Source organism: Vipera ursinii, assembly GCF_947247035.1.
Source record: "Vipera ursinii genome assembly, chromosome: 9".
Classification (NCBI taxonomy): Eukaryota; Metazoa; Chordata; class Lepidosauria; order Squamata; family Viperidae; genus Vipera; species Vipera ursinii.
In genome coordinates, this window is record NC_139523.1 from 13,085,308 (window position 1) to 13,213,167 (window position 127,860).

Genomic DNA, 127,860 nt, shown 5'->3' on the forward strand with positions numbered 1-127,860 from the left:
TTCACTGCACACACATGTTGCAGGTATAGGACACCGGGTTTGGAGAGCGGGCATGTGACTGCACACAAATAAACAGCCCTCTCCCTGAAAAATCAGGCTCAGAGGCAGGAGAGGCTCTTGTTTGCACAAATAGCCATTGGCAACCCGAGGAGGAAATCAGCCTGCTTCCATCTGCCAGCGCATATGCAGGATGGAAAACGCAGGCCTTCGACAAGACAGCATCAAAATGGGGGGGGGGGGGAAGAGAGCAGGAAGGACCTACCACAGTAACCTTTGCAGTGTGTGTGCGTGTGTGCGTGTGCGTGTGTGTGCAGAGAAGAGATGAGGCTTAACTCTTTCCAATCAGAGCCTAACGATGCTCCCCACTGATGCAGCTTGGCAATTCCGCCATCTCCCCTCCACCCCCCCCCAACCCCAAAAAAGGCTCTGGGATTCCTGCCTTCAAAATCGCACTCAGAAGGAGCAAGAGTGCAGAGCTGAGCTGCTCGTTAAGGGCCGCTCATTAACAGCCCTCTGGGATGAGCAGGGTAACCAGGGCACCTGCGATCTCCGGCTAATGAGCTCCATTACTGTCCTGAAGCCCTAAGCACAAATGAGGGGGCAGAGGAGACTTTTCGTGATGGATGCCGGAGCGCTACAAGCCCCATCGTCCCCAATTTTGATGGCCTTGCACGGAGCCGTAGCTGACAACCGAATGAGCGCATGAGGCAAGCCGGGAGGATGGAATGGGTCTGCAGTGCAAGCAAATCTGCGCAACTCCGGTTACCACAGGCCCTCTCATTTATCCATGCATGGAGGAGCACTTGGTGCTTCTTTAGAATTTCAGAGTTGAGCCATTGCAGGAGGGGAGAGAGAGAGAGAGAGAGAGAGAGAGAGAGAGAGAGAGAGAGAGAGAGAGAGAGAGAGAGGGGAGGGAGGGAGGGAGGGAGGGAGGGAGGGAGGGAGAGGGAGAGAGAGAGAGAGAGGGGGGTGGGGGGCAGGGAGGATACGACTACATCACTGCCACCACATCCCAGATCAAGGTTTTAGCCCCAGCTAGGAATTAGGAAAGAAGCTTGATCTGAGTCACTGGAGTGAAGCCTGAGAGGGCAGGAGACTCAACGGCTGAGGAGCACTTGTCCTTGCCACAAGATGTGTGTGCTCCAGCCTCAGAACATCCCTCCTCCCTTTAGCCCCATAAACGTCAGTTCAGGGCCCTACTGCTGCCATGGGTATGCGTCACCGAGTTCAGAATCTTGGCAAGGATGTGGGGAAGCTCACACAGGAACCCATCACCACAATACATCCTCTTGTGCAGAGAGGTAGGAACAGGATCTGAAGGAAAGCTCGGAGCATAAAAGAGGCCCATTTGTACATTTGTTATCAAGCCGATGCCCTCCCTTTCTGTTCATTCCAAACTCACTCCCCTCCAAGTGTCTGTAGGGACTCGGGAGCAGCTGCCCTCCCCTCTAAAACAAGTCAGGCAAATTGACAGCCCCGCTGGGGTGCATGTGTTCCCCCGAAGTGAGCTTCATCAAGTTCCATAAGATTTCATCCTAAGGAAGGAGTCGGACAAGTGCAGTCTTGAAATCACCACCATCTGCATCGCTACCTTGGATTGATCTAAGCATCACAGTAGTTGACACAATGGGTTCTCTTTAGGTCAACTAGAGTGAGAGGGGCCAGCAGCTTGACCATTAAACTGATTTCAAACCAATCCACATTCGTAGCACAGATGTTCCTCCAGGGTCTTGCTGTAAAGTCAATGTGGGATCCTTGTCCTCTAATTCATCTGAGATCATCCCCCAGACCCCAAGGAGCTTAGAAAACCCAAATGTGCCAAGCAAAATACGTGTGGAAGGAAACCGTGCTCCAGATCCCAGGATGTTGCAGAAAGGGGAGTGGCGAGAGGGAGTGGCGAACGACTGCCAGAGCAACTGCTGTAATCCTTGCGAGCATCCCAACGCTAACAAGAGAACCTGCCATGCTAAACTGGTCCCTGTTTATCTGAGCCTTACACCTGCATCAGTGGGAATCACAGCTTGGTGGAGGTTGTCAAGTATTTGGTCAGCTGCTCCAAGCTCCCGGCCAGCCCTGCACAAATAATTCTCTCCCTCCCTCCCTCCACCCCCCCAACTCTGGATTTCAGCCATCCCACACACATAGCCAACGTGCCTTCCTTCTCCACCTATCATTTGGGCTGAAGAAGCTGTTCCACCTGAAAGCAGCTACGCTCCCCCAGCACGCTTCCTGCACCAAGGGATGAGATGGGGAGCAAGGACAGAAATTTAAGGGCCAAGGTTTAGGGGGGGGGAAAGACCCAGCATTTTCTATCAACGCCTAGCAGAGTTTCTCCTCCAACTCCATCCACCCCATTTGCAGAATGAGGGCACCCTTAAGAAAAGCAGCTTGTCTGGTAACAAGAGCAGAAATGCAGAGAGAGCCGACAGCTTCAGGGTCACCGAGCTTTGCTCTCCAGTCTGATCCTGTGCATTTAAAGAAGAGGCAGGAGCCAAGGGGCTGCAGGCACAGGCAGCTAGAAGCTTCCATCTGTGGTTGCTGGAACTTCCCCTACAATCCTGCATTTTTTATTTTTATTTTTTTAAAAAAAGAATCACAGCACCACCCTCCCGAGGCAGGTGCTGATAACCCTCCCCGAGCCTGTGAGTCAACCCACAGAGGTTTTGGAAAGCAGCACCATTCTGATGACAGTCTTTCTCCCTCCCCCCCCACTCCCAATTTCCTTGCCTCTCCAAAGCACACCATTCTTATGTTGTCCACGAAGCCATCTTACTCCCATCAAACAAGACTGACAGCCCCCGCAGGCAGCCCTGAGCTGGAGGAGGAGGAGGAGGAGAAGGGGTGGGGGGGGATCCTCCACTTCTCACAGAAGACTCTGTAACTTCCTGACTCTGTGCAAAATCTCCACACACACACCCCAGGGACGCATTCAGCCTGTTCCCCAGATACAAGGGAGGGAGCCAAACTGCCCTTTTGCTCCTTCCAAGCCCTCCCAGTACTAAGAACAGACAGGCAGGGTACAGAGTTTGGGGGTGGGGGAATGTGGCTCAAGCCCAGAGGCTCTGTTTCTCCTGTAGTGTGTCTGTTTGTGTGTGTGGAGGGGGGGGGGATAGAGCAAACTGACCCTGCTTTAAAGGAATGAGACCAAAGACACCAGATGCTTGACATTCCTTGGCTTAGCTCAATGCTCCCCAGAAACGATGTGAAACCAAGAGTCCTGCCCCTCCCGCAACGGTTTCCCCCCCACCCATGTTAGAACAGGAGTTGCAATCTCCTTAGGTGATTAAACACTTTAAAGGCTCCCCCCACCCCACCCCACATTTTCCTAAGTCGGGCAGACAAATGTTATGGGCGGGTGTCTAAAAAACAAAGAGAGCTGTGCAGTCAGCAGCAAAAATGTGGTTTGAGAAAGGAACCTTTATCCTAGTTTGTTCTTGGCTCTATTGGTGATCCCTGGGCTGCCCCCAGTCTCTCTCCCCCGCCCCCCCCCCCTGCAAGGCCCGTCTGACCCACAGTTGCAGACTCAAAGTCTTCCTGCCCAGCTCCAAAAAAAGGGAAAAAAAAGTTGCTAGAGCGAGCAACGCATCTGCATCTCCCGTCTCTCCTTGCTTACACCCGTAGACACCCCTTTCCTGTCAAGCACCCCAGCCTCTGACCCTGTGCTGTACAGGGGGTCCCCCTCCATTAATGTTTACTCGGCTAGTTAACAAGTGCAGGTTGCTATGGCAACCCATTCAAGCTGGGATCTACCAAGGTCCAGCAGAGTTGTGGTGGAGCAAGCGAGACAAGGCATCCTTTGCCACAGATGGGGGTGGGTTGCTTTGGAGAATGTGCAAGGCGCTTACAGAATAACGTCGTTTCCCCCCCCCGCCCCCCCCCAGTCACTGTCTTTCACAACCCTCTTCTGCCTCTCTATCCCCCAGGTCCCGGATCTCCAAGATGGGGTTTGGATCTTTTCAGGATTGAGCCGATCGATGGTTCTACAAAGACTGAGCTAGCCCTTTCCTCCCAATTTCTGTCCATAATAGATTTGGTGGTAGAAGAAATCGGAGATGGGAGGATCCCACACCTCTACTCCTTGCTTTTGAAAGCTCAGCAGGCTACTGAAATGATCCCAAAGAGATCTCAGGTGGGTGTGCCGCCTTAGCCTGACGAAAAGCACGGCGTGATCAAGCTTTCCCCCATCGCAGGCCGGTTCGTTCCCTTGAAATCAGCAGGATGGCTCCTCAGAAGATGCCCCGGCTGCCAGGAGCTCGGTTGCCACCCTCCCAGTGGGGAAAGTGCAAAGAGGCATCTCTGGTGCCATGCCTTTTAGTTTTCAATTATGGCAATGATTGGTTTTAATTTGGACTGCCTGCGTTTGGTTGTGGTGTCCTGCTCTGCCGTTTTTCATTGCTGCGAGCCACCTTGAGGTTTGTTTGTTTGTTTGTTTGTTTGTTTGTTTGTTTGTTTATTTATTTATTTATTTATTTGGTATATATCCTGACTTGTCATTCAGCAGCTGGAAGCAATGCTTCCGCCCCCCCTTGCCTCTCATTCCCACCCTCCCCTCAAATCGCCCAGTTGATCTGGGAGAGAGGGAAAGGGCCAAAGTCACCACGTGGGCTTCTATGGTGGAGGGCGGACTCGAATGTGGTTCTCCTGCTATCGGGTCTAAGCCAAAGAGGTCAACGTCCGATAATAAAAGCAGAGTATACCAGCAACAACAAACAATCGCTGCCTCTAATGGTCTCCGCAATAGTAATCTGTGCAAGGTCTCAGACACATTCTCCTCGCCTTTGCGGACCCATCTGCATTTCTCTTTCCACCATCACCCGCCTTCTCTGCGCACCCAAACAAAACAGAAGCAGGCAAATTAAAAATCTGGGAGTCGTTGGAAGCTGGGAGGCTGAAGACTTAAGTGGACAATGTCTGCTTCTGTTTGTTAAGCAGCTGCCCTCGCTCTGTGGCGAGCTTTCCAGTTTAAGGCTTCCAAGCCCCAGGAGCTACAACTGTCCTTCTCAAAAGCAGGGTAGGCCACGTGAACCCTCTCCACCTTCAAAAACCTGTTCCCTCCCTCTTCCAATCCAAGACACACACACACACACACCCCACCTCCGCCTAAGATTCTCTGCCCCCCCTTTTGCAAGCCTGCTGCTATGTGTTGAAGGGCCCTTCGATCCAACTTCTGCAAAGCGTTCTGCCAACACGCCTCTGTGCTGCATTATTTATAAAACAGAGGAGCAGAGGGCTAAGCAACAGCTGCAAAGCTCCACGGTCACCAGCCCTCCCCAGCTTTAAAGCACCAGGATACTAGAGGGCATGTAGAATTGGAGAAATGGGGAGGGGGGGGCAGAGGGAACGGGAAGAGGCTTTCTCCCCACCCCCTGCGGTTTTTGCAAGACTCTCCTGTCCTTTCTCCTGAAAAAGCCCATCTACCCATCTCCGTACTGGCAGGGGTCTTTATAGAACACCGAAAGGAGAGCCCACTTGGCATTTCTTGGCAGCTCCTGTTTCTTTCATTCCTTTCTGAGCCTTTCTTTCGAAGATGGTGGCTGTCCGAGCCACATGATGGAAGGGGGGGAGCAGGAGTTCCCCCCTCCCCCTCCCCTTCCAGCTTCGGTCTTGTGAGATCATCCAGCCCGAAAGCATGAAGTCTCTGAGTAGACACAGGATGCTGGTCCCAGAGTCTCAAGGCAGAGAGTGACTTCCTTGCGCCTGTGCAGCCAAAAGCTTGGGTCTTCCCGCCCCCCCCAATCACTCCCCCCTCCACGTTCCCCCCTACCCCAATCAGTAACTCTCCCGCATCGTGCCGTTCAGTGCCATGGGGTCCAATCAAGTCTTCCTCCCTTTGAAAAGCAGAGCAGGTTCTCGTGATTGCAAAGCTGGGGGGAAGCAGCAGACGGAAAACATGAAGGAAGCGGCCAACGTCCTTGCCAGGCCAGACCACCCCATTTCTCATCAGTGCAACAGAACGGCCTTGCTTCACTGGAACAAAATATGACCCCAGGCAGGCCAGCGCGCCCAACGGGGGAACGTGCAACGTGCTGAGATTTGCAGGCAACCTTTGCTCCGAGCCCAGCAGAACCGGACTCTCCTCCCTTCCCGTGCAAAATGGAGCAACACTGAAGCCTCTTATGATGGTGATGATTTGTGGCTAATCACAAAAACCTAACCAAAGAAAGAAAGAAAGAAAGAAAGAAAGAAAGAAAGAAAGAAAGAAAGAAAGAAAGAAAGGAAGGAAGGAAGGAAGGAAGGAAGGAAGGAAGGAAGGAAGGAAGGAAGGAAGGAAGGAAGGAAGGAAGGAAGGAAGGAAGGAAGGAAGGGCCGTTTTTCTCCCTTCTGCATCCCCTCCTCTTTCATGCTTCTCCTTTCTCTGCAATCTCCTCTCTTGGAAGATCTGCACCGGCTGAAGCCAAGGATGCCGATAGGATTAATCCTGCATGACTGCCCGTCTCCGCAGGGGTGTCTAACACCCTCTGGCCTGCAGCAAGCTTTAAAATTCCACCAACCCAACTTAATTCCCTTTCTTTCCCCTGCAGTGCTCCCGGGCTTGCTGCAGTCTAAGACAGGGATGCTGGATCACCCAGGAACAACAATAACACACACACACACAAAAACATGAAGAGGGGTGGGGAAATAAAAGCCCAGTGGCCCCACAGCTCTCCGCTCTTTCCCTTGTGTGCTGTACAACCTGGCAGCTCCTAGAGAGAGGAGAAAGATGGAGTGCCCATCAATTCACCTCCTATTGATTCGAGACTTCAAGCTATTTGCTGCTTTTTTTTTCTTTTTTTTACATTTGGCCCCCTGGTTCTTGTTTTAATTTTCCCCACATACTAGTATTTTTTTTTCTTGGGCAAGTTGCCTATTTCTTTGCTCTCTTGCATGCACAGCTTTTTCTTAAAAAGCGAAAAAAGGCCATCTCTTCAATATTATTCCTTTGACTCTGCTCCAAGTCAACCATCAGGACTTCCACAGCCCAAATGCCAAAACCTCCAATGTGGGACCTCCAAAAATCACATGCAGTATCCCCAACTCTGGAAGTGTTGGAATTTATCCATGAAGGCAAGCAAAGCATCCAGTCTGGTGTGCCAGTTAAGGTGCTGGTCTAGAAATCAGGAGATGGAGGGTTCTGGTCCCACTTTAGGCATGGCTGAGTCGCTTTGGTCCAATCACCAGGAGATAAGAGAGTTCCGGTTCGGCCTTGGGCATTAAAGCCAGCTGAGTGACTTTGGGCCAGTCTCTCTTGGCCCAACCCTCCTCACAGATCTGATGTTGTGGGGAAAAGAGGAGAAGGAAGGAGTGCAGGGAGTCCTCGACTTACAACCATTCATTTAATGACCGCTCGACATTACAACAGTACTGGAAAAAGTGACTTATGACTGTTTTTCACACTTATGACCATTGCAGCACCCCCATGGTCACGTGATCAGAATTTGGACACTTGGAAGCTGATTCATATTTACGACAGTTACAGTGTCCTGAGGTCACGGGATCCCCTTTTATGACCTTATTAGAAGCAAAGTCAACCTGGAAGCCAGATTCACTTAACAACCACGTCATCAACTTAACAACGGCAGCGACTCACTTAACGAATGGGGCAAGAAATGGGGCAAAACTCAACCACTGTCTCACTTAGCAACTGAAATTTTGGGCTCCGTTGTGGTCATAAGTCAAGGACTACTGTAGTAGGTATGTTCATCACCTTGAGTTATTTTTAAAAAAAATAAAATAAAAATAAAAGTGGAATGAAAATCTAATAAATAGACAATCTCACAATATGACACATGATGAGAGATCTGGGTATTCTTCAAAGAAAGGGGGAAACATACTGAGGAGGCAGTTCACTGCTCTATAATCACCAAAGGGTTGGATATAAAAGAGAAAAGGCAAAGTAGTGGTTGAACCTGCCTACATGGCAAGGAACAAGCACCAATTCTGCATCAAACTATTAGAGTTGCAGATATAAGAGCCCAGCTATAGCATCATTTCTCAACCTCAGCAGCTTTTAAGATGTGTGGACTTTAATTCCCAGAATTTCCCAGCCAGCTTTGCTGGCTGGGGAATTCTGGGAATTAAAAGTCCACACATCTTAAAGTTGCTGAGTTGAGAAACGCTGAGCTCAAGGACTAATTCTACAAACACATACTTGAAAGGTGGAGTCTTGGGTTTCTAAAGTCTAGCTGGCTTTTCAAGATCACCCTTACAATTTCTGTAAAGACTTTGGGTCCTGCTGCTTACTTTTGGGCCAAAGAATATGCTTTTTTTTTTCAAAGGAGCTTTGGGATGTGATCCACATCAACATTTATCTATAGTAGTTCCCCATGCCTTTGGCTCGTGAGCTAAAATGCTATCCAAAAGCCACAATTGCACAGGCGCACAGAGGTTACCAACCACTTTCATTCCCCATCTCGGGAGATTGAGTTGCCTGGATTCCACTACACAAATTAAAAAATGCTCTCCAGCTGCCAAACAGCTCCAAGCAAAAGCCACCAAGGAAATGGTTGTTTGGACTTTTAAGACATCCTGGTTCAACCAGAAGACAATAGCAAAAAGCTCTAGGACTTTATTTCTGTAACCCAAAAATTCAAGATACAGCACAAGATCCAGAAAATTTTCAAGGACACAGACTTGAATGGCCAGAAGCTCGAGCCTTATCATCCCCGCCCCGCCTGCCAAAGAGCTGTTCTGAATCTTGCAAATCACAAACCACTTCCAAGCATTACAATCCACTGTTTCTCCAAACAGTGGTTCCTTCCAGACTAGAAATGAACAAGCTGAGCCCTCACATCTTGCCCCTTTAATGAATAAGCTAACTTAATTCAGTGCAATCAAACCCTGTGTGGTTCCATCTCTGAACTGGCCAATCCAAACCAGACTTGAAAACCACTTTGAAGTTCCATTTCTAATTCAGATTTTAGGGCTGCTTGTGTGTTTGCGTGTTTTCCAGACCACAGACTGCGTTAAAAACATCTAGACCAGGGGTGTCAAACTCAATTTCATTGAGGGCCACATCAGTATTGCGGTTGCCCTCAGGGGACCGGGTGGGTGTGACCTGGGTGGGCGTGGCCTACTGGGTGGGCGTGGCCAGAGTGCGTATGGCCTACTGGGTGGGCGTGGCCAGCTCTACAAGGTTCGCATGAAGGGTGCCTATGGGGGCCTGGGCAGGAGTGGGACAGATCTGAGGGTCTCTGGCAGGAGGAGGGTCTCTGGGCCAGGGCCAAGGCAGTGGGGGCCGTTCCCTCACTGTTTCCAGGGTGGCTTCGCGGGCCACATGAAACCACTTCGCGGGCCGAATCCAGCCCCCGGGCCTTGTGTTTGACATGTCTGATCTAGACAATATAAACAAATTTACTACATTATACAGGTAGTCCTTGATTTACTAACATTTGTTTAGTGACCGAAGGTACAACTGCAGTGAAAAAAAGTGACTTAGGATCAGTTTTACACCTACAGTCATTGCAGAATCCCCATGATCATGTGATCAAAATTCAGGCGCTTGGCAACTGACATGTATTTATGACAGTTGCATGTCGTGGGGCCAAATCACCATTTGCAATCTTCCCAGTCACCTTCTGAAAAGCAAATGGGGGGGAAGCCAGATTCACTCAATGACAGCAATGATTCGCTTAACAACTGCAGTGATTCACTTAACAACTATGGCAAAAAGGTCATAAAATGGGGCAAAACTCAACTGCTTGGCTTAGTAATGGAATTCGGGGGCTTTGTTATGCTTGTAAGTCAAGGATTACCCATAGGTAAGAGAGTAAGGATGCTCTCTTTCTACATGCAAGTCCAATTTTTTCCTAACTCCGCAACTGGAAATGACAGCTGTACATACCAATGAATTGAACTTGGGCTCAGCTGTCAGTCACATCCTGCTTTGCATTGTCTTTTAAGTCCATAGCAAATGTTCCTGAATTCAAACATTCCCCACTCTGCTTAAGAAAAGCAAACCTTTCTGTGCTAAAATCTATTTCAGGAGGATGGTTGGAAGTAGGTTTTGCTGGTAACACAAAAGGACGGTCAGTCAGGACAGAGTAACGCCCATTTCTGCCACCAACCCTCAGAATTGCTCTCCTCCATGAGAATCAAGCAGAATGCATGCTTGAACTAAGAATGGTAGGTAAAGTCACTTCCACATAACTTCACTGATTCAGACTTGCTTCTATTAGCCCAGAGGTCTTCAAACTTGGCCCTTTGATGACGTGTGGACTTCAGCTCCCAGAATTCCTCAGCCAGTGCCTGGCTGAGGAATTCTGGGAGTTGAAGTCCACACGTCATCAAAGGGCCAAGTTTGAAGACCCCTGTATTAGCCACTAGAGATAAGCCATGAGCCTAAAGTAGCATCATTCCTTCGATACAAAACAAAGGGTACAACTCTTCTTGGTAACTGTGCTATACTTTACTAGAGGTAGTTCCCCAAGAAAGAAAAGGAGCTGGGACAAAAACTAAATCTGACCGATGTCCAGTTTAGTTAACATTAATTTAATGCAGATAATGACAACTTGCCATGATTTCTATTATTTTCCCTCTTCTAATTCTAAGCCAGCAGGAACTTTTAGGAAGGATCCTTACTTAATGTTCTGAGAATCCATACATACTGTACAGGTAGTCCTTGATTTACAACCGCAACTGCAACCAGAATTTCTGTTGCTAAGCAAGGCAGTTGTTAAGTGAGTTTTGCCCCACGTTATGACCTTTTTCACCACGTTTTTTTTTGTTTTTTTGAGTGAATCATGTGGTCCTAAAGCAAATCTTTGCTTGTTGAGGCGCCAACTGGAAAGGTTGCAAACGGTGGTCACATGACCCCAGGACACTGCCACTGTTGTAAATACAAGCCAGGTGACACGGGCCCGAATTTTGATCATTTGACTGCAGGGATGCTGAGATGGTCATAAGGGGAACGGTTGTAAGTCACTTTTCAGTGCTTTTGTAACTTTGGTTGCTAAACAAATGGTCGTTAGTTGAGGACTACCTGCCATAAGCCTCATCATTCACCGCCCTGAGTCCTTCGGGAAAAGGGTGGTATACAAATAAAATTAATAATAATAATCATCATCATCATCCCCACCAAGATGCTATTAGCTTCACTTTCTGGAACTGAAAAGAGCCATAGTCCATCCATCCAGAAGGAAATCAGGATTAATCCATCATTCCCAAATCTCATAGCAACAGACCCCACTAGGTATGCCATGAATGAGGCACTGCACTCAACAGAAAAAAGTTACTGGCGAATGAAAGAGAGAACGGTTGCGGGAAATGGGTACGTCTAGTCTAGTGAAAAGAAGGACTAGGGGTGACATGACAGTGGTCTTCCAATATTTGAGGAGCTGCCACAAAGAAGGGGGGGGGTGTCAAACTATTTTCCAAAGGCAGAACAAGAAACGGTAGATGGAGAGAAGCAAACTAGAACTAAGAAGAAATTTCCTGACAGTGAGATCGATCAACCAGTGGAACGGCTTCCCTCCAAAAGTTGTGGGTGCTGCCTCCCTGGAGGTTTTTAAGAAGAAACTGGGCAGCCACTTGTCTGGAATGGTACAGGGCAGGGGTAGGCAACCTTGGCTCTTTTCTGACTCGTGGACTTCAACTCCCAGCATTCCTGAGCCAGCCATGCTGAGGGGAAAGGGAGAGGTTTCCAAGCTGAGCCAGGCTGGCTCAGGGATTCTGGGAGTTGAAGTCCACGAGTCATAAAAGAGCCAAGGTTGCCTACCCCTGGTATGGGGTTTCCTGCTGGAGCGAGCGGGGCGGGGGGGGGGGGGTTAGACTAGAAGACCTGCAAGGTCCCTTCCAGTTCTATTATTCTGTTCCTTATTTGTCTATGCCCTTAAATGCAAAGGCTGATACGTGCCGAGTAATAAGCCCATCTTCCCACTTGCTTTGCCCATTCCATTCACCTCCAGCATCTCTCTCCCATCTGCTATGCCTTCCCCTGAACTCGGCTTCTTTTCTATTTAACACTTTGCAGCCAGCAGCCAGGATACTCTGCAAGCAATTCCCTGCAATTTTCTTGTTCCATGAAAGAAAAAAAAGAAAGAGGAGTCATCCACAGGGATCAATTACACCTGGGATCAGCTGCTTTTAGAGCCACTCGAGTACTTAGACAGAGGCAGGCAGAACAATGGGGAAAACAGAAGCGATGCTCGTCCCATAGACTTAGATTCCCACAATGCACCAGCACCCGCAAAAGCAAAGGCAAACATTTCTCTGCACTTTGAAAGCTTAAAATCCAATCTAGCCTTAAGGCAAAGTAACTCTTCTTCCCTTAGAGTGGGAGGGGACATAACCCGTCCCCCTCCCCATGATGCACAACCTGAGATCAGCTTCTTGCAGCAAATCAAGGGGGCCCTCACCTCCCCACCCCTGCATAGCTGGCACTGCTGTTGTTTGTATCTTGGGCAAGAGAAAAGGGGAGGGGGGGGAGAAAATGTCAGAGGAATTCTTGGTGAGTTCCCATCCTAGATGTGAATAAAGTTTTGGCGTCTAAGCCTTTCAAACCACTTATATTTTTACTAACTGGCTGCACAGAGGGAATTTTTTTTGGGGGGGTGGAGGAGGAAGGGAGGTGTTGCTATTTATATGCTTGCATTTTAACAGAGGGAGAGATGATGAGTGCTCATTTAAAATAATGCATCCCTTAAAATAACCTTCCATGTTGGAGATGTGTTTCCCAACAGCTGATTCCATTTTGGATCAAAAGGGCCCTAGATCTACAAGAGCAAACTGGTCTTGTTGGGAGAGAGGGAAGATCCTAAGCCTCAGAATGAAAGAATGTAACCAGGGCAGACCATTTTTTAGGAATTGTATACAAGCAAACAATAGTTTGTAACAGATTTTGCACCACAGGAGGATGAACCAACAGGGTCTTTTCATAGATTTGGGAATCCAATCAGTGCTTTTGTTTTAAATACAATTCCTCACAGTTCTTATGAGGAACCCCAGTAGAGTTCTTTGCTTGCTGTCTTAACCATCTGAATACAAGTAATCCTTGACGTACAACCATTTGTTTAGTAATTCTTCAAACTAACAATGGGACTAAAAATGTGACTTATGACTGGTCCCTGCATTTATCACCATTGCAGCATCCCCACAGTCATGTGGTCAAAATCCAGGTGTTTGGCTGCTGGTATATATTTACCATGGTTGTAGCAACCAGGGGCCGGGTGACCCCATTTGTGACCTACTCAGCCAGCTTCAGACTAAGTCAGAGGTCTGCAACCTTGACAAGCTATGCTGGCTGAGGAATTCTGGGAGCTGAAGTCCACAAGTCTTAAAGTTGTCAAGGTTGCAGACCCCTGGACCAAGTCAATGGGGGAAGCCAGATTTACTTAACAATTGCCTTGCTTAGCAACAGAAATTCTTTTTCCAGTTGTGGCTATAAGTCAAAGACTGCCTGTAATTGGTTAGTATGCTGGACTGCTCTTCATTCTATTATATTCATTGCAGAAATCCCTCAAACTGAAGAAAGTTTTCTTATCAGAATTGCCTGTACGATGACTATATATTCCTATTGCACTAAACCACGGCTTGTTTCAGCATGATTTATTGAATAAATCACCACTGTCAGGGTTCATCTAATGCACTGAAGTCGAACTGAACAAACCACATGTTTTTTACAATCTTCTAGGTTATCAAACATTGCTACAGGGCGACTCAGATTTACGCCCCAGGAAATGACGCCTCAAGATGATCTGCTCATGATATGCAAATGTAGAAATATCAATCATCCATAAGCCTATATTGGATAATTTAATTGGCTATTGCTACTCACAGAAAATGAAGTATTCTCATACCCACCTTTTCATCAGCAGAATTCCAGTTCAGTCCCGTATACGAAGCATCTTCTACAACAGGGGTCTTCAAACTTGGCAACTTTAAGACTTGTGGACTTCAATTCCCAGAACTCCTCAGCCAGCCCTGGCTGAGGAATTCTGGGAATTGAAGTCCACAAGTCTTTCTTTCTTTCTTTAATCCCATTTATATCCCGCCCTTCTCCGAAGACTCAGGGCGGCTTACAATCTAAAGCACAAATCAATGTGCTTAGCAATAGCCTTCATTCTATGTATATGCCTGCTTAAAGTTGCCAAGTTTGAAGACCCCTGTTCTACAACATCAGCCATCAACGCTTTTTACACCAGCAGTGGTCAACTATGGCCTCTTTATGACCTGTGGACATCAACTCCCAGAATTCCTGAGCCAGCCATGGTTGCCTATCCCTGGTTTAAATCTTCCTTTGCAATCAGCTAGACTGGAAACCTCTCCTAGTACTCAGGGAATGTTAATGCAAACCAAGTGTACATTGTGTTTATTCCTTTAGCATACATTATCTTAATATGGATATTGCTTCTACAAGCTACGTGGGAAAGGAAGGTTCTTAAGCTTAGAGTACATAAGAATAATCATTCTTACTCCTTGCATTGCTGAGTTACATGCTCGGAACACACATGAACCTCGGCCATGACCACCTCAGTTCACAGAGCCTAAGAAGTGCTCAAATCCTTCAACTTTACTCAGCAGGATACTCCTAAACATACCAGGCAAGTTTCTAAAATCTCACCAAGGAATCTACCACAAACAACCTCCTTTTGCCGGCAAGAGAGCACAAGAAATCCCAGGCAACTCGAATGAATCCTCCACACCAACGCAACAAAGGATAATCTGGTGCAAGCCTCCTCTTGCCTGCGGGGGAAAGCCTTCTGCCAACCGGTGTGACCTGGATGGGGCCCAGCTAAGGATAAAGAACATGGAGCATTGTAAGCAGACAGTTGCCAGTGTGAGGCCAGCCTTCTCAAGGTTGCCCCAGCTGTGCTCTCCTGCCCAAGACCTGGTGGCATTCCTAAAAGCCAAGCTGCGGAACCCCTAATTTGAGGGGTGGGGGTGACAGGCATAGTCTGGGGACAGCCACAGGAATCTTGCCATCATCTCAGCCCCCATCATGGAAACCTGAGGTGGGCCTAAAGCAGGGGTAGGCAACCTTGGCTCTTTTAGGACTCGTGGACTTCATCTCCCAGAATTCCTGAGCCAGCATGGCTCAGCTTGGAAACCTCTCCCTTTCCCCTCAGCGTGGCTGGCTCAGGAATTCTGGGAGTTGAAGTCCACAAGTCATAAAAGAGCCAAGGTTGCCTACCCCTGGGCTAGGCCAACCTTGCCATCTCTATGATTCATTGACTTCATCTCCCAGAATTCCTGAGCCAGCATGGCTCAGCTTGGAAACCTTTCCCTTTCCCCTCAGCATGGCTGGCTCAGGAATTCTGGGAGTTGAAGTCCACCAGTCATAGAAGAGCCAAGGTTGCCTAGCCCTGGCCTAAAGGAACAATCTCCATTCCATGCAGCAGCAGCGTCTTCTGTTTCAGGCACAGCTCCCAGGAGAGCTGGGCCAGGCTTTGTTCAGGAACTGGAGAATGGGCCAGAGAGAAATAGAGTTTGTGCCAGAGCTTGGGTTTCATTCTCGTGGAATGCTGGGGAGAGCAAAGGGGTGGGGAAGACACCCCCCAACCCAAGATTTTGAGGGGACCAGCAAGGAAGTTAAGAGAATTGGGAGGTTTTGTGCAATGAAAACTACACGAGGAAAGAAGGTTCCGTTCAGACACCCCATGCTTTTTAAGTAAAGCACAGGTCACTGAAAGAGACGTATGTTTGCACAAGTTGAATAGAATTATGATTTTATGAATGCATCCACATACGGGAAGTTCTCGAACTTACGACCGCAGCCGAGCCCAAAATTTCTGGTGTTACATGAGACATTTGTTAAGTGAGTTTTACTCCATTTTATGACCTTTCTTGCCACCGTTGTTAAGTGAATCACTGCAGCTGTTAAACATGAATGAATCTGGCTTCCCCACTGACTTCGCTCGTCAGAAGGTTGCCAAAGGGGAATCACATGACCTGCGACATAGCAATGATCAAAAATATAAGTCACTTGCCAAGCATCTGAATTTGGCTCACATGACCATGGGGATGCTGCAACAGTTCTAAGTATGAAAAACAGTCATAAGTCATTTTTTTTTCAGTGCTGCTGTAACTTTGAACGGTCACTAAATGAACTTTTTTGTAAGTCAGGGACTACCCGTGTTTGGCACAAATTTATACTCTCAGGGAGGTTGCGAAGAGCAGATTTCAGGAGGAGGATTAGCCGATTGCAAAACGTATGAGTGTCATTAGCATAATTTCCCAACGCATCTCAACAGACCACCTTAGAAACATTTCACCTCTCCATGCCCAGTCACCATTTCTACGAAACTCGCCAAGCACAGCCCCGTGACTTCTGAATGATGAAAGCCTTTTTGTAACTATCTGACCGCGGACGCCCAAAATGCAGACAAAGCTGGCAACAACGAAGAGAAAGGCAGTCTCTGTAGTAAGAAACCACGTTTTATCTCCTATTGCACATTCATTTAGTGATCATTTGAACTTACAATGCAAAGTGATTTACCACCGTTTTTCACACTTAAAGTCACAGCATCCCCACAATCGTGGGATGAAAATCTGGGCACTTGGTTAACAGGCAGCTATTTAGGACCTTTGCGTTATCTTGGGGTCATGTGATCACCATTTGCAACCTTCCCAGCTAACTTCTGACAAGCCAAGTCAATTGAAGAAGCAGGATTGCAAGGAGGGGAGAGGGAGAAAACACTAGGGGAAACACAGCCACTCACTTAAGTCTGTTATTTTTTTAATTTATGGACAGTATTTATTTGACAGTATTTATATAGAGAGAGCTGCCCATCTTAAGGGCTACTTTCAGACTTACATACACCTGCCCATTTAACATCCTCCTACTGAATGCACCCTTAGGGCAAAAGACAGAAGTGGATTTTCAGATGATTTTTGTGGATCAGGAAGATTTTCCTGCTTTCAATGCTTTGAGAGCAGCAGCAGCAATCCTCTCTCTCTCTCTCTCTCTCTCTCTCTCTCTCTCTCTCTCTCTGTGTGTGTGTGTGTTTAAGAAGCTTCTGGGTTTGTGAAAAGGTGGGAGAAGGAGGAATCAGATGTAAAGATTTATAAGTAGAACTGATAGCGGGAACCAATTCTGGTGCTGAGCATTGTGTCTTACAAGATCCACCATCCTATCTCCATCTTGGGTCTTTGGCTGGTGAAATTCTTGTGTGTGTGTGTGTGTGTGTGTGTGTGTGTGTCTCTCTCTCTCTCTCTCTCTCTCTCTCTCTCTCTCTCTCTGTGTGTGTACACACACATATACATACATACATGTGTGTGTGTACACACACACACACACACACACACACACACACATCCCTCGCTCTCTCCCTGCCTCCCCACCCTGAACATTAGGAGACCTTGGTGTCTCAGAGAACAAGGACATGATGGACAGACAGAAAGATCTAAGGTTATTACTGTCACCCTGGCACTGGCGACTTTGACATGCTTGAGGATGGATAATACGCTTGCAGCTGTAGAAAGGAGACAGCCTTTGCTAACCACAGAAAAACCAGTTTATGATTCAAAGCACCTACAGCTGGAAAACCTTCTAGCTGCAAAATTAAGAAAGAGAAGAGGTCTCAAGGGAAGATATTAAACAGTGGTTCCAACTGGAGTGTGGGCGAAGAAAGAGGGAGCAGGGCTGAGAGACCTCTGGAATTTGCCTTTGATGAGTCAAGCTGGGTTTCCAGCCATATGTCAAGCTACGGGTTACCCCAAGCTTATCTCCTGCATACCCTGAATTTTAGGGCGCCTCAAACCCTCTGGAGTTTCTCATCCGGCTGCAAGGAATCTTGGCTAATCCATAGCCAGTCCCTCCAGGCTGAACTCCTCCTGTTTCACACAACCCAGCTTGGCAGCCCTCTTAACAACTTCCTCCTGCTCTTCCTACCTGCACCCCCCTTCCAACAATCTATTTCTCCCAGACTAAAGTAACACACACAGAGCTACCTCTGAGCTGTGCAATAGCTCTCCAGTGACCCAGGAAGCAGCTGTGACATTTCAATAGCCAGGGCAAGCTGTGGGATTGTGCCAGCCTCACTTTTCCTGGCACATTAAATGGCGGCTTTGGAAGCAGAGGGAGGCATTCTGTTCTCTCCACCAGCCCTCCCCATAGGGGATATGTCCTTGCAGGCTTGCAGCAATCTCTCTCTCTCATTGTTGCGAGACAGATCTGGTATTTAACCGAATGGTATTGTTAAAGATAGATCTCTGAGTCCAAGCAGGATCCTGCTTTAAAAGAACTAAAAGATGCTTGACGAGTTTCAGAAGCAACAATTTCATTTTCACACTAACATATAAACCAATGTTTCTCAAAGCTGTCAACTTCAAGATGGGTGTATTTCAACTCCCAGAAGCTGGCTGGGGAATTCTGGGAGTTGAAGTCCACCCATCTGGAAGTTGCCATGTTTGAGAACAACTGATATTAACCATAACGCTCCAAACTGTCCACAAGACTTCTTCAAAAGATAACAGGTAGAAGGAAAGATCTTACGCAACCATTAAGCACTGCTGTTTTCCAACATGGGTAAGTAATTCTCTAAGTACATCATGTGTGTTTGCTCCAGCCAAGTTACACAGGTTGGAGAAGATTAGCCTGCATGCTGACTATCCAAAAATGCCACATGGCAAAAAAAAAAACAGGGCAGGTGGTAGGCTTCTCAGCTACCATGGAAACATGTACGCCTAACTCCTTATGATGGACTTGCAGCATTTGTGCCATTACTTTATCTGCTGTACGTGTTTTAGGAGGTTACGAAGAAAGAAGTCAAAAGAAATTTGCTTTTTATTGTATGGGATACCACAATGAAAAATAACACACTAACAGGAAAACACTACCAGGACAAAATAAAAAATAAAAAAATAGAAGCTTTCAATGGAACGCAGACGAATAAATCTACAAAAGAGACTGTGTCAGATGTGTTTTTGGGAACTCAGTGACAGATCCCAAGTTCGACTATTTACTTTTCTGGATACAAATAATCCTCGACTTACGATAGAGCCCTCAAGTTTCCTTTGCTAAGCAAGGCAGTTGTTTAAGTGAGTTTTGCCCCATTTTGTGACCTTTCAAGCAAATCGCTGAAGTTGTTAAGTGAATATGTGGTCGTTAACCAAACCTGGATTCCCCTCTTGACTCTGCTTGTCAGAAGCCAACAGGGAGTTACAATTGGAGATCGCATGACCCCAGGGCAGTGCAAGTGTCATAACTATATGCCAGTTGCCAAATGCCCAAATTTTGATCACGTGACCTGGGAATGCTACAACAGCCAGGCATAAGTCAATTTTTTCAGTGCTGTTGCAACTTCAAACAGTCACTAAACAGATGGTGGTGAGCCAAGGACCTGTACAGCAAAATCCTCGGGAGGCCGAAATCAAAGCAACACTACCAAGCTAGGATGAAATCATGGACCCATCTAATAACCATATTTATCTATCAAGCTACTTTACAACTGGCCAGATTCCTATTAACCAACCCATTATAATTTCCCGTGATTCTTAACTACAGTATATGGAAATTTGCATTAACCTGCAGGTTAATCTTAATTTTAATCAAGCAAAAATTTATTTTCGTTAACCGTGAAAAGGGGGACAAAACCTCTCCTTTTCTCCTTGCCAGTTCATGCAGACAAGGAGCGAACCAACTCTTTGCCCCAACATACTTACTAATGAAGGTAAATATACGTATCCCAGGATAATGTTGCAGGATCCAGTCTGGGTCGGTCACCAGGGCCAGGAGTTTTGTCTTCCAAACGTTTGGACTCGTGCTGAAGCCCACCCTCAGAGAACTTCTCTCTCACCAGAATGTGGTGACTAAACCTCCAGTCCCAGTGACTGATCCAGATTGGATCCTGCAATATACTCACTGTTGGAATTCTACCCATTCCCTTACAACCAAAATCATTCACAGGGGTGGGTGTTTTTCCATCTATTTCCATGCATCTGGAGTCATGTTGATCCATCCACCCCCAATAATTTCTTCCCTCACTGTCTTCTCTTTCTATCTCTCCCACATATTAACCTCTATTTCTCACTTGGTACCCCCCCACCCTACCCTCTTCACAACCTTTGATCTTCCCCATCATCAAACTCTGCTTATTTAATTTCTGAACTTCCTTCTGTGTGTTTATTAAATTTATATGCTGCCCAGCTTACTGTGGAGCAACTCTGGGATGGCTTACAGTATCATAAAAACAAGACTATAAGAACATTAAAATATGCTTTAAAAACTTCTATCCAACTATTTGGGCAAACAAGAGAAAGAGGGAAAGAATTACTTAGTGTTCTGCTTTGATGTCATATGTTCCAAGCTATGCAAGCTGACCAAGGAAACCAAATTGCCAAATCATTAAAGGTCACAAAGATATTCCAAACTCATTTCCAAGCACCTTAACACCAGCTTTTCATACTACAATATTGAATATAGTAAAGTATATTCTTAAGTATGTTCTACTACATTCCAAAATAGTAAAGCTGGAATTCTCTTCATTCAGTAGCAGGAGAAATTTATAACCCACTTCATATGTCACATTAAGATGGGGTTTAGCCATGCGTTATTGAATAAGACACTGCTGCTTTATTGAACAAACCCAGTTTAAACCAGATTTGCCCAGAAAAAAGCTCAAAAACTATGGCTTTACCAATGACAGTGGTTTGACTGATTAAAAAATTCTAAAGGAAACAAATCCCATTAGTGTTTATTGCAATGTGAACCTGAGCACAGTTATAAACAGAAGTTTTGATGGCCACTAAAATGAGAAAGCTCTCAAATCCCAGTACCTGTATCTGTTCTTTCCTATCCAATAAATGAATAACAGAGTAACAAAGTTGGAAGGGATCTTGGGGGTCTTCTAGAGCCCAAACCCCTTGCTCAAGCAAGAAGCAACAATTGTCCTCAAGTGAAGTAAGTTCCATCCAACATTTCAAACTATTATAATGTTCCTTCAGCATTTGAAGGGGATGGAAAGACAAGCCAAATGAGTGGAAAATCCTGGAGAAAAAATGGGGGGGGGGAGAAGAAGACTGTTGTTGCTTATACTTCTGCTTTCCGTTTTGTCGTGGCAAGCTGTACCCACACACAGCATCAAATGTTGCACATGTGCAACCCACAGCTGAAACTTTTATACGTTCCTTCAAAAAAATACTATTTTTATACATTCCACTGATTCATAATATAATTTCTTTGGGTTTCGACTCTGTATGATTCCACCCATCCTGCTTTCATAAGCCATGATTGATTTTTTTTTTCAAACTTGATAACGGTAAGATGGGTGGACTTCAGCTCCCAGAATCCCCCAGCCAGTATGCTAGAAATTGAAGTCCACACAATCTGAAAGTTGTCGAGTTTGGGGAAAAAACCCCAAGTTTATAGCAATGGAGGACAGACTGAAGTTCTTCTGAGGATGGGCTCCAACACAAGTCTGAAAGCTCAGAAGATTAAACCTCTAGTCCGGGTGACCAACCCAGATTGGATCCTGAGGTTCTTACATCACATGGGATTTCAGGACCTTCCTTCATCCTTTTAACATGGCTGTTGAAAATCAGCAGGGTGTCTTCCTACTGTTTTCAGGAGAGAGATATACAAAAACAGTTGAAAAATCCCACCCTCCATCCCCAAAAAACAGGAAAAAAAAGAAAGAAAAAAGAAAAGAGTGAATCCTGTCCTCCTCCGTCACCACTATCCAGCCCACTGTGGCAACATTTTGCCCACTGTGGTTTATAGCTTAACTTGTGACAGCAAAAAGAATGGTAACACAGCCAATAAACCATGGCTGAATAAAAACTGTAGCTTGCGTTTCTGCTGGGAAATGAGATCTCTCTGTGGCTGCTAAGTGGACTGAAGTGTCCCATCTTTTCCCAATAATTTCTCCAAGGAGATCCATCTCCTTTCTTCCTCCTGTAACTGCCTGATACGTTCTAATTGTCAGCCCTGGTGCTCTCTGGCTCCTTCTTCTGTCACGTCGGCAGGGCTTAAAGCCTAATCCACACATGCAATAAAATCTACGAGTGTCCCAAAATTACAGAACAGACCGTGCCACTTCAGGCTCTGTGAGATCAGATTCTCTGCTTCCCCTCCTGGAACAACAAAAATAAAGAGGGCAGGAAACAAAGTTTGATTTCTCTCTCTCTCTTTCTTTCTTTCTTTCTGCTGTGCTAGTCATTAAAAAGAAAGTTAGTTAGTTGCAGGGAGTTTTACCAGAAGGAAATACCCAAATATTGCAACTCCTGTTTCTGCTCAGAAGTAGCGTTCTTTCCATCTGGTATTTGATTACCCGCACAGACAAAGCTCCACTCTTCCAGTTTCCAGATAACGGAGAGATGTTATTTATTAGTTCCCTGCATGCGTGTTTAAGAGGTGGCTGGCTTATTTTATTTTATTTTTATTAAGGGAGCACCCCAGAGGGATTTTAACTTGCTTTTTTTGTTGTTGTTGTTTAACCCCACCTGTTGATCCCATCAAGAGTTCCCCTTGGGCAGCAATGTAACCAAACACCAGGTCCCATCTATCAACTAGTGGGTTGCCACTGGGACTTTCTAACACATAGTCAGTTTCTCTTCCCACGAGAAACAGGAATGACACTCCTCACCCATGCAAGCTCTACCATAGCCTACTCAACACAACTCTGGAATCCACCTGGATTTCCACCCTGCATCTTTCCAGAGAAAGCAGGTATGCCTACCAGTGCATTAAATACCACAATGAGCGAACAGAAGTCACTCGAAGATGCATAGCTTGAACAAGAAATCAGTAATCCCCAAGCGGTTCTTGTCCAAAGCAAGGAGCAGCGATCTTGAAAGATCAATTTCTATCTCAGCCCTAAACTCATTTGAAGGTCATATTAAGCCATGATTTGCTGAACTGTCTTTTGTTAACTAAGGTATAACTGCCTGGATTCACACATTATCCTAACCTATACATTATTGTTTGCAATATACAAACACTGAGTTTGCATGATAAGCTAAAATCAAGTTGCACTCTGTTGGGAGTTAAATGCCCTGCAGTGTCCAGGAGAGCATAGGTTGTCCTTGACTTACAACTATTTATTGAGTGACCATTCAAAGTTACAACGGCACTGAAAAAAGTGACTTATGACTGTGTTTCACACTTTATGACCATTGCAGCATCCCCAGGGTCACGTGATCAAAATTTGGACATTTGGAAACTGATTCATATTTATGACCATTGCAGTGTCCCAGAGTCATGTGATCCCCCTTGGCAACCTTCGGTCTTGCAAAGTCATTGGGGAAGCAAGATTCACTTAACAACTGTGTAATCATTTTAACATCTGCAATCGTTCACTTAACAATAGTGGCATGAAAGGTCGTAAAATGGGCAAAACTCACTTAACAAATGCGTCACTTAGCAATGGAAATTTTGGGCTCAATTGTGATTATACATCAAAGATTACCTGTACTGTCCCCAGAACAGGTGGGCCCAAGGAAGGATCCCATGTGACTTGAAATGGTCTGTTGAATTTTGATAAGTATCAGTTAATTAAAAAAATAAACTAGAGACTGTACCCAGGTGAGGACACGATGGCTGTGTCACCCATGCATTAACCCAATGCTAAAGAAATCACATTTGGGCTTGATGCTATGTGCAAGGCAGATTCTGTTTTTCAGTCCAGCCAATCAGTCACCTGAAAGTTACTACGGATGTTTTTGTCTAGGATCCAGGAGAGCAAATATACTCTTCATTGTTCCCATAAACAGGATCCAGTTTCCAGACACACTATTCCACTAATATTATGGAAGGAGGGATAGTTTGCAAAGATAGAAAAATACAATGAGGCATAATTAACAGTGTTGGTGTAAGCTAGATTTCCTTCACTTTTTCCATAACAGTTTCCCCCAAAAGGGAATCGTGTGATGAGTATGCATATTTATTCATATTTTAATTTGGGAAAAGTTTCTGCCACAAACAATCTTCCAGAGACTATAACTGCACAGGTAGTCCTTGACTTACAACAGTTCAATTAGTGGCCATTCAAAGTTACAACACTGAAAAGTGACTTATGACCATTTTCACAAGGCCATTATAGCATCCCCATGGTCACATGATCAAAATTTAGATCTTTGGCAACTGACTCATATTTATGATGGTTGGAGTGTCCCGGGATCATGTGATCACCCTTTGCAACTTTCTGAAAGCAAAGCCAATGGAGGAGCCAGGCTCGCTTAACAACTATGCTACTAACTTAACAACTGCAGTAATTCGTTTAACAACTGCAGCAAGAAAATGTGGCAAAAATCCCTTAACAATTGTCTCACTTAGCCACAAAAAAATTTGAGCTCAATTGTGGTTGTAAGCTGAGGACTACCTGAACATGCAAAATGTAATGCTACCACAAATGACAGTAAGAGAACTAGCCCACATCCTCAACTTGCTTCCACCAGAGACGGCCACCTACGCAAGCCCTCTTGCAAAGGAACCAAGAGGATTTTTGAACAGTGCAACCTCAAGGAATGCCTATAGAATTCACAAGGACGCGGTGGCTCAGTGGGTTAGGACGCTGAGCTTGTTGATCAGATGGTCGGCAGTTTGGTGGGTCGAATCCCGAGTGCCGCGTAACAGAGCGAGCGCCTGTTCCTCGTCCCAGCTTCTGCCAACCTAGCAGTTCGAAAGCACGTAAAAATGCAAGTAGAAAAATAGGGACCACTCCGGTGGGAAGGTAACAGCGTTCCGTGGGCCTTTGGCGTCTAGTCATGCCGGCCACGGAGACGTCCTCGGACAAGCGCTGGCTCCTCGGCTTTGAAACGGAGATGAGCACCGGCCCCTAGAGTCGGAAACGACTAGCACGCATGTGCAGGGGAACCTTTACCTTTTATAGAATTTAGAGTGAATTAGGGCTGCTTAATTGAGCACCATTCCCCTACAATCCAACTTCTTGAGCAAACTAATTTGATCTCCCCAATCAAGAGTTAAGTGCCAACGCATTCCACATTCCCTTGTACCAGGCAAGGTGATAGCTGATTTCAGCAGGGAAGTATGGAGAGGGAGAACTAGGTGTAAGTCAGAGAATTTAAAAATACTCAGAGAAGTTTACAACAAAAACACTGAATGGTTGAAATGGCCGACTACATCAATGTGCCAATATAAAGATCTAATCCAGAAGACCCTAACTGGGTTTTCTTGTTGTTAAAAGGTATAGTGCCTTATTGTTCCGGTGCCTTCAGCTGCATTGGGACTTTAATTCCCATAATTCTTAAATCAGCCTGATCATTAACTGGGGATTAAAGGAACAGCTAAAAAGCAAGTTACCTGCAAATTTTGAAGACAAATTTACAGTATGCCCATCTGCTGGGAATTATGACCGTTCTACAACGGACAACTGGCCAAAGTGGAAATCTGGAAAGGAGACCTTAATTGTGGCCACACCACACTCACTTAATTGAACATTGTAATAGCATTGTTTACATTTCCTTAAAACATGTTACAGTTTTAGTCAACTTTGCAAATGTTGATTCCTTTTTCTTCTTGAATTTTGTGTAAGGAACCCTGGACATCGAACTAAAGGAGCAGAACAGAATTAATCACCCAGACACAAAGATCACCAAGAACAGAATATTTAAAAAGGAAAAAAAACCCACTACCCATTTAAGAGAACAACAAAGTCCAGTATTCCAGGACACCAAGGGTGACCTCACAATCCTATTTAAAGACTGTTCAACTCTACCCAGGTTCTCACATCATGCTAAACCATAACATCCTCCTCCTGGAGCTGACTCGGCATGTTGCACCATCCCAAGCAATTGGGTTTACTCTTCAAACCACAATTAAGCAAATCATAACTTAGTACAACGCTTGGACTCAAGGTCTGAAAAATGCTTTCTCAGTGGCTGGACCTAGAGTACCTAACTTCTTATAGGTGAAGAATGTATAGAAGTTGCTCTGAAGGATTAAGAAACTTCAAGAAGAGGCTGACTTGCAACTAACCGAACAGTTCCAATGTAACAGAAGGTGCAATAGAAATTCCTGTTGTCTGGCTGATAACTCATCCAAATCTTCCAACAGCCCTGTTCTTCCAACAGCTTCTGACCATTTCTGATGGAAACAACTTCATAATTGCATAGTAGCTACAGTAACATCAGCACAAGGAAGGAAAAACAAATACAGAGGAACAAACAGATATGGCTATTCGGAGAAGAGGGGGATTGGCTCTTATGAAGGTAAGTCCTGCTCCATGTTATAACACATCAGTTAATCATACTGGACTTACTTCTACAATGCAGGACCACCCATTCCTCTCAGAAGCCAAAACAGAGAACACATAATCCTCAATTAGCCATCATTTGTTTAGCGAATGTTCAAAGTTACAATGGCACTGAAAAAAAGGCAGTTATGACTGGTCCTTGCACTTACAACCATCACAGCATTCCCACAGTCACACAATCAGACTTAGGGCGTTTGGCAATCAGAATGCATTTACATTGGTTGCGCTATTTTGGGGTCACTTGATTGCCATTTGTGACCTTCCCAGCTGGCTTCCAACAAGAAAGTCAATGGAGAAAGCCAGATTTGCTTAATCAGCCCACAATTCACTTAACAACTGCAGGGATTCTCTGAACAACCATGGCAAACAAGCCATAACATTGGGCATGTCTGACTTTACCGCCTTGCTTAGCAACAGAAATTGTGGTCATGAGTTGAGGATTGCCTGTATATAACTATCACACGTGGCATAGCCTTCTCTACACCAATCACTTCTCTCAATGACAGTATTGGGACCATCTTCCACCTTCTCTATAGAAGATGTAAAAGGCTTGAGATCCAACGTGCTATGGCTGGATCCAAGATAGCTTCTTCTGAAGGAGAAGTAAAGTCACCGTATCCATGACTGCAATCCATAAAGAGTTGTAGAACCCACAGAATCCAGAGGCACCTTTGTAAAAAGAATTGGCAGTGTGGGTTCCAAATGCTCAAAGCTGCTGGGAAATAAAACGATTACAAGCAACCTATGCGTGCATGAGATCATACAATGCAGACTGCAAAATACTTGCTGCTTTGGGTTCAAGAGTAATGCTGGCAGCGTTTAAAAAGGTTACAGTTTACGTCACATGATTCTAGGCAGAGAGTGCATCAGATCAAAGGTTTTCAATGAAGCCCAAATTTAAGTTGTAATACTGAGAGATCACATGTGCAAAAGATTGCTTCATCATAACCCACCATCCATAGAAACTGTTTGAGCCGACAAAATATCGTGGCAAAACAACAAAAAAATGCAATGCAGTGGAAATTTTCTTCCGCAAACTGTGTCCAAGAAAAAAAAACCCTCTCCTGCTACTACTGAACTCTATGTTACGAAACTTGCAACTCTGTAGAGATATAGATTATGCAAAATAACCAAGACCCCAAATAAAGACATCTCCAAATCCAAGAATAAGTAGGGTATATAAAGATATCAGCATAGTTAATCACTTCTTCTGGTCATCCCACTTTGGACCTATGAAACTCACAACCAAGTCTAAGCCAGCTGATTGACAAGCGCTTCTGAACCAACAGAAGGCTTCACAGCCTTCATCATTTGCGCATAATTTTCAGAAAACATTCAGTTTAATAATTCTATTTAATTTCAGCATTTTATTTATTACACAAACATGAAGAACTTGAGAATAATTTTAAATATTTTCTTTCTCCAACTCTGTAATCCCCATTACCTAGTTATCGTTATTGTACAATACATCATACCAGGATTCACATGCAAGGAACAATCCTCAGGATTGGGGAATGGAAGAGAGGAGCATTGTGATACCAGGATCTTTAAATCCAAAACAATAATTCAGGCTGCAACCCTATTATATAAAAGCAAAAATTCATAGCTAAATTGTAGATCAGTGTTTCTCAACCTTAGCAGTTTTAAGTGGTATGGACTTCAACTCCCCAAATTCCCAAAAGATCATGCATGACTGGCTGGGGAATTCTGGGAATTGAAGTCTACACCTCTTAAAGTCGTTAAGGTTGACAAACGCTGTTGTAGATCTTGTGTCTCTAAAAGATTGTGCAGCTTCATCAGGGCTGGTAGCTTAAGAGATCTGGGCTTGCTTCAGAGACATGCTATCACAAGAATTGTCAAATCCTGAATTCTTTGCATATGGATAAAAAGGAAAAATTGGTAGGAGCAGGGGGGGGAAGAAACCCACCACAAATAGTAATCAAGGACAGTGATCCCATCAACAATAGAGCCAATTGTTGTTTTTGAGATGTGCAGGCCCAAAACATAAGGACAAGCATCTGAGGCAGCTACATAAACAGATCCATAAATGCTGCCTTATCTGGCTTTAAGTCTATATGAGACCACACAGGCAGGATGGTATGCATGCAGAAAGAGGCTTGTGTTACAAAAGTACACCTATCATTGTACTTGGGCCATGCATTTATATTACCCTTCTGCTTACTTTTCTCAGCCAAAGTTGAACAGCTGTCTCAAGCCACTGACACGGTGAAAAATGAACAATTAGAGACCTAGGCCAAGCCACCGAGGCCTTAATCCTGTGTGAAGGTCTCTTGCCCAAGGGTCATCAAAATCACAGAGAACTTTCCCACCAAATCTTGGCCCACCCTGATTAGTAAGTGTCTGGTTGGACACTTCTCCCCACAGCTGCCAAATTATTTCAGCTAGTTACGCTCTTACATTTTGTACCATATCAACATTACCCCAACAGTTTAGACTCACGCCTTATAAGAAGTTCCACACAATCTCCTAAAACTCTTGGGATGTGCAACAGGTTACAATGAGTATTGGAACGGCTCTGCTCAAGAGTCAGATCGCCAGCTTCTGCCTTGCTTTTAATAGTCAAGATGCCTCCAGCCATGCCGACACAGTCCCAGTTGCCCTCGCAGTTAATGACATGCAGCCCACGTATCATTTGACCAATCAACAGGTGACTGTGCCGAAGTTAGAGAATTGCAACTGAATGTTGCACAGGAAGGAGCAAACTCCAGCGGGTTTACTCATCACCAGCTGGAAGACAGGCCAGAAGTGTTTTTAGAATAAAATTCCCAAGACATTTGGCACTTCTCATTCCCACTCCCCAGCCTTTCTACATTCCTTCTAAAGCATGCATGCAAGGCAACATGACCTAACCGTCCTAGCGCACAGAGAGATTGTGCTTCTGATGAGACTGAAGGACCGACACCCCCCCCCAATCAATATGAAACAACTCTGCTTGGCATTCTTGTTCTCTGACCCCCGACCCCCACCCCCAGATCTGACCCTTCCTCTGGGCTCCAAGGTGGCAGCACTAGAGATTCTGTTTTTACTTGGCTGATGTGCACTATTAATAGATGCTTACCATTCTCTCCCAGATCTTTCCTCAGCAGAAATAAACCACTCCCAAGTCCCTGAAGCCTCCCTCCCAAGGCAGGAAGGGCGAGGACTCCAGCCAGACAGGCCCCTCCAGGCTGCCTGTAACCTTCTCCACGTTTCCATCTGCTCGCTTGCATCTGCCAGACACAAGTTTCCAAGTGTTCCTTGTGTCCTTGCTTCAGACTACACACCTCCCCCCGCCCCGCCACCGCAAACCTCAGCAGGGCTCTTAAGCTGCAACCTACAGCCACCACTAGGAAATCCTGCCACAGATGCGGGGAGCGCTGCCTGCTCTCACCAACTCCTGCAGTGTATTAGTGGCCGGCCTGTATCAGGCTGGGGAAGAGCATTCTGTCCTCGGGCGCACCGCTGTTGAAAGGGGGGAGGAAAAGAAAAACCTGTTTCTGTACACAAGACAGCCTGATAATTAAACCCCCTTTTGAAGAGCAGCCTGACATACCAGCAACAGAGGCACTTAAGAGGGAGCCTAACCTAGGCCTTTCGCTTCCTTCAGCCCGCCCAGGTGCAAACACACAACCCCACCGCACTTCAAAAGCTCCCTGATACGTTAGTTCAGTCTCACCCAGCATTCTGTCTGCTAGGAGCCAGCCCTGCTACCTGAGATCCTTGTAATGAGAGATGCCCAAGGCCGAACTCGGGTCCTTCTTCACGGAAAGCATGTGCTCTGCTAAGAGTTATAGCCCCTCCCCAGGGGATGTTTCTGGGCATACACTGTAAGGAGACACGCTAGAACTCATTAAGGCAAACTACATATCGATGTTAAACCCAAATGGTGTTGCATCGGATTCCTTTTACACCGAAAACAAAATAATCATCCTTGAGAATCTATCTCTTACCTTCTGGTTCCCATCTCCTGGAAAGAATGCTCTATGGTCCCTTCACAAGCCCAGCCAAAGGAGAGTTTCCAAGATTCAGGAGCCAAGCATTCTTGCTTGCTCTCTCCCTCTCTCTTCCCTTACTGAAACTTTGACGCAAAAAAATGTGTCAACAGATCTTGACAAAGAAAAGCTCAGAGGTTTAAGGCAAGTAGCACCCAGAGCACCTCCTCAGCCAAACTGTTCCTGCTAATTTATTCCTGTACGATTCCTCTTCCTCTTATCGGCTTGTCAAGCCAGATACGATCAGGAGCCAAAGGGGGTTTGGGGGCAGGGGGAAGAGACATCCCAAGAAAGAGCATTGGAGAGTTGTTGGGTGTTTTTTTTTTACGCATCTAACATTTCAAAAAGGGGCTCCACGCAGGAACAGCACAAGACACCCTGTGCCATCAGTCAAATGGGAACAATCAATGTTGCCACCCTATGCCTGCTTCCCTAGGGCTAAGCAAGGTTGAGGTCAGATAAGAGCTCAGTGGGATATCTTTAAAAAGGAGGGGAAGCTTCATTAAGGGCCAGAATCTGGAAAACAGTGCTCTGCAGGAATGAGAAAGTCACCTCTGGCCAGCGAGGTGATCATTCCACCTACAATTTAAGCCTTGCAAAAGGGGATTGACTTAGGCTGCAACCTGGAGCATCCTGACTGGCAAGTACTGTAAAGCCCATTGAAACATGATGGAGCTTGTCCTTGAGTAACCAAACCCAATTTCCTCACTCGCCAGGAGACTTTTAGATGCACGGTTTGCCTGAAAAGCGTGCAGAGTGGGGGGGGGGGAGAACTCTGCTGCCACCCTCCACTGGTTTTCATACCACAAACTCCCAGCTACCCACCTTCTAAGGGATAAAAGCCGCCTGGCTAGTGTCACTCAACACTTTTTCCACAAAGGGAGGGAGGGGGGGAGAGAGAGAGAGAGAGAGAGAGAGAGAGAGAGAGATGAAAGACAGGAAAATCCCAGGGTGTCTCCTTTTGCCACCTCTCTTCATTGGTCTGGGGGACTGCCATGCCATAGGCTCAACCCCCCCCCCCTTCCCCATCTCCCGTCCTTCAGCTTGCCAACAGACACCCCCCCCCCCAATTCCCAGGACCACAGACCTGTTTTGCAGGCTCCGCTGCTCGCTTCTCCGGCCACGTTTGCAGGAGGCTACCCCGAGAGTCCTTTGCTTCTTTCTCCCCCCCCCTCCCTACGTTTCTTTCTCAAGTCACATTCACAATGCCTGGGGGGGAGGCTGAGAGGAAACTCTAGAGGAGAGTTCACCCCTTTCCCAAGGAAGGTTCTGCAGGGCGCTTCCGTTCCTAATCGCACCTCCCCTCCCAGTCTCACATGCTGAAATAATAAAGGCTTGTTTGCCTGCGAAAAAAGCGCGCCTGAGCTCGCTTCTCTCCCCCCCCCGCAACTCCTTCCCCTTTCAAAGCATCGCCGCCTCCTCCTCCTCCTCCTCCTCCTCCCTCCGCCTCTCAATTCTCTACTCGACACCCCCCCCGGTAAACAGATCCGCTTACTCCGTGGCTTCTCCAGCTGGCGCGCGCGCACACACACACACACACACACACACACACACTCGCCCGCGCGCGCACAGCGCCTTTCGGCTTTGCGCGCCCCCGAACTGCATGTGCGAAGTCAGATTAATGTTTACACCTAAAGCGATTTCGGGAGCGATTTTAAGAAGCGGCAGAGCCAAGGGGACCGCGGAGTAAGGGGTTGGGAGGCGGGGGGGGAGGAGGCACGGAGGGAGGAAAGTAAGTGACGGCTGACAATCCGCATATTGCAAAAAAAAAAAAAGGGTGGTCGAGAATAACTGAAGAAGCGTCTCTTGGAGAAAGAGAAAGAAAGAAGGGAAGGCAAGAAATAATAATAAAAAAAAGAAATCACCTTGTGTTTTTTTTTTTTTTGCGCGCGCGCTTCAACTGTCTTACCTCCAGCTGCCGAGGCTTTGCTTACACCGGTCGAGACAAAAGGCTGGTTCATACGGATTAGTTGTTGGGGTTTATTTTTTGTTTTTTGTAAAAATAAAAATAAAAAAATCAAGCATTCGCGTCTTTCTCTCCACCCATCCCCGTTCCGAATCCCGCCGCTACTTCGCTGCCCACACGCACCCCCTCCGAGCTGCTTTCCCCCAGCCTCCCTCCCCACCCTTCCCGAAAAGGTTAGAGGAGAGGAGCGCAGAGGGACCCGGAGTGGGGCGGGCGGGAGGCGGAAACCAAAGGCACAGAGCAACTCGGCTGGGAAAAGAAATGGTGTAGCCATCCAACGTCCTGGGGTCGGGGAAGGGGGGGGGGCAAAAAAAATAAAATTAAAAACCACCCAGAAAAGAAACGGGGGAAGCGCTTGGCACGAGCCAAATAAAAAAAAACCCAACCCTTTTGGGAAAGATTTGGGGAGAGGGGGGCAGGGAGGGGGTGGTGAAAGGAAGAGGGGGCGTTGGAGGGCGGGCTGGCTGGCTGGCTGGCTGGCGAGGGGGCAGCCCGCCGAGTTACTCACCAGCCTGCTGCTGCTGCTGCTGCTGCTGCTGCCCACCGATCCCTTCGGCGGCGGCGGCGGCTGCCTTTCGAGCGAGACTTTTTTCTTCCAGGGGATCTGGAGACCCCTGGCTGCCGGGGAGACTGCCCGACCCTTCGGCGCCACTGCCAACCTTCAGCGACAGCATATTCATCGCCTGCCGGTCACATTATCCTCACGCAACTCTGCTGGACATGGTCCCTCCGCTGGCTTCACGCCGCCGCCGCCGCCGCCGCCTCTTTCCTCTTCTTCTTCCTCGGCTGCTTTTCTTTCGCTGGCGCTCTCTTCACGCTCGCTCGCTCGCTTCCCTCCTTTCTTTTTGCCTCCTTCCTTCCCTCCCTTTCCCAACACACCACACAAAAGACGGAGCCAGGAAGGAGGAGGGGTGGGTAGGAAAATATGCAAGGCGGCGAGAATTGGCTTCCCAGCGCTCGCTCGCTCGCTCGCCGCCCCCCGCGCCTCTGTCTCTCGCTGCCGCCGCCGCCGCTGCTGGAAAAGGAAATGAAGAAGAAGCAGCAGCAGCGGGCGGAGGGAGAGGGAAAGCAGACCCTTGGCTCGCGTTGCCGCTCAGCTGCTGCCGCCGCCGCCGCCGCTGTGCTGGGCTGGGGCTTTGGCTCCTCCGCCCCGCCGCCTCCTTCTCTCCCGACCGCCGCCTCGGCTCGTCCGCTCGGCCCCTGCCTTTGCCTCTCTCTGGCCCGCTGGGCGGCTTGGAGCGAAGAGGCTGGCTCGGGGAGCTTCTTCGCAGCCGCTGTTGCCGCCTTGGCTGCCTCGGACGCTCTCGGCTTACCTTGGCTTGTCAGCAGCCCGAGCAGCATCCGGAACCCCAGGGAGAGACCCGCAAAGCATCTTGGGGGATGTAGTATTTCCTCTTCGGAGAGGTGGTGGTGGTGGGGAGGAGGCGAGGGGGAGCAAGGGAAGGAGATCGAGCCGGACTTTCGCGGCTGGACGGGCGGGCGGGCAAGGGGGGGCGGGGGAGCTGGGCGAATTTGGCGGAACGAGGAGCCGCCGGCGGCGGCGGCGGCGCTTTGGATGCGACGCTTCCCGTCCGCCCGAGCGCGCGCTCGGGAAGCGCCGTGGTGGTTCCGGGTTCGCAACTGGCGGTGTGATGTTGTCACCCTAACTCAAGGGTCTTCAAACTTGGCCCTTTTAGGACTTGTGGACTTCAACTCCCAGAATTCCTCAGCCAGCTTTGCTGGCTGAGGAATTCTGGGAGTTGAAGTCCACAAGTCCTAAAAGGGCCAAGTTTGAAGACCCCTGCCCTAACTAAACTGTTAAAAAAAAGAGAGAGTCGAAAGAGAGCGGCTGGTAGGATCTCGGGGATCCTTGCCAAGTGCCCCATGCAAACTTCGCTGGAGGGTAACCGGGGGCCAGGCTACCACCCCCACCACCCCCTCTCCCAAGGGTTATGGGCCAAACCTTTTCCAGGGTTCAGTTTTAAAGAAATGCTCAGCTGTAAACCCCCCCCCCCCCCCAGCTTTCTCTCGTGTCCTTGTTCGGCTTTAAACTTTCGGCCCCTCTTGAGTTAGTTGCTCTGTGTTCGTTTAAAGGGACAAGACACTCCTGAGATAGCCGAGCTCTTCGAAAAAGTACTACGCGGGGTGCTTGCTGGTCTCGTGGGAAGCTTCCCAAAAAGAAAGAAATTCTCTAGAAGGGGGGGGAAAAACCACCTCGTATGAATAAGACACTACTGTTTACATGTGTGAGCAGTGCCCTCTAATGGTGGGAACCGGGACTGCTCCGCTTGGGGGAATCTCGGAGCCTTGAACCTTCTGTAATTCCGCTAGGAGAGTTAACGTCTCCCCTCCAGGACAGGGCGCGGATGGCGGCCTGGGGCAGGGATGACATCAGGCAATCCGCAGGGTGTGGGCTCAGCCTTCTCTTAACCTCAGCTAAGCAGTCTTTGCAGGGCGCTTGTAGCCTTCCAAACAAACTGCAGGACACATCTGACCAGAGCTATTAACAGTGGGGGAGCATTTATTTATTTATTTTATTTTAATTCCATTTATATCCCGCCCTTCTCCGAAGACTCAGGGCGGCTTACAAGCTTAGCAGTAGCCTTCATTCTATGTATATGCCTGCTTGTTAGGGCTTTCACACACACACCCCAAGCGGCATTATTACAAAGTCAGCTTAATTGCCCCCAACAATCTGGGTCCTCATTTTACCTACCTGGGAAGGATGGAAGGCTGAGTCAACCTTGAGCCTGGTGGGATGCGAACCTGCACTAATTGCAGGCAGCTGGTGTTACTTAAGGAGGCATTAGCCCACTGCTCCACCAAGGCATCCCATAAAGCGCCTCCAGACTCCTTACAGCCCCCCCCAGACTCCAGACTCCTTACAGCCCCTCCCCCACCAAAGCCACCCAGGATCCTACTGGAAAATTTGAAGGCCAGTTGCCAAAAGAACAGCTGTGCCGCTTCCCTGTTTTTCCTGTATAAAACTAAGCAAATAAGCTAGGAAAAAGTCCTCTTCAAATCAATGGTCTCCCAAGCAACAGGGTTTGACCCTGCTTAGCTTCTCAAGAACAGCACACTTCAGAGTGCACACTTAAAAACAGAGGGAATCTGAAAACATGAAAAATAAGTTGATGCTCATCTTCAGAATGGATGTAAGCTGCTTACCTTTTGGAAGCTCCTACTGCTAACATGATTCCTGCCAAACATAAAAAAAAAAACAAAACCTGGTGGTCACAATGTCCCCTCTTTTATTAAATGGGCATCCATACATCACTACCTTGGCCTGTTATTCATTTTCAGTATCTATCATTCCACAATTGATCCACAAATCATTTCATTTTATCCCGTGTGTTCTCTAAATCAGGAATTGTACAACAAATCTACTTTCCCACAGTTTTAGGTTTCTTGGTAACTTTCTGAAGAGCAAAATTTGGGTTGCACACCCAGTCTGTACTCTTTCAACCAGAATTCTGCTCAACAACTTCCAAGGAACATTTTAAGAGACGTGGTTTTTGCACTCACTTTTGTTACCTGTTCCTTGTTATAGAACTGCATTCTTCTAGTTACCAGCCATAAATGCAGTATTCACACACACGTTACACAAGATCCACAACCGTTTCATAATTAAACCACATCCACATTTTAACATCTCTCCAATTAATACTGTCTAAGCTGCAGCCTTACAATTTTTCAGCATTTTCCCTGCATTCATTACTTCTTTGTCAGCAATTTTTTGTTGGATGCTAATATTTAGAGTGTTTGTAGAATAACAGAGTTGGAAGGGACCTTGAAGGTCCTAGTCCAGGGGTCTTCAAACGTGGCCCTTTTATGACTTGTGGACTTCAACTCCCAGAATTCCTCAGCCAGCGTGCCTGGCTGAGGAATTCTGGGAGTTGAAGTCCACAAGTCATAAAAGGGCCACGTTTGAAGACCCCTGTTCTAGTCCAACCTCTGCTCAAGCAGGAAACCCTATACCATTTCAAAAAAAAGAAGATTGTCCAATCTCTTCTTTAAAACCTCCTGTGTTGGGGCATCCACAGCATTGTTTCAAAAAATTGTTTCAATTTCACTCTTCAACAGATCACTGTCACTCCTCTAAAATACTCTTCTAGTATTCCCCAGCTTGGACTTCCTTCCAAATAATACAATTGCTTTGATTCTTAATTCCCTTCATTCTACAGGAAGTTCCTTGTTTAGCTGAGGATGGTGAACAGCCCTGTCTTGTTCCTTTTTGTAATCTCACATAGTTTTGTTAAATTCCATTAACAATTATTTATGCTTTCTGTGAAGTATTACCTGTTTTATAAAGTTCTTTCCAAAATTCATATCTTCCGAAACCTTAAACAGGAAAGCCCAGTTCAAATTGTTAAAGGCCTTCTCTGCATCAAAGAAAATCAATGCGGTTTGTTTTTCATTAAGTTGCTCCAAATATTCCAAAATGTGCAACCTATACTGGACCTTTTCCTAAAAAGATGTTCACGAAGCCATTACCATTCTCAGGTATTATTAGGTATAATCACTTTTTCTGAACATTCATGTCATTCCCACCAATCCATTCCCAGCAGTATAACGTTTTCCCCTAGATTTATTAAAGTTACATATTTTCTTACTGCCATTCATTGGAGCATAATAAGGCCACTCTCACTAACCCACAGATGGACTATAAAAATAAGTCATACATTTTATGACCTTTCTAGACATGGTTGTTAAACAATCACTGCAGCTGTTAAGTGAATCATGCAGTCATTAAGTGACAGCTATCCCCATTGACTTTTTCTTCTGGGAAGGTCACAAATGGTGATCACGTGACCCTGGAGTGCTGCAACTGTCATAAATGCATGCGAGTTGCTAAGCACCCAAAATTTGATCCTATGTCCATGGGGATGCTGTGATGGTCGTAAGTCTGAGGACTGATTATAAGTCTTTTTCCCCCAGTGCAGTTGTAATTTCAAATGGTTGCTAAATGAATGGTTATAGGTCAAGGATTACTTGTAGTTTGGGATCACATATCTGCAAATCCCTGTTGTGGAGGAATAATGATGGGAAACAGTTATAACTCCATCTCCTGTTGCAGGCACCTCACATCTGGATGGCCACACTGAGAAGAAGAAAAAATATTAATTGAGATTGGTCCTTGGTCTAATTGAATAGGGAAAGGGGTATCCAAGCTTGACAACTTTAAGAGTTGTAGACTTCAATTCCCAGAATTCCTCAACTAACATGGCTGGCTGGGGAATTTTGGGACTTTACGTCCAGAGATTTTAAAGTTGGCACGCTTGGACACCCCTGCAGTAGGGAGTTTCTTACATTCTGAATCATAATGATTACAAATACTAACACACACATTGAATCTAGGCCTAGCACTTAACCATTGCACATCACATTGACTTTATTTTGTGAGAATTCAGCTTTAGCCTCTGCAGTTCTAAAAGTTTGTACAAGTGTGCATGAGCAAATTATTATACACACCATTCTCATTCAGCCTCTCAACATTAGTTTTACTCCCTCCAAGCTCAATGTTTTAGCTGACCTTTCACACCTCCTGTGCTGTTGAAATCTTAAATAGCCGCCATTTTGTGTATGTTTCAGGCAGACTGCAATACTGCGTTCATTTATCTGAGGTAAAAAGATCCAGGGCTGCTGTCAGCCCTTTGAAGTAGGCCAGGTCAAGAAACAGACACCTCATGAACTACAGGTAGTCTTCAAATTACAATTGCAATTGTACCTGGAATTACCACATTATCATGTCCAATTTTACAACCTTCTTTGCAGCAACAAAAAGTAAATGCTGGAAATGGGTAAAAAAAAACAAAAAAAATGCTAAAAATCATGGTCAAGTGACTGTGGGATGCTGCCAGTTGCCAAGTGCCCAAAATGTAAACACATGACATGAGGAGGGGAAGGCTTCAGAACTTTGTAAATGGGTTATAAGTAGCTCTAGAGAGGTCCACTGTAATTTTGAACGGTTGCTAAGTGATGGTCATTAAGGGAGGACTACCACTACTGTTGTTAAAGGGATAAATAACAGAATCTTTAAAGCCTGACAGATTCTCCCTCTCTCTTCTTATTATAAAGAGAATCAAGATGGGGTAATCTTGAGTTTCTTCCTCACTCCTTCATCCATTTGGGGCTTAATCTGAAATGACATCAGTAAGCCTTAAATCTCAGTTTAAAGAGTGGTACATTAAAAACAGGGCCACTTATGACATTTATAACCAGCCATTCTTATGTGAACGTAACTATTGTTGCTACTTGGATTTAGCATGCTGCATGAACTTAGTCTATGGTTTATCAATAAATCATGTTTAAACCAACTGTGACTTTGCATAATATATGTGTGCCTCTACAGTGGCAGTCCTAGGCATTTATTGTGGAATATTTTCTCCCCCAAAAAATACATGTTGCCCATTTCCTCATTGGCTGATGGAGACTGGTAAACGTTCCAGTAATTTCTCCGTTCATGGAGCAATGTGTTCTGTACCAGCCTGCTACCGGCCCTGCAGAAAAGGCAGGGACAACCCCTTTACAAATGGCAAGAGGATGGAATTAAGCCTGCCAAATTTATTAACATAAAACAGAGCAAAGCAAGACACAAACCATGAAACAGGAGCTATGAAACAGGAACTAATCAAGTGGTTGCCTTCAGCAAACCATCCCTCCCACGCATTCCCCTTTTATACAGTTCAGGGCGTGGCTTCTCTCTGCCTCCTTCCGAGGTGCCCCATTGCCTTCCTCTGTTTACTCCTGATTGACTGCCTCCTGCGTCGGGTGTCCTTGAACAGGGCCAGCTGTGGGTCATCTTCATCCACGCTGTCAGGCTCACACAGCTGGGTCTGCGTCGTGACCAGGTGGGAGGGGCCTGGCTGAGGGCTCTCATCAGCAAGATCTTCAACCCCCTCAGCAAGCTCTTCAACACCCCCCTCCTCCTCTGAGTCGTCCGACCCAACTGCCGAACCCATAGGCTGACCCTGAATCACAACACAATGGTACGAACCACTTCTGCTATTTTAATGTTTATTTGCTGCTTTTCTACAAAACTTGTTGATTTTCATCCAATTCATGGATGTAGTTTTAAACATGTCTTGGTGTGCTCTTTGTTTGATCTGTCTAATTCTCATCTAATTATTGGAAATGACCTTTTTCAGGAATTATAGTTTCAGAACTATCAGGAGCATCACCAGCTCCCTGGGAGGAAGCATTAGGGAACACAGTGGGGCTTCTTCCTAAGTAAATAAGTCATACCCTCCGGTTACCGTGCTGACAGTCTTCAAGACTTTTCAGAACATTCCTTATGCCCCAGAGAGATGTTACAAAGATCAGAGGCTGTTGGCTTCCACCAGCTGCTGATGTCAGCTTTGAATTCCTCTGCTATTTTTAGCATCTGATCACAATCAATACAAGTCGCCATCATCTTCTCTCTCCTTGGACTTTTGCATACAATTCATGTGGCATAACCACCCAGTCGCATTTGTGGCATGCTCACAAATCTATCACAACCAGGGTTGAATGTTCAACAAAAGACAAAAGAAGCATCAGGTGACCCTAATGGCTGCTCAGTCCAGCTTTCTTATTCCACAAAAACCTAATACAGGATTCTGGGAAGTGGCACCTAAATATGGGGCTATTATAAGGAGCATGAAGACCCCATTGCCTTAAAGCAATCCCAACACAAGACTTGACATTTGCACAGGGAATGAAATTTTAGGAATGTAATATGGTGGCAGTAGAGCACAGGGAATTTGTGATCGTTTGCCCCTCCGTTATAAACCTCTTTCTCCCAGAATCTTGTAATGAAGAAGATGAGGAGAAGGAGGGCAGACTTGCAGCATCCTGCAGGAAGACATTAGATACACCACATCTTAGTCTAATAATGGCCTTCTGTGATTGCACTAGGTTCCCAAACAATTAATTTCTCAGAAACCCACTCTCAGGATTCTCACACCTTGCTAATCCGTCTTCTAATTTTGACCTGTAAGCCTTATTTCCTAGTTTTATGTGTTGTGTTGTGGGTCCAATTGTCATCTATTGTATAAAAAAGCATTAACCAAACTATAGCTTAGTGATTCCCATTGAGGAGCCAAGAGTATATAATTCCAGCCCTATTTAAAGGGAAGACCTTTTATTCACAATTTCCCAAATTTGGAAAGGCCTATATTAATCAAATAGAAATTTAATGGTGGCTTATCAAGGTTGTTGATCAGCTTTGAGGCACATTTCTTTTAGCATCATATAAATTTATAATTTGGCATGTAACTGCTGCCAGGAATGCCATAAAGAGAAATCCTGGACATCTTCCAGAAGCTAAAACTCTTTCTAGAAAATTGTGTTGATCTGAACTGTACATCCTTTCCCTTCTGTGCATCTTTTCAAGGAAGTCTATTGACCAAGCCATTTATCCCTATGTTATCGTTTAAAATATATATATTCACATGACACATTAATCCATAAGATGCCTTGGATTATCTGTTGCTGAGCCCAACAACTAAGATTTGCAAGCCATAGTTTATACAGGTAGTCACCGACTTACAACCATTCCTTTAATGGCCATTTGAAGTTACAACAGCACTGGAAAAAGTTATGTACAACTGGTCTTCACACATACCAGTGTCGTATGGTCAGAATTTGTATATTTGGCAACCAGTATGTATTTGCAAAGGTTGCAGCATGCCAAGATCATATGATCACCATTTGCAATTTTTCCAGCTGGCTTTGGACAATGGGTTAGCCAGATTTGTTTAATGACCATATGATTCACTTAACAACTGCAGTGATTTGTTTAACAACCAGGGCAAAAAGGTCATAAAATCAGATGAGGCTCATTTAACAACTGCTTGCTTAGCAATGGAAACTCTGATCCCAATTGTGGTTATATGTCAAGCACTAACTATAGATTAGTAAATATGTGGATCCAGTTTACAACTGTAACAGCTGTAGGAAGGTCCTTTATTTATGGGGGAAAATTCAGTAGGAGTACAGAATAATTTTGTCACATATTCCATTAGGAGTAGATGTAAGAACTCTCTTTCGTTAGACTGCACAGTGGCTCAGTTGCTAACACCAAATGAAGCCTGTGGGAGAGTTATCTTCTACCAATGAAGAAACCGCCACGTACTCAGAAAAAATCTGTCTGAAAAACAAGTATATTACAGAAAGTTTTAAACATTTTTTTTAAAAGTTTATATCTGGAGGATTCTTTTATAGAAAGATATCTTGTAGAAAGATTGCATAGAAGAACAAAAAGAGGTCAATGTTCTGCTCATGGTTGCTCACACCTTGCTCACCTCCAGACTGAACTACTGCAGTATGTTCTACAAGGGGTAGCTCTTGAAAGCAAACCAGAAGCTTCAGTTGGTTCAGAATGCAGCAGCTCCGGTAGTTATTGGTGCAATGGCTTCTGATAGCCTTCTGGCATGATTCATGGTGCTATTGATGACCTTTAAAGCTCTACATCAGGGGTGTCCAACCTTGACAACTTTGAAACTTGTGGACTTCAGTTCCCAGAATTCTCCAGCCTGCAGAGGAGTTGAAGTCCACAAGTCTTAAAGTTGCCAAGGTTGGACACCCCTGCTCTAAGGTTCTCCCTCAAGGACATGCTCGAAGTTCTGGCCCTTGTCATTTTATGCGACCTAGGAAGTGTGTCTTTTCTGTGGATCCTCCCATTCTCTGGGATGATCTTCCTTCTTGGTACACAAAGGTCTCAACTCTCCTCACCTTATCCCAAAGGTGCTTTTTCACGAGGCAACTGGACTTCCTTGTTTTTCTTTGAAGACGTTTCGCTTCTCATCCAAGAAGCTTCTTCAGCGCTGAAGAAGCTTCTTGGATGAGAAGCGAAACGTCTTCAAAGAAAAACAAGGAAGTCCAGTTGCCTCGTGAAAAGGCATCTTTGGGACAACTATGACCTGGATGACTCAGAATCTCCTTAGACATTCTCCTCACCTTAGGAAAGCCCATGTGGCTTTTCCCCCCCTGGAGTCAGTTCAGTAGAAGTCCCTCCCAGGGTTGTTTTGTGTGTGCTGGTTTGTCATTTTATATTACAGGTACTTATGACCACAACTGAGCCCAAAATTTCCATTCCTAAGAAAGATAGTTGTTAAGTGAATCTTGCAGTGTATGCCTCTCAGCATACACAATGAACAGCCCAGCAGGAGGCTGATGGAGCAGATCAGCAGGGGGGTTGGACAGCTCCGGGCAATAACCCCTCACGTGGGATAAGCCTAATGGGTTAAGCTGTTGACAGCCCCAGGCATGGTCAGCCTGGTGGGAAGCCAGGATTTAAACCCATTGGTCACCTGCACTGGCGGGAAGCCCAGGTTTGAACTGATTGGATGCCATCCACCTGGGCAGGTACAAATAGATGCCAGGTTTCCCCTGTTCCCCAGTTCGTTCTGTTCTGAATAAACTCATCGTTACCCAGCTCTGTGTCCGCCTCTCTGTGAAGCACGTGACTTTACAAATCTTGCCCCATTTTACAATCTTTCTTGTACAATTGTTTATTAATTAGTTTTCTATACCGCCCTATTCCCGAAGGACTCAGGGCGGTTTACAGGGCAGCGTATAAAAGACAATATAAAAAGATAATATAAAATTAAATTGAATTAAATTAATTAAAGCCCAACAATTAAAACAATATTAAAAAGCTAAAACCCCTTCAGTCCAGGCCTGATAGATCGAAAAGCCAGGTTTTCAGGTCCCGGCGATGTGAAATGCTTAACTTAAGTGAAACACTTAACTGCAACCATCATTAATAATTGCCAGTTTCCAAGTATCTGAATTTTGATCACATGACCACGGGGATGCTGCAATGGTCATAAGTGTGATAAACGGTCATAATACTCTTTTTTTTTTACTGGCGTTATAATTTTGAATAGTCACTAAGTGAATGGTGGGACAAGGACTACCTGTATTTATTTCTTAGATAGTTTTGGCTTCTTTCTTTTCTTCTATTTGATTTATTGTGCATCTATGTTGGACACCGCCCAGTGTCACACAGTCTGAGCTGGGCGGCCTTAACCATCTTGAAATAAATAAACAAATAAAAATAAAACTGGCATCCTCTTTTTTTAAGGGATTACTCCACTTTCTTCTTCTTCAGCGTGTTTCATTTCTGGTCCTTGAAGCTAAGTGGTAAAACAAGGCGGTGATTGTGTGTGATGTCCCTTCCCTTCTCCGGCTTCTCTTCCAAAAGTATTAGAGCCCTCTCTATGGTTCGCATATGAATGGACACAACACGTGGATATTCGCACATGATTGCTCTGTCACATCACATTTGGCATAGAGGTTGCCAGGGTCAAGGAGGGGCGGGAGAGAGAGTGCTAATTGCACCAATGTTCTGTTCATTTCCATCAAACCAGCTGGTATGTTGAGTTTTGTGAACTGAGTTGAGTAAAAGTTCCTGTTCTTTGTTTGCTTAATGGCTAGGTTCACATACTGTGCCATACCAGGTTTTTGGTAAGTACATTTAGCAGCAAACCATGGTTTAGAAGCCACTGTGGCCAAGGGCGTGCAAAACTCTAGACCGCAAACAAGCCAAACCCATTAAAGCAGGGACTGTTGGGAAAACCTGGGTGTGACCTGAAGATTGACCTAATCATTACTTTAAAACAAGCAATGAAAAGGATTTGTTGGCTGGTTTGTTAGGATTAATTTAGCTGACCGCCTACCTTTCTGCCTTAGACACACCTACAGATCACATTTCTGTTGAAAATTTGGAACAGGTTTGCAGTATAGGTTGCTAATAGATACACCCATGCAATTTTAGTCTAATAAACGACACAAAAGACAAAGCCATCAAGGGGCAAAATGCTCTGGGGCCATCGGTGGTGATGCTCTCAACTGCTGAAATGATTATCCGGGTTTTAGCTGCCTTCTTGCTTTTTCTTCTGCAGGAACGGGAGGCGGTGGCGCGAGGGGGGGGGCAGCGGGGGTGGAACTGAAGAAAACAGCAGAAGGACAGGGGAACAGCTGTCTCAGCAGAATTCTCTTAAGACACGAGTGATCTATTCAAAGCCAAAGTCTTCCTTCCTTCCTAGCAACTGATTGGTTCAAGCATTGCTGTAAGCCATGGCTTAACTATGGCTGGCTCCTTAAGCCATAATCGGCTGGGTTCACACAAAGAGCTAAGTCCAAGCCAAGCAAACTGCATGCTGACCTAGTACACCATGGGAACCATCTATTTTCAGAATGGCAGGATGAAGCATTTGTCGGGATGAAAACTCCCAGGTTTTTTTTCCCCCTGCTTGGCAACCCTCAGTTCTGTTCCACTGCCAGATGCCTCCTGCACAATCAGACTTACTATGGTGTTTTTTTTTGTTTTTTGCCTGTGTTCTTACAGTGGGCTAAGCCAAGAATTCCTTAACTGTAAAACACAGATGGCTGGGTTAACATAATATGGTAAAACAGGGTTTCTCAACCTCAGCAACGTTAAGATGGAGAGACTTCAGCTCCCAGAACCAAAGGGCCTGGCAGGGGAATTCTGGGATTTGAAGTCCACCTACCTTAAAGCTGTCAAGGTTGAGAAGCACTGATCTAGAGTTCAAAATCAAGCAGTACATTAGACTCAATTAAATGGAGTATCCTATTTGGTGTTTAGTGTGTCTCTTTTTTGAGAAATGTGTCCAGGGAGGAGGGTTTATTTGCATGCTATACCAGCATTGCTACAAGGGGGAGGTGAGAGCAGGTGTCAGGAAGCATTATGCTAGTCCAGAGCCCATTAGTTCTGGTGCTGTGCCTCAGGTCTTTTTTGTATTAGCATCAGGAAAGCCAGCTGTGCAGGGACTGGTCAAGGTGCTAATAGCAAAACCACTGGACTCTCTGATCTAGCAGCTGCTTCCCCCCCCCAATCCTTCCCTACTTCAAAACTATCCCTTCACTAGAGAAAAGAGACCCATGGACCTGCTTTGGGTAATTTTAATTTGCTGAATAAGCCATAATTGCAAGTTCAAATCGGCAATACACCGCTGTTTACACACCACGACTGGATTCTTCGCACAAAAGGACAGAGATGTTCTCTTCTGCATTTTTCCTGTTTTTGTGCAATAATGACGTGAGGGATGAAGGCCCCAGTCAAAGCTGTCTCCATCTGAAATGTTCTACTGTCTAGATGGCCAATGCAAGTTCTAAAGAGCTGCAAATCCATCCCTTGAAATCCACAGGATTCCTTGCCTCACCTGACTCTTAAAATGAACACAGAGAGATACAAAGTTGGCACGCTGAAAAGCAAAATGCCAAAGTCTATCTTCGCCTTTCATTTCCTTCCATGTATTGCTCCTGGCCCCTAATCAATTCCAGAAATGTTCTTGGAAGATTATTATTACCATTATTTGTTCAAATCCAAATCTTTCCCTACTCAGAGTGGCTGTAAATAATATGCCCATGGTAAGAATAACCTACATCCCCAAAGAGCTTCAAACCCAATTCAGAATTTACAAAAAAAAATCGAAGCTCAATCTTTGCCAACTTCTGGAAGATCAAGGGAGCCAATCTAACCTCTACAGCACAGCAGTGTTTCTCAACTCAACAACTTTGCAATGTGTGGACTTCAACTCCCAGAATTCCTTAGACAGCTAACTGGCTACAGAATTCTGGGAGTTGAAGTCCACACATCTTAAAGTTGTCAAGTCTGAGAAACACTGCTGTAGGAAGAGGCTGTTCCAGATTGGCGGGATTCTGATAAAACAGCCATGTTTGATGACTCCATTCCCCCATCAGTTCATGAGAATGGAGCTCACAATGAACTTTTCCTGAGGCACCTGTTCAAATGGGTTACCTGGAATACTGCAACCAATTTTGATCACCATACTACAAAAAAAGATGTTGAGACCTTGGAAAAGTTCAGAGAAGAGCAGATAAAATGATCAAAGGGAGACTAAAACATATGAAGAACGGCTGCAGGACTTGGGTTTGGCTAGTCTAAAGAAAAGAAGAAATAGGGGAGACATGATAGCAATATTTCAGTATTTGAGGGGCTGCCACAAATCAAACTATTCTCCAAAGCACCAGAGGGCAGGACAAGAAACAATGGTTGGAAACAGATCAAAGAGAGAAGCAACCTGGAATTAAGGAGAAACTTCCTGACAGTGAGGACAATTAACCAGCGGAACAGCTTGCAGTCAAAAATTGTGCATGCTTCATCACTGGAGATTTTTAAGAGACTGGACAGTCACTTGTCTGAAATGGTATAGGTTCTCCTGCTTGAGCAGGGGGATGGACTACAAGACCTCCAAGGTTCTGTTGTGTTGTGTTGTGTTGTGTTGTGCTCTGCTCTGCTCTGCTCTGCTCTATTCTATTCTGTCCTGTCCTGTCCTGCTCTGCTCTATTCTATTCTATTCTATTCTATTCTATTCTATTCTATTCTATTCTATTCTATTCTATTCTATTCTATTCTATTCTATTCTATTCTATTCTATTCTATTCTATTCTCCATGTGAAAATGTTTCAGGCTGCAACAATGTTTTCTTTAGAAGTGGTTGTCCACCAGCCCTGCAACAAAGACAAAAATAAGCCCAGATGGGAAGGTTGGGGCTAAAGGGGTGACAGGAACAGCCTGATCAGTGCTTTGTGACTGGCTATGCCCTCTGTTGTGAGATTAAACTTGGCAGCCTCTCTAAATTGCAGAGGTGTTCAACTTTTGGAAAAGAAATTAATTGAGGCTCTTTAGAGCAGATCACACAGACTCAACAGCCTAACACTCAATAGTTTAATTCGATTAAAATAACAGCTTTAGTCTTCAGGTGAGTTTTGTAGCTTTCCTAAAGAGCCCCAGGAATATTTAGAAATAAATATAAAACAAAGGGGTATTTTCGAAAAGGATACTTAAAAATGGAAAAAATAATTACCGAAGTATATAATTAATGCTCAAATAGCACTAGTAAAAGGTACCAAGCAGAATGCAGTGAGTTGTTTCCCTGATATAAAAAAGAAATACAATTTTTTGTGCTTAATGTCAACGTCTCCAACTATATTACTGCTTGTAAATGTTAAAAGGAAAGAGGCAGCCCAGGAATCTTAACATTCAATGGGAACTCTCTTTTTCATTACCAGCTCCTTGGCTTCTTCACAGATCTAAAGTTCCTCGGTTAGGATCTTGAAACATAACCTATCTTTCCAGAGCTTCCAGAACTCCTGGCAACTGCTTCTTTCCCCTTTTTTATCTTGGCACCCTGAGGGCTAGAAACTTGCTCTTTGAATTTGCTAATTCTGCATTCAGCGTACGTATGTTCAACCTGCCTCTCTGTTTCCTAGCACTAGCTGCCCTGTCCTGTGCATTTTTCTTTCTTCCATGTTCTTTTTTTCTTTCTTTTTTTTCCTGGAGCCAGATCTAGCCATCCTTGGATAAATCATCTGTCTGTCTGAATACAGCTGTTCTCCTGTCGCCTGGCTGGCTGGTTGGGGAGGCAGAAATATAACCAGACCTCCCGGCAAGTAAGCAACCTCATTGGAGGCTTAATAAACAAGTCACACTAAAGTGCCGCAGAGGCTCAAGCCCCTGTTCCAGAGCATCCTCTTGCGCCTTGGAAGACGGGAATCCATGTCAGACACTCTACTTGCTTTAACAATGCAGGAGTTGGTTCATTCCCAGAATGCCTTTCTTCGGGCACTATCGCACCTGTGCTCTTCTCTCTTCCAGCTTTTGGGACAAATCCAGCCCTCTTCCAATGCAGCTCACCTTCCAAGCAGGATGATTGACAGGTCCCAAGCCCTCTTCCCAGCCATTCCCCCGCTGGAACTGATTTGCTGGTGCTGCCAACATCCGTCTCCACCGTTGCCCCTCTTCTCTCTGACTTTGTTTTTCCCTCCAGACTTTTGTGTGTTTTACAAGTGCTCTCTGGAATAATTTCTCCTGATGAAGGAAGGAAGGAAGGAAGGAAGGAAGGAAGGAAGGAAGGAAGGAAGGAAGGAAGGAAGGAAGGAAGGAAGGAAGGAAGGAAGGAAGGATTTCATTTGAATTTTTAAGCAGCTGTTAATACAAAAATGCATATTACTTCTCACTGTCTTTTTAGACTGGGTCCAACACATCATGCTAAGCCAAGATTTGCCTAACTCTGCTTAACTGCACAATCCACAACTGAGTAAATTTATACTCCTTATGATCATAAACTATGATTTACAAACCATAGTATGGGGAGTTTATGCATCCAACCTAGCCAAAGCTAAACAAATCATGTCATGGTTTAAAGAAATGTTTCTCAAACTTGGCAAGTTTAAGTGGGGGGGGGAAACAACTCACAGAATTTATCAAACAGCATGTCTGCCTGGGGGATTTTGGAGGTTAAAGTCCACGCATCTTCAAATTGCCAAGTTTGAGAAACACCGGTTTAGAGGAATGTGTGAATCCAGGCAAAGGCTTTGGGTGATGGGTGAAACAGACTCAGATCAAAAAAGAAAAATAATATATAGTGCCCAAGCTGCAGCCATACAAATCGCAAGAGGAGATTCATCTCAGATGGAAAGTTGGGGGGGGGGGGGTAGAATAGGGAGAGGTTGGGGGCAGGGAGAGAATCCTAGCAATATATTTTTTTAAAATTATGGGTTCAGATTTATTTCTGCTCCCTACTGCAAATGTATTTTCGCTTTTAACTAGTTCCAAAAATAGAAACATACACATCAAAGTGCTTTAGGAAATTCTAGGTAGACGGGTGGGTGGGTGGGTGGGTGGGAGGAGTGAAAGGGCTGTGTTTACATGGAACACAGTTTTAATGTGGTTTGAACAAGCACCCCAACACTGCCATTTATACAACATACTTAATTCGATTGTTGAATTCATTTGTTTTCTGGATTTGTACGCTGTACTGAATCACAAATTGTCCACATGGCCTAGGTCAGGGGTAGGCAACCTTGGCTCTTTTATGACTTGTGGACTTCAACTCCCAGAATTCCTGAGCCAGCCATGATGAGGGGAAAGGGAGAGGTTTCCAAGCTGAGCCATGCTGGCTCAGGAATTCTGGGAGTTGAAGTCCACGAGTCATAAAAGAGCCAAGGTTGCCTACCCCTGACCTAGGTGCATACAAAGCGCTAAGCCAGCGGTCTCCAACCTTTCTGGTTGGCAGCCTGGAGCATGGTGGGGAGAGAGAGGGGGTTGCTGCATGTGAGTTGTAGGTGTGTGCATGCACACAGCTCCATTTGAGTGGCACTTTGACCATGAACACAAGCGCCTACCACTCGTGCGAGTAGAGCTTTGCACGTGGACGCAAATGCCCGCTGCTCGCACGCAAGTGGAGCTTTACATGTGCGCACTCCCCCACCACTCGTGTGGCCCAGTTCCGACCAGGATGCAGCCCAATAGTGGGCCACAGCCCGAGGTTTGGGGACCCCTGTGCTAAGCCACAGAAAAGAAGAAAAAAGGAATCAGGATTAAAACTAACCCACTTGGCTTATTGTGTGAATGCAACTGTCAAATTTTGAACTGACCTGTTTAAGCAGGTTGAATGAACACTAATGCTAACCGGGTTAAGCATGAATAGTCAATGTCTTTGATCTGGTTCACAAAGCACACTGTGACTTGATTGGTTTTGGCTTAGTGTGTTGTGTGAACATAGTCATCAGTGGAGTTGTAAACCATATTTATGGCTTAGAAACCCAACCTACTGTTCTTTATTCCATAAACCATGGCTTAGGACTCAGAAACCCAGTAACAGCATTGTATCACCATTCCAATGTGAGAAAAAATAAACTCAGTTGCTTTTACACAAAATTTGAACGGAGTTATAAAAAAAACCTAGCAAAGTTGCAAGAACTCTGGACAGGAAATTGCCTGTACTTATGTCATGCATGAACTGTGCTATGGTGCAGTTCTACATTTCCAGCCTCAATACTTGACAATTCACAATTCAAAGCTGGTATCTCACGAGTACCATGATAGTCCTTTAAGCAATAATTCAAAGAACTTCAAAGGAAAACTGTAAATATCAATGCCCACGTTCTTTCTGCGAGCTTTCCTTCCCCTTTTTGGGATTATACATCATGGCCTATTTAACCCTGATTAACTGAAACATGGTTTACACAAAGAACCCCATTTTTGCTCAACACACTGAAGCCTAAACTACCCTGCAGATTTGGTTGAAATAATACACTTGGCTAAAAGGTCGCTTGGCTGCATCCTATCAGCCCAACCCTGAAAACAGGCCACTTTGTCCTCAACATTCAATAGCACCATCTTTGAGGTCTCCAAGGGCTGCAAATGGAGCGTGTTGGAGGCTTCATTTTCCCCATGAACCACAGGTTGCCCATCCCTGCCAGAGAGTCTTGTGTGACCATTTGTATGTTCAGACACCTTCCAACTGAGCTCTCTGTGCAAATACAGCCAAAAAAAGATCAGCAGAAAAACAGTTTTCCGAGCCCTGAAAATGCTGTCTCAGCTCTGGAGTGGACTATAGACCAGAAACACCTTCAGTGTGAGACAATGGAGAACCACATCTAAAAATTCTGGGTGATGCGAGCAGGATGATCTTTATGCAAGAGCTATCTACTCTCTCTATTAATTTATCAATCATCTATCCACTCATCCATCTATCCATGTCTGTCAGTGTCTGCCTGCCTGCCTTCCTACTTCTCTCTCTCTCTCTCTCTCTCTCTCTCTCTCTCTCTCTCTCTCTCTCTCTCTCTCTCTCTCTTATCTATCTCCATCACCCAACCATCCAAAAAGATTAGCCTTCAATGCATAATGAGGCCTTTGTAAACAACGCTACAGTAAGCAATAAGCTACAATAGATGCTGCTGTCTTCCAGGCCCCTAGGTGTTGCAATTAATGCTCAGCCCTGCCCATATTCAGGGGCACAACTCATGCTTTCTACCCTCTGTATGAAGTTGCAAGCAAGCACAGCATTGGGATCATGACCAGGCTTTCCTAGAGCAGCAATCCCAACCTTTCCGGCTTTGTGGACCAGCGGGAGGAGGGGGAGGGGGAGAGGGAGGGAATGGTTATGTGCGAGCGGCAGGCGACCAGGTGCGCGCACACACACACACAGTCCATTTGCCCGAGCGGCAGGCACACACACCCACTGCTCATCTAAGTGGAGCTGTGCATGCACACATGCTCATCTGGCACTTCTGCGGCCCGGTAATGAGCCACGTCCCTGAGGTTGGGGACCCCTATCCTAGAGAATCTTCCAATTGCCTTGTTCCAGAATAGCAACCATTTCTGAAAAAAGACTGCTGATGTATGAAACTGTTCTCTTCGTTAGTAACTGTGGTTTGGTGAGTAAACCATAGATGGCTTAGTATACACACTAAAAAAGTTACAATAGCAATTTGATTGAGAAGTCATTCTAAACCAAAACTACCATGCATCAGAACTGGTAAAGTCCAATAACTAGCATTTTCTCATACGTAATGGCCTTGACTTATGACCCACTTGCCTAAAAAAGCTAGCTATTGCTCAGGGAACACTACTAGTCTAGACAGGGATATTACCAGTGGTGGGATTCAGCCCGTTTGCACCAGTTCGGCAGAACCAGTAGCTAATCTTTTGTTGCCCAGGCCCAGAATGGACTTCCGGAAATAGCATCCACACATATTTGAATCCCACCACTGGATATTACCTTGTCATTCCTATGCATCACCAGGTCATCAGCATCCTAACATGGAAGACTCAGCCAATTCCGCATAGTGCAGTTATAAAGTCCTGGTTGCCAATACAGAGAATACAGAATAGCAGACTTGGAAGGGACCTTTGAGGTCTTCTAGTTCTCCTTAATTCTAGATTGGATCTCTCAAGCTTCCTTTCATTTACTTCTTGTCCTGCCCTCAGGTGCTTTGGAGAACGGGTTGTCCCTCTCTTCGTTGTGGCAGCCCCTCAGATATTGGAAAACTGCTCTCATGTCACCCCTAGTCCTTGTCTTTGCTAGACAACTGGTTCTCATATTTTGAAAACAAGCCACTAGCATTCAAAGAAAACTGTCAGGGGGCTGGTCTATTCACTTTCTGCAACAGAGGATGTGGTCAATCACCAAATATCCATTTCCAAAGCCAAATTTAGGAAATTCTCTCTAGATACTCCTTGTATACAGTAAAGTTTTTCCCCCATAAGCAGATAGGCACATCTACTCACAGAGCAATGGACTTGTATATATCCTCTCTGATTGTAAGTTAAATAGGGCCTGCATGGAATTTAAGATTATTTGCAACATAAAGACCTTTCTGGAGATGGATGCTTTGCAGCATGCCGCGTTCCTTTCCAAAATTTGTTTGAAGTTCAAATAACCACTCTGAAAATGTAAATTTCAGAATGGGAATTGGGGGGGGGGTGTCTTCTCACACCCAAGTGCCCATAGAAAGCACTCTAACCTATAAGCTGGTAGGTCTACAACAGGGGTCTCCAACCCCCGGTCTGTGGACCAGTACCGGGCCGTGGCATGCCAGCAACCGGTCCACACAAACAAGCAAAGCCCCATCCACTGGATGGAGGCAGCACACAAAACCATGCACCCTCCGATCTGCAGAAAAATCTCTCTCCATGGAACCGGTCCCTGGTACCCAAAAGGTTGGGGACCTAGAAGATAACAATCCTATCAACTTCTGAAGGAGTATGAGTTTGACCATACAATAACACTGCTTGGAGGCTGGTTTTAATGCACCTCTTCAGTGGAGGGGGGTGGAGAGGAAAGACATAAACAACTTCTTAAAAGGAACCTAGAGAGATTTAAGTTATGAACTTCTTAGCTCACAATGTTAGCTCACTATGGGACTTGAGTGGTCAGGACAGCTTTCTCCAGTTGTGACATCAGATCGTCATCTGACAAGTGGAAGGCAGGCACGAAACTGTTTGGACATCAGTGCCTCGCCTCCGTGCTTCTGGGGACAGCCAAAGGAAGACTTCCTCCCCCCTGCTGGAAAAATAAAAGCCTCTCCTGCTGCCTTGAGTACCTGGGTGTGCAACAACTTGGGTTCTGAGTCTTTTGCACCCCCTTTCCCCTGGTTTGGCTAAAGCTCCGCAGCATCACAGCAGAAGACAAAACACGCCTGGGGGAAAGCTACATCAATGCCAGGCAGATCTGGGGACGGGAGCATTAATTAGAAGGCGGTCAGAAGGAGACCGATTTCAAGGTATTGGCGGGAGGGGAGGGAGGGGGGGCTGCCGTGTGACGCCTCTGCTGCAAAGGGAGTTGGAAGCATTCTAATTGGGGCTGTGTTGAGCCAGCCACTTGCAGACTGGAGGCTGTCCTAGAGTGCTTTTCTCTCTCTCTCTCTCTCTCTCTCTCTCTCTCTCTCTCTCTCTCTCTCTCTCTCTCTCTCTCTCTCTCTCTCTCTCTCCCTCTCTCTCTCTCTCTCTCTCTCTCTCTCTCTCTCTCTCTCCTCTCTCTCTCTCTCTCTCTCTCTCTGCATTGCCCAGGGCTCGCCTGGGATTCTGTGCACAGCACCGGCACGGAGTTTTTCAAGGCGGCAGAGAGAAAAGTTCAAAGGAGGGCAGATGGAAAGCGCCAAGGTGGGAGAACGTGACAGGAGAACATACCGTGGGGTGGAAGCACAGGAAGTGTGGGGGGGGGGCTGCACAAACTGGATCAATGCGCCTCTTAAAACAAAGAAGGGTGGGTCCAGCCCTGGGAGAGAAAGAGAGCACGGGCTGCAGCCCACTGACTAAAAGCCAGAGTAGGCGTGGGGAGAGTCTAAATGATTTTTCCTACAGGGAACAAAACTCATTCTGTGAATTCTCTCCCTCCAGGCCATGCATATATTATTATTATTATTATTATTATTATTATTATTATTATTATTATTATTATTATTATTATTATTATTATTATTATTATTTAGCAGGAAAGGTTTTTCCCCTTTGTGGCTGATCATCATGTGTGCAAATGCAACAAATTGCATCCATAGGACATCCATTCTTTCCAATTTATACAAGGTATAGATATATTCAGGCTATCCTACATACCGGTAGCTGTTTCAACCAGTTGCCTACCTCAACCTTCCCCCACCTGGGCCTCAACTCACTACAGATAGTCTTCGACATACAGCAGTTCATTTAATGAACATTCAAAGTTACCACGATGCTGAGAAAAGTGACTTAGGACCATTTTCCACACTTACGACCATAGCAGCAACCCCAAGGTCATGTGATTTTACATCTGGCTGCTTGATAAAGTGGTTCATATTTGTGACGGTTGCAGTGTCCCAGGGCTACCTGATCACCTTTTGCAACCTTCAGACAAAATCAAGGGGGAAGCCTGATTCACGTGGCAACCGTGCTACTAATTTAACAGCTGCAGAGATTCACTTAACAAACGTGGCAAGAGAAGTCATAAAATGGGACAAAAGTCACTTGACAATTTTCTCACTTAGCAACATACATTTTGGGCTCAGTCGTGGGTCATAAGCTGAGGACTACCTGTATCTTCAGCAATAATTTTGCTGCCTGGGGAATTCTGGGAATTGTTGCCTCCACGTCTGGAAATCTCCCAGCAGAGGCTGCTTTTGCAGGAATGACTATTCTTCCATGGATGCAAGGGGTATTCCCAAGTTGAATTCCCAGCATATCCAGGAAGAGCTAGGACCAAATCCAGAGACCTGTTGCCCACAGTGATGAATAGGAAGGTGCTGCTTCTTTGCCGGACTTCTGTAAGCAAAGGCCGAATGACTATCGGTTGGGAATGTTTGGATTTGGATGACTGCACGGACTCCTTTTGGGGCGCTTATTTTAACAGAAATCTGCCTGGAAATCCAGCCTCCCTTTCCGTGCTGTTGATACATGGTGTTATGTACTGGGCTCTTGTGATATACCACGTGGGTTGCTGGAGCAGCTAACGGCTCTCCAGCAACCCAGACTAACAGTCTCCTGTCCTGCAATTGGCTAGCCCCAGGCGGCAATGGTTGGTTCGAACCTATTGGCTGCCATCTAGGGGCTAGACTATATATTGCGGCTGGTTGCAGCCCTTGTTCAGTACAGTTCCAGCAAGAAATAAAGTATGAGTTATCCTGTACTCAGCCTTGCGTCTTCATTCCTGCACCAAAGAACCCGCTATTTAACCCGCTAGGTGCCAGCTTGAGCTTTGGAGACTCTGTGACTCCACTGCAGTGCTGTTTCTTTCCACCCCTGGCCTTGCTCCAGTCCCCTTCCCTCCCCAACCTGTTTTTGTCTCCAACAAAGGTGCGCCCTCCTGTTCTGTGGAAATGGCATTTCCTCAGCAACCAAGCTGTGATGGTAACATTTGCACCTCAGAGAGAGGTAGGGCAACAATCCACCGGGGAGACTTAAGGTAGAGAGACAGAGAGACCAGATCTATTCATGAGCATTAGAGCACAGCATCTTTCCTGTTTTCCCTTCTGGCCCCTAGAGATCCCTTCCAAAGTATAAGCAGAAAAGACATGCACAGTTGTGGCGGGTGGGGGTGGGGGGGGAAGCAGGAGCAATCCCCGGGGAACAGAGGATGCTGGGAGAAAAACAAAACAGCAGCCATATTCCCTGCAGTGTCCTTCTGGAAAGCAGATAAGTGCCTTTTGATTTCACAGTCACACCACCCCAGTCACTGGGCTGGTGATTAACATAAAATCAATCCTCCCCTTCTCTCTCTCTCTCTCTCTCTCTCTCTCTCCCTCTCTCTCTCTCTGTCTCTCTCTCTCTCTCTCTCTTTCCAAAGCAGCCAAGCAGCCTCTGACTGAGAGATGGGATGCAGTGAGCCTGTGCCACCTGATTAAAGAAAGCTTCATCTTTAATCACCTCCTGCCACCGCGAGGGCTTTTCTGAGTGGGCTAAAAGCAGGTCATGCGCCAGGAGGTGACAGCAGCAGCAGCCGGTCAAGGAAATAGCACTTCTGCCGGCAGGCAAAGAGAAGGGCAAAGGGCCCGGGAGCAGTAAAGGAGAACGGGAAGCAACTGGAAGGGAACAAACCAGAACGGGGCATTTGGAGATTGCAGCAGATCAGGAAGCAACTGGAAAGCAGGAAGCTAGAAGAGGGCATCTGGAGACCGTAGCAGAACAGGAAGTAACTGGAAAGTAGGAAGCTAGAACAGGGCATCTAGAGACGGTAGCAGAACAGGAAGTAACTGGAAAGTAGGAAGCTAGAACAGGGCATCTAGAGACGGTAGCAGAACAGGAAGTAACTGGAAAGTAGGAAGCTAGAACAGGGCATCTAGAGACGGTAGCAGAACAGGAAGTAACTGGAAAGTAGGAAGCTAGAACAGGGCATCTAGAGACGGTAGCAGAACAGGAAGTAACTGGAAAGTAGGAAGCTAGAACAGGGCATCTAGAGACGGTAGCAGAACAGGAAGTAACTGGAAAGCAGGAAGCTAGAAGAGGGCATCTGGAGACCGTAGCAGATCAGGAAGCAACTGGAAAGCAGGAAGCTAGAAGAGGGCATCTGGAGACCGTAGCAGAACAGGAAGTAACTGGAAAGTAGGAAGCTAGAACAGGGCATCTAGAGACGGTAGCAGAACAGGAAGTAACTGGAAAGTAGGAAGCTAGAACAGGGCATCTAGAGACGGTAGCAGAACAGGAAGTAACTGGAAAGTAGGAAGCTAGAACAGGGCATCTAGAGACGGTAGCAGATCAGGAAGCAACTGGAAAGCAGGAAGCTAGAAGAGGGCATCTGGAGACCGTAGCAGAACAGGAAGTAACTGGAAAGTAGGAAGCTAGAACAGGGCATCTAGAGACGGTAGCAGAACAGGAAGTAACTGGAAAGTAGGAAGCTAGAACAGGGCATCTAGAGACGGTAGCAGAACAGGAAGTAACTGGAAAGTAGGAAGCTAGAACAGGGCATCTAGAGACGGTAGCAGAACAGGAAGTAACTGGAAAGTAGGAAGCTAGAACAGGGCATCTAGAGACGGTAGCAGAACAGGAAGTAACTGGAAAGTAGGAAGCTAGAACAGGGCATCTAGAGACGGTAGCAGAACAGGAAGTAACTGGAAAGCAGGAAGCTAGAACAGGGCATCTAGAGACGGTAGCAGAACAGGAAGTAACTGGAAAGTAGGAAGCTAGAACAGGGCATCTGGAGACCGTAGCAGAACAGGAAGTAACTGGAAGGTAGGAGTCCAGAGAAGGGTGTCTAGAAACAGCAGCAGACAGGAAGCAATGGGAAAGCAGGAAGCTAGAAGAGGGCATCTGGAGACCGCAGCTGAACAGGAAGTAACCGAAAGGAAAGCAGAGCAGGGCATCTAGAGAGAGCAGCAGAATTGAAAGGAGCTTCTAGTGAAACAATCTCTATAAGGCAAATTATTCTTCCCCCCTCCACCCTTGGTCGTAGGGATCCATGCACTCTCTACCCCTATATATACCCATAGGTAAACCTGTAGGTGTCAGGCACAAAAGATCAGGTCCACACGTGAAGGTCTAATTGAACTGATTGATTGCTACTCATGCCTATGCATAGGAATGTTCTCAACTAACGTTTAGCACCTGCATGGAGTTAGAATTCAAGGGAGATTGGATGTCATCTGTGTCGATGTAGAGATTCTAGGCTGATCCCTCGTTTAACTCTGTCCCCACTTATCCTACAGTAGGTGCAATTTTTCCACACATTTCCCTCCAGCATCCTTTGGGGATAGATTTAAATGGCTAGTTCCAACTGACCAACTAGAAGAGTGATCCTGTGATCTTATTTCTTCCAGGTTTGTCATTAGGGCCATAAGTCAACGCATGTTTTCCCTTCGTGTGTAGGATTGAAGGAAAGTTGTCAAGTAAATGCTGATGCTGGACTACTACTTGGAGAAATCTACTTTATTGCTGGACCTGGGTGGAGAACCTGAAGAGTTTGAAAACAAGAGAGGCAGACTTCCTAAAGTATTTTGGTTCTTCAAATGCTGAGGTTTCCCTAAATGAGAGAATCCCTTGATAAGGATCTTGAGAGGGCTATCAGGACTCTCCAATTCCCTTTCAGCTGCTTATATCCAAATATATATTAGAGCAGGGGTCTTCAAACTTGGCCCTTTGATGACTTGTGGACGTCAACTCCCAGATTTCCTCAGCCAATGTGCCTGGCTGAGGAATTCTGGGAGTTGAAGTCCACAAGTCATAAAAGGGCCAAGTTTGAAGACCCCTGTATTAGAATGAGCAGCAGTCCTCTGTTATGGGCTGACACCCTCGTGAGATCTCACCCAGTGGATTGGTACTCCTAGGAAAGTCCTGGGCTAAAGAAGAGGACAGGCCAGCAAACCACCTGCTCAAGAGGAAGAGCTTTGCCACTGCCCAAACAAGGCAGTCAACAGTCATATCCCTTCCCCAGTCTCTTTTAGGAGATCCGTAGAGATTTGGACACCAAGTCAGTTCTCCCTTCAACAGTCTGCTTGCTTTTCCAGCTTTGCTTTATGTTGCAGTTTCGGTTAGGTCATCACATAGACTCCTTCCAAAGCAAGCTTCCCATTCTCCATCATGGAAAACAGGACAGCTGTTCTGCAAAGCCCCCTCCCCTTCGGCAGCCTTTGGTACAGCCGGGCCTCCTCTCAGCCTCTTCCATGTGTTCTTCCCGCTATTCATCAAGAAGCCACCAGCTGCAATTAAGCATGTGAGATACTTCAAACAGCAGCTCCGATCTTCTCCTGGATGGGTGCCCGACATTCCCATCCCTCTTCCATAAGGCTGGAGGAAAGCAAAAGACCCAGAGCATCTTTCAGGCTCTTTTCCTTTCCCTGGGGACAGACTCTAGATGGCGAGATGCTGGATAGAGATGTTTTTTGGGAAAGGAGACTCACGAAACAGCATACGAGAGGAGAGAGTGACAGATAAGAGGACACAGTGGGGTACAAAGAGGTGGACGGCTGGACTCACATCACAGACACAACCCTAAAACCATCCCCACCAGGCATAAATGGGTGAGTCAAATTGATTGAGGTAGGATATAACTGTAATAAGTAAATAAATAAAGGCATGGTTTTCATCGCATGCCATGTGTGCAAATAAATAAACACTTTTTTTAGCATACTAGGATGGCCTCATTCACAGACTGTTAATAGCATTAGCAATACTGCATTTTAACAGCTACGCCAACATGGTTAAGACAGCATGTTCTCACAACATGCTGAAACACAAGCTATTCAATCACATATTAGTCAGATCCAGCAGGTTGGGTGACAAAACTTAATTTTCAAACATTACCAGAGGCAACCCAGTTATTATTAGCTTGTTTGTTGGTCCGTCTTTCTGTCACTTGGTCCACACACTTCTTGCTAGACACTCTTTGCTTAATCGAAGATTATTTTTTTGAAAAACCCATTAGTGGCTGAATTCATACATATTAAGCCATAAAACTTAAAAGTCCCAATTATTGTTGCAACAGCAAACTAGACAAGCCTTTATCAGCAGCATATTGTGAACTACAATGAAAGAGGGTTGACATAATACTAAACTGTGTTTTATTGAATAACTCACATTAGCTGTGTTTCCATATCACATTAAGCTGTATTGTTCCTGTTTTAGTTTGGTACATTGTGTGAATCCCATCCCCATGATCTGTAAATTGTAATTTACGACTTAACATGTTACAAGTACTCATGATTTAGTTAGCCAGTTGTGGTTTAAAGTCATGGTTGAATATAATGCATCAGCTGGGTTGGGGAGCCTGGTGGGCTCATGGGATATTTACAGAAGGCAAATGCTAATAGCCGTCTGCTCTTCTTCACTGCTTGGAAAAGACAGAAAACAACTTTTCTCCATAACAAAAACAAGCAAGCTTTGAAGCTGCTTCACAAACCAAACCCAACGCCTCCACTCTGTGCTATGACTGTCCTCCTCCAGCCGCTGGATGTCATGGAAGACCACAGAGGTGGAGCAAAGAACTTCCATGAGCAAAACAACATCATTACTTCACCGTTGCAGTACAAAGAGTCTCAATGAGACCAGGCAGTGCTGCTTCATTGGAAGCCAACAATGAAGAGCTGTCATAAAACCTTTCATTGCATAGTATTTTTCGTAGATTAAGAACACCCAATGCTTGTCCAGCCTGACTCAGGGATGGACAACCAGTGGCTCTCCAGGTGATGTTAAACTGTAGCCCCTAGCCGCCTTTTCCAACATGGCCCGTAGTTCTGAAGGACCATAGGCTGGCCATCTCCAAGTCTTGGGGTTTGGTCCCAGGTCTTTGCTTGGAGCTGTTTAGGTTTTTAACTTGAGTGACCGTATCTAACTCATTACCTGACTACAGGTAGACCTCAACTTACGACCACAATTGAGCCCAAAGTTTTTGTTGCTAAGCGAGACGTTTTGTTAGGCACTGCGGTAGCACAGTGGTTAGAATGCAGTATGGCAGGCTAATTCTGCTGACTGCCAGGGGTTCGATCCTCACCGACTCAAGGTTGACTTCCATCCTTCTGAGGTTGGTAAAATGAGGACCCAGATTGCTGGGGACAACATGCTGACTCTGTAGGCTGCTTAGAGAGGGCTGTAAGACACTGTGAAGCGGTATATAAGTCTAACTGCTGTTGCTAAGTGAATTTTGCCCTATTTTACGATCTTTCTTGCTATGGTTGTTAAGTGAATCACTGCAGTTTTTAAGTCAGTAACACCGTTGTTAAGTGAATCTGGCTTCCCCATTGACATTGCCTGTCAGAAGGTCGCAAAAGGGGATCACGTGACTCCGGGATGCTGCAATGGTCATAAGTTGAAAAATGGTCATAAGTCATTTTTTCAGTGCTATTGTAACTTCGAACGGTCATTAAATGAATTGTTGTAAGTCGAGGACTACCTGTATTGTCTCTTCCAGCCCTTGTAGGTGCACAGCTTTAAGCAGAATAGCAAGAGCCTTAATTCCAGCTGTTAGCTAGTTAAAAACTGCTGAGTTTATTTGTGCATAACTAGAACTTGTATACAAATTGGCCTCTAAAGAGATAAAAAGATTGATTTTTTTAAAAAAATCTTTGTCCTCATTTAAAAAGGCTATTAGAATAAAATACAAAGCAATATATCTAAGACCTGAGTATATCGTTTTTGATGAATCAATTAAGTTATAGCAGAACTTAATGCAGGAAAATGGATTTGAAATAAAAAAGGGAGGTACTGTACTATCAGTATGATTATGAAAGTGACAGCTGCACCATGAAGAACTTTGCTTATTATTAGAAACTTTCTGGAGGTAAAGATAGGGTTCTCCCACCAGATCTGACAGGACTGCCATTTCCAAAATCCCCAGCCAACATTGGCTCCTGAGCAGTTCACATTTTACGTGGTTGCCAGATTTCTACTTAATGCTAAGCCATAGAGTAACTCAGCGTTTCCCAACCTTAGGAACTTGAAGATGCGTGGACTTCAACTCCCAGAATTCCCCAGCCAGCTATGCTGGCTGGGGAATTCTGGGAGTTGAAGTCCACGCATCTTCAAGTTCCTAAGGTTGGAAAACGCTGCAGTAACTCATTTAACTATTGTTTCCTGAATAAGTTACCTTTCGTTACCTTTACCTTCCAATTCAGCATACTGCCGTAAGCCATAAACTACAGTTTATAAGTCACAGTGGCTGGCAACCATCTACTGGCTTAGCAAAATGTGGGAACTTAGTCACAACTGAAACGTTTTGTCCAAATAGTGGCCACGATGAAAATTATGGTGCATAAACCGGGCAGGTACGGTACATAAAAACTTTTAAATAAAATAAACAGTTCCTGAATCATCAACTAATACCCCAGAGGCATCAAGCGTAGCTTTCTTTCTTCTTCTAGGATCTTTATGTACTATCAATATTTTGTTTTTATTTGGTTAGCTTGTTTACCTTATGGCTTAATGTCTTCCACCAATCCAACCTGCGTGAGTGTGAAAACAAATATATAAGAGAACCATTTAGAATCTAAAGCCTTTCTCTCTCTCTCTCTCTCTCTCTCTCTCTCTCTCTCTCTCTCTCTCTCTCTCTCTCTCGGGTGCCTTCAAAACACCGTTGATTCCAGTCAACTGCCTGAACTAGTCTCTCCATTTTTCTTGGCATTTTTCCCCCCCAGAAGTCGTTCACTATTGCCTTCTTCCTAGGTCTGAGAAGGAGGGATTGGATCATGGTTTCCCATCTGGCTTTGTGCTTCAGGTGGGATTAGAATTCCTGGTTGTCCGGTTTCTAGCCTGGAGTCTTAACCATTACACCGCACTGTCTCCCATAAGGAGCTCTAGTAGAATGCAAATCAGAGGGTAATAAATGCTGCTGCTTCCCACCAATTATATGTAGTCCCCGACTTACAACCACTTACAACCGAGCCCAACATTTCTGTGGCTAAGTGAGATAGTTGCTTAGTGAATTTTGCTCCGTTTTATGACCTTGCTCGTCACAGTTAAGTGAATAACTGCACTTGTGAAGTTGGTGACACGGTTGTTAAGTGAATCTGGCTTCCCCATTGTAATAATAGTAATAATAATAATAATAATAATAATAATAATAATAATAATAATAATAATAATAATAATAATAATAATAATGATGATGATGATGGAATGACCTTGGAGGTCATTAGTCCAACCCCCTGCTCAGGCAGGAAACCAGGCAAATGGCTGTCCTGTCTCTTCTTAAAAACTTCCAGTGTTGGAGCACCCACCACTTCTAGAGGCAGGTTGTTCCACTGATTCATTGTTCTAACTGTCAGGAAGTTTCTCCTTAGTTCCAGGTTGCTTCTCTCCTTGATTAGTTTCCATCCATTGCTTCTTGTCCTGCCTTCAGGTGCTTTGGAGAATAGCTTGACTCCCTCTTCTTTGGGGCAGCCCCTGAGATATTGGAACACTGCTATCATGTCACCCCTCACCCTTCTCTTCATTAAACTAGACATACCCAATTCCAGCAACCGTTCCTTGTAAGTTTTAGTCTCCAGTCCCAGTCCTTTGCTTGTCACAAGGTCCCAAGTTTCTAAGTTCAAAAGAAGATAATATTGTATTTGGAAGAGGAGGAGGAGGAGGAGGAGGATCAGCACAATCAAACTTGCAAGATTTTGTTTATTACAGCCAATCTCAATAAAATTAGTTTCAGGCTTCCTGTGGAATTAATCTCCTGGTCTGGTCTACTGAATGGGGCTGACCCCAGTAGAAGGTCTGAACTCCATAGAATAAACTCCAGGTATGAATGCCTGAGAAGTCCCAATAAGGATGAAACTAATCAAATACTGCTTCAGGGGGGTCAATATCTCTGATTCTGCCTGGGGAGAAATTCACTTCCTGCCTATCTGCAGAAATCTCTCATTTTAGCCTTGCTCCGTATTCTGTGCAGAGGAAGCAGGGAAGGAGCTCAACGGAAAAAAAAATGATGTGGGACACAAACACACACACACACACCCAATCTGGAAGGCAAAAGAGACACCTGCCTAATTTGGGCATTCAAGATGACTGGATAGTTCAAGTCTCCCAATGCAAATGTGTTAGGATTTCCTGCAGAGCTGCATGAGGAGAAAATGGACATTAATCGGAGGATCAAAGAAAGGGACGGCCATATGAGTAGCTGGGGCTCCAGGAAACATAATTCTCTAATTCAGAAATAAGAAGTCCCCCCCCTTTTTTTTAGCTGTCAGGGACCCTTTTTTTTGGGCTCCAGGGCCAGAGTTTCCAGAGACTGATGTTTCGGACTGAATTTCCAAAAGTCCATGAATTCTGTCTTCTGCCTTATGCTCCTGTTTTGCTCTCTTTTGTTTCCCCCAATGGATAAGGCCGATAAATGCACGTGCATTTATCAGCAGCCCAATTCCAGGGGGCTTTGGGGACCAAAACAAACAAAGCAGAGACTTGGGGGAAGGCCACCTCTGGGCCCCAGGCCACCAGTTCTCCTTCTCCTGCAATATCCCCATCTTTTCTCTCATTTGCTCCCAGGCTCAGCCCCACCAGATGTGGAGAATTAGCTTTAGGGTCTCCCTGCAAATTCATTTCATCTGGTGGGCAGGTGCTGCTCCCTGCTTGCCACGGCCTTCGCCAATTCTGCAATGCACCAGTTCGGTGGGGGGAAAAAAAAAGTCTCTGCTCCCCAGATCTCTGGTTTGCTTGCCTCTTTGCACTTGGCTGTCACACCCTTCGCTTCCCTGCTGTCTTTTTGAGCAGGCAGCCTTCTCTCTCTGGCTCTCCTCTAGCCCTCCTAGCCCCTTGACCCTCCTACGCTTCTTGCATAGCCAGCTGTCCTTGCTGGCTGGGTCAGCATAAAAACAACTCCCTGGCAAGCTGAGCATCGCAGGGGAGGCTGCGCCAAATGGCCTCCACAGATGGCTCTGAGCAGGATTTGGAGCACACTGGCAGAGGGAGCAGCAGGAGAGACAGGCAATGTTTCCTGATTCTGCAACAGGCAGCCTGATCTTGGCCACGGCCACTTTCAGTAAACAGAGAGCAGGGGCCGCTGAGCAAAGGCTGCGTAATGTGCACCAGCTGGACGGGGAAAGGGCAGTTGCCAAAGTCTCTTGCTTAGCTGCACTATTCTCACTGCAATGAAGGTTGATGTCCGGGGTGCCCCACTTCCTACAAGCTGTTTTCTGTGCCTGTTTCTGAGGAAGAGGAATCGGTGGCTTTGCAAATGGGGGGAGGAGGGGGAGGGGGAGAGAAGAACAGAAGAGGATTCAGCTCATGTGAACTCAGATCAAGCTCACCAGACTGGCTGTAGAAAAAGCAGATTCTTGCTTAATCTGTTTTTTTTTCTTCTTGCAGTCACTTCGTTATCAAATTCAGAGAAAATCAAGAGCACAACAGTACAAAGGAGAGCTCACTTGGCTACCAACCAGTTAACTTGGGCAAGTTGTCTGAAAAATGGTATAACGAACTTCCTGAAGTGTTTTTGGAACCCTTGGCGCTCTCTGAAGTTCAGTGTTTGCTTGCAGACATTTCATTACCCAACCAGGTAACATCATCCATGCTTTGGGACAGAAGAAAGAAGCACTGAGGTCTGTATCTCACTTCCATCTGGACCTAGGCTTGCAAGCCAAGATTTTGGGAGAATGAACTTATGAGATACATAGACAGCTTTGCTCCTTTTTAAAAAAAGGTACTATACATCTATTGCATCTCTTTATAAATACAACCACTCAAGAACCCTAATTGTGCCTTTCAACAGAAGCCTCACAAACTAACACACAGTCCAGTTTAGACTGGATTAAAATTCCCTAGGGGAGTTTGCAGTTTAGGACCCAGCTACTGCCTTTACATGTTGTGTCAACCAGGCTATCATGAGAAAAACCACACAATGGCTTATTCAGAGGGCAGAGCATGTAAAAGAATGCACAGCTAGCTACAAAGAAGTTATAAGGCAGCTTTTAAGGGGGAAGGAAGGAGCATGCCATTAAGGGGGAGGGTCTTACAGAAAAGATTGTGCAATCCTGAGAGAAAGAGTAACTGTTTCGGTCACCACAGTGTAAAAAAGATGTTGAGACTCTAGAAAGACTACAGAGAAGAGCAACAAAGATGATTAGGGGACTGGAGGCTAAAACATATAAGGAATGGCTGCTAGAATTGGGTATGTCTAGTTTAATGAAGAAAAAGAGAGGTGACATGATAGCAGTCTTCCAATATTTGAAGGGCTGCCCCAAAGAAGAGGGAGTCAAGCTATTCTCCAAAACACCTGAAGGCAGGACAAGACGCAACAGATGGAAACTAACCAAAGAGAGAAGCAACCTAGAACTAAGGAAAAATTTCCTGACGGTTAGGACAATTAACCAGTGGGACAACCGGTGTCCAGAAGCGGTGAATGCTCCAACACTGGAAGTTTTAAAGAAGAGACTGGACAGCCATTTGTCTGCAATGGTATAGGGTTTCCTGCCTGAGCAGGGGGTTGGACTAGATGACCTCCAAGGTCCCTTCCAACTTTATGATGATGATGATGCTGAAACTCAGAATAACTTATTTAGTATGGGGCAGAGAGAAACTCGCATTGGCTTTCAAGATTTTGTTAAGCCTAACACCCTACCATAAAGAACATACCTTGAATCTCTACTGTGTCCGTTTCCTGCCCCAACCTACCTCACGGGACATTGCACTTAACAACCTCATGGGATTAACAACAGCAATCAAAAAGTGCCAGAGCTGCTATTGTTAAGAAGCATGATCATTTGATGTCATTGGTGACCATATTGTTTAGCAATGGCAAGTCTAGTCCCAATTACCATGATTAACCGAGGACTACCTGTACTAATTACAGTTTTTTTAAAAAAAACAAAAACCCTAGAACTCATATAATATTCCTGGCGCCAGGAGCTCTACAGCCCTCTGATCTGTTCAGAGCAGCCAGGTTTTTATAAGGTTTTTTGGAAGGCCGTCAGAGTAAAAGCTACCTTGGTTTTGTGGTGTGGGAGGCAGCAAGCTGTTGCAATAAATGACCAATGTTTTTTTTTAAAAAAGCAAAGAAAACAAACCAAGCAGATTGATTTTGAAGATGTAGAATGTTATTGTCTAATTGTAATTTCAAGGTGATTCTTGATAAGAGCTCATTTTTGGCCATGCCTGTTAAACTAAGAATGCAACTCATGAATTAATTTGGGAGGGATAAATTATTATTCTTAATGTTATTAAGAGTTGTTGTAAATTGTTAGCTGCTTTATGACTATATACCACTCAATGCAATTAGATCGTTAATATCTCTATTTTGCTTTATATATAGACTGCAAAAAAGTAATGACCACTTGTTTATTAATAATTATAAATGTCATGGGTGTGTTGCTCAAGGAGTCTGCAGCCTGACCTCCTGCCTGGAACTGGTGGTTAATATCTAGGTTCAACACACTACTGACCCATATATTCTGCTGAGTATTGTAACTGACATCTGGGGTCAGAGCTCCTCAGCCGATCTGGACAAGGGAAACGGCAGTCTTAACAGAACCAAGGGCTGCCATAAGCACTCTTTTTAAAGATATAATCCAGGGGTCTTCAAACTCGGCCCTTTTATGACTTGTGGACTTCACCTCCCAGAATTCCTCAGCCAGGCACACGTGCCTGGCTGAGGAATTCTGGGAGTTGAAGTCCACAAGTCATAAAAGGGCCGAGTTTGAAGACCCCTGATATAATCTCAGTGTTGACAACTATATGATATGTGGACTTCAACTCCCAGAATTCCCCAGCCAGTGTGTTAATGTCCACACTTCTCAAAATTGCCAAGGCTGAAAGACTGAGCTACCTTGTAAGGTATACAAATGAGATTCATATTCGCTTTCCCCATAACAAAACAGCACATTTGCAGTTAATGATACGGCCACCTTAAATAGTATAAAATCTGACATCGGAGATGAATTCAGTATACTGTTAGCACCCATCCCTTTCAAGGTTTAATTTTTTTTTAAAAAAAGTACAGACTGCATGTGACCGAGCCCCTCAAGCTACTGTTTGATTGTAACTTCTTGCTGAAGCCTAAATTGACTAGACCATTAACAAAACAAGCCATATTCTGATTTAGTATGGACCCAGACCGTGCCTATGCTACGATGCCACAAAGGTTGAGCAAATGGATACACACAAGCATTATAAAAGGCAGCCCTTCTAAAGGGCTGCAGACACCAAACTCGTGTTGCGTAAAACTGGGCAATATCAGGGAAAGAATAGCAATGAATGAAACAAAGAGATAAAAGGCAAGCATAACAGAGCAAAAGAGGGGGGGGTCACCCCTCCCACTTTCAGCTCTGATCCTACCCAATGGTTTCCTCTGAAGACTTGGATAGATTCTTCCCAAGGGGAAATCAATACACTCACTCAATAGCATTACATTATTTAGAATGGCTCTGTTCACATGCCAAGCTTAATGAGGTCAGGTAAAGATGTAGCCAATCCATCCACACTACACATCAAGCCCTTTTCTGAAGTAAGCCGTGTTCGTACAAGGACTGCACATGCTATCCAAAAGGAATCCATTGAGTTCGTTTGGAGTTCAGCTCATTGTGCCAACTAGAAAACAGTTTCATCCAATTATCAGGATAAGCCTGACTTGTGAACGCCACCTCCAAATAGTTGACTACAAATGTAAGGAATTGTAGAAAGCTATGGTAGATAAATCAAATCATGCCTGGTCATGAGAAATGACAATCCGAGAATAAAGCACAACAGGTCCAAGGAAATCTTGGTCCACAAAGTCTAGTAAAGCCTTCATAATTCAAGACACCTGGGATAGAAGGACGCTGAGCTTGTCGATCAGAAGGTTGGCAGTTTGGCGGGTCGAATCCCGAGTGCCGCGTAGCAGAGTGAGCGCCCGTTACTCGTCCCAGCTTCTGCCAACCTAGCAGTTTGAAAGCACGTAAAAAATGCAAGTAGAAAAATAGGGACCACTACGGTGGGAAGGTAACAGCGTTCCGTGCGCCTTTGGCGTCTAGTCATGCCAGCCACATGACCACGGAGACATCCTCGGACAAGCGCTGGCTCTTCGGCTTTGAAACGGAGATGAGCACCAGCCCCTGGAGTCGGAAACGACTAGCACGCATGTGCGGGGGAACCTTTACCTTTACCTTTACAGTCCATTAGAGTAGCTTTTTCAGAGTTCTTCCTTGGAGGAAGGACCTTAAAAAAGGTAGAACATCTTTTCCCATCTTGTTTCCTGCTTGAGCAGGAGATTGTATTAGATAGAAGACCCTGAAAGTCCCAACTGTTATTTTGTTATTCTGTTATTCCTAGTAAGTTTCATGGTTTCATCTGTGCAGGTTTCTTCTTCCAGAATGTAGAATAACAAGGTTGGAAGGGACCTTGGAGGTCTTCTAGTCCATCCCCTGCTCAGCAGACCTTTTTATACCATTTGAAACATGTTTTCCAGTCCAGCCTATGTTTTAATCACAGCCCCTTTTTAGCTTCTAAACACAAAGTCATCCAGCTGTTGCCACAGCTAAGATAAACAGAATTTACTCACTAGAAAATGTTTACTCATGAGGAGGACTGGCAGCTACTCAAGGTTTATCCAAGATGAGCAAGCTTTAGCTAACTCATAGAAGCCGCTTCCTTGATAGTTGCACTTTGGGGTAGCATCCAAGAGCTTATTTCTTCCGATTTCATCATTTCCCCCCCCCACACACATTTCAGTTAGTTAGACATTGTTTTTAACCAGATTTATTCAATTTTAGCTGGATGCCTGCTTTGTCTTTTTAAAAGAAAACTATTAGCCATCTTGGGTGTCCTCCAGGACAGAACAGCAGGATATCAGTTAAAGAGTTTAATAATAATAAACTTTCAGAATAAAAAGATCACATCTTACCAGAGATATGATGGCGTTGTATTGCTCCATTAACTCACCTCCATGGCAGGTTAAGTATTCCAGATTCATAGGCATTTGAGGGCATGTAATGAAGTCATTTCTGACATTTGCACAATGTTATAATGCATGTGATGTCACTATTTTCATTTATCATTTTTAAAAATAAATCAAGGTGGCGGCCACCTTCCACTATGGCTTCTCATGGACACCTGTAGCCAGATTTAATCGTTACAGGTGACCATTTACTTCAGATACAGGACTCTCCTGCTATTCCCGAATATCATCAATTTCGGCAGCATGACCACGATGCTCCACGCTAATTGGAAGAGTATAAGCCAGGGGTCTTCCAACTTGGCCCTTTTATGACTTGTGGACTTCAACTCCCAGAATTCCTCAGCCAGCCATGACTGGCTGAGGAATTCTGGGAGTTAAAGTCCACAAGTCATAAAAGGGCCAGGTTTGAAGACCCCTGGGATAAGCTATTTTCAAAGAAATGTTTTCTCAGAATGATTGATTTAATGTTTCCTTTGGCTCTATAATCTGCAATGGACACACGAGGATGAACAAGCCATAGTTTTATCATTGTTTATCAAATGAATTTTGAGTCATATGCAAAGCGTAATGCATTGTTTATCCGCTGCAATAGCTGGTCTCCCAAATTATCTTTGAGCCCAAACCATGCATCAGAAATGTCTGCAAAGACTAAAGGAAATTAAGATGGCAACTAGAACATAATCAAAGTCATATCCATTTTTATGTATGTTGGACATGTTAGGCACGTATACAGGTAGTCCTTGATTTATGACCACAATTGAGCCTGAAATTTCCATTGTTAAGCAAGACAGGTAGGTGAGTTTTGCCCTATTTTATGACCTTTCTTGACACAGTCAAGAAAGGGGTAGGCAACCTTGGCTCTTTTATGATTCGTGGACTTCAACTCCCAGAATTCCTGAGCCAGCTGTGAGAGTTGAAGTCCATGAGTCATAAAAGAGCCAAGGTTGCCTACCCCTGGGTTAGGTGAATCCCTGCAAGTGTTAATTGAAACATTTGGTCATTAAGCGGAACTGGCTTCCCCCATTGTCTTGCTTGTTGGAAGCTGGCTGGGAAGATTACAAATGCTGATCACGTGATTCCAGGACAGTGCAACTGTCATAAATACATGCCAGTTGCCAAGCATTTGAACTTTGATCACATGATCATGGGGATGCTCCTGTGGTCGTAAGTGTGCAAACCAGTCCTAAGTCACTTTTTACAGTGCCATCGTAACTTGAACTGTCACTCAATGAATGGTTGCAAGGCAAGGACTACCTGTCAAGGATTGGGACTTTGATCACCTTGTGGCCATTCTCTCGATTTTTTTTCACACACTCCCCCCAGTCAAAGAAACCAAACTGTGGCCTAGGATTATATTCAATTTATCTTTGCTCTGCTTTTCCTCTGAAAACAGACCTGTTCTGCTTGACAAAGATCCATACCCAGCCTCTCTTGTTACAAAGTTTTATTTCTCTTTATGTACAGTATTTTTTTAAAAAACCAACATTATATAGCATAGAAAGGGGCAGATTCTAGGCATTCGAGTAACAATTTTTTAAAAAAATCTCTCGACAGGGCATGTAAACTTGCTTTATTTAACCATTTGCTTCGCAGGTTTGTTTGTGCTCAGTATCCATAGATTTCTCTTCCAAGCAATACTTGAACAACCCATTCTCAGAGCTGCGCTGAGTTGACTACACCGTTGTTTCTGAATATCGTCTAGCTATAAACCAGCCAGTGGTTGCCCCCTACCCAAAGACTCTGCCCTCCCTTTGTCATCCACCCACATCTCCCAGAGTCTTCTGGCATGGGATTTGTCTGTCCTATCATTGAATCAACCTTGTTGAAAGGGCTTTCAAAAAACATGGGGGAAAATAGGAAGCTTAACATGACAGTACCCCAGAAGTGCAGGACCTTAGATAGTAAAGATGACTCATCAACCGCAAAGGCCTCTACAAAGAAAAACATGGTCCTTAAGCAAAGAGAATATGGTTAGTGGATGGGCTTTGTTTGCTTCACTGGAAGGACCCCATTGAATGGACCTCCACACCATCTTTGTCAATGAACTCATCCTTCCCTCTGCCAAACTACATCATTTTAGCCCCCAGAAACCTACATTGATTTACTCGTAGATCTCAAGATTTATCAAGAAAAGGTTGGAGAAAACCAATTAAGTTGTTTATATTCTATGGTGTTGCTCTTCAGCATTGTGGGCAGCTGCCAACTTTCTCTTGGCCTAAAGCAGGGGTGTCCAACCTTGGCAAATTTAAGACCTGTGAACCTCAACTCCCAGAATTCCCCAGCCAGCATTGCTGTTTGGGGAATTCTGGGAGTTGAAGTCCACAAGTTGCCAATATATGGTGAGGGTGGACAACCCTGGTCTCAAAAGTCCCATGGTGGACCTCTCATCCCAAACTGCTTGTAATTTGCTCAGCAATTTTTTTGCTTCTCATTCTTTTGCTAAGGTGCTAAGGAATAGCCACTGCTGCTAGTGTTCACTCTGCTTTTTCTCTGACCTTGTTCATCAATAATAAGCCATACAGTGATGATCCGTTGAAATAAGCAATAAAGCTTATTTCTCAGTAAATCTGCACAGCTTTACTATCAGCCCAGTGCAATGTAAAAGTTCAGGTGTTTCAGCAATTTCCAGTGTCTTGGCCATATTTCAAATTACAGGGAGAGAGGGAAATGAAAGAAAAGTCATTTTTCACCCTCTGGATCTATGGTAGACTTATCACTGTAGACTTATCACTGTAGACATCTACAACACTTATCTTCTGTGTTTCCACTGAAGCACTTCTTAGGACAGTTTGGAGAACTAGTGGCTCTCCAGATGTTCCTGGACTCCAACTTTCTGTGGTCCCAAATACCAATGATCAAGGAGGACGGATTTTTAATCCAACCATACTTGGAAGGCCACAACTCTGATATTCTTTTATTTGTGTTGAAGTCATAGCTTTCCTCCAAAAAGTAGGGTTAAGGTCGTATGAATGATCTGTGGTGGATTCCTCAACATGCCTGACAAGGTTCAAGATTAGAGGATTCTTGTGTAGAAAAGTTAGTGGATGATAACTGGGATATGGATACCAGGTAAGGCAACCTCTTTTAACCTGTTTCCTCTAAATGTGTTAGGGCTGAAATTGCTGGCTAGGAATTTTGGGGACTGCAGTCCCAGCACATCTGGTAAGGAACATCTGGAACAGCTTCCAGTTGACCAGCAAAAATCATTGATTTTCAAGGAATGGTGCACAAGCCCCTCTCTGGTAAGGCATGTCATCTTATTGTCAGAAGGCACCATGTGGCTATGGAACAGACCTTTCACAGTTCCACAGTAATCACTTCAGACACTTGCTCCTTCTGTAAACAAGCTCCAAAGGCATTTTGGCACACACCTTCCCCTTAAGTTGTCCCAGACAATGCTGTCTGCTTCCCTTATGCACCAGCCAATTAGAAGTGTCTTGACCCATCTCCTTCCTGAAGTGTAGCCCGCAATGTATCATTCCAGAGCCAAGCTGACCCTCTCAAGAAAAAGGCTGACATTGACTGATTGACCTATAATGGGTTCTGCCTACATTCATTCTCATATCATAGTTGTCACTCATTGGTTTCAAACATGATATCCAGATAGTACCAAGTCATGAATTCAGAGCATGAAGGCTAATGAGGAAGGAGAAGAAATATTGTGTCCACTGTTCATATGATGGGAATGTCCCAGAATGCTGTAGGGAAGGAACAGAGTATCAAGACTCCAAATCCTGCAGGACTTAAACATGCTTATCACACTTGGATTATTTGGCCAACAGCGTCAGAACAATTTGGATTCCAGAGCAATGTTCCATATCTGATGCCATGAGACTACAACTCTCAGAATTCCCAGCCAGCGTAGCCCTTGCAAGCTGGTGAATTCTGAGAGATGCAGTCACAATATATTTGAAGAACACTGGTTGCAGGATGGCTAGGTAACTTCACTGTGCAAATATCTTTATCCTATGGTCCTGTAGCCTTCCTATCCTTATCCTTGTAGGCTGCAGCAGGGTTAGGGAAAAGGTGCATTCAAGCATTTGGAGCTACAATTCTCCCAGTCCCTTGCTGCAGGCTGGAACCAATGGGGCTGAAGTACAAAGCCCCTTCAGAGCACCACAGGGCCAAAGGTTCTCCAGTTAATACAGAAGTAACTTAATTAAGAGAGGATGCACTATTAAACAAACAAAACCTCTCCTCCTGCCATCTACACCCTCACTCCTCCTCATCCCTATCTTTTTTTTAATCTCCACAAACTGGCCTGGCATCTCTTTGGGATGAGTCGAAATTTAAAACACAAAACCACGATGATAAAAAAGCAATGCCCCCCCAAAGGGAATAAAATTAAAATGAAAAAGAAAGGAGTCTTAAGCCCAGTTCTACAAGGTGGGACCCTTGGCTCCTGGCCCTGGTTAGGGAAGAGACTTCCGCAGTGCGTCCCAGTTTCACACCACACTTGAGAGAGGTCCCTATGGGGTGAGCTCTCCATGGCTGTCACCATCTGTCAGTTACAGTTGGTTGTCTCCTGGCTGATACTGAGGCTCTGTAGCGGTAAAGTAGTCTTCTAGAAATGATTGGAGGTATTCAAAAGTGGGGCGCTCCTCAGGCTCCTTCCTCCAGCACTGCACCATCAGATCGTGCAAAGATGGGGGGCAATTCCCAGGACAGGGCATGCGGTAACCCCGCTCCACTTGTTCCAACACCTCCCGGTTGTTCATGCCTGCATGAGAAGAACATGAGAAGAGGAAGTGGTGGAATAGCTCTATTATGAGTCTCTAGGAATCAAGGCAGAGCTAGTTTGGGATAGTGGTTAAGTCAGCAGCCTAGAAAACCAGGAGACCACGAGTTCTAGTTACATCTTAGGTATGAAGCCAGCGTTGGGCTAATTGTTCCCTCTCAACTGTAAGAGGAAGACTTTTGAAATCACTTTTGAAACTGTTGCCAAGACTGACTCAGAGGCACAGAACCACATAGACTCACATACAAAAATAAAATCAAGGAAATGGTCATTGTGCAAATTCACAGGGACTGCAAAATTTGGTAAGTCAACCCACACCAAAAAGGCAGGACTAGGTGAGAACACATAGTTGGCACAAAATACAACCCACTGACTCAAGCATGCAAAATATGTGTTCCCCAGACCCCAACCGAACAGGAGGCTAAAATTTGGCCTTTGAGGGGATTTTTCCAGAGTTTGTGAAGTTCTGAGACCCCCCAAAATATGTGCTTTCAAGAACCACTTTATCTCTTCTTTACCCTCCCAACCACTTCTCCACACAAATCAGGTCAGCTCTGAATCTGGGCCCCAATGACTTTGGGAATACAGTCCTCAAGTTAACCACATGAATCCTGAGATGGCCTTCAAGGCTGTAGAAACTGCACAGTCAGGAGCAGATTAACCAGTGTTTATCAAATAAAGCATGTCAGATTAGGCTCAGACAGGAGCTCATGCAAGAAGCTAAAAGCTGCTAAAATTGCAGCAACTGCAATGACTGGATATTGGGCTCAACCCAACCCAACCCAACCCAACCCAACCCAACCATGTTGTGGTTTAATGCATTATGTAAACCAAGGGGCAATTCCTTTTCAAAAGAAAACTTCTGGCAATCCCTGAATGTTGCAACAGTTCCTCTCTAGGCTAAGGGAAGCCTCTACGACATTACCTGGGTAAGGAACTCGGCCCTTGGTCACAAGCTCTGTCAAGAGGATGCCAAAGGACCACACGTCTGACTTGATGGTGAACTTGCCAAAGAGAGCGGCTTCCGGAGCTGTCCATTTGATGGGAAATTTGGCACCTGTTGGCAAGGAGATGGAATTAAGAGGTTAAGATCGTACAGAAGGAGATGCCACCTGGATAAGAAAGATTCCTACTTTCTCCACTGTGGGAGAAACATTACCGGTGGATTTAAAATGGACTTCTTAGCATAGATCGTAGCAACCTCCTCCCTCGAGAAACAGAGTCAGCCAAGAGAAAGTGTTCTTAATTTATGTTGTCAGAAGCCTCAAGCACCAATCTGGACAATCAAGGAACAAGTCCCTATGAGCTCTGACCAGCAAGGCTTAGAAGGGAAAAGGCTAAAATGGCAGGACAAAACTTGCCAACCACTGTTTTCGCTTCTGAATATGAACTTCATGTACAAACAATTTAGAAAATAAATTCTTGCCAAGTTGTCCTCGTGAGGGAAAAATCACTGAAGAAATTCCTCTGTGCTTGGAAGTGGACTTTTTTTGTGTGCAGAAGATGGAGAAAAATCAAATTTTGCCACATGGATTTGATGATTGTTAAAATTTAGAAAGAGGAAAAAAATATATTTTCCAATTTCCTTTTTGGTAAAAAATGGAGATTTTATTATAGCCTTAAACTAAGAGTCAAAAGTAATGGTTCTCTATCTCCTTGGAAGAAGACAGAGGTTATTCTTTTTTATATGTTTGTGTTTTTCTTGTCCTTTTTAAAAATACTTTTCCACAATTCTATCTCTACTCTTTTTTTATTCTATCGTTTCTTTGGATTGCCGTTTTTGTTTTATGTGTTTTGTAAAATGGAATAGAGTTATTTTTAAAAAGGCAAATAACTTCTTGCTTTCTCCCGTTTTCAGTGTAGGATGGAGGAAGCTGTTATTTTGTGAAGATTGTCCAGTCTGCATCTGGATATGATTGACACAACAGCCATCCGGAGCGTGAGAATCCAGTTTCACATGGCTGGCTCTAAGAGGGTGGAGATCAGCCACATCCTTCCAGATTTTAATGACATTTGTGGCAGGGTCCACTCTGGAAGCACCCCTGATTTTTCCAATTCTAGATTCACTGCTCCTACTGCTTCGAGCACATTTTATTCAGCTCTGAGGCACCACATTGTAGGAAGGATATTATAGGTTAAGTTTTAGCAAGGGCTTCTGAAGGTCATTTGGTTGCCTCCCCCTGCATTGCACAGAGGCCATTGCTCGGTGGAATTGTTTGCCTTTGTAAGAGAAGGGCAGGAAGAGCCTGGGGGTGGGGGCGGAGTCAAGAGAGTGATCAGCCTAGAGTTGTTGTTTTCACAGTCTAAGTCCAACCCATTTTGAATCCCATTGATTCTTATCTAGTGCAAATTTAATGCTGCTAGTTGACTAGATTCTTGTCTATAGGCGTGAGCCATAAATAAGATTAACCGGAGCTTAACGTGTAGTCCTGATTTTTTTTTTGTGCCTGACAGCCTTGCACAAAGAAATCCTCAGCTTCGGTGTGGCACTTCCTGCTAAAAACGGCACCGAGAAAAGCTCGCTCTTCCCAAGAGCAGAGACAGCATCTGCCAATCAATGCTTAATTGCACAAATAGCTTCGCCTGCTTAAAGGTGACTCTTTCTCCTGCTCCAGGGTGCCCCTGAGAGTTTACCTTGCCGAGCTGTGTATTCATTGTCTTCAATGAGGCGGGCCAAGCCGAAGTCAGCAATTTTGCACACAAGGTTGTTGCCCACAAGGATGTTGGCAGCACGCAGATCCCGGTGGATGTAATTCATTCGCTCAATGTAAGCCATTCCAGCTGCAATCTGGATTGTGTGCAGAAGCAGAAAGGCAGGGATGAGATGGCCCAGGAGATTCAATCGTTGCAGCTCCTTCTGTTCTTAATGGATCCTGGGCAGCCTTCTCTTCCCCTCCCCTCTCCCCAACGGAGTCAGAAGATGATGCTCCCAATTTTCAGACAGACTGACCACCGATACTACCTCCTGCCCATCAGGTTACCTGTGCTGCCATGTCCACCAGTTGGGGCAACTTCAAGAAACGGCCATCCCCATCTTTCAAAAAATCTAGCAAACTACCTGTGAAAGAGAAAAGGTGGGAGATCAGCAAAGCCACTTCCCAGTAGAATTCTTGTACTATAATACACTTGCAGCAGTGGTCCGCTGGCTGCTTACTCTTGTTCCTGTCCGTTCTTCTTAGAACCAATTTTTGTGAAGGAGACGGGACCTGGGTATCTGTGACAAAACACTGGGAACCCGTTTCCCCAGCTCTCCCAACTTTCTACTCTAAATGTGTCAGGACTACACTTCCCATCAGGCCAAGCTCCAGAAGTCTAGTAACAATGGAGGGTACCAGGTGAAGGAACGTGAGCTAGTATAGACGTGAGTATGTTCTCAGACTGGCGGACCCATTTGGAATCCTGAGCGCTTGCCAAAATGTCTTGGCATAATGAACACGGAGGCCGCAAAACCGGAAATTCAACGGCTGAATCTGCTCTTTGGCACCCTGAATTTGCCCCTCTCTTCTTGCCTGGGAGTGGGAGGCTGAAGGAAGGATCGGGCTTAAAGGCCAAGTGCCTTTAATGGCACTGAAAAAATGACACTGCTACAAACAATGATGCTGTGTGTCCCTTTGCAGGGTGCCAGGTTCCTATTTAATTTTAATAAAAAGAAAGAAACTCAGTATTTCAAGGCACCTAGCAGAAGATGAAAGGGATACCTAAAAACTTCCTGAGGCCCACAGGTACCGTGTTGCCTACGCTGTATCACTTTCCCTTTCCTGAGAAAGAAACATACCTTGGATAGGGAGATCTTAGAAGAGAAAATGGTTTATGGCTCTCTCCATGATGCTGCTGTCTCCATCACCCACATGCCTTGATAACACGATGTTCCTAACATGTGGTCTTCCATCCAGCTTAGTGGGTGGGTTCAAGGTCTGCTTAAAGTCAGCGGTCCTACAGGTGCCCTTCATTCTGAGTCAACTGTCTGGAACCTGGGCATCTTTCTGATCCTAACCCTCCAAGCTCAGGTGTCATTTTGGTAGCCCTGGGCGGCTATTCGGTTTGAAGGCAATTCAGTTCTTTTTCTTCAATCAAGTCTCCCTAAATTGACTTGCATTTGGACAACTCTGGTTGCCGAATGCGCACAAGCTCTTTTAACATCTAAAAAACATGCTTGATTTGGACAATTGGGTGTGAACAAATTCAAGCCACTGTATCAAATTCCCGAAGCGACTCAATAGTTTGGATCAAGCCAACTTGATGGTGGAATTGAACCAACCCTTCCTGCTTCACCCAATTCAGAGGCCTGCTGGTTGGCCACTGTTGCCACCCACCCATCTAGAGAGGTCATTGTCACTGGAGGCAACTTATCGAACCTTGGCTCATGAACTCAGTAACAATGTAAATAGGCTCTTCTGATACCACAGCATACAGCTGCACCAGTTTGTCGTGCCGTAAGCGCTTCATGATCTGGGCTTCCTCCAGGAAAGCTTCTGGAGACATGGTTCCAGGTTTCAGTGTCTTCACCGCAACTTTGGTGGTACCATTCCAAGTGCCTGGAACCAGCAAGAACCAGGGTCAGGGTGACTGAGGATAGAGACAGCAAGGGCCCAGAACCCAAGGCCTCCCCTAACCCAATGTTATGGAAACAGATATGGTTGGAAGAAGTCTAGGTTCAGCGTCCTGCAACCCAGGGCCCTCCAGATGCATTGGGACTTCAGTTCCTAGAATCTCTAGCCAGCAGGTCTAAGCTGGGTCCATGATCCTTGGAATTCCCCCAAATCACCTTGGGAGCACCACGTTAAGGACGGCTGACCCTAACAACTGAAATGAGATGAGCAACAAACATGAGATGAGGAAGAAATGATGGGTCAGGGATGCCTCCACTCTGAGGATCTCAATTCAAAGGAAATCATTTCCCACAGCTGACATTTCCTTGGCTATGTGTGGCATGGTGGCCTAGTGCTAAAGCAGCTCGCCTCCCACTCAGAAGGTTGAGAGTTCAATCCTAGGCAGCAAGAGATGTTTCTCTATCAGGGCACAAAGAGAAAATATCTGCGGCGAACTCTATGTGGTGTCAGGAAGGGCATCCGGCCAGCAAACGCTCAGCTCCACCCGGTCGCCCTGACTATGCCCCGAATTAAGGGATTACAGGGTCGTAAAAAGGGAGTTGGTGTGCATCCTTCTTAAGGTTCAGGTTTCCAAACTGGTCTTATCTGCTCTACTGGTTGGTTGCTTTTTTACAGGTGCAACAATGGTACAGGTATTACTCGACTTACAGCCATTCATTCAGCAACTGTTCAAATTCACAACGGCACTGAAAAAAGTGACTTAGTACCAGTTCTTGCACATATGACTGTCACAGCATCCCCTGGTCATGTGATCTAAATCAGGGTGCTTGGCAACAAGCATATGTATATATACGATGTTAAAGCATCCTGGAGTGATGTCATCGTCGTTTGGGACTTTCCCAGCTGGCTTCCGACAAAGTGGGAAAAGCCAGACTTGCTTAACAACTGCATGGTTTACTTAACAGCTGCAGTGATTCACTTAACAACTATGGCAAAAAAAGGTCATAACTCACTTAACAACTGCCTTGCTTAGCAACAGAAATGCTGATCCCATAAGTTGAGGACTACCTGCACGTAGGAGACCTCATGTCTCCTTGACTTATTCTCTCTAACTGTGGATCTTAGTAGACCCGAATGATTGGCTAGTATCTAGACCAGGAATTCTGCCCCGTAGTGTTTTATATAGGTCTTCCACTTTCAGTCTATGGGAAAGGAATATATGCCAACCTTGATGGGAGAAAGATATGCTATTAAGACAGATGATAGCCACATGCTCTGGAGAAAAGATGTGGCTGCTTTAAAGAGTTGCAGATGGGGGTTATGCTCCTGCAAGCTCTAAAGCATCTTCTTGGAACTGAGTCCAATGCACTACAACCTTTTGGTCACCAGGGACCGGTTCCATGGAGAGAGGTTTTTCCGTAGACCAGAGGGGGTGTGGTTTTGTGGGCTGCCTGCATCCCACCTATGGGGCTTTGCTTGTTTGTGCAGACCAGTTGCTGGCATGCCGTGGCCCGGTACCAGACCATGGACTGGGGGTTGGGGACCCCTGCACTACACAACCCTAGGGTGTTCCCCTGAATGAAACAGAGCTAAGATTCATTTTCTGATGGGTCTAATCCAGAGGTCTTCAAACCTGGCCCTTTTATGACTTGTGGACTTCAACTCCCAGAGTTCCTCAGCCAGCGTGCCTGGCTGAGGAATTCTGGGAGTTGAAGTCCAAAAGTCATAAAAGGGCCAAGCTTGAAGACCCCTGGTCTAATCAACGATCTTCAAGCGCAGTCCAAACCTAAAAGGGAAGGCTGCCCACCTCGTCCATGTGTGCCCTTTAACCCTGACAAAAAAACCTACCCTGCCCCCTTGCCTTACCCATCCACACATCTCCGAAACAGCCCATGCCAAGCTTCTTGTCAAAGTTGATGGACTCGCGCCTGATCTCCCACGCATCTTTAGACAGCCCCATAGTCTGGGGCCTCAGGGTGGGGCAGACTTTGGTTAAGAGGTAGCAGAGACCGTCATTGTATTCTGTAAGGGGTGGAATGAGGGAGGGTGGAAAGATGGGATGGAATGAGATGGGAAAGCAGAAGGATGGGATGGAGCATGCACTTGAGAGAGGAGGCTGGACTTTGAGCAGAGGAGGAGAAGGAGCAGAGCACAGGCAGCAATATTGCTTTTAACCACCAGGTGGTGCCCTTGGCTCACTTTTAAAGGATCAAGGAGTGCACCACATTCTTGCATCTTCCTTGCAAACGTTGAGCAGTGAATTTGGAGCACGGTCTGACTTGTCAGCTAAAGTCTCCACTACTGTATCCTGGTTACCGTTGGATTCAGCTACAGGCTATTTTCCAAATCTTGTTCAGAATGCAGATCTAACATTGTAGCATAAAAAATTGAGGCAGGATGTCCCCTGGTCCCACACCAGTCACTGCTTTAACTTAGATCACCACGCACCATCTGGACCATTTCCACATAGTCTTCCAAGACTTTTAAGAAGAGTCGCCCCAACTCAGACCAAACCCCTATCAAATTCTACATTCTCTTCTTACCGGAGAAGCCATCCAGATGCTCTGGGTTAAGAAACCCACAAGTAGCACATGGTTGTAGTAACGCTCTCCCCTCCAGTAATCAGACACATGTGCTTGTTCTCCTGCTGGAGCTTAGAAAGAGACTCAGGATTCATAAACACCGTTCAACTCTTTCCGTTGTGGATTTATCTAACTCTCTTTGAAAGGCTTCCAAGTTGGCAGCCATCCCTACCTCTTGTGGCAGCGAGTTCCGTTGTTTAACTACCTATTGTCTGGAGGACTTCCTGCAATTCATCTTGCAGCTTCTCCCCAGTTCGTCTGCCTCATGACTTTGCCATCCTGAAAGAAACGCAGCCATCCCGGGAGAAAAACTGAAGGATGTGGATTTTTCTCCATCCTTCGTCACGGCACTTCCAAGTCCCCTCCCGAGCGCCCGCCCGGGGTCTCCCCAGCTCCTTCTCTCCTTCTTCTCTTCCGCACAGCCTCCTGATGGCTGGTCGTACCCATCCACACTTCCCCGAATTGCCCATTGCCCAGTTTCTTGATGAGCTGCAGTGATTCGCGAGGAATCTCCCAAACGTCTTTGGTTTTGACGGACAAGTCTGCCAGTTTGGGCATCCCCTTAGGGCATGGCACGGCCAGGCGGCAGCACAGTCCTGCAGCTCTCTCTTGCAACAGAAGCCCCCAAAGCCGAGGGGGGAGAGGAGGTGGAAGAGCAAGAGATGCGTCACAGAAACAGGGAGGCAAAAGAGAGAGAAACAAAGGGTGATAAGATGAGGACGGACTGGAAAGGAACAAGAGAGGAAACACTGTTTCCCCCCCCTCCCCCCTCAGTCTGCAGCTCAAGAGAGAATTATCAATCCTTGCAGAAAGCAACAGAGAACCGGAGGCTCATTACACACCTGTAGAAAGGGTGATAAAACAGCTGCAGTTATTATGTGTCCCATTTCCACTACCCCTTCCCAGTTCTGTGAAAGTCATAGCAATAGCAATAGCATTTAGACTTATATACCGCTTCATAGTGCTTTACAGCCCTCTCTAAGGGTTTTACAGGATGTTATTGCTTGACAGTCAGCATACTGCCCCCAACAATTTGGGTCCTCATTTTACCGACCTTGGGAGGATGGACGGTTGAGTCAACCTTGAGCCAGTCAGGATCGAACTCCTGGCAGTGAGCAGAGTTTGCTTGCAATACTGCATGCTAACTACTGCGCCATCACGGCTCATATAAAATTGAGGAATAAAAGGTACCTAGTGCAATCAGTTGGATAGTGCAGACTCCACCACCACATTTCAGATAGACAATCTCCAGAAATATTATTTTGCTTTAAAACCTTTTTGGGAAAAGAGTGATGGAGTCATAATTGAGAGCTGAGGAAAGTTATGGTTTGCCCTTTAGGATTTGATAACCATACCAATCAAAGTTGCTAGGAGAGCTACTTTGTGTTTGGAGAGGGGATCAAAAATCTGTTGCTATTCCATCGCACAACAGAAACTCTGGAGAATGTCTCAAATATTCACACTTTGGCTAAATGCCAATGATGGTTTTAGATGAGCTTCTATCTCATCTGGCACCTTTTAAAATCCACTTGTTGATAAGTACTCTCCATCTTTTCTTCCCCTTTCGAAAGGAAAATAGGAGAGAAACCAGGAAATGGAGTTTTCAAAGCAGTGCCAAAATGGGAAGTTTGACCTTTGCAAGCCTCTGCATGCAAAAGTCAGGACCAGATCTCATAGCTGGTAGCCTTGGATACTCTATACATCAGATACTAATTGATCTCTCTTTGTGCTTATTTGATACAGGTAGTCCTCGACTTATGATGGCAATTGGACTGGAATTTCCATCTCTAAGTGATGCAGTCATAAAGTGTGGATGCATTGCTTAGCAACAGCAATTCCTCTAGTCCCGGTTGCTGTCATTAACTGAATTTCCTCGGTGTTAGGCAAGGCAATTTCCTGCTGGCTTCCTGCAATCAAAGTCAATGGGGAAGCCAGCAGGAAGTTGAAGTCCCAGGACAGCAGGCAGGAAAGTGGATAATGGAAGAAGGGATCTATGAGAATGCAAGAGGGTTTGGGAAGTGTGTGTGGGGGTGGTGTGAGGGCACAGGTCTGGGGGGTGCATGAGTGACCGGTAAGCATAGGGCAGTGATGGTGAACCTTTTAGAGACCGAGTGCCCAAACTGCAACCCGAAACTCACTTATGTATTGTTGGGTGCTGGGTGGGCGTGGCCCATTGGGTGGGCATGGTTGTGGTGCTAATGGCAGACTGGGTGGGATTAAAAAGTTCAATCAATTCTAACTTTGCAAGATTTCCCCCCCCCCGCGAGAAGTTGAAATTGATTGATTGATTGAACCTTTTTTTTGCACACAGCGGAGGCCTAAAGTGAAAGGTTTTATAAAACCCAGGTGAAGGCCTAGGACTGGGTTGACAGTGCACATGCCCACAGAGAGGGCTCTGCATTCCACCTGTGGCACGCATGCCATAGGTTCGCCACCACGGGCATAAGGGGTTGAAGGAGCTTGCGCAACTGGGGAAGAATTACCTCAGCAACTTGCAACTTTCCCTGTCGGCTTTCCCACTGACTTTCTGGGGAAGCCAGCAGGGAAGGTTGTAACTGACAATCACATGATCACGGAGCGCTTGGCAACCAGTCCTAATTGTGAATTGATTGCCAAACACTCAGATTGTGATCATGTGACCATGGAGATGCTGGGACAGCCAGAACTCTGAGAACTGGCTATAGCCACCATTCATTCACCGTTATAACTTGGCACAGTCACTGATCAAATGGTTGTTGTAAGTCGAGGACTACCTGTATTGGTCTACTAGCCACAGAACCCTGGCTAAATCCAGGTCGAGACTACAACAGAAAAGATGGTTGGAACCTCATCTTTCTCTGAATCCATTTTTAAAAATCATTCGCTCTACTGGAATTGGGTCCTGATGGCTGCACAAAGCCCGAAACAGCCAAAACAGCCTCATTGGTTGCAGAACATTCTTAGGCATAAACCTTGAGGTGCTTTTTAGCATAGAATGTGTGCAACTTCAGCCTGTTTTGATTTATCCCTGAACCACGATAGAGGAGCTCTAACAATCTTCAAGGCAGAGCAAAGGACTCAAGAAAATTATTTAATTAAATAGCACTCCACAACCAGCCTCGAAATATCCCGAGGAGGAGGCCCAAATGCAGGAGTTGGCACCAGATCTTCCATCATTCTCCTGCCAGTCTCTTGCTGTAAAGAGCCATGGAGATGGCTTTGGGAAAAATATTCAGAAGCTGTACAAAAAACAAAAAAGGGTGGAAAAAAAATTCCTTGAGGTCTGTGAAAGATTAGGAAGACGCTCAGGCTGACTCTTCCCTGACTCATTAGAGTTGTGTTTCTCAACCCTGGTGGCTTTCAGATGTGTGGACTTCAACTTCCAGAATTCTCCAGTCAGCAAGATTGAGAAACATCACATCAGAGAACAAGAGGGAGGAGAGGAAAAACATAATCAGACTTGCAATGATCTGTCATTATTGCCTATCTCAATAGAGCTTAGTTCTAATTTTCCTGTGGAGTCTCTTTCCTAATCTGGACAACCTTGAAAGGTTGACGCATTGATCTTTCCTTTACCAATCTTAACACCTGCCCCTCTCTTGAACCCATCGCTCTTTACCTCTGTAATGCTGCACCAACTGTTGCACAGTCTCAAACTGGGTCCGGGTGGTGATGTAATAGCCACCGCTGTCCAGCTTCCGGATCTTGTAATGCTTGACATGGTCTCCCTTCGTCTCATCCCAATCCCGGATAGACAATGAGTAGGCACCTAGGAAAAGGAGATGGGAAGCAGAAATGGTTTGTGTGCAGGCAACCTGACTTTGGCATTACTAGGTAAAGGTAAAGGTTCCCCCGCACATGTGTGCTAGTCGTTTCCAACTCTAGGGGCCGGTGCTCATCTCCGTTTCAAAGCCGAAGAGCCAGCGCTTGTCCGAGGACGTCTCCGTGGTCATGTGGCCGGCATGACTAGACACTAAAGGCGCACGGAACACTGTTACCTTCCCACCATAGTGGTCCCTATTTTTCTACTTGCATTTTTACGTGCTTTCGAACTTCTAGGTTGGCAGAAGCTGGGATGAGTAACAGGCGCTCACTCTGCTACGTGGCACTTGGGATTTGACCCACCAAACTGCCAATCTTCTGATCGACAAGCTCAGCGTCCTAACCCACTGAGCCACCGCGTCCCTTGGCATTACTACTGAATTCCAATTCACAGAAGCTTTAGCCAAGGAGGCCAATTGCAAGCCATGCTGGGGATTGTAGTTTAACCTCACTGGGATGGTCAACATATTCCTTGCCTCCCCAGATGAGGAGCTCAGGTAATAGAATATAGAAGGCGACAACATTTTAGAGAGTGTCAGAAATCATTTGTATGCCCTTCAGTCTGATGTAGTCTTATAATTAACGCAAGAAAGTTCTTCCATGTTTGTTTAATTGGTAGACATGGTGGAATCTCCAGCTAGATAGAGGGAGGTCTTAAGAGGGGGCCTAGCTAAGAGTCCTTGCATTGCAGAAAGCGGCACAAGTCTGACTCCCCCAGAATTCCTGAAGCCTTACCTAACCTTCCCAAGGGAATGCAGTCAGTCTGGTCAGATTCTTGTAACATAGGTGATTAACAATAAAGCTTCTGCTTGAGACTATTAACAAGTGGTTTTGATTGCTCAGTAAAACCCTGAAAGATTTGCAACCTGAATACCTGAAAGAATATCTTCATCCAAAATATTCTTCCCTAAAACCTCCATCAATATCTGGAGCCCTACTTCAATTTGCAATTGGGAGCAAGGCAGGGATGAATTGGAAATAAACATTTTTCACACTGGCTCAGTGTTTACAAAATGCCTTTCCAATTAAGCTCCAAGTATTTCTCCATACACCATTTATTTAATTAGAGGAAAGGGAGTTCATATTGTTTTTGATTACCCTTGTATAAGTGTGAACGTCCCCGATCCTGATTAAGACCACCTTGCTTAGAAGAAGGTTTAACTACTTTCCCCAACACTGGAACCCCACAAGAAGTCTCAAAGCCCCTTGCCCCCCTGCACCAATAGATTCTTTCTTGTTCTAAATCTGTCTTTTCATTGGGTGGTCTGGCCTGGAACCACGATCTTCACCATGGTAGAAGCAGACTCTGAGTGTGCAGCCCTACGACAAAGCAATTCACCAAAGTCCATGCTATGTTTTGAGTTTGAGAGGGAGTTTATAGTGCTCCCTTATATTGTTTGTCGTGTTGGTTTTCTATGTTTGGATCAGTGTTTCTCAAGCTCAGCAACCTCAAGATGGATGGACTTCAACTGCCAGAATCCTCCAGTCAGCACAGACATAGAGCTCAGTGTGGGAACACCACCCTCCACCTATATTATTGACATTCTCATCTTCTTTGACGTTGCTAAAGCAACTTCTTTATTACTGGATCTAATGAGACCAGGTAGGAAAAAAATGCAAGAGAATACTTTTTCTCCAAGATTTAGATGGGACTCTTGCAGACCAGAAGGCAGCAGCCTAAGCTAGGAAGGCAAAATCCGGAAGCACCATACACAGTTCTGTCCCCCAAGGGCTTGCCAGAAGGCAGGGGAAGAAGGGTGACACCCCAGTGGTACCTTTGGTGGTTTCACTCTCGCGGATGAGAAAGGTCCCCCGGGGGTTGCCATGGCACAGCAGTTGCCTCTCAGCATCCTTCCGGCCAATCTTCCCGAAGTACCACCTGGGAAGAAAGAAGGGATGCTCTGGATCAGTGCTTCTCAACTTTAAGACATGTGGACTTCAACTCCCAGAATCCCCCAGCCTGCCTGTAGTACACCTGCCAGATTTCACTAAACATCCCTCCACTCTGCCTCCTGTACTTACTCTTCTGCTTGGATGGAGTCCACAGGAGCCACATAATTGCTGGGGATGTAGCCGGTGGCTCCCGTGGTCAAGGAACGTGCCTCCCACCAGTCACCCTCTCTGTAGCAAAAAAAGAGGGGGGAAAACACAACATCAGTGATCCCCTGCTTGGAGTTTCACCCGCAAAAGGGTACAGAATCCAGAGAGCAGCTCCGTGAAAAGGAACAAAAAGCAGGTGGTGGAGAACAAATTGACCTTTTATTGCATTACTGTCAGTCAAGAGTGGACCATATTGGGCTAATTGGTCAAAACCCATTGGGGGTCTGCCTTTTCACACCTGCAGTGTGCCCTGAATCGACCGTGAACTGTGTGCAAGCAAGATGAGCAGAGATTTACCTGAAAATCCCACACTATTGTTTTGCACATGGACATGGTGGAGCAGTAGGCTAATGCCTCCTTAAGTAACACCAGCTGCCTGCAATTAGTGCAGGTTCGAGTCCCACCAGGCTCAAGGTTGACTCAGCCTTCCATCCTTCCGAGGTAGGTAAAATGAGGACCCAGATTGTTGGGGGCAATAAGCTGACTTTGTAATAATGCCGCTTGGGGGTGTGTGTGAAAGCCCTAATAAGCAGGCATATACATAGAATGAAGGCTACTGCTAAGCTTGTAAGCCGCCCTGAGTCTTCGGAGAAGGGCGGGATATAAATGGAATTAAAATAAAATAAAAATAAAATAAATAACCATATACACACGCACTCAGCCCATTGTTATCCCAGGTGTGCAATTCCACAGACAGAAGTTAAAGGAGGCTGGGCCTGTTTACTTCCTAAGACTGAGAGTTGCTGTTTCTTTATCAATAACCTGCCCACACTTCCCATGAAGAAACTGAAAGCAATGTACATTGCTTGGTAGTTCCCATCCAGAAAATCAATGCTGCTTGGCTTCGGTAAGGAAGATGTCCTGTGTTCCCATCATGTCTAAACCCAACACTCACGTGTTGTTGATGATGTGGAATTTCTCTCCCTTGATGAATGTCAGGTCATCTTCTGTTCTGGCTTCATAATCATACAAGGCAATAAAAAGGGTCACTCCTCCACCTAGAAAGAGAGAATAAAGGACCAAAGGAAGCTGTGCTGGACAAACTCGGCCTTGGATGCATTGCCATTTATGGCATCCTGAGTCCATAGAAGGCCCTCAATGCTCCACTTTCTTGAATGGTTGGAGAGAGATGGTGAAAAGTCACGGTGTCTTCCAATGGATTGAAAAGGTTCTTCTCTTCTAGATGTGCTTCTGAAGTTCTTCCCCTCAAATTTGTCTGGCACAGTTCCCCAGCTTATTTTATTTTATTTTTACGCAGTGCCCATGAGTGCTACTGTTGTGGGGGTGTTTGGTTTTGCCAACAGGTCTCTCCATCAGTCTGTAGTCCTCCTCGCTGCCTTCATTTCCCAGACTGAGTAAGCCCTGAGGAAGTTCCTTCATGATGTCTTGACTTGGGATTTAACCCAAGTGTAGGAAAGTAGGAAGGCTGGCAGACTACAGGCAGGTGTAACAAAAGATGGGAACTTTAAAACCACCAGATGCCCACACCTTAACCATAAGACCTTCATTGACCTTTGGGTCCCCTTTCCTTTGGGAAAAAAAAACCTTGCTCCCATTACTATTATTAGAGAATAGTTTTTTAAAAGTAACAAATGAACAAGTGTTGGAAGGTGCTAGGCTAGGAGTGGGAGAGTGGGAGAGCCAGATTCTGTTATTCTCAGCCACACAAGTTGCTTGAGTAACTTTGGGCCGGTCCTTTCCTCTCAGCCCAACAGTAAAGAAATGGGTGGCATATAAATCTAATAAATAATAATAAAATCATAATCAAGCCCCAAATTTCCATTGTTAGACAAGGTAGTTGCTAAGTGCGTTTTGCCCCATTTTGCAATCTTTATTGCTAAAGTTGTTAAGTGAATCACCTTAGTTTTTAAGCGAATCATGCGGCCACTAAGCAAATCTGGCTTCTCCCATTGACTTTGCTTGTCAGTAGCCAGCTGGGAAGGTTGCAAATGATGAGCACATGACCGCAAGACAGTGCAACTGTCATAAATACATGCCAAATTTCCAAGTGCCTTCATCCAGCAAAGGATTGATTTGGACTAACAACAAATAACCACTTTGAATATATGACCTTACCCATCATACACTCTTCTGAAACACTAAACACAAGGTTGACTCAGCCTTCCATCCTTCCGAGGTAGGTAAAATGAGGACCCAGATTCTTGGGGGCAATTAAGCTGACTTTGTAATAATGCTGCTTGGGGTGTGTGTGAAAGCCCTAATAAGCAGGCATATACATAGAATGAAGGCTACTGCTAAGCTTGTAAGCCACCCTGAGTCTTCGGAGAAGGGCGGGATACAAATGGAATTAAAAAAAAAATAAACCAGGTGTGCCCAACCTGTGGGCCACGGCCCACTACCAGTTCGTGGCCTATTTGCAACTGGGCTATATGAGTAGCTGGCTGTTGCATGTGCATGTGTGCACACAGCCCCACTTACATGAGCGTCATGGATGCTTGGGGCCCCACACGCATGAGCATTGCAAGCGCTCAGGGCCCCACTTACACAAATGTCGCAGGTGCTCTGAGCTCCTCACACAAGCATCACAGGTGCTTGGGGTCCCACTCGCATGAGTGTCGCAGGCACTCAGGGCCCCACTTGTGTGAGTGTTGCAAGCACTTGGGGCCCCACTCATGTGAGTGTCACAAGTGCTCAGGGCCCCACTCATGAGTGTTGTGAGTGCTCGGAGCCCCTCTCGCACGAGCATCATGGTCTTTGTTAGCAGTGGGTGCCCCTCCCACAAAACCATCCCCTCTTTCCCCCCCCCCTCCCTCCAGGCTGCCAACCCGGAAAGGTTGGGGAACTTTGCACTAAACAAGCTGAAAAAGAGGGAGAAGGGAAAACCTCAAGCTTTCCCTAGACGGGTCAAAGACTGACCTGTGATCCCCATGGCTGGCATGTGAATGGAGGGTGTAGGGTAGAGGCCGGAGCCCCCAGGACCAGCTGGAGTCAAAGGCCCTGGTGTCCCTGGGAAGTTGTTGAAGTCTGGAATGCGAGCGAAGTTGGGAGGGGTCTGCTTTGAGGAGTCAGGATCGTAGCAGGAGTTGGGCGGTGGGTTAACGGTTCCATCGCTGCTGTTCCTCTGAGCTTGGTTGGCCTTCTTTTTCTTGCATTGCACACAACCCATCGCTGGGCAGCAGCTGCCATAAGCGGGGAGAGAGAGAGAGAGAGAGAGAGAGAGAGAGAAACCCTGGTTTGTTTAACCATAGTTTACTGATTAACCTCCCCAATTAATTTGATTCGTACAACAAGTGGCACCATATACTTAATTCGTTTTTTAATTTTTATATTGTTATTTTTTATTGTTGTAAGCCACCCTGAGTCCTTTGGGAGATAGGGCGGCATATAAGTCCCAAAAATAAATAAATAAATAAATAAATATACTAAAGTTTGCAAACAGCAATGGAAAGTTCTCCATATCATACTAGGTTTAACCCAAAGAAATTATATCCTGGCTTAATCGGAGTCTATGCTCACTCCTTACACAATGTCATGGTTTGCTACAATAAAGTTTCCTTCAACCATTTTTTTTCATCAATCCACTAATATTAGATTTTGCTGTTACTCCCTTAGTGTCAAATGAGGATGATACCATTTTGCAATGTTCAAATTGCATCAGCCGGCATGTTTGTATTTGCAGAAGGCTAGGCTTTTCTTTTCCCTAATTTTAATAAAATTAAATTAACGAAACCAAATAAAATTGACACAGTAGTTCCTGGGGTGTACCCTAAATCAAACTGCAATGACCAACACAGTGCACTAAATTCAAACAAAATTAAAATTAAAATCTTACAACTCTCAATTGGGTTCAGAATTTTTTTGCTACCAAGATGGTTGTCAAGTGAATCATGCCCAATTTTATGACCTCTTTTGCCATGGCTTTTAAGCAAACCGCTGCAGTTGTTAAGTGAATCATGCCATCGTTAAACAAATCTGTCTTCCCATATTGACTTTGTCGGAAGCTGGCTGGGAAGGTCATACATGGCAATCACATGACCCAGGACGCTGCAACCCTCGTAAATACATGCCAGTTGCCAAGCACCCAAACATTGATCATGCAACCATGAGGATGCTCCGAGGGTCAGTCATCAATAACTTTTTTCAGTGTCATCGTAACTCTGAATAGTCGCTCAACAAATAGTTGTAAGTCGAGGACTACCCGCATACAATAAGCACATATACTTTGCTTAGTAAAGAATAACTAAAGAAGCACAAAGAAGTCAGAACTTGGAGAGGGGGAGAGAAGGTTGAAACAGGAGGTCTGTTTGTAAGATTTGCTTCTCAGAAAAAGGCAGGGATGATGGTGGCCACAGAGCTGAGAAGACAACGGTGCAATTCAACATGAGGTTCAAAGGAGGAGCAAAGGAGGAGAAACACACTTCTGGCTTTGTTTTTCTCAAGTGCTGCTGAATTCAGTTGGGCTTCCCCCCCCCATCCTAGTCTTTCTCTCTGCTGTCTGTTGGTTGCATGGCAACCTCTTTGGCACATCAGCCCAAAGAGAAGGCATCCGCGGTGGGGAGGAAAGCTATGGATCACAAACAATATTCAGAAAGGTTCGGGGTGAACCCAAGGAGGTCAGGGATACCTGGTGGGGGCACCAGGGAGCAGGAAGTGCACCTCCAGACCACTCCCAAACAAAGCGAGGGGGCCGAACCTTTTCAAAAGGGAACATGCTCCACCAAAACAGGAAAAAGCATAAAGCATTTAGGTCTACAGTCCACATTTGCTGAATGACACCCATGACCCAGTTTTCAATGAGCAAAGTCAGTTGGGGAAGCCAGATTTGCTTAACAACAGTGGGATTCATTTAACAACCATATGGTTCACGTAATGACCAGGGTAAAATGGTCATAAAATTGGATCCAGTCACATGATCACTTGCTTAATGACAACATCATTTAGCAATTGGCCATAAGTCAAGGATTACATGTAATTATTCCCCCTCCCCCCTGAAATTACTGATTTCCCCTTCTTACCCCCAAAATGAGAGACTGCACTTTTTAAAGGCTGAATGCAAAGCTCTGGAAGCTGCAATAAATCTTAGTCTATCTTAGTCTAAGATTTACTGCAGCTGCCAGAGCTTGGGATAGTAAAATATCCTAGTCCTGGCTTAGTCCTGGCTTCCAACACAGCCTTTTCAGAGGGTGACTGATGACACTTCCACAAACATTTCTGTAAAAAAGCTGCATCACATAAGGCCGTGTTCTGCAAAGTTTTGACTGAGAAAAACCACAGGAAATGAGTCTGCAGGGGAACTGGGCTTCCCTCATTTATCTGCAGACATTCATAAAGGTTCCAAAAAGGGCTGTGAAGATTCAGGAATAAGAGAGAAGTGTTTCCTGGGTCAACCCAATCCCTTTGGTAGCTGAGCTTTCAACTGAGGAGGTATCCCGGAGAAAAGGGAATTATGACTGAGCAATTATTGAAAGTTGGGGAAAGAGAATATCTTGCCAGCTGGACAATATTCCCCACCATCCAAGGAAATAAAATGAGATCCCTTCTGATCTCTCTTGGAGTACCTATCAACAAAGGAATAAAAAGGGAGGGACCCAAAGAAGCAAGGACTAATTCTCCCTACAAATCAAAGCAATGCAAAACCCCAGGCAGATCTGGATTGTCCTAAGACAGGGGTCTGCAACCGTGACAACTTGTGGACTTCCTCAGCCAGCATAGCTGAAGTCCAAAAGTCTTAAAAGTTGTCAAGGTTGCCAACCCCTGTCCTAAGATATTATCCTTACTCAAGGCAATAAAGGTCAAACCATATTGGATGGGGGATCTTATTCTGGTTTTGGATAAATTTGAGGATTTTGGACTGTGGCCAGAATCCTTTCCTGCCTTCAGAAGGTAGAGGGAACAAAGGCAAGAATAGAATTGTATCTAGAGAGTTCCTGCGGCTAAGTCGAGGGTTGTAACCATGGAGCAGCGAAGACTGTAGGAGAAATAAGCACAGAGCTGAAGATATATCCTAATTCAGAATGACAAGGACCCCAAAGGCACCTGCCAACAGCAGCACTTCATTAGTAATGGAAGAGCAATGGTATAGAAACATAGGCAGACAATAGCTTGGTCAAACACATACACGGTAGATTCTCATGAGTTGCCCGTAAGTCAAAAGCACAGAAAGGGGCACAGCCTTGCAAATTCAACTTATTGTTACTTTGCAGAATTGCGGTAGCCTCTACAAACAAGCTGTTGTTTTTTTTTTGTGGCAGTGAGAGATTCTACAATGCAGACCCCACAATCTCTCTTTCTTTTGCCCCCGAGAAGTTTCCACCACTTCTATCCAGATGAAGCAGGGGTGATGCTGGATGAAATCAAGTGGAAAATAACAAGCAAAGCAATAGTTAAAGAAGAATGTGCTTTCACGGGTTTCCCACAGGGGAAAATTTGCCATGACTTTCCCATAATACAGGTTGGGAATAATTCTCAGGACTGCAGAAAAGCAGCTTTGAGGATGCAGACTCTCCTAGATGAGGTACCTCACAACCCTGGAGAAACAGACGGAAGCTCTGAAAGGGTTCTTAAAATTATCTTCCTCCAGATCTGGATGATTCATTTCATCTTTAAGCCTCTTAACTCTAACTCTCCAAAGATGGAGGACAACCCATCTCTGCTTCTATTTTCCCTGTCAGTCCTATAAGATAGCCCAGATCAAGAAACCAATGCCATATAGATCTAAAACTACTTTTATTATAACAGTTTTAGGAACAGAATCTTGCAAGTCAGAATATCCTTTATCTTTGTATAAATTTAAGGGGGAGCTGGTCTGAGGTATTTCCTGGAATAGGCTAAAGTCCCACTTGGGGTGTGTGTGTGTGTCTTTTCTGTCTGTCCTTCAGAGCCATTTTCTATGCCCCCTACCCAAGACCAGGGGTGTGTTCCATCCACTCACCCACCCCTACGCCAGGTGAAAGGCTCACCAGAATGGGAATTCACGTCAGTTCACTTGTTCCATGTTTCTTGCCGGAGAAGAGGAGTCTAAAGAGAAAAATAAATCAAAGAAGCATAATTTTTATTTATATATAATTACTTATTAAATTTGCCACCCATCTCGCTATTCAGAGTGACTCTGGGACACTTACAATACAATAAGGCAATACATATAAAAACATTAAAATTACCTAGAATTAGATAAAGACTAAAAAGCAAGAACACAAATGGTACAGAGGAAGAATTTTCTCTATTCTTCTACCAACCATCTTTATCATAGAGCACCCCCATCCGTTGCTTATACTCTTAACCACTATAACCGTAGTTACTTAGAAACCAGTGCTGAAGGACAGGGCCTATTGTGTTGCCTTTGCTCAAACCTAAGCTAGAATATACGTGTAGATGTAAGTCAAGTCTGTTTTTACCAACTATATTAGCAAAGTGGTATTCAGTCTATCAATGTGCTTTATGGAATTTTATTTTAAAAACAGCCTGGGAAATCCATGTTTCCATTTGGTAAAGTTCTCTCAACAGACTTTTTATACAGATTTCCCCATTATTTGTAGCTTTTAACATCTACTCCACGAGAAACCTTTGTTAAGATGCTAATTTTCCCTACGGTTTGGCTTCACAAACGTCCCAACTGCCTCTTAAATCTTAATGAAATTTTATTATTTCTTCTTCTTCTCTCCCTGTTGCCTTCTAAATCAAATGTTGCTGCTAAAATGCCTGGAATAAATAAACCGATCTGTGAAGCCAACGGATATATTTGCAATTACAGGCACTTTTACAAAATATCTTCTATAGATAGCCTTGCCCTTATATTAAATGGCCCTAAGAGATCAAATGGCTGATCATTTGTGCAAACTAGAGTTTGCATTCATTTATTCATGATGTCAAAAACTTTCCCCTGTGCCTAAGTACTATAGGTACAGCTTGAGTTTGAATGCCAAAGTGCAGAAAGTGTCTTTTGAACTCCCATGTTGTGTCTAATTTTTTGTGTGTGTGCAAAAGGCAAATGGAAGAGGATCAAAGAGAACCCCACTCATTTCCCCTTCCAAAAAATTTCTGAATTGGAGTCTAATCTAAAGTACAGTAAAGGGTAATTTCAGCTTCAAATGCCAACTCACACAAGCATTAATTCACAATCATAGAGAGGGCAAAATTATGATGCTCCAAATGACACCAAGGAAAGCAATTAAATGGAGACATTTGTAGTTTCGGATATGCAAGATTCTGTTACTTTGGCATTGCAATAAAGTAGATTTAGCTCATCTTGTTATTTTTATTCTGTTTGGTCTACTTGGGAGATTGACAGGCTGAAAGTACAAATCTCCCACTATCTAGTTCTACCATCTGATTAGTTAGGGCGGATCCTTTGTAAGTTTCTTTCTCTACCTGTTACTCAGATGTGAGTTCCTCCTCCTTTTATCTGATCATTCTCTATGCCAGGGATCCCCAACCCCCAGGCCAGGGACTGGTACCAGTCCGTGGCCTGTTAGGAACTGGGCTGTATAGCTGGAGGTGAGGGGCAGATGAATGAAACTGCACATGAGGGGGATCTAGTTCGCACACTCTTTTCCACCCCCACCCCCCAGTTTGTGGAAAAATTGTCTTCCATGAAACTGGTCCCTGTTGCCAAAAAGATTGGGGACCAGTGCTATAGGCAACATTTCCCTTCCCCTGGTCTTCCAAGATCATCCTCATATTCCATTACAGTCCCTGAGGTGGTATTGGCCTCTTGAGAGATGAGATGGTTCCATCAACCTTGAAGCAGGTACTGGTGGTGTATCTTCTCCTCAAGAAGCCACTGCTGAACCCAAGAGCCCTGGACAATTTTTGTTCAATCTCTCCTTTCTAGAGAATGTTATTGAGAAGGTGGTAAGGTAGCATCTGCAGAGGATCTGCCTTCAGGCAAAACCTAAAACCTTGATCCTTTTCCTAGGTCCGTGGTGGTGAACCTATGGCACGAGTGCCACAGGTGGCACGCAGAGCCTTCTCTGTGGGCATGCACGCCATCGCCCCAGTCCCAGGCCTTCAGGTGGGTTTTATAAAACCTTTTTGCTTTAGGCCTCCACCGCCATGTGCAAAAAAAAGGTTCAATCAATCAATCAATTTCAACTTCTTGCAGGAAAAAAAAAAGATCTCGCAAAGTTGGAATTGGTGGATTGAACTTTTTAGTCCCACCCAGTCTGCCATTACCACTGCAGCCACGCCCACACAATGGCCACTCCCACCCAATGGGCCATGCCCAGTCAATGGCCACACCCATCCAATGGGACACACCCACCCAATGCACCACTCTCACCTGGCGGGTTTTGGGTTGCAGTTTGGGCACTCGGTGTCTAAAAGGTTTGCCATAACTGCCCTAGGCCTTGGGTTAAGGATGCCTGCGTGACCATTTAGTCTGCCGATGTTAAGGAGACTGTTTTGCTGTTGTTCTTTTGATATAACATGGCTTCTTTTCTCTGTTCTCCTAATCTGTGAAGCCGGCCAGGGTCATTTTGGAGTTGTCAAGTCTAGAAACTTGTTTTTTTTAAAAGAATCGATCAATCAATCAATCAATCAATCAACACTGCCAAAAAGTCTGGTCTAAGTTTACTTCATCCTGAAAACAGTGCTCCAATCATTGGATCTTGGAGGAAAAATCCAAAAGGCGTTGTGTGTACTCTCACTTTACCAACTGTCCCAATCTTTTTGAGAAGCAGTTGTTCAAAATTGATGCACTGGAGACCCAGATCACATAAGCAGCGACAAACCCAGGCTCTGGCCTATCAGGCACACCTTGCCATCATGACCAGTGCTGACTGCACAATTGTCAACCCAAATCACTCTCTGCTGATGGCTTATTTTTGATGGTGGGCGCCTTCATACAATGAGAGCCAAGGACGATGAACTGGAGCCCTCTGTCTTAAGGGCACGGGCTGACCTTCACAGCAGCCCCAAAGGAAAGTGGGGGGGGGGAGGGAGAAAGGAGAGAGCCTCAAAAAAAGCTAGAAATAGCCAAACCCCCAAACTCCTTAACCCCCCTACTGAGCAGCAGGGGAGAGGCAGGTGAATGGAAAATTGTGTCATTGATGCTCCTTCCACAAAGATCTGGTTGCAAAATCTATTGCAGGTTGTACTTGATTTACAATCATAATTGAGCACACTACAAAATTTCATTCAGTGACCGTTCAAAGTTACCAAGGCACTGGAAAAAGTGACTGACGACCGTTTTTCACATTTATGACCATTGCAGCATTCTCACAGTCACATGAACAAAATACAGACGCTTGGCAACTGGCATGTATTTACGATGGGTTGCCGTGTCCCGGGGTCATGTGATCCCCTTTTGCGACCTTCTGAGAAGCAAAGTCAAAGGGGACGCCAGATTCACTTAACAACCAGGTTACCAACTTAACAACTGCAATGATTCACTAAACAACTGGGGCAGGAAAGGTCGTAAATTGGGGCAAAACTCACTTGACAAATGTTGCGCTTAGCGACAGAAATTTTGGGCTCAATTGTGGTCATAAGTGAGGACTATTTTGTAACGACGGTTATAAGGTGTAATGGCCATAAAGCAAACTACCATGTGACTGAACCTAGTTTTATGACCTTGCTTGCAGAGTTGTTAAGAAAATGCTGTGTTTGTTATGTGAACCCGTTGTTCACTGTTGTTGTTGTTGTTAGCTGCGAAGTCGTGTCCGACCCATCGCGACCCTATGGAAAATGTTCCTCCAGGCCTTCCTGTCCTCTACCATCTTCTGGAGTCCATCTAAGCTCACACCTACTGCTTCAGTGACTCCATCCAGCCACCTCATTCTCTGTCGTCCCCTTCTTCTCTTGCCCTCAATCTTTCCCAGCATTAGGCTCTTCTCCAGTGAGTCCTTCCTTCTCATTAGGTGGCCAAAGTATTTGAGTTTCAGCTTCAGGATCTGGCCTTCTAAAGAGCAGTCAGGGTTGATCTCCTCTAGGACTGACCGGTTTGATCGCCTTGCAGTCCAAGGGACTCGCAGGAGTCTTCTCCAGCACCATAGTTCAAAGGCTTCAATTCTTGTTGTTTACTATGGACCAGTAAATGCCAGTTTATGGCAAAAACATTGTAAATCACATTCACATGACTGCACACACTGCAAGCAGTCTGTAATGCGGGCAAGTTGCCAAGCACCCAAAATGCAATCATTTGACCATGGGGGTGGAGACATTAAAAGTCCAAAACATACCGGTAAGTAGCTTTTGGGAGGTCTGTTGTAACTGAACAGTCACTGAGTGACTGCTTGTAAGTCAGAAGTTGCTTTTTAACTTTTTTCCTGTTTTTTCCTCAAAGTTTTTCCTTTCTTGTCTGCCTTTTAAATTTATTCTTTTAGTATTTTGAAATCGCTACATTTATTTTGTTCATTTTTGTTTTATTTACCGGTATAAAAATACATACACCTAGTCCTCACTTACCGACCGCAACTGGGACTGGCAATTTCATCGCTAAGCAATTGTGGTTGTAAAGTGAAGAAAAAAACATGCGACATTGCCCAGCTTACAACACAGGTCTCTCAGTTCTGGCTGTGGCTGTTAAGTGAATCGCTGCAAGTCCTTAAGAGCAATGGGCTCTATTAAAGGGACTTTGCATCCCAGCCCAGACCATTTCTGTCTAAAATTCCCACCTGGGTGGCCCAACTCAGAGAGTAGGCTGAAGGTGTTTTTTCCAAAGACAACTGGACATTATTTTTCGCTGAAGACATTTTGCTTCTCAGCCAAGAAGCTTGTTCAGTTCTGACTGAACGAAAGAAGTTCAGAGTCAGAACCGAAGAAGCTTCTTGGATGAGAAATGAAACGTCTTCAGGGGAAAACAAAGAAAGTCCAGTTGTCTTTGGAAAAAGCCCCTTTGGGACAGCCATGACTGAGAATCTCCATAGACATCCATCTCGTTGATTAAGGCTGCTCGATTCAATCCGCTGAACATGCTTCCTTCTAACTGTTGCGGAGACTGAATAGAGCCTTAGAAGTGTGAAATTGGAGATGGGGACGGTTGGTGTGCTCTATTACACCCCACTGAAAAGGAATCTGTCTATCCAGCAGCAGTTGAGGGAAATCACTAATTTCACAGCACAGCGAGCCAAGCGGAAACAGTGTCTCCCCACCCATGTTTTGTTTTTAATACATATTTTCAGGGCTCAGATCATGTGGAAACTACCCTGGCTCAAATTCAGTCCAATGATCCAAAACTAACCCTTATGGGCCTCATCTGCATGTCGTCTTCACTTTCATATTTCAGCTTCCATTACTTCCTACTACACTAATCATAACTCTGACATGCTGTATCTCTCCCTGAAGTCACCCTGAAATTGCAGGATCTGCTGCATCGCTTTCTTTAATACAGAAGAAACACACCAGAAAACATCAAAGCTTAGTACAGGTAGTCCTTGACTTACAACCGTTCATTTAGCGACCATTCAAAGTTACAACCGCACTGAAAAAAAGTGACTTATGACCATTTTTCCACATTTACAACCGTCATGGCATATCCTTGGCCATGTGATCAAAATTCATGTGATCAGGTTTTGTGACCTTCTGACAAGCAAAATCAATGGAGGGAAGCCAAATCCACTTCACAGCTGTGTTACTAACTTAACAACTGCTGTGATTCGCGTAACAACTGTGGTAAGAAAGGTCATAGAATGGGGCAAAATTCACTTAACAACTGTCTCGCTTAGCCACAGAAATTTTGGGCTCAGTTGTGGTCGTAAGTCGAGGACTACCTGTATGACTCTCTTAACTACACTGACTGAGGAGAAAATGTTATGAAAGTCACCGTCTATAGAACCTGTTTTGCATTTCTTTCAAGCATTTGCCTAATTACTGCTGAGGTTTGATTTGATCAAATTTGAGAATTTGATTATCTCTTGGTGGCCATGAAGAAGCGTGAAAATCTGAAGAACAATTATTGCATACTAATTGTTAAAGGGGGGAGGAAGCATCCTCAAAAATCTTTCCACAACCTTCTACATAAGAAGAAAACAAAGGCAGATGCCATAAATTATTATAACATTTATCTGGTAAACACCATATTGGCCAACCTATGGGTAAGTTCACACATATCAGCTGTAAATTGGACTGTCTGATTCTAGCTTAGCAGCTTCTATGAACTCAGTCACTGTAATTTATTCAATAATCCATGGTAAGATCCAACTTGTCGTGGCGAAGGGGCTTGCGTAATTCAATGAAGCTATGAGCTATGCCGTGCAGGGCCACCCAAGACGGACAGGTCATAGCAGAGAGTTCTGACAAAACGTGATCCACTGGAGAAGGAAATGGCAACCCACTCTAGTATCTTTGCCATGAAAACCCTATGGACAGTACCAAAAGGCAAAACGATATGACGCTGGAAGATGAGCCCCTCAGGTCGGAAGGCGTCCAATATGCTACTGGGGAAGAGCAGAGGGCTAGTACTAGTAGCGCCAGAAAGAATGAAGCGACTGGGCCAAAGCCGAAAGGACGCTCAGCTGTGGATGTGTCTGGTGGTGAAAGGAAAGTCCGATGCTGTAAAGATTTTTTCTCCATAGGAACCTGGAATGTAAGATCCATGAATCAAGGAAAGCTGGACGTGGTCAAACAAGAGATGACAAGACTAAACATTGACATCTTAGGTATCAGCGAACTAAAATGGACAGGAATGGGTGAATTTAATTCAGATGACCATCAGGTATACTACTGCGGGCAAGAATCCCTCAGAAGAAATGGAGTAGCCTTCATAGTCAATAAAAAAATAGGAAAAGCAATACTGGGATACAATCCTCAAAATGACAGAATGATCTCAGTTCGAATCCAAGGCAAACCATTCAATATCACAGTAGTCCAAGTCTATGCCCCAACCGCACCGGTGCTGAAGAGGATGAAATTGACCGGTTCTATGAAGCCCTACAGCACCCTATAGAACTAACACCCAAAAATGATGTCCTTATCATCATGGGGGATTGGAATGCTAAAGTAGGAAGCCAAAAGATAACTGGAATAACAGGCAAGTTTGGCCTTGGAGTACAAAATGAAGCAGGGCACAGGCTGATAGAATTTTGTCAAGAGAATACAATGGTCATAGCAAACACTCTTTTCCAACAACCCAAGAGACGGCTTTACACATGGACATCACCAGACGGTCAACACAGAAATCAGATTGACTATATGCTCTGCAGCCAAAGATGGAGAAGCTCTATACAGTCAGTAAAAACAAGACCAGGAGCTGACTGTGGCTCAGACCATGAGCTTCTTGTTGCAAAGTTTAGGCTTAAACTGAAGAAAGTAGGGAAAAGCACTAGGCCAGTCAGGTATGAATTAAACCATATCCCTGTTGAATATACAGTAGAGGTGACAAATAGATTTAAGGAATTAGATCTGATAGACAGAGTGCCTGAAGAACTATGGACAGAGGTTCGCAACATTGTAGGACAGGTAGCAACCAAAACCATCCCAGAGAAAAAGAAATGCAAGAAAGCAAAATGGCTGTCTGAGGAAGCTTTGCAAATAGCTGAGGAAAGGAGGGAAGCGAAAGGCAAGGGAGAAAAAGAAAGATATGCCCAATTAAATGCAGAATTCCAAAGAATAGCTAGAAGAGATAAGAATGCCTTCTTAAATGAACAATGAAAAGAAATAGAAGAAAACAATAGAATAGGGAGGACCAGAGATCTTTTCAAGAAAATTGGAGAGATGAAAGGAACGTTTCATGCAAAAATGGGCATGATAAAGGACCAAAATGGCAGAGACCTAACAGAGACAGAAGAGATTAAGAAGAGGTGGCAAAATTACACAGAAGAACTATACAAGAATGAGCTTAACGTCCCTGACAATCACAATGAGGTGGTCACTGACCTCGAGCCAGACATCCTAGAATGTGAAGTGAAGTGGGCCTTAGAAAAGCTGAGCAACAACAAAGCTAGTGGAGGTGACAGTATTCCAGCTGAGCTATTCAAAATCTTAAAAGACGATGCAGTAAAAGTGCTACACTCAATTTGTCAGCAAATTTGGAAAACTCAACAGTGGCCACAGGATTGGAAAAGATCTGTTTACATTCCAATTCCAAAGAAAGGCAGTGCCAAAGAATGTTCAAACTATCGCACCATTGCACTCATTTCTCATGCTAGTAAAGTTACGCTTAAAATTCTACAAGCTAGACTCCAGCAGTATGTAGATCGAGAACTACCAGAAGTACAGGCAGGATTTCGAAGAGGCAGAGGAACTACAGATCAAATTGCTAACATACGCTGGATCATGGAGAAAGCTAGAGAGTTCCAGAAAAACATCTACTTCTGCTTCATTGACTATGCTAAAGCCTTTGATCGTGTGGATCATAACAAACTCTGGCAAGTCCTTAAAGAGATGGGCATACCAGACCATCTTATTTGTCTCTTGAGAAATCTATATGCGGGCCAAGAAGCAACAGTGAGAACTGGACACGGAACCACTGATTGGTTCAAAATTGGGAAAGGAGTCCGGCAAGGCTGTATACTGTCGCCTTGCCTATTTAACTTATATGCAGAGCACATCATGAGAAAGGCAGGGCTAGATGAATCAAAAGTTGGAATTAAGATTGCTGGAAGAAACATCAACAACCTAAGATATGCAGATGATACCACTCTAATGGCAGAAAGTGACTCGTGGACTTCAACTCCCAAAATTCCTGAGCCAGCATAGCTCAGGGAGTTGAAGTCCATGAGTCATAAAAGAGCCAAGGTTGCCTACCCCTGGTCTAGATGTTGCATACAAGTTCTAGAATTCCATATGCTGGTTGGTGCTGCTGGGAATTGTAATTCATTGGCTCCTTAAGACTCAAGGTTCTCCCATCCATGAATTAACTACAATTCAACATAGCAGGATTTATTTCAAAATGAAATATGCATAATAAAGTCGACACAAGGACTGTGGCCAATTCAATCAGGATTTGTTGCCTAAGCCATAAGAAACTGGTTCTGGACACTGCATTAAATCATAAAACATGAGTTACAAACCACCAAAGGCTGTGCCCACAGATCATGCAACTCTCAAAGTAAACAACTATATTATAACTTTGTGATGTGCAACCCTAGCCAATTGTAATGGTCTGTCCAGAGCCTGATTAAGATTGAGGAGACGGTTTCAAAATCAGCCTCATGTACATTTTTCAGTTATCTAGGAAAAGACCTTGTTTACAGTAAAGCTGTTAGGAAAAGACCACACTAACAAATATAGGAAGCTATATTTGTATCCATACAGTCAGTTTGGTCTAGGGCAGGGGTAGGCAACCTCGGCTCTTTTATGACTCATGGACTTCAACTCCCAGAATTCCTGAGCCAGCATAGCTCAGGGAGTTGATGTCCATGAGTCATAAAAGAGCCGAGTTTGCCTACCCCTGGTCTAGGGGTTAAGGCACCAGGCTAGAAAATGGGAGACTGTGAGTTTAAGTCCCTCCTTAGCCATGAAAGTCAACTGGGTGACCTTGGGCCAGTCACTCACTCTCAGACCAACCCACCTCACAGGATTGTTGTTGTTGTTGTGGGGAAAATAGGAGGAGGAAGGTGTGTTGGATATGTTCGCTGCCTTGAGTTACTTGTAAAAATAATAAAGGCAAGATATGACTATCACTAAGTGTTGTATCTTATGATTTATGATTAATGTATTTTTTGATTATTATGATCATGATTTATCACTTGTTGCTTGTATGTACACTGAAAGCTTATGCACTGGAGACAAATTCATTGGCCACACATGGCCAATAAAAAATTCTGTTCCATTCCATTCCATTCCATTCCATTCCATTCCATTCCATTCCATTCCAGTCTAGTCTAGTCTTGTCTAGTCTAGTCTATTCAAATGACTGACTGACACCTAAACCAGAAAGAAATCCAGTTGCCAAGTTTTAGTCACTCTTCTCACCATACACGTGACCCTGGGAGACAGGCAACAAAGCTAAACAATCAATCAATACCATTAAAACCATAAAAAATTATAAAAAGATCAGGAAAAAAACAAAGAAATAGCAGATGAAGGGATGCTAATAATTTATTTTTCAAAATTTATTTTTATTTATGTCCTTTATTTGCTACCACTATGATTTGTACTTTGTGCTTTAAAAAAAAGGCTCACAAACCTGGTCATTCTAGCCTGAATCTCAGCTTGAGATGCGAGAAGATGTCTGAAATGGTACAGGGTTTTCTGCCAGAGCAGGGGTTGGACTAGATGACCTCCAAGGTCGCTTCCAACTGTTACACTGTTACTCTGTTAGTTGTGAAAGATAGTATACTGACGGGAAAATCACCCAAGGAGATCCAGATACAGGCTGAGTCAACTGATCCAGAACCTGAGTTAGGCAAGGTCCTAAGGCCAAACACACCTTTCAAATTACAAAGCATAGAACAAAGACTGTCAAGGTGTCCTTTTGAAGAAAAAAGAAAGAAGCTCGATTCAGCAAATTAGTCAAGCTGGTACAATAGTCAGGGATGACTGCTTGACCAGCTCTTTGCGGTGAATAACATTCCACCTCCTTTCCTAAACACTCCACCAATGAGCTGGGTTGAATTACCTATTGAACTGTAGATCAGCATTTCTCAACCTTAGCAACTTTAAGCAGTGCGGACTTCAACCTCCAAAACTCCCCAGCCAGCAACTGAAGTTCTTGCTTTTTAAACTTGCCGAGGTTGAGAACCATTGCTGTAGACTGACTAGTTTTAATTCTCTGCAAATTCTCTGTGATTTATTTCTCTCTGGGTTCCTTTGGAGAAGCCTCTCTCCTACCTTCATTTTCCATGCACTTGCAGCAGGACGTTTTAAGTCTGCAACGTGCTTCCGCGTTGCTTCAGTTAAGGATTTATGACTGCAGCAAATATCTTGAGTTGATAGCAGAAGCTGGCTGCATGTGTCATTGGCAGCACAGAACAAGGCCTGCTTTTCCAAGATGACTTCCTGTCCACCAACCAGATGCTTTTCGAAAACACGAAGGATGCCTTGAAAGGGACCAGCAATAGATCGTGATAGAGATAAATAATGGCTTCCCTCTCATGGTTTCATCAGATTGGTCATAAATAGCTGTCCCCTGCTTTCAAAATGAAAGCCTTGTGGGTCCCTGAAGATTATTTATGTCTTGGTACGAACTAGATGGACCTTGCTTCCTTTTAGCATCACGTACACAGATGTACATGAAATGAGGTTCACAGCAGTCAACGGCAAGCAGTGGTTTGCGGGAAATTATTTTCTCAAAGTTTGATAGCCACAGCTGTCCTTTCGAACAGGCTCCCTGCTTCACAGAATAAAGCTTCACAATGTTTTTTTTAAAAAAATGGAGGAAACTTAGCAGGCCTGAAAGATTAAATCCATTTTTCAAATGATGAATTGCAAACTCTGTTTAGTCTGTTTGCACAGCTCAGGTTTATCATGGTTACTAAATGTAGTGACAAGCATCTTCCTTATTCACAGCAAGAAAGCTACATGGACACAATGAAGCAGACCTGAAGGAGAAAAGATCCACATACAAACACCCGCGAAAACCTCAGAAAACCATACACACACACACACACACACACACACACACACACACACACACACACACACATATATATATATATATATATATATATATATATATATATATATATATATATATATATATATCATAGAGGCTGTAATGGTTGCCTGTCAGGAATAACTCGGTTTGAAGTCTGTTTTCCAACTCCTAACTCACATGTAGCATGTCCTAAATGCCAAATAGCTGCCAAGGAGTAAATGGAAGGAGACATTTACTTTGCAGTCCAGCCAATTGGGTGAGTTTGGTCCAGTCACTCTCTCTCAGCCCAACCCACCTCACAAGGTTGTTGTGGTGGGGAAAACTGGAGGGAAAAGGAGTATTAGTTATGTTCGCTGCCTTGAGTTATTTATAAAATAATAAAGGCACGATAAAAGTAATCTAAAAAAACAACAAAAAACCCCCATCAACACAGCACAACTGTATGGCAATCCTTCGGATTCCAGCCCAAAGTAAACGGGTTTAGGATGATTCATACGCAATATCCGCATTTCACAAAGAATCCTTTATAGTTGAACAAAAAACACGAGAACTAATTCCCAGAACAGATGAGCTGAATTTAGTGGTATCAGACTTTAAACTGTTACATTTGCCCCAGGTTTCTAGATGAGAGTTTATTGTTGGGTGCTTGGAGAGAAAGAGCTTAAAAGCATTGGCATAAATACAGCACGTTGGATGTTTGGTATCTGTGGCTCCTGGCCGGCATCTTCACAAAACACCCCCCCCCCTTTTTTTTTTTTTTTGGACTCTCTGTAAGCCATTTGCATGTATGGATGTTTTAAGGCAAGATAAGAAATAGAACACTGCATTTCAATCCAAGTAGATTTTATAGATTTATTGGGGAAAAGAGCTGAGGTCTCATGCATCATACAGAATGTAAAGCTAGCAGGCTGCAGAGAACGTGGCCTTCTTGAGATTAACAAGGCAGCCTCTGAGCCCCTCCAACAGCCAAAGTTCCTGGCACGAAGACCACAACCTACCCAGGGAGGCAGATGGTCTCTACGAGGGCCAGCTAAGCAGACACTAAGCAGACGATGCTGGGATTCAGCAGGTCTTGCCAAGTGTGAGAATCAGAGCTAAGAGACAATCAATGGACCCCCTCTCCCAAAAAGGTCAGGAGGGAATTCTGGAATTCCAAAAGCTTAGAATTGAGATGATGGTGGTGGTGTTGATGATGCTAACTTGTAGGCTGCTGTAAGACATATAAGGATGGCCTTAGGAAAGAGGGGGAAGACTACAGCCAGAGGAACATCAGACAAGAGGCTGCTTAGTCCACAGAAAGAATAGGGATGTGGTAAATGTCTCAGAAGGGATTATTTATAGTTTCTTGGGGTAAAAAGGCAGTGCAGGAGAAATGTATCTTCAGACTTGCAAGATTCTGTTAATGCAGCTTTACGATAAAGTTGAATGAATTCATCTGGCTGAGCTTCCTGTATGCACTAACTCACAAGGTTGATATTGTACTTGCAAGTCTGAAAGTCCATTTTTCCCCCATCCTCTTTGCATCTCAAGACACTAGGGAGGGTCTCTTACAAGATGTGTGCCATGCCCACATTCCTCTTGTGGGCTACGCTAGCTCCTGTCCGACCCCTTCTCCTAACTTTGGCTCCTCCCCTTCTCCCAAGGTCATTCCCATCATGACACCCGGCCAACTCTCCATGACTTTGGATGGCTCACAACAATCAAGCAAATAAATCACAATAAAAGATAAAAGATACAGATGGCAAGCATGATGAAGTGAGAGGTCCCACTTTTCCTTATAGCTTATTCAACAAACTAACCCATAGAACCATTCACCTCCAGAAGTTGTGAAAGCTCCAACACTGGAAGTTTTTAAGAAAAGACTGGACAGCCATTTGTCTAAAATGGTATAGGGGCTTGGTGGCGAACCTATGGCACGCGTGCCACAGGTGGCACACAGAGCCCTCTCTGTGGGCACGTGCACAGTTGCCCCAGTCCTAGGCCTTCAGCTGGGTTTTATAAAACCTTTTCACTTTAGGCCTCTGCCGCCATGTGCAAAAAAAGAGAATCAATTAATTTCAAGTTCTCGCGGGGGAAAAAAAAGATCTCACAAAGTTGGAATTGATTGATTGAATTTTTTAGTCCCACCCAGTCTGCTGTTACCACTGCAGCCACGCCCACCCAATGGGCCATGCCCACCCAATGGGCCACACCCACCCGGCACCCTATGGTACATAAGTGGGTTTTGGGTTGCAGTTTGGGCACTCGGTCTCTAAAAGGTTTGCCATTACTGGTATAGGGTTTCCTACCTGAGCAAGAGGTTGGACTAGAAGGCCTCCAAGGTCCCTTCCAACTCTGCTATCCTGTTATTCTGCATGGCCTCAGCCAATCTCCTGGACAGCCCCCCAAATACAGAAATCTTTCAAATGTTGGGCTCTAGCCAAAAGCAGCTGTCATGTCAACTTTGTTCTCTTAATATTAAACAGCTGAGCACCTAAAGTTAAGAAGTTCTGCATTTTCCTCCTTCATCCCCACCCTTGTTCCGTGTGACTGATTGGTAAGAGGTAGTGAAAAACAAGTGGTGGTAGCTGGAGCATACAGTTCTGGGGCAGGACCTGGAGTGCAACTGTTCCAGACTGAAGGTTGTTGACTGTTGCTGGCTTCAGAGTGGGATGCTAGACATATTTCAAACAATAAAGTGTGAGGCTAGGAGAGAAATTACCTTTGATATAATTTTTTCTTCACATTTAATAATAGCAAATAGTAAATAGAATTGCTCAACAGACCAATATTAAATCACATTAAAAATTACAATTGCAATCTTAGGCCACCTACTGTGTGTTTCTCAACACTGAACTGATACTATATACCTGTAGTCCTCAAATTACAACTCCATTTGAGCCCCAAATTTCCATTGTTAATCAAGACAGTTGTCAAGTGAGTTTTGCTCCAAGTGGTGACCTTTTTTGGCACAGCTGTTAAATGGATCACTGCAGTTGCTAAGTGAATCACACAGTCCTTAAATTTATCTGGCTTCCCCCATTGACTTTGCCTGTTGGAAGCCAGCTGGGAAAGTTACACATGGTGATCATATGGCCACAGGACAGTGCAATTGTCATAGACACACACCAGTTGCCAAGCAGCCTAATTTTGATCGTGTGGCTGTAATTGTGCTGTAAGTATGTGTGAAAACCGATCCTAAGTCACTTTTTCCAGTGCCGCTATAACTTCTAATAGCCACTAAACAAATAGTTTTAAGTCGAGGACTACCTATACAGTATTATACAAAGGATGGTGGGAAAATTAGAACGGCACTTAAAATACATTGGTAAGAGATACACACACCCCTTAAAGTAATCCATAATAAAGGAGTCTCCGCTGCTAATTCCAGCACCTTTCAAAACATTGATCTTCTCCAAGCGTGAAAACACAATATTTCCTATGAAGTCATATTTGCATTGAATCTTAGAACTCGTGCTGCATAGAGAAGAGAGAGCGGTACATTTGCAAAGTGTCCCCGAAAATGGAAGGGCAAGCAGCAGCAAGGTATTAAGAGCAGGCGAGGGTCTGAGTAAGGAACAGGGCAGGGAGGAAGCATGCAGGAGAGTAAAGGGCGTTTGTTGGAGGGAAACAGGATGGAGACAGGAAGCCACCAGATTCCGGTCCATTTCACTGCAACTACAAGGAGGAAGCAAAGCAAGAGGGAGGGCAAGGCAGGGGGAGGACAGGGATGGGGTTGAAAACAGCCCAGCATTCTCAGAGGGACTGTACAGCAGTTGGTAGCTGAAGTCAACTGGAGGACCAGGGGAAATTGGAAGAGAGAAAGGGGCATTCTGGGAAATCTCATTTCAGCAGCTCTCTGACTAGGATGACCTGTGGTCCAGCGCATACTAGGAGGGTTTCCATCATAGAATGAGGAGAGAAGCCTTAGGATCAGGATGCTGGAGACCAAAATGCCTTTCACACTTTTGAGATTATGTCCAGATATGGTCAACACATAAGAAAAACAGAACTGTGCAAGTTATACATTGCAAGATCAGGGCTGGTCCAAAGAGGAATCATAACAAAACCTCACTTCTATACTATTAGCATCTCAAAACAAACTTCGGAGAACCCCAAATTACCGTAGAAGAGTTATTTGATGGAGAGAGAGAGAGAGAGAGAGAGAGAGACAGAGAGAGAGAGGGAGAGAGCATCCACTAGCACTTCATCCTTTCCCTGGCAGAAATTCCAAAATATAAAAAATATATAGGAGAAACAGAAGTGTGGATATCCAAGGAAGCTGGAGATTGTATATCAAGCAATTCAAACACAATTGTTGATCTTCTCTTATCAACATAAAAGCCAGGACACCGGAATTCTTCAATGAGTTTTTCTCAAAATTTCTTATTGCTTCATTCACTTATCAACCTAAGAACTAGTGGGGGTGGGAAACTGGTCATCTTCTGCCTCTGTTCTAATAATGGCAACACTCAGAACAGGATATGTGTCAATCACCTTGTCAAACAATAGGTTTATGCAAGCAAGAAGGGGAAAACCGGTGATGTGCAATCACTTCCCAAACTTCATGGTTTTGTTTGCAGAGTGTTTGCTCTTGATGTACATACTGTAATGATTCCAGCTATTATCAATGGTAAATCATGGTATGTGGTTTACAATAATCAGCAAGCCATCATCAAATGACCCATGGTTTGGTATGATCAGTAATCCCAGTACACAAGCTTACATGAACTTTGATTACCTTGTCACATTTTGATGTGATGTCTACCATGCTAGCGACGATGCAGTAATGTTTGTCTACCCCATATCCCATTCCCCATTTTAGAATTCCCAATCAAAAATAAGTTGAAAATATTTTTGATGAAAGTATTAGATAAAATGAATTTTGGGGATAAATTTTTACAACCAATTAGGGCATTATATCAAAAGCAAACAGCCCGTATAATAGTAAATACGGTAACAGTTTGACCGAAGTATGCAATATTGAAAAGGGCACAAGGCAAGGGTGTCCGTTATCCCCTTTATTATTTGTTTTAACATTGGAGATATTATTGATTAAAATAGGGAATTCGGAAAAAAATCAAGGGAATTCAAATAAGAGATCAGGATTATAGATTGAGGGCATTTGCAGACAATCTGGTTGTTACGGTGACCCAGCCAGAAAATTCTGTTGTGGAACTGACGGAGATAATAATGCAATATGGGAAAGTTTCTGGATTCAAGGTTAATATACAAAAATAAGTTGAAAATGGGGAAATATCAGGACACAAAAACAAGCAGTGAAGATTTAGGTACTGTAGATCCAGCCCTCTCTATTGAACTTGCTAAGACTATATTTAGACTGTAGTGAGTGAAACTGCAGGACAACCACCTCTCTTAAGAGAAAGAGGAAGAAACCAATTGAAAGTCACAAAGTAAAGTAAAAGTTGCAAATAAGCAAAACAAACCCTGTTGATAAACCTGGGGGTTTTCAGGGCAGATTCTCAATGACTCCATTTTGGAGAATTGCTAATAAGGAATTCTGCAAAATACACCCACCCCCACCTTCCCCCCACCCCCCAAATGAAGTAGTAGAGATCTTCTCCGTTTTCTTCTACCTTAGCAGAAGCTTGGAAACAAGCAGATTTCAAAAACAGAGGTGGGAGATGGAGAAGCAGATGGAAACTAGTCAAGGAGAGAACCAACCTAGAGCCTTGGTGGAGCAGTGGGCTAACGCCTCCTTAAGTAACACCAGCTGCCTGCAATTAGTGCAGGTTCGAGTCCCACCAGGCTCAAGGTTGACTCAGCCTTCCATCCTTCCCAGGTAGGTAAAATGAGGACCCAGATTGTTGGGGGCAATTAAGCTGACTTTGTAAAAATGCCACTGGGGGGCCCCTGAAAGCCCTAATAAGGCTATTGCTAAGCACATTGATTTGTGCTTTAGATTGTAAGCTGCCCTGAGTCTTCGGAGAAGGGCGGGATATAAATGGGATTAAAAAAAAGCTAAGGAGAAATTTCTTGACGGCGAGAACATTTAATCAGTGGGATGAGTTGTCTCCAGAAGTTGTGTTTGCTCCAACACTGGAGGTTTTTAAGAAGAGACTGGACAACCATTGGTCTGAAATGGTATAAGGGCCATGGTGGCGAACCTATGGCACGGGTGCCACAGATGGCACACAGAGCCCTCTCTGTGGGCATGCACGCTGTCACCCCAGTCCTAGGCCTTCAGCTGGGTTTTATAAAACCTTTTTGCTTTAGGCCTCCACCACTGTGTACAAAAGAAAAAGAATCAATCAATTTCAACTTTGTGCGGGGGAAAAAAAGTTCTCGCAAAGTTGGAATTGATTGAACTTTTTAGTCCCACCCAGTCTGCCATTACCACTGCAGCCACGCCCACCCAGTGGGCCACGCTCACCCAATGGGCCATGCCCACCCAGCACCCGATGATACATAAGTGGGTTTTGGGTTGCAGTTTGGGCACTTGGTCTCTAAAAGGTTCGCCATCACTGGTATAGGGTTTCCTGCTTGAGCAGGGGGTGGGACTAGAAGACCTCCAAGGTCCCTTCCAACTGGGTTATTCTGAGAGGTGAGGGTTATGAAGGAACTCAAGAAACAAAAGTTTAATGGAACTGGCCAATGCTGGGGTAGAAATAGTGGTGATGGGAGGCCAGCTAATATTCAGAGGAGGAGGAGTCATTAACATGCCTCCAACATTTCCCCCATAGGTTGTTGTTGTTGTTGTTAGTTGCGAAGTCGTGTCCGACCCATCACGACACTATGGACAACGTTCCTCCAGGCCTTCCTGTCCTCTACCATCTTCTGGAATCCATTTAAGCTCACGCTGACTGCTTCAGTGACTCCATCCAGCCACCTCATTCTCTGTCGTCCCCTTCTTCTATTGCCCTCAATCTTTCCCAGCATTAGGCTCTTCTCCAGTGAGTCCTTCCTTCTCATTAGGTGGCCAAAGTATTTGAGTTTTAGCTTCAGGATCTGGCCTTCTAAAGAGCAGTCAGGGTTGATCTCCTCTAGGACTGACTGGTTTGATCGCCTTGCAGTCCAAGGGACTCGCAGGAGTCTTCTCCAGCACCACAGTTCAAAGGCCTCAATTCTTTGGCGCTCAGCCTTTTTTATGGTCCAACTTTCACTGCCATACATTGCAATAGGTATCTACCCCATAGGTAGATGGGGCTTATAGAAAAAAACAAACCTTTAATCATAATCTACAGTGGTTGGGTTCACCCATCCTACCGTGCCAGATCCATGCAAGTGACCTTGTAGCTAAGTGTAAATGCAGCTTTGAAACAGCGGGTGCTCTCTGTCCATGAAGTTTTCCTAGCAGAAGATGGATGATTGCCTATAGCTGGCACTGGATTTATTTCACTAAGTGGCAGGCTAGATTAGATGTCAATCAAAGCAAGGTCCCAAAGTCCAGTTGCCTTTTCGAAAGCAGCTTTGGGACAGTCATGACGTGGATGACTGAGAACCTCCAAAGACAATCAAAGCAAGGCATAACAAAATACCGTAATTAAATCTATCTGTGGAGGTTATGATTTCTGCATCTCTTGAAGGCTTTAAAAAGTGGGTGGGAAACCATTTCTCCTGAATGCTTTAAATAGTTTTCCTGCATATTGCAAAGGGTTGAACTATAAATAGATCTCAACTTATGACTGGTTGATAAAACAATTGGTTAGAATTACGACAGCCTCAGATAGCTTTACAGCACTTCTGGCCATTGTAAAATGTTGCATACACACACACACACACACACACACACACACACATCATGGTCACATGGCCATATTCTGGGTGTAAGGCAACAGTTCACATTTATAACTGATTGTAGCATCCCATCTTACTCATTTGGGAGCGTAGATTCTGAGTAGATACAACCATATGATTTGCTTAACATGATTCAGACGTATGATGGTGCGATTTGCTTAACAACCACAAAATCGGATCCAGTCACATGGGTACCTTAACTTATGGCTAAAATTCCACTCCCAGTTGCAGTTGTAAATAGAGGACTGCCTGTAAATCAATGTTTTTCAAGTTTGACAACTTTGAGATGGGGGTGGACTTCAGTTCCCAGAATTCCCCCACGAAATGGCTTATGATGCTTCTAAAGATGAAAAAAAAATGTTGGTCAATGCTGTAAACCCGAATTTCTAACAATCTGGCCCTAACCTGTTCATACAAAAAAAAATTTTATCCTAAATACGGGTTCTTTTGTTCCAAAGCACACAAAGCATCTCAGTCACAAAAGGAAAGCTTTGTTACATCCCCGTGTACTGTCTCAGTGAGTGCAAGGATGACAAAACCCTTTGCATACTGGAAAAGTTACCAAATAGATAAAAAATATTTTTTATGAATCTATTCAAGGTTCTAATTTTCCAGATCCCACTGAAAACTCTGAATAGACAGTTATCTTTGTGCGGATGTGGGGAGTGAGGACCGATTGCGGAGGCTGCTACATATGCTACATTTTGTACTTGCTGACTCCCCAAGTACATGATGAATGCACATCAAGGCATTTTTTGAAGAGCCACATATGTTTCAATAGAGACATTTGCTAGGAGGGAGGGGCTTTGCCAGTAATGAACATTCCCCAGGCAAATTAGTGCTTTAGCATACCCAGGACGTTAATAAAAGCTGTTCTGCTTGGCCATGGAGTCTGGAGGTGGGAATTGACTTTTCACATCCAAAACACAATAGCACAGTAGTTCCATTACATCAAGCTCTTCATTTAAGCTGCCCAGATATTGCTATTTATATACAATTGGGAATCCAAAGATTTGATCTCGCCTCTCTCTCTTTTTAAGATATGAGCTAATCCACAGCCTGCCTTTTGATTTGCAGATCCACAAGGACAGTTTTAAGAAACCTTAAGGGTATAATGGACCAAAGTAGCCAATTCACTAAAGTCAATAAAACAGAGTGTCTGGTTCATATAATGCTCCAGAAGGCAGAATTTTGGGCTCCAGTAACTTACGATGACCAAACAATTGAGCCATATTTAGCTTGATGGGATAGATTGGTTTGTACAATATGCAAAGGCAATTATGTGAAGTGCAAAACTCAGTCCCATTTTAGCTGAATGAACCATGTTCTACAAATACAGGTATTAAGCTCTTTTCAAATCATCTCTCTAACACACGCATCACTAATGCACAAATTATTATTAAGGCACACAGTCTTGACATGGAAGTCAGTTCCCAGTATGGTGAAGACACAATTTTTTTTGCTAAACCCCGATAAATTTCAAGACTTAAATCAGGGTTTCCCAACTTTGGCAACTTCAATATGTGTGGACTTTAATTCCCCAAATTCCTCAGTTAGCATGGAGGAATGAAGCTTGGTCAAAGCTAGAGAGTCTGCATAGAAATGCCAGTTTATGAATTAGCTCCAATGACCTATTGGTTTCTTTAATATGATAACCAACTGCCCAACTGATTGATTAGGGATCAAGTTGGTGTTAACTCTTAACAACCACATAGATTTTCTCCAGAATCATCATCCTCAACCTGACCTTTCAAGTTTCTAAATGGCAATTCACTGTATTTTTGTGGCATAATTACTTTTTTAAAGAACTATAATGTAGCTAAAGTTCCAGTATGAAGCAACTTAAAAACTTTATAAAGAGGACAATCACATTCTCACAGATTCCTCTTTAATACTGAATTTCCTTTTGTTTCTATGATAATGCATGAGAATCAAAGACATCTCAGCAGAACCAAATAAAACATTAAATTCTCAGATCCTTAGCTGATCAACCAAAGTTGGATGATTAATGTGCAGTTCTATTTAACTATCGTTTCATCCCACACTGGCACAACAGCTGGTCCTAGACAACTGAAGATGACCTGCCGAGATTTTATCAGTGCAAATCTTAGTGATATTAACTTAGCTAGAGGAAAATGCATGGGCTGATTGACAAATAATGTGAATTTCTTCCTCAAAATGCAGCGCCAGATGGGAAAACCTGCTAATTAGACTTCTAGGAGGTGTCCTTGCAGCCCATCTGGAAAAACAGTTGGTTAGGGAAATCTACATCGACTTAACAATTGCAGTGATTCACTTAACAAATGGGGCAAGAAAGGTCGTAAAATGGTGCAAAATTCACTTAACTGTCCTACTTGACAACAGAAATTTTGGGCTCAGTTGTGGTCGCTAAGTCGAGGACCACTTGCACTACCGGTCAAGCCAAACTGGCATTAGATAAGGGTCAACAGAATTCATGGGGAGGGGCTGGACGTGGGTCTCTTGTGGGAACACAATGTTTCTAAACTGATGACATAATTAACCCCGTGCTCCAGCTCAGGCTGTTCATCTCTTACACTCATACAGCTCTACTCAGAAATGCTGGGAATCGATTCCAAACCCTTTGTCATTCACAACATCTACCCCCAACGCTTAGCTACCTATGGTCCTCCTCCTAAAGCTGTTAGTCTAAAATCAACATTTTTTAAAAAAAAATGGGTGAGGAGAACACTCCTTATGGGCCAGAGAAATGTTCTCTCTGAGGAAGGAAAATTAACTTCTGCTTAATGCTGGAGAGGAAACAACTCATTTAAGAACAGTCATAGTAACAGTCTTTCTCCACCCCCCTGGTCCTCTCATCCTCACACAATGCAATCCCCAGCTTGGAAAAACAGGATTTCCGTCAGAAGCCAACCAATTCCCTGATCCCCGAGTGCTGGAAATTAAGAGAAAACCGTCAGTCTCTGAAGGGAAAACTCCCATTTCTGGAAAGCAGACATTTAATAATATACTGTAATACTAATAATGCTAACATTAAAAAAGCATCCTTACTGCTAATACTAATAACGATGGACAAGCGTCAGAGCAGAAAATAATCTTTTTCTTAGAAGACAGTAAACATAAAAGCCGAAATATTTCCAGTTGCAGTGAATAAACATAACTGAGCTACAAGCTCACATGTTGCAAAACCCGATACTGTTACATTTTTTTTAAAAAAATGGCTAAATTCAGGCATGGCTCTAAGCCACAATGGTTGATCACGGTTACTGAATAACCTGCAACTGGTGCTTTTAAACCAGTGCACCCAGTCAAAAGGAAGTTAGGGCTAACTGAAGCTCAAAGTAGAGTTTGTTAGTTGTGTTCATTGGGTTCCGTTTTCCTCAACCAATTCAGTATTTTTAAGCTTGGATCGCATAAAAGGGCTGCGCGAGGAAGGGAGATAGATGTTGTAGTTGGGAAGTCTAGGATTTATTCTGCCGTGTGAACTCCGGCGGAGAAAATAAGAGGGTGGAAAACGGAGAAGGGCGGGATATAAATGTAATAAAAATAAAATAAATAAATAAAATAAAGTCCGCGTTGTCCTGAGGATTGCAGGTAGCAATTTCCGCACGATATATTCAAAGCAAAAGCAAAAGCAAAAACACAGACCCAAACTCAGCAGCCGTTCGCGATGGCAGCCGGCGGCGAACTTTCTCAAAGGTTACTTACTCGTCCTACCTACAACCCAGCGTGCGCGCAGGGGGGCGGGGCTTAAGCCAGGAGCCTATCAATGGGGGGGCGAACGGGAGGCGCCCGCGGCCGACTGGATTCGGTTGAGAAGCCTTGTGCGATCCGGCGGCGGAAAGGAGCGGGCGCAGGCAGGCGAGGGGGGAAGCCAAAGGCAGGAGGAAGCCAAGGGCGAGGGTGGGCGGAGCGGGCAACCCCACCCCACCCACCCCACCCCACCCCCAAAAGGGGGAAGGGAAGCGGCCACAGGTGTCCAGGCGGTTGAGCGGCGACTTCAACCGCAGCCTTCCTGGGGAAGAGGGGAGGCGGAGAGCCTCCCGGGGAGAGCCCGCGGGGATCAGCGCGAAAGCCTACTCCGGATTAGGAGAGGGGGCGCGGGGGGGGGTGTCGAACAGAAGTAACGTTCCTTGCTCCCGGATTGCAGACGGGGACGGGGGGGGAGGCGTTTGCGAATGAAACAGCGCCTGACACGCACAGACCCCCCCCTCCCCAAGCCGCCCGCCCGCCCGCCCACCAGCTCCGGAGAGTCCAGTTCTGCGCTGGCTGCGGACTGCGCGAAAGGGATTTAGCGAGATTACCTTGAGAGAGAATCCGGAAGAGGGACAGAAGCGCAGTCCCGGCCAAGCCTGCCTCCACCCGCTTTGCGCAGGATGCCCTCGTCGGGAACCTACCACCCGGACCGGGCCATCTCCTCCTCGCTGCCGGCAGTACCGGGACACCCCTCCGTCCCTCCCCAGAGCGACTCCCGCGCATCCCGCCCGTTCTCAAACGCCTCCAGAGGTGTCCGTCCACCCACCCACCACCCCGTGGGCGGCCGGGCGCGCGTGGTCCCAACACCCTTTCCCTCCCCACTCCCCACTCCGGTCCCGCGGCCTTGGCTTTCCCGGCGCCTTCCCAAGCGCGGGAGGTGGCGATGGCCGGGCACCTCCGGAAAAAACCCCTGGACTCCAAGGCCAGCCTGAAAACGCCCGGCGCCTCCGTGACACGTGCCGGGGACCGTTTGCTCAGCAGCTTCTCACCTTGTAGCGCTTCACGCCGGCTGGCTGGCTGGCAGGCTAGCTGGCTGGCAGGCAAGCTCGCCTCCCGACCGGAGCGGCTCCGTGGCTGCGCCACTTTCTTTCCCCGGCGCTGGAAGGGCTCGTCCGCGTCTCAAAGCTCCGAGCTGGGAGCTCCTGCCTCTCGAGCCAAGGCCGGCCAAGCGAAGAAAGTGGGGCTGGCCCGGCTGAGGCGAGCGCTTCTTGGGCGGGCATGCGCGGCCCGGAGTGCATAAAGATTCCCTGGCTGACCCTTCAGCTGGTCTACTGGAATAGCAATTACACACGGACACGTGTGCGCGCGCGCGCGCTCGCTCGCAGGGACGCAAAACCTCTATTTTCCGCCCCCCCCACCCTTCCTTCCTTCATCTGCCCTCCCCTTTCGCTCTAAGCCAGGGGTAGGCAACCTCGGCTCTTTTATGACTCATGGACTTCAACTCCCAGAATTCCTGAGCCAGCTGGCTCAGGAATTCTGGGAGTTGAAGTCCATGAGTCATAAAAGAGCCGAGGTTGCCTACCCCTGCTCTAAGCGGAGCCGCTCGTCTTGCGAGGCTGGGGCGGCGAGAACGCGCCCCCGCGCGCGGTTGGATGGCTCGGCGGCATCTCCTCCTTCCAGCCCGCCGCCCAGGATCGCTTGGCAGACAGGGACCCCCCCCCTCCCCGGCGCCCGGCTCCCACCCATCGATTGATGGCACTCGGGTCTCTCTCCGGAGGAGGAAAGGAACAGCCAATCGGGGATGGCGGTGTTGGGAGCGGGGACGGGGGGTTGGTTGGAAGAAACTTCTTCACAAGGATATTTAATGGCATTTCAGGCGAGTTTGGAGAAGGAAGTGGCTTGGCTTCTGTTGTGCCATCGCTCCCTGTCGGTTCCCTAGATCAGCGTTTCCCAACCTTAGGAACTTGAAGATGCGTGGACTTCAACTCCCAGAATTCCCCAGCCAGCTATGCTGGCTGGGGAATTCTGGGAGTTGAAGTCCACGCATCTTCAAGTTCCTAAGGTTGGAAAACGCTGCCCTAGATGAGAGCCAGGTCTGCAGAACGGCCTTCGCGGGATCAACCGAAACTGCTACTTCTGCTCCGCGTTAAACGTCAGGGTGGGGGTCAAGCAGATTCCTGCCGACTTGGCTTGTGGGTTGGCCACCCAATCCTGAGTGGTAATGTCGGGTTGGTTCACTGGTAGGCCGTTGTACCATAGTGGAGTATGTCTGGACCCAAACCTGCGTGGTTTAATGTATGGTTCCATGTATTATCCCAACTCGGTTAATGGTTCTGTGTATCATTCTAACTCGGTTTATGGTTCTGTGAGCCATCCAAACTTGGTTTGTGGTTCCATGTGTCACCCAGACTTGGTTTATGGTTCCGTGTGTCATCCAAACTTGGTTTATGGTCCCGTGTGTCATACAAACTCAAAAAATTGGGTTGAGTAAATTATGGATAAAAATATTGTGGGGCTGTAGCTGGTCTAATCTCGTCTTGAGTGTCAGCTAGATCTGTTGCAATGTATTCACTTTCAACTTGATGGATGTTAACCTGGCTTTGGCTATTTTTGGTTGGTCCAGTGATCCAGACCACTGAAGTTTATTGTTGTACATATTCGGCAGATCCAAAAAATGGATTAGTTTGGGATCGTGTAGCTGACAGAGCAGTGGTTGATTGTTTTTTTTTAAGCTTATCTGGCAAAGCCAGTGACTGAATCTGGCCTTTCAGCATGCAGTGGAACATAAAATATTGTGTCACTGAACTTTGGGCTGGTAAATGATTGGCTTGGAAAATGGGAACAGAAGCCACTGGTTGCTGATTCTCATCAGATCTTTTAGAAGAGATTCATTGGATTATAACTTTTCGGCATTGTGGTGGTGGAACATATTTTGTTGCATCCTCAAGACTGCCTTAAACTTATAAGTTCTCCAAGTAGGATTTACTATCTTCAGTTGAAGGGAGATTCCACCAAACTGAATATATATTAGTTTAATAGTAAGCCAGTCATGAATAGTCTTTTCTGTCCTTGTTAATAAAAGTTGCCTGTCAATACTGGAATTAATGTTTGTTTTCTGCAAAATAAGTAAGATTTTCAGGCATGAATAAGTTACTTGGAATTGTTTCAAGCATTTTTATTCTTTGTGTCCAAAAGATATGGATTTCTGAGCTGGAAGTAAAATTCTCACGAACTCTGCATGCCAACAGATCAGATTGTACTGCCAGGTACATGCAAGATACTTGAAATGTAAAACGCTGCAATTGGTGTACAGATAGGTCTCAACTGATAACCACAAGTGGGGCCAGAACTTCCATGGCTAAGCAATGCAGTTGTTAAGTGAGTAGCCCTTGATTCTATCATCCTTTTTGCCATGATTGTTATGCTAATCTGGCTTCCCGCTGGGAGTCCCCTGGGAAGATCACAAGTTGTTGATCACATGACCCCAGGATGCTAAAACTGCTGTAAATACATCCCAGTTGTCAACTGCCTGAACTTTGATCATGTGACCACAGGGATGCTGGAATGACCAATCGTAACTTTTTTCAACACCGTTGTAACTGTGAGCAGTCGTTAAACAAACAGTCATAGGGCTACCTATATACCAATGACACTGAAAATCAGACTCAAAGCCAGTGTTCCCATAATTCAGGGGTGTCAAACTCAATTTCATTGAGGGCCACATCAGCATTGCAGTTGCCCTCAGGGGGCCGGTGGGTATGGCCTGGGTGGGCGTGGCCTACTGGGTGGGCGTGGCTAGAGTGTGTATGGCTACTGGGTGGGCGTGGCCAGCTCTACATCATTGGCATCAAGGGTGCCTATGGGGGCCTGGGCAGGAGTGGGACAGATCTGAGGGTCTCTGGCAGAAGGAGATGGGACCGGGGCAAGTGCCAAGGCAGTGGGGGCCGTTCCCTCACTGTTTCCAGGATGGCTTCACGGGCCGCATGAAACCACTTCGCGGGCCGGATCTGGCCCCCGGGCCTTGTGTTTGACATGTCTGCCATAATTATATGCTTAATCAGGCCTTACTCACTGAACTAGCAATAACCTCATCATGTGACAGTACAGTTGTTGCTTCATCCAAGCATGGAGAAGGGGACCTGAGCTTTCCCACGCTGCCTGGCTCCAGTACTAGTCGTCAACACGGAAATGTACCATTTTGCTGAATTTAGAGGAGGAACAAAGGGGAGAAAAAAAATCAGTGTTTCACAAAAGAATGAGGAGGAAGGAACCAGAGGAGAGCTGAGTTGGGATGGTATGAAGCTGCAGACTTTACTCTTCATGACTGTAGGGCAGGACAAAAACGGTTCTCCCCCCCCCCCCAGGTTTTGCTTGAAGCAGCAAATTTATAGTCTTATCGGTCTGGTGTATATTAGTGCAAAAGACTATGAGGAGTGAGGCTAATGGAATATAGTGCCTTCTTAGTCAATGTTTTAACTATTTATTTATCGGACTTACTTGCTGTCCATCTTGCAGTTTAAAGTGACTCTTACAGCAAGATAAACACACATTCAACAAAATTATGAAAGATTAAAATAAAACAAATTAAAACAAACTGAAAAGCAAAGGTTTAGAAGGGAGAAGTGGGGGGGTTACTTCCCTGTTAGCGCCCCAAAACCACCTCCAGCCAACAGCTGCTCCTTCAGGACCACATGCCAGCTGGCATAGCCAGGATTTAAGGCTTTTCCTGAAGGCTAAAAAAAGGGGGAGGGGGCTGGATTTTACCTACTGCAGCAAGAGCAAGCAACTAGCTCTGCTCTTTTCCAGGAGACACTGTTCCACCATGTATTTTTTCTATTTCTTCCTCTAACTGTTCAACCCATTGTGGATTGCTCAAATAAACCAAATAAAACATGACTCACCACAATATATAACCCCAGGGCTTTTTTTCTCATAGAACGCTCAGAACGGAGTTCCGGCACCTTTTTTGGATGGAACCTTGTAGGGTAGGCAAGGCGGGTTGTATGACATGTGTGAGTTCCGGCACCTTTTTCTTTTACAAAAAAAGCACTGTCTAACCCTATTGTGGAGTTGTCCTTTCTCCTAGTGTTTAGTTCTGCAGGGGGTCTGGAAAGCATGTGCTTAGGACAGTGGTTCCCAACCTTTGCAACTTTAAGATGGGTGGACTTTAATTCCTGGAATTCCCCCAGCCAGGAATAGAGTTTCAACCGTGACATTACACCAGCCTCCTTGTGACTGTTGACACTCATGCACACTCTTGTGGTTGCCCTGGTACAAAAAGTTCTTGGGAATCAACCTGGTCCTGTCTTTTTTTTTCCCCAAAGCAGGCAAATTTATCAAACTCTTTTTGTGTAGGCCAGTGTTTCTCAACCTGGGCAACTTTTAAGATGTGCGGACTTCAATTCCCAGAATTCCTCAGTGAGCATGCTGGCTGGGGAATTCTGGGAGTTGAAGTCCACACATCTTAAAGCTGCCCAGGTTAAGAAAGACTAGTGGAGACTGAACCATTGTGCAAGCAACAGGAGTCCTGTTCAGCAGCAATTTCCCAAACAGCTTTCACCTTGCTTAAGACAGTTGTCTCTAACTTGCTTTCAGCAATGTAGTTCATTCTAACTCATCTGTCCACCTTTTCTCCATTTCTGAACCTGAAAAATGTCAGAAAGCCTGAGCAGCTTTGTAATATTATGACCCACACTGCATCTGCTCCCTTGCTGCAGCAGATGGTATCCCATTAGTTTTAAGCCTACCCAAATATAAGAGTCTGATCATGTCAAGGTTCAATGCTATACTATACCTCCTTACAGCCCTGAAAGCTTGTTTTAAAGATCCTCTGTGAGAAAATGGAAGGCTGGAGATATGGAATCTTTGCCACACATAGATCAGATTCCCATAAACACTCAGTAAGAGGGGAGTTTGTGGGTCAGCGTATCATGGCAATCCTTTTTTTTAACAGTAATTGTATTAAAGATTATAATTTAAAAAACTAATATAAACTAAAACAGGGTACAGTAAATGTCTCTTCTCTTAACTATAAACAAATGCTTAAAGCCTCTCTGTTCAGTTCTGATCAGCAAAAACCCATTAAGAGTTACCAGAGATAATAATATTTCTGTTTTAGCCTTGATCAAATTAACCAACTTTATATTTATTCCTTTTACTTCTAGCAATCTTGAATCTTTAGTATCTTCAAATAATGTCCTGGAACTTGATTTCTTTTTTGGTTTTTCTGTGTCTCATGTCACCAAATTCTTCAAAGCTTTAGCAAGCCTCTGTTGTAAATACAATACAGGAAAATTGCCCAGGTCACTCTCTTAGTTTGTTATTGGTACATTCCTTATAACTAGGAAAACATCAGCCAGTTTCTTTTACATGTTCAGCATAACATCTTTTTTCATGTCATTTGTAGCCTGTCATTTTAAAGGTTTTTTTTAAAGATTAAAAAAAATTGCTTGCATTCCAAGCTCTTCTCATTTACATCTTCACCCTTATTAAAAATGACAAAAGTTTTCTTGTCCCAAAATCAGCCATTTGGTTGCTGAATTTTGGCAGTGCAATTCTAGGGCTGAGGGAGCCATATACTGTCCAGAATATTCCAGTCTATAAATCAGACCGGAAAGCAAAATACAAAATATTTGGACATGTCATGCTATACAATCATGACAACTGGTTATATTTTCTCCATTTAGTTTGCAGCGTACTGTATGAAGGCAGATATGCTAACGGATTTATTTATTTTTTTGTAAATTTGTTAGGGAGAATTCTGTGCAGTATTAAGATTAGCTTTTAGCTGTCCACCCAGGTGACAACTTTGACATTGCTATGAAAGCTGTTAATTTTCTCAAAGTTGTCATTAATGCAAGATCATAGCAGGCACGTTGTGCTGAAGTTTCCAATGACATTTCTTCCTCTTGGATATGCTGCTTGCATAGAATGTCGATATTTTTAAGCATCTATACGACAACCTGGGAAGCCATTTGACATAATTAGATTCCTAGAATATTTTTTTTTAAAAAACCCTAGCAGGGGGCAGCAAAACAATCAGTACATAAGGGGTGTTGGGGGAGGTTAATTATTCCATGCGACAAAAGGAACCACTAAAAAAAGGCTAGCTATAGCTGCTCTCAGCCAGAAATTAGCTATTTCTGGTAGAAAACCAGCCACCTGGGCTGTTTTTTCTTGGCAAGCAATGAACAAGATGTGCTTTCATGGCATCTACGTTTGCATAGTGATATCACTATGCAAGTTCCACCCTATCACAAAGAATGTGGGCTTGCAAAATGATGTCCCTCTGGGGTAGAGTCATCATAACTTAGCTTGTTTTGTGGCAGACACCTCCCTCCTCCCCCGATTCCATTCCATCTTCCTGCAACAACATCTAGCACAGCTTCCTCAACTTGATGCTCTTCAAATGTTAATACTAGCTCCAGGCTTCTCATCCATCATGGCCTAGGCCAGGGGTAGGCAACCTTGGCTCTTTTATGACTCATGGACTTCAACTCCCAGAATTCCTGAGCCAGGAGTTGAAGTCCACGAGTCATAAAAGAGCCAAGGTTGCCTACCCCTGGCCTAGAAGAACATAGAATGATAAGGTTGGAAGGGACCTTGGAGGTCTTCTAGTCTAACCTTCTGCCCATGGCAGGACCTACAGAACACAGAATGACCTTGATTCTGTTGCAGAGTATAAACAATGGGTGAATTTTGATTATTCTTATCCTGGTAGTCCTCAGTTTATTATGACAATTGGGACCTGAATTTCTGTTGCGAAACAAAGTGGCTGTTAAGTGAGTCACACCCAATTTTACTACAGTTTTTGCCATGGTTGTTAAGCAAATCACTGCAGTTATTAAGGGAATCATGCAGTCGTTAAAAGAATTTGGTTTCCCCAATTGACTGTGCTTGTTGAAAGCCAGCTGGGAAGGGGACCCCAGGTCACTGGGACTCTGCAATTGTCGTATATACATGCTAGTTGCCAAGTGCCAGAATTCTGATCACATGACCATGGAGATCCTGTGATGTGTAAGTGCGAGGACCTGTTGTAAGTCAAGAGCTACCTGTACATGAGCAAACTATTATATATGTAAACATGGATAGACTCTGAAGTGCCCACAATGGAGGCATGGTTGCTGAAGATGGCAGAACCAGCAGAGATGGCAAATTTAGTTTTGGTTTTTTTACTAGAGAAACATCAACAACTACATTTATCAGTGACTAGAAATCCCTTATGGATGCTTTGCTGGTAAAAGAGGCCAACAAACTTGTAATTTATAAGTTTGAAAAATAGAAAGGGGAGCTTATGGAAAGGAAGAAATTATGATGTAACCTTAACAAGAAAAGGTAAACTATAAAGGCATTTATAACCGCTGTCGAAAAGATCAGAAGCGGCTTCTTTATAATCTTTTTCTTTTTTTATTCACAATTCCTCCGTCCTCGGTTTCTTTTATAACGTTTGTATTTTTTTTTAAAAAAAATCTTGTTAAAAGATCAATGAAAATTATATTTTAAAAACTTGCGCATTTTCTTCTTCTCGCCCACTGTGGCTTTTAATGTCCTGTGACAACATATTCAGATTACGCACTTAGCTATTTTGAGATGTGTTTCAGTTTCTGCTGTTCTCCCATTTGCCTACTATAATGTGAGCAGAAGGTGAGCCTTAGGAAGTCACGATCCAATAACATTGTAGACAGTCTTTCTGATAATTAAGAACTGGGATGTCACTAAGAATTTATCCAGGAGTCTTCCTGGAGCACCATTTGAGATTTGACTATTTTTCACTGGAGGCTTTTAAGAAGAGACTGTCTGGAATGGTATAGGATCTCCTCCTTCAGCAGGGATTGGACTAGAACAGGGGTCTTCAACCCTTGGCAACTTTAAGACTTGTGGACTTCAACTCCCAGAATTCCTCAGCCACCAAAGCTGGCTGAGGAATTCTGGTAGTTGAAGTCCACAAGTCTTAAAGTTGCCAAGGTTGGAGACCCCTGGACTAAAAGATGTCCAAGACTGTTATTTTAAATGTTAATTTACTGTACAGAGACCTTTAATTTTTGTTGTTGTTAGCCACCCTGAGTCCCTCGGGAGATAGGGCAGGATATAAGTCCCATAAATAAATAAATAAATAAATAAATAAATAAATAAATAAATAAATAAATAAATAAATAATAAATATTCTGTATTCTTTTCAGATTCTCTGCATTTCATTTCATTGCACTGGTTTTCATTTCATTGCATGGGAACAGGGGTGGAAATTGTGATGCTGCTGACACTAAGATATGTGTTTCTCAGCTTTGGTCATTTGCTTGTAGAGCAATATTTCTCAACCTTAGCAACTTTAAGGCATATGGACTTCAACCTGTTGGGAGTCCTTGTTTCTAAAAGTCTCTTTTACAAATCCAATATAGTAAAATTATCCAAATCAATCTTTTGGTTTGTTATTTGTACATCTCTTTTAGGAGATCAGCCAGTTTCATTTTTATGTCCAGTGTAGCATCTTTTTGTGTATTGTTTTTGTTGCCTGTCACTTTTAAATCTATTTCCAAATCATTCTCAGTCTTGTGTGGCAAAACTTGTTCCTCTTACATAACTTCTTTTAAACATAGTCCATCTACAGAGGCAGACATTCTTAAAATAAACTTCTAGGTCCGTTATTCAAAAAAAAAGAGTTCAATATGTCCAATGTTAAGGTTTTTTGCTCCATTTTGAATTTAATACTTAGTTCCTTCTGATTGCCTTTCGTGTCCAACCTTCAAAGTCTCAGCAATCAATTTTATTTAAACTGAATTCAAAACAAAAGGATTTTCCCACATGAAGGATTCTTATTATTCAGAAATCTTCTTTCCAATCTATCTGGACCTTTAGTCCATTTGTAACTTTCCAGAATCAGAGTTCTAATCATCCCTTTGCTGTTTATTTCAAAAGGAGAAAAAAAAGTCCTTAAAGTTGTATTTAAAACTTATTTCACTAAGAATTGAAGGAAACTCACCCAGTGCTGTTAAACCTGTCAATCCAAAGATTCCTACTAGCTGAAAGGGGTTAATAAACATTAGCGTTTGTTTATTACACATTAACGTTTAAGTTTAAAAAAAACATTTTTAAAAGTGATTAGAAAAGGAAATATGCTAACCCAGGGGTCTTCAAACTTGGCCCTTTTATGACTTGTGGACTTCAACTCCCAAAATTCCTCAGCCAGTGTGCCTGGCTGAGGAAATCTGGCAGTTGAAGTCCACAAGACATAAAAGGGCCGGGTTTGAAGACCCCTGTGCTAACCCAATCTTTAAAGACCCTCATCTCCCAGAGCTCTGAACTTACTGCTGTCTTGCAGATTCCTTGTGAGAATCAGCTGTCTGGAGAACTTTTGGGTGATCTCAAGTCTTCTCCTTGTCTGGAGAGGAATTATACAGTAAAGAGCTGTTCTACTCACCAATTCCTTGCAGACACACCTGGATTTTTGTATACACAGGGAGAGATTCCCACACCCAAATAGCATGTTAGAATTTCCAGATTTAACAAACAGGATAGGAATTTGCAAAAATAATAATAATGTGTGTGTATAAATAAGCCTGCCCACTGATTAAAACATGTAAAGTCCAGTTCAGCTTTTTAGCTTTTAGCAGCTCAGCTTAGTCTGAAGAAAAACACTTAAAGGTTTCCCTTTTTTCCACCACTGAAAGATTTTATGTTTTGTAAATACTATTCACTACTATTCAGAACTAAGAGTGTGGAGAAATTGGAGAAACTGTTTCCATGCCTCTCAAAAGAAGAAAGCCTCTCGGAACTGTGTACAAGCAATAGAAACACTATTAAATCAAAATATAATGAAAGATTATTTAAAAACAAGCTAACATCTTGCATCCTCCCTGCAAGGCAATTGGTGTTAACGGTCTTGCATGTAGCAGGGAGAATAAATTGCAAATGAAACAAGTTTGGGGTGGTGGCCTCCTTTCCTTCCCTCTTTGATTTATTCCTACAGGGCAATTGAAATTAATGGCTTGTGTGGCGATGCCCAGCTCAACAGGCTTCTCAGGTTTTTATCTGCTTTTCTCCCAAACAGGGAAGTTTCTGGAATATTTGGATGTTGCTGCGTACAGGTTTCATCCAGCAAAATTGCTATTTAAGTT

The 127,860-nt window shown here is 44.8% G+C and overlaps 2 protein-coding genes across 5 annotated transcripts in view; both read right to left on the bottom strand.

Moving 5' to 3' along the window:
• AHDC1 (AT-hook DNA binding motif containing 1) overlaps positions 1-33,254 on the bottom strand; it is a 223,576-nt gene extending 190,322 nt beyond the window's left edge. For both annotated transcript variants that reach the window (XR_014493328.1, XM_083369846.1), the window contains exon 1: positions 32,593-33,254. Coding sequence is in view for 1 of the 2 variants with exons in the window: in XM_083369846.1 (XP_083225972.1) it covers positions 32,593-32,764 (172 nt within the window). In the remaining variant the exon portion in view is untranslated. The remainder of the gene's footprint in view (positions 1-32,592) is intronic.
• A 37,305-nt stretch (positions 33,255-70,559) lies between these two features.
• FGR (FGR proto-oncogene, Src family tyrosine kinase) lies at positions 70,560-118,016 on the bottom strand. Of its 3 annotated transcripts, none has more exons than XM_083369949.1 (13): positions 117,799-118,016; positions 93,822-93,879; positions 89,779-90,041; positions 87,797-87,899; positions 86,824-86,922; positions 86,577-86,680; positions 84,599-84,748; positions 80,285-80,440; positions 78,224-78,403; positions 76,850-76,926; positions 76,503-76,656; positions 74,794-74,925; positions 70,560-73,850 (listed from the first exon to the last, which is right to left on the bottom strand). In XM_083369949.1, exons 3-13 carry the CDS (start codon positions 90,026-90,028, stop codon positions 73,639-73,641), a joined length of 1,617 nt encoding a protein of 538 aa, XP_083226075.1. In that variant the 5' UTR covers positions 90,029-90,041; positions 93,822-93,879; positions 117,799-118,016; the 3' UTR covers positions 70,560-73,638. The 3 variants fall into 3 exon arrangements, with proteins under 3 accessions (XP_083226075.1, XP_083226076.1, XP_083226077.1); XM_083369950.1 differs by lacking the exon at positions 117,799-118,016 and adding an exon at positions 116,762-116,871; XM_083369951.1 differs by lacking the exon at positions 78,224-78,403.
• Positions 118,017-127,860: the final 9,844 nt, after the last annotated feature.

Coding starts and splice junctions, on each gene's coding strand:
- FGR (XM_083369949.1), bottom strand. CDS start 90,028: ATGGGTTGTGTGCAATGCAAGAAAAAGAAGGCCAACCAAGCTCAGAGG. Junction 80,441..84,598: donor GTTGGTGCAGCATTACAGAG/GTAAAGAGCGAT, acceptor CACCCCTTACAG/AATACAATGACGGTCTCTGC. Junction 76,927..78,223: donor TACTGAGTTCATGAGCCAAG/GTTCGATAAGTT, acceptor TCTCTTTCACAG/GTAGTTTGCTAGATTTTTTG.